Below are 144,179 nucleotides of genomic sequence, written 5' to 3' on the forward strand. Positions count from 1 at the left end.
CAGTTCTTTCTTTGCACTCGTCAATGGAAATTCTCATGGCTTTGAGAGACTCATTGATATCATGCTTAGGAGGGGTAGATCTAAGTTTAAGAGAATCAATATCAAGTGAAATTCTATCAACGTTCCTAGCCAAATCATCAACTTTGAGCAATTTTTCTTCAAGCAAGGCATTAAAATTCTTTTGAGAAATCATAAATTCTTTCACACTATTCTGAAAATCAGAGGGCATCTTATTAAAATTACCATAAGAATTATTGTAGGAATTTCCATAATTATTAGAGGAATTACTAGGGAACGGTCTAGGATTAAAGTTTCTTCTATAAGCATTGTTTCCAAAACTATTCCTACCAACAAAATTCACATCCATATATTAATTATTATTCTCAATCAAAGTAGACAAAGGCATATCATTGGGATCAATAGGAGCACTCTTAGTAGCAAACAATCTCATAAGTTCATCCATCTTTCCACTCAAAACATTAATTTCTTCTATAGCATGCACTTTTTTACTAGTAGATCTTTCGGTGTGCCATTGAGAATGATTAGTCATAATATTATCAAGAAGTTTTGTAGCATCTCCTAAAGTGATTTCCATAAACATGCCTCCCGCGTCCGAATCTAAAAGATTTCTAGAAGCAAATTTCAATCTGGCATAAAAGTTTTGTATGATCATCCATAAATTTAAACCATGAGTAGGGCAATTGCGAATCATCAATTTCATTCTTTCCCAAGATTGGGCAACATGCTCACGATCAAGTTGTTTAAAATTCATAATATCATTCCTAAGAGTGATGATCTTAGCGGGAGGAAAATACTTAGAGATAAAGGCATCTTTGCACTTGTTCCAAGAATCAATACTATTCTTAGGCAAAGACGAAAACCAAACTTTAGCAGGATCTCTAAGTGAAAATGGGAATAACTTCAATTTAACAATATCATTATCCGTATCTTTCTTCTTTTGCATATCACACAAATCAACAAAGTTGTTTAGATGGGTAGCGGCATCTTCACTAGGAAGGCCGGTGAATTGATCTTTCATAACAAGATTCAGCAAAGCAGTATTGATTTCACAAGACTCAACATCATTAAGAGGAGCAATCGAAGTACTAACAAAATCGTTATTATTGGTATTGGAGAAATCACACAATTTGGTATTATCTTGCGCCATGGCGACAAGTAATCCAACACACAAGCAAACAGAAAAAGGCAAGCGAGAAAGAGAGAGGAGATTGGGAAAGAGAGGGCGAATAAAACGGCAAGGGTGAAGTGGGGGAGAGGAAAACGACAGGCAAATGGCAAATAATGTAAATGCGAGGGAGATGAGTTTGTGATGGGTACTTGGTATGTCTTGACTTGAGCGAAGACCTCCCCGGCAACGGCGCCAGAAATCCTTCTTGCTTCGTTTTGAGCTTGCGTTGGTTTTCCTTGAAGAGGAATGGGTGATGCAGCAATAGTAGCGTAAGTATTTCCCTCAGTTTTTGAGAACCAAGGTATCAATCCAGTAGGAGGCTCCTCAAAAGTCCCACACACCTACACAAACAAACAAAGAACTCGCAACTAACGCAATAAAGGGGTTGTCAATCCCTTCACCGCCACTTGCGATAGTGAGATCTGATAGAGATAGTATGATAAGATAAATATATTTTTCATATTTTATAATATAGATTGGAAAAGTAAAGATCCAAATAAAAGTATATGAAAAGCTTATATGATAAAAGATAGACCCGGGGGCCATAGGTTTCACTAGTGGCTTCTCTGGAGAGCATAAGTATTACGGTGGGTGAACAAATTACTGTCGACCAATTGATAGAAAAGCGAATAATTATGAGATTATCTAGGCATGATCATGTATATAGGCATCTCGTCCGTGAAAAGTAGAGTGACTCCTACATGCATCTACTACTATTACTCCACACATCGACCGCTACCCAGCATGCATCTAGAGTATTAAGTTCATAAAGAACAGAGTAATGCATTAAGAAAGATGACATGATGTAGAGGGATAAACTCATGCAATATGATATAAACCCCATATTTTTATCCTCGATGGCAACAATACAATACGTGCCTTGCTGCCCCTATTGTCACTGGGAAAGGACACCGCAAGATTGAACCCAAAGCTAAGCACTTCTCCCATTGCAAGAAAGATTAATTTAGCAGGCCAAACCAAACTGATAATTCGAAGAGACTTGCAAAGATAACTCAATCATACATAAAAGAATTAAGAGGAGATTCAAATATTTCTCATAGATAAACTTGATCATAAACCCACAATTCATCGGATCTCGACAAACACACCGCAAAAAGAGTTACATCGAATAGATCTCCAAGAAGATCGAGGAGAACATGGTATTGAGATCCAAAAAGAGAGAAGAAGCCATCTAGATAATAACTATGGACCCGAAGGTCTATGGTAAACTACTCACAACTCATCGGAGGGGCTATGGTGTTGATGTAGAAGCCCTCCATGGTCGATTCCCCCTTCGGCAGAGCACCGACGAAGGCTCCAAGATGGGATCTTGCGGATACAGAAGGTTGCGGCGGTGGAGTTAGGTTTTCGTGGTCGGTTCTGATGTTCTTGGGGTATGTGGGTATATATAGGAGGACGAAGTAGGTCGGTGGCTGCCCAAGGGGCCCACGAGATAGGGGGTCGCACCCTGTAGGGGTGGGCGCACCCTCCACCCTCATGGCCGCCTCGGCTACTTCTTGACTTGCACTCCAGGTCCTCTGGATCACGTTCGTTCCAAAATCCATGCTCCCGAAGGTTTCATTCCGTTTGGACTCCGTTTGATATTCCTTTTCTTCGAAACACTGAAATAGGCAAAAAACAGCAATATGGGCTGCGCCTCCGATTAGTAGGTTAGTCCCAAAAATGATATAAATGTGTAAAGTAAAGCCCATAAACATCCAAAACGGGTAATATAATAGCATGGAACAACAAAAAATTGTAGATACGTTGGAGACGTATCAATGGCTGCACACACAATGTAATGCTTGAAAGAAATCTTAGTCTGTATAACTAACCTGGAAGGCGAGCTCGATTGGCCGTCGACGAGGCCTTATCTTAGGATCTGAGCTCGTTTGGCGCGCCAGGTTCTCTGGGAGAGTGTGAGGACAACGGATAAGTCCATCTCCAATGGCTATCGAGCCATGGGACCTCCCGCCAGTAGATATCATGGCCAACTCTAGATCAAACTGCCCACTCGGGTTAAAGTCCTCCACTTTCCTTGCCTTCCCCTCCGCTCTGTACTTCACGAGCTTGTTGTGGAAGGATATGTTGGTGAAGTTCTTGGGATAATCGAGGTCAGACGCAGAGAATGCCTTGGCCTTCTTGTATGGGGAAGTATGGGCCATGGCATAGAGGTCGAACACCTCTGGCATCGGTGCCATTTTGTATCCCACCTAAAAGAGAGGAACATAGTATTCATGAAGCAAACCCAGTTCCGCCGTATTGATATAAGTTGGCGCTGCCTTGATGGTTTGGCACACCTCTCATTTGGGCATGCTTTTCCTTGGCATTTTTGAGGACAGCTCGCTATGCGTCTGAGCACCACTCATCCACCAACGCCTCCTAACAATCCATCTTATCTGCACACCATCTCGGGGGCACCTAAGTTAGTAAAGAGATACTTGAGAGCTATGCCTATGAATCAAATCAACGAAACTAAGAACAAGGCCTTAAGAATATAGGCAATTACCGTTATGTACTGCTCCTTGTTCAGAAACTTTCCGCGGCACTTCTTCTTGGGCTTCCGAACACCACAATAGCCGAAGTAATCTCAAACAGCCTGCACCCGAACCTCGTGCGTAAGTTTTGTAGTAGGCGCCTACACTCGGCATTGATAATCCGTGCACAGGTCTCCTCGTATCCCTCATTACACCTGTAGACAACATTGATTAGTATAATAACTAAGCTTATTCGAAGTTTTTTAATTATGTAAAGGAGAAATTACCCAAAATGTTCTGATCATCATGTCGTCCCTCATGTGGCACAAGACACCGTCGATCATCTCCTCCGGCGGGTCTGAGGCAACCAAGTAGTGCTCCCAGCTCAATCCTAGCTCTGGAAGCTGACCCTCACCGAGCAACACAAAGCCCGAGAAGTTTTGCCGGCAAATCACATGTCACACCCTAGCTAGTCATGCATCAGAGTGTGTGCATCATGTTTAAATTTCCATTTAATTTGAAATGGGGATCTGTGAAACCCTCAGAATCATTTTGAAAATGATCCAAATAAAAATTTCTCCAAAAAGGTCCAAGAAAATGCTCATGTTGCTCTCTGAAAATATTGGACAGAGATAAAAATCAAACCAATATTTTTAAGAGCTCATAGGTATTTATTTTGGGCATTTGGAATTAATGCATAATTATTTGCATTGGAAATATATTATTTATATATATTAATATATGTCCAAATATTATGCCATTTATAAAGGAGCTCTGGAATAATATATCTAGCTCCTGCAAAAATTGGCATAAGTTAAATAAATGATTTAATATATTTTTAAATCAAAACAAATGTCAGAAATTAGAAAAACAGAAATAAATAACAGGAGGAGCTTACCTGGGCTCCTCCACTGTGCGGCCCAGCCAGCTGGCTGGCCCAGCCAGCAGCCGGCCCAGCCCACCTCCCTCCTCTGTCGTCTTCGTCCCGACAGAGGGAGGGGAGTGTGGCCGGCGCGCGCGCGCGCCACCGCGCCACGCCACCTCTCTCCCTGCCTGCCTGCCCTCCCCTTCTCGCCTCGATGCCCCTGGACGACGCCACGCCTCCCCCCTGCTCTCTCTCACTCTCCCCCGGCTCTTCCCTCCTCTCCCTCGCTCTCTCTCTCACACGGCCGAACACCACCCTCGCCGCCGTTCGCCACAGCAGCCGTCTCCGGCCACCCCTCGCTCCCCCGACTAGCTCAGAAGCTCCGCCACGACCCCCTCTTCCTCCCCACCGCTCCACGGGTCCCCGGAAGCCCTGCATCGCCGCCACGTCGCCGTTCCCCTCTTCGGGCTCCGACCATCGTCGCCGTCGAATTCGTCGTCTCCAGCGCGTCCCCGAGCCCGCTAACCATCCCTGCAGCTCCGCGGTGAGCCCCCGGATCGTTTCCCCCTTCTCCCCTGGTCTCTTCCGACCTCTAGGCCGTAGCCCCACCTTGGCCGAGAGCTCCACGCCGCCGGCGATGTCGCCGTCGTGGCCACGGTCACCGTAGCACCCAACCGAGCACACTATCGTGCTCCACACCTCACTAGGAGTACGCAGCACGCGCTAACGCCTCCCCAAACCCCCTGCAACACCGATCCCGACCGCACCCGAACTCCGGCGGCCGCAGCCGAGCTCGCCGCCGTCGACTCCGGCCACCCCAGGCCCAGCCACGGCCACCGTTCGACGCGCGGGAGCAAGAGCTTTCCAACGAGCCCAAGCACGGCCTCGCCCGTGCCCTGTAGCGCGATCCCGCGTCGCGCCGCCGTCTCGGACCTCGCCGGCGTCACGTCGCCGGTGGGTTTGACCCACTTTGACCACGGCAGGACACCCCCTGAGTCCCTGACAGGTGGGCCCAGCCCTGTAGCTAATTAGGATTAGTGCTAACCACTAATGGTTAACCCCCTGACACTGACAGTGGGCCCCCAGCGCCACTAACCCCTAATTAGGATTAAACTAACCCTGTTTAACCCCCCTGTCACTGACGTGTGGACCCCACACGTCAGGTTTGACTCCAGCCAGCCGCAGTTGACCACTGACGTCATGCTGACGTCATGCTGGCGCAGTAATTATAATTTCTGGATTTAAATTTAATCAGGAAATTCCAGAATATTATTTAAACTTCAAAAATTCATAACTTTTATTCTGTAACTCCAAATTGGACAAATTATATATGAAAAATGATCAGAAAAATCCAATCTATCCATCTGTACTATTTTCATGCATGATCAAACAAGTTAAATTGATGTTTTAAGCAGAACAAGGAAAAGCACTTTAAAAGGCCATGTTTGAGTTTGAAATTTGAATCTTTGATTCAAATTTGTTCAAACCCTTCTGGTTTTAGTTGCATTAGCCCAACACACTCATATTGCCATGTTTCATGCATGCATCATATTGTCGCATATTGTTTGGTGATGTTTGTGCATCGCTGTCCTTTACGACAGGTTCTGCCTCCGAGGAGTACCGTGATTACCCTAACGAAGAACCGTATCAGTGCATCGAACCATCAGGCAAGCAACCAACCATTTGATCATATCGATACAATCCCATGTTCTCGCTCCTGCTCTCTTTTACTGCATTAAGACAACGCGTTTCAAACTGCTGTGTGCTACGGTAGTTGAACCCATTTCCTCTGCATGACCTGTCATTGCCACAGTAACTAGATGAAACCCACTAGCATGTGTAGGAGTTGATTGAGCCATATGTATGTGTTGTTCCTACCTTGCTATGCCTGCTATGCTTAGAGTCGTGTCAGGTCTGGTTCATCTGGGTGATGGGCTAGAGTGAAATGTTTATGTCGGTAATGAGAGTGGTGTGGTGAACACGATTTGGTAAAGGTATCGATGAGAGGCCATGTAGGAGTACATGGTGGGTTGTTTCATTGAAGCCGACCTTAAGCACTGAGATCTGTATGTGTGATTTAAGATACAGCTACTACCATGCATTGGGCCCTGAAATATGACCCCGCTCGACTTCTTATTCACCCTAGCTCTCTGTCCAGGAGTTGCAAGTAGTTTCTGGTGTTTGTAGCCTACTGGAGGCCGTGGACAGCGCTGACCGTAGGGGTGGGCTGTGATGCGGTAGGTACGTGGCCGGGTGTACCGAATACCCGTTAGGTATCTCGGGAACCCTGTTCACATCGTTCGGGGCCGTATGGGAAACCTCGGCCGGACTCCCTGCGGATGGAACCTGAATAGGCGATAAACCTGGACTAGAGGCTTAAGTGTTTAGGTAGGTCGTGGTCTACACCCACGTCGGTTTTCGCTTGAAGTCTGCCGAGCACATGTCGTGTGCAGACGCTAAGTGGTGGAAACATGTATGAAGAAGTACACCCCTGCAGGGTTAACATGATCTATTCGAATAGCCGCGTCCGCGGTAAAGGACTACTTGGTTGCCTATACAGTTCATAGACAAGTAAATGGAAACTACTAAAAGCCTCAAGATAAGTGTGAGTGCCGAGGATGGCTCTTCCGTAGGAAGACGGAGGTGAATCCTCGGTAGTGTATTGAAGTGGTGAGTAGTGGACTCGTGTGCGCAAAACCATTTCAAGTTGGAGTATCGTAGGATAGCCTAGCCAAGAGTCAAAGCTGGCTTGCTGCAATAACTCCACCAACCCTTCTTGATAATATGCATGTATGTAGGATCTGATGTAAGTCTTGCTGAGTACCTTTGTACTCATGTTGCTATAATCTACATTTTTACAGAAGACGCTGCAACCCCTTCTGATGGGTTCTATGTAGACGTTGACATCAACGAGTAGGCTAAAGACCCAGGTGGTGACCCTGAGCTTGTGAAGGACCACGTAGTATAGTAGGCTTTCCAAGCCTCTTTTATTTTACTAGTTGTCTGTACTCAGACAAGTTACTTCCGCTGCTGGTTTGTATGACTGTATGACTTGTATGTTGGGTCGTGAGACCCGTACCTTTGTGTATGTTATGTATGGCTCCCTGAGCCTTAAATAAAGTACTTGTGTCGTAGAGTCATGTTGTGATGCTTCGTTGTATTTGCACATATCGAGCATATTGTGTGTATGATTGAAATGCTTGGTATGTGTGGGATCTGACTATCTAGTTGTTTATCTTTAGTAGCCTCTCTTACCGGGAAATGTCTCCTAGTGTTACCGCTGAGCCATGGTAGCTTGCTACTGCTCTGGAACACTTAGGCTGGCCGGCATGTGTCCTTCTTCGTTCCTGTGTCTGTCCCTTCGGGGAAATGTCACGCTTTGAGTACCGGAGTCCTGTTAGCCCGCTACAGCCCGGTTTACCGGAGTCCTGCTAGCCCAGTGCTACAGCCCGGACCCACTTGCTGATGACCGACACGTTCGAAGCTGGGTCATGGATGCCTGTCCCTGTAAGTCTGTGCCACTTTGGGTTTACGACTAGTCATGTCAGCCCGGGCTCCTTATCATATGGATGCTAGCGACACTATCATATACGTGAGACAAAAGGCGCAAACGGTCCCGGGAAAAGGTAAGACGACACCAGTGGGGATACCGTGCGTGAGGCCGCAAAGTGATATGAGGTGTTACCGGCTAGATCGATGTGACATCGAGTCGGGGTCCTGACAGCGTTGGTATCAGAGCCGGACTGCCTGTAGGTTCTCCAAGCCAAACTGGTCGATGTTGAGTCTAGAAATTCTTTAGTTATATGTAGGGGAATTGTTTGTGGGTTGGAACGTAAGGCTCTTTTTACTCCTTTATCTTATGACTTTCTGATCTGAGTCAGTCCATTCTTCCACCGGGGGTTAAGGAATTAGGATATGTTCTCTCTATCAGGATCACGAGTTACTAATCAGTAGTACCTTATAAGTTTGATGGTTACAAGCCTAGTTCAGTTCTACTACCACCTTATGTTGTTAGAATGGTTTCAGAACTTTGATATGATGATGTTGAGTGTGTACGAAATCCTTTGTCAAATGTCTCAAAATCCTTTTTGAGCATTTACAGCTGTTATGCTGCCAAAATTTTGCTAGAAGTTCTAATGCCTTTGCATTATGATTGTGCTTTCAGATGGCCACTCGCGACCTCAATCAAGTGGTTCGCCTGACTCGATGCCTAGATGTACCCAGCCATACTGCCAAGTTGGTCAGGGTAATGACTGAGGCTGGATACCGCTGGTATCCCGAGTACACGGTCGAAGAGAAATTCCGAGATTTTAATCAAAGCCAGTATCTCTGCACTGTCAGGATATTTCCATCTTATCCTGGATCCACCGAGGCCATCTTTCCAGGCGCCTCGCCCCGTTCAACAGTCTGCTCCAGCCAAGCCCTATGGGGGTCCAATCAATAATGCTCCTCCACGTACCAGTTCCATGACTTGTTTCAAGTGTGGGGAATCTGGTCACTATATGCGTGAGTGTCCTCAGACCAACCCCAACCAATCTGCTAAAGCTGTTGGCCGTGGCAAGCCGACAGGGAAAATATTCCACGCCAAACCGGTCACCGCTTCACGTGGCCATGTCAACTGTATCTCTGCCGAAGAAGCTCAAGAGGATCCCAACGTCGTTCTCGGTACGCTTCTTGTAAATTGCTACCCGGCATCTGTTCTCTTCGATACAGGAGCCTCTCATTCTTTTATATCCGAAAATTATGCTCGTTTGCATAACGTTGCATTCTGTGACATGCCATCCACTATGGAAATTTCTACTCCCGGGTCTAGATGGCAGACCTCTAGGGTAAGTTTTGGAAATGAAATCCAAGTCGACAGACTTGTTTTTCTTGCGTCTTTGATAGCCCTTAAATCTTCAGATATTAATATCATTTTGGGTATGGACTGGATGTCAGCTCATCAAGCCAAAATTGATTGCTTCTCTAGGACTGTTCAACTCACCCATCCTTCGGGGAAGATAGTCAATGTCTTGACCCGAATAGCCAAGCGACAATTATATTCTCTTAACGCCAGCCCTTTGCCAGACCTTGAGGACATTCTGGTAGTCCGTGACTTCCCGGATGTCTTTCCAGAGGAATTGCCAGGTGTTCCACCTGACAGGGATGTTGAGTTCGTAATAGACCTCATTCCAGGAACCGTTCCGATTGCTAGAAGACCTTATAAGATGGCACCACTAGAACTAGCCGAGCTTAAGAAACAACTCGATGAATCCTTGAAAAAGGGTTTCATCCGCCCTAGTTCATCTCCGTGGGCTTGCCCCGTCCTATTCGTCAAGAAGAAGGATGGTACGGACCGGATGGTTGTAGATTACCGACCTGTCAATTTGGTCACAATCAAGAACAAATATCCACTTCCCAGGATCAACGATCTGTATGATCAGCTCGCTGGATCCTTAGTCTTCTCCAAGATGGATTTGAGGTTGGGCTACCATCAAATCAAAATCAGAAACGGGGACATTCCTAAAACGGCCTTTGTTACTCGTTATGGCCAATACGAGTACACCGTCATGTCCTTCGGATTAACCAACGCTCCAGCCACCTTTTCTCGGTTAATGAACTCAATCTTCATGGAGTATTTGGATAAATTCGTCGTGGTTTACCTCGATGATATACTCATCTACTCCAAGAACGAGGAAGAACATGCCGAACATCTAAGGCTAGTGTTGAAGAAACTTCGAGAGCATCGCCTTTATGCCAAATTTTCTAAATGTGAATTCTGGTTGTCAGAAGTGACCTATCTGGGTCATGTAATATCTGGTAAAGGTATTGCTGTTAACCCTGAGCGAGTTCAAGCCGTCCTTAATTGGACTCCACCTGAATCGGTCAAGCAAGTTCGGAGTTTTCTAGGCTTAGCGAGCTATTGTCGTCGCTTTGTCGAGAACTTCTCCAAAGTTGCTAAACCTCTAACCGAACTCCTCAAGAAAGATAAAAAGTTCGAATGGACTCCACAATGTGAGCACAGCTTTCAGGAACTGAAAAGACGCCTGACCTCTGCTCCCGTACTGGTACCGCCAGACTTTTCCAAGGACTTTGTTATCTACTGCGACGCCTCGCGACAAGGACTAGGTTGCATTCTTATGCAAGATCGACACGTAATTGCTTACGCTTCACGGCAATTGCACCCACATGAGGAGAATTATCCTACTCATGATCTAGAGCTTGCAGCCGTAGTCTATGCACTTAAGACCTGGCGACATTACCTCCTCGGTAATCGTTGCGAAATATTCACTGATCACCAAAGTCTGAAGTACATTTTCACCCAACCGGATTTGAATCTCAGGCAGAGACGTTGGGTTGAATTGATCACAGACTTCGACTTAGGAATAACCTACACCCCAGGGAAAGCCAACGTCATGGCTGATGCGCTAAGTCGTAAATCTTATTGTAACAACCTGATGTTACAACAAAGTCAACCGCTCCTCCATGAGGAATTTCGGAAGCTTAACCTTCACATTGTACCTCAAGGTTTTCTTTCCACCTTGGTAGCAAAACCTACTCTTACGGATCAAATCATCGCTGCCCAAAGGCGAGATAAGGGAATATCTAAAATCAAAGAGAACATTGCTAGCGGAGGTGCTAGTTGTTTCTCCACAAATGATCATGGTGTTGTGTACTTTGAGAACCGTCTAGTGGTTCCCAAGAACCAGCATCTACGGCAATTGATCCTTAAAGAAGCTCATGAATCTCCTCTCACCATTCATCCCGGTAGTACTAAGATGTATCAGGACCTACGCCAGAGGTTCTGGTGGACTAGGATGAAGAGAGAAATTGCTCAGTTTATTGCTAATTGCGACGTCTGTCGTCGTGTAAAAGCAGAGCACCAACGGCCTGCTGGCACCCTTCAACCCTTAGCTATTCCTGAATGGAAATGGGATAAAATTGGTATGGATTTCATTACCGGTTTTCCCAGGACCAAGAGAGGGAATAATGCTATTTTCGTCGTGGTCGATCGTCTTTCCAAAGTAGCCCATTTCTTACCTGTTCGTGAGAGTATAACCGCTAGTCAGCTGGCAGATTTGTACATCTCCCGAATAGTGTCCCTCCATGGTGTTCCTTTGGAAATTAACTCGGATCGAGGAAGTCTTTTCACCTCTCGATTTTGGGAAAGTTTCCAAAATGCTATGGGGACTCGTCTCTCCTTTAGCACCGCTTTCCACCCTCAGTCGAGTGGTCAAGTGGAACGCGTCAACCAGATTCTAGAAGACATGCTTCGAGCCTCTGTTATCTCTTTCGGAATGGACTGGGAGAAGTGCCTTCCATTTGCCGAATTCGCTTACAACAACAGCTATCAATCTAGCTTGGGTAAAGCCCCTTTTGAAGTTCTCTATGGACGACGGTGTCGAACACCCCTTAACTGGTCAGAGACCGGGGAAAGACAATTCTTTGGCCCGGACATGATTCAGGAAGCAGAAGAACAAGTTCGCATCGTTCGTGAAAAGTTGAAAACAGCCCAATCTCGTCAAAAGAGTCAATATGACCGAAAACATAAGGCTATGACTTTCGAGGTTGACGAGAAGGCTTATCTTCGGGTCACCCCTCTGAAGGGAACCCATCGTTTCGGTATCAAAGGCAAATTGGCTCCTCGTTACATTGGACCTTTTCGCATTCTCGCCAAACGAGGAGAAGTTGCCTACCAGTTGGAACTACCTCCGCACCTCTCCAGAGTCCACGATGTCTTCCACGTTTCTCAACTCAGGCGTTGCTTCTCGGATCCTATCCGTGAAGTGGACCACGAAACGCTTGATCTCCAAGATAATCTTACATATCGAGAGTACCCCATTCGTATCCTCGATCAGGCCGAACGTACCACCCGACGCCAGAATATCAAGTTTCTCAAAGTTCAATGGTCGCACCATTCTGAAGATGAAGCAACTTGGGAAAGGGAGGATCGTCTTCGACTCGAGTATCCCGCCTTCTTCCCGGAGGAACCCAAATCTCGGGACGAGATTCTTTTGAGTGGGGGTGAGTTGTCACACCCTAGCTAGTCATGCATCAGAGTGTGTGCATCATGTTTAAATTTCCATTTAATTTGAAATGGGGATCTGTGAAACCCTCAGAATCATTTTGAAAATGATCCAAATAAAAATTTCTCCAAAAAGGTCCAAGAAAATGCTCATGTTGCTCTCTGAAAATATTGGACAGAGATAAAAATCAAACCAATATTTTTAAGAGCTCATAGGTATTTATTTTGGGCATTTGGAATTAATGCATAATTATTTGCATTGGAAATATATTATTTATATATATTAATATATGTCCAAATATTATGCCATTTATAAAGGAGCTCTGGAATAATATATCTAGCTCCTGCAAAAATTGGCATAAGTTAAATAAATGATTTAATATATTATTTAAATCAAAACAAATGTCAGAAATTAGAAAAACAGAAATAAATAACAGGAGGAGCTTACCTGGGCTCCTCCACTGTGCGGCCCAGCCAGCTGGCTGGCCCAGCCAGCAGCCGGCCCAGCCCACCTCCCTCCTCTGTCGTCTTCGTCCCGACAGAGGGAGGGGAGTGTGGCCGGCGCGCGCGCGCGCCACCGCGCCACGCCACCTCTCTCCCTGCCTGCCTGCCCTCCCCTCCTCGCCTCGATGCCCCTGGACGACGCCACGCCTCCCCCCTGCTCTCTCTCACTCTCCCCCGGCTCTTCCCTCCTCTCCCTCGCTCTCTCTCTCACACGGCCGAACACCACCCTCGCCGCCGTTCGCCACAGCAGCCGTCTCCGGCCACCCCTCGCTCCCCCGACTAGCTCAGAAGCTCCGCCACGACCCCCTCTTCCTCCCCACCGCTCCACGGGTCCCCGGAAGCCCTGCATCGCCGCCACGTCGCCGTTCCCCTCTTCGGGCTCCGACCATCGTCGCCGTCGAATTCGTCGTCTCCAGCGCGTCCCCGAGCCCGCTAACCATCCCTGCAGCTCCGCGGTGAGCCCCCGGATCGTTTCCCCCTTCTCCCCTGGTCTCTTCCGACCTCTAGGCCGTAGCCCCACCTTGGCCGAGAGCTCCACGCCGCCGGCGATGTCGCCGTCGTGGCCACGGTCACCGTAGCACCCAACCGAGCACACTATCGTGCTCCACACCTCACTAGGAGTACGCAGCACGCGCTAACGCCTCCCCAAACCCCCTGCAACACCGATCCCGACCGCACCCGAACTCCGGCGGCCGCAGCCGAGCTCGCCGCCGTCGACTCCGGCCACCCCAGGCCCAGCCACGGCCACCGTTCGACGCGCGGGAGCAAGAGCTTTCCAACGAGCCCAAGCACGGCCTCGCCCGTGCCCTGTAGCGCGATCCCGCGTCGCGCCGCCGTCTCGGACCTCGCCGGCGTCACGTCGCCGGTGGGTTTGACCCACTTTGACCACGGCAGGACACCCCCTGAGTCCCTGACAGGTGGGCCCAGCCCTGTAGCTAATTAGGATTAGTGCTAACCACTAATGGTTAACCCCCTGACACTGACAGTGGGCCCCCAGCGCCACTAACCCCTAATTAGGATTAAACTAACCCTGTTTAACCCCCCTGTCACTGACGTGTGGACCCCACACGTCAGGTTTGACTCCAGCCAGCCGCAGTTGACCACTGACGTCATGCTGACGTCATGCTGGCGCAGTAATTATAATTTCTGGATTTAAATTTAATCAGGAAATTCCAGAATATTATTTAAACTTCAAAAATTCATAACTTTTATTCTGTAACTCCAAATTGGACAAATTATATATGAAAAATGATCAGAAAAATCCAATCTATCCATCTGTACTATTTTCATGCATGATCAAACAAGTTAAATTGATGTTTTAAGCAGAACAAGGAAAAGCACTTTAAAAGGCCATGTTTGAGTTTGAAATTTGAATCTTTGATTCAAATTTGTTCAAACCCTTCTGGTTTTAGTTGCATTAGCCCAACACACTCATATTGCCATGTTTCATGCATGCATCATATTGTCGCATATTGTTTGGTGATGTTTGTGCATCGCTGTCCTTTACGACAGGTTCTGCCTCCGAGGAGTACCGTGATTACCCTAACGAAGAACCGTATCAGTGCATCGAACCATCAGGCAAGCAACCAACCATTTGATCATATCGATACAATCCCATGTTCTCGCTCCTGCTCTCTTTTACTGCATTAAGACAACGCGTTTCAAACTGCTGTGTGCTACGGTAGTTGAACCCATTTCCTCTGCATGACCTGTCATTGCCACAGTAACTAGATGAAACCCACTAGCATGTGTAGGAGTTGATTGAGCCATATGTATGTGTTGTTCCTACCTTGCTATGCCTGCTATGCTTAGAGTCGTGTCAGGTCTGGTTCATCTGGGTGATGGGCTAGAGTGAAATGTTTATGTCGGTAATGAGAGTGGTGTGGTGAACACGATTTGGTAAAGGTATCGATGAGAGGCCATGTAGGAGTACATGGTGGGTTGTTTCATTGAAGCCGACCTTAAGCACTGAGATCTGTATATGTGATTTAAGATACAGCTACTACCATGCATTGGGCCCTGAAATATGACCCCGCTCGACTTCTTATTCACCCTAGCTCTCTGTCCAGGAGTTGCAAGTAGTTTCTGGTGTTTGTAGCCTACTGGAGGCCGTGGACAGCGCTGACCGTAGGGGTGGGCTGTGATGCGGTAGGTACGTGGCCGGGTGTACCGAATACCCGTTAGGTATCTCGGGAACCCTGTTCACATCGTTCGGGGCCGTATGGGAAACCTCGGCCGGACTCCCTGCGGATGGAACCTGAATAGGCGATAAACCTGGACTAGAGGCTTAAGTGTTTAGGTAGGTCGTGGTCTACACCCACGTCGGCTTTCGCTTGAAGTCTGCCGAGCACATGTCGTGTGCAGACGCTAAGTGGTGGAAACATGTATGAAGAAGTACACCCCTGCAGGGTTAACATGATCTATTCGAATAGCCGCGTCCGCGGTAAAGGACTACTTGGTTGCCTATACAGTTCATAGACAAGTAAATGGAAACTACTAAAAGCCTCAAGATAAGTGTGAGTGCCGAGGATGGCTCTTCCGTAGGAAGACGGAGGTGGATCCTCGGTAGTGTATTGAAGTGGTGAGTAGTGGACTCGTGTGCGCAAAACCATTTCAAGTTGGAGTATCGTAGGATAGCCTAGCCAAGAGTCAAAGCTGGCTTGCTGCAATAACTCCACCAACCCTTCTTGATACTATGCATGTATGTAGGATCTGATGTAAGTCTTGCTGAGTACCTTTGTACTCATGTTGCTATAATCTACATTTTTACAGAAGACGCTGCAACCCCTTCTGATGGGTTCTATGTAGACGTTGACATCAACGAGTAGGCTAAAGACCCAGGTGGTGACCCTGAGCTTGTGATGGACCACGTAGTATAGCTAGGCTTTCCAAGCCTCTTTTATTTTACTAGTTGTCTGTACTCAGACAATGTACTTCCGCTGCTGGTTTGTATGACTGTATGACTTGTATGTTGGGTCGTGAGACCCGTACCTTTGTGTATGTTATGTATGGCTCCCTGAGCCTTAAATAAAGTACTTGTGTCGTAGAGTCATGTTGTGATGCTTCGTTGTATTTGCACATATCGAGCATATTGTGTGTATGATTGAAATGCTTGGTATGTGTGGGATCTGACTATCTAGTTGTTTATCTTTAGTAGCCTCTCTTACCGGGAAATGTCTCCTAGTGTTACCGCTGAGCCATGGTAGCTTGCTACTGCTCTGGAACACTTAGGCTGGCCGGCATGTGTCCTTCTTCGTTCCTGTGTCTGTCCCTTCGGGGAAATGTCACGCTTTGAGTACCGGAGTCCTGTTAGCCCGCTACAGCCCGGTTTACCGGAGTCCTGCTAGCCCAGTGCTACAGCCCGGACCCACTTGCTGATGACCGACACGTTCGAAGCTGGGTCATGGATGCCTGTCCCTGTAAGTCTGTGCCACTTTGGGTTTACGACTAGTCATGTCAGCCCGGGCTCCTTATCATATGGATGCTAGCGACACTATCATATACGTGAGCCAAAAGGCGCAAACGGTCCCGGGAAAAGGTAAGACGACACCCGTGGGGATACCGTGCGTGAGGCCGCAAAGTGATATGAGGTGTTACCGGCTAGATCGATGTGACATCGAGTCGGGGTCCTGACAGTACGTTCCATCCCACAATCAATTCCCTTATATAACTAAAGAATTTCTAGACTCAACTTCGACCAGTTTGGCTTGGTAATCCTACAGGCAGTCAAGCTCTGATACCAACGCTGTCAGGACCCCGACTCGATGTCACATCGATCTAGCCGGTAACACCTCATATCACTTTGCGGCCTCACGCACGGTATCCCCACGGGTGTCACCTTACCTTGCCCGGGACCGTTTGCGCCTTTTGGCTCACGTATATGATAGTGTCGCTAGCATCCATATGATAAGGAGCCCGGGCTGACATGGCTAGTCGTAAACCCAAAGTGGCACAGACCTACAGGGACAGGCATCCATGACCCAGCTTCGAACGTGTCGGTCATCAGCATGTGGGTCCGGGCTGTAGCACTGGGCTAGCAGGACTCCGGTAAACCGGGCTGTAGCGGGCTAACAGGACTCCGGTACTCAATGCGTGACATTTCCCCGAAGGGACAGACACGGGAACGAAGAAGGACACATGCCGGCCAGCCTAAGTGTTCCAGAGCAGTAGCAAGCTACCATGGCTCACCAAGGACTTGGTTGGGCCCTGCGGACATCCTGAGCGTGGTCCCAACCCCTACAGTATAACAAGGCCAATGCATTAGATATTTGGGGAAACATGATGGCAAAAGGTACAAAAAGAGTAACTGCACTTACCTCTCCCCATTAGGAGAAATCATCCACCTCTGCTCATGGGTCCCTAGCAGGGACGGGAGCCATGTACTACCACTTTGGTAGACAATCCCCCCCTCAACCACCTCGCCCTCGCTGCTATCAGAAAACTGATGCCTGCCACCATCAGCGTGGCCACTCGGCCCCTCAAGAGGGTCGTGCTAGGTACCCCATCCGGACGTATCTTGGGACATAGCCTGGTCCGGAGTCACATGGACCCAAGTGTCCTGCCCCAAAGTCTTGTGGGCTGAAGGCCAGTCGACCCGAGGCTCATGGACCGGAGTCTCATGGGCCGAAGGCCCGTCGACCCAAAGCTCGTTGACCAGAGTCCACGTAGCCTCCTCCTCATACATGTCCCCCTAGCAGCAGTGTGCTCGGGTGACTCAGCTGGGGCTGGCGACGAGGAAGGCATAGGAGCTTGCCTACCTCTCCTGCGGCCACGTCCTGATCTACCTTCTCTCTTATTCTCTACCCGACCTCCTCTCCTGGTGGGCACTGACGCTAAGAAAGAAGTTCCCGCCAGTGTCCCCAAACTGTCTAACACCGTTCTCTAGAGAGGTGCAGGTGGAATGGAGAACCCCTCCCACCATGCTCCAGACCCGCGCCCACCATCTTTCAACACCTGTAATGACAGAAGAGTAAACAGAATTAGTACAACCTAAAAGAATTGAATACTGGCATGAATAATAAAATGTATATTAATTCATCAGATAATAGGTAAAGATAGGTCCATTAGCATGTATATTCATCAGTTAATCTAGTTTGTCAATTTTGAAACTTCAAACAACCAAACTGACTCATGATAAAAGATCCTCGACCATCGACCCCTCAACCCTCGACCCCTCGCCCCTCGACCCCTCGGCGACCCTCGACCCCTAAATGTTGTGGATTCAAAGCCAAGTCTTGAAACTTCAAACAACCAAACTGAAAAACAATCAGGGCGTAGAAAGAGAAATCAAATATGAAATAGTACATAGCGATAGGTTGTGCAAGTAGGATGATTTTATGTACCAGCTTTTTTAGTGAATTGGAGACGATGATAGCAAAGAATTCGAAAGACACCAATGGTTTTTCAGTTCTTCACGATCATCCTTAAATAAGCTATTACAGAATATCATCCTAGTTGCACAACCTCTCACTACTTATTGTTTCGTATTTGGTTTCTCTTTCTACACTTTGATTTTTTGTCATGAGTCTATTTGGGTGTTTCAAGTTTCAACACTTCATGGTGCGGCTGTTGTTGTAGCTTAACATGCGGACGTACCCGAGCTGAATGTCATCAGCGCGGTCGTGAACGGATGGAAGCAGTTCACCAACGCTCATGACATTCATCTCGGGGGCGTCCTCATCTTAAGCTACGACACCAGTCGGTCAGCACTCGGACCAGAAGATCCTTGCCTGTCGACCCCTTGACCCTCGACCCCTCACCCCTTGACCACTCGACCCCACGGCAACCCTCGACCCCTCGGCGACCCTCGACCCCTGACCCCTCGGCGACCCTCGACCCCTCAACCCCTGACCCCTTAGCAATCCTCGACCCTCGACCCCTTGGCTGTCCTGTCGAACACCTTCACTATGAGCATGGTGCAACTATTGTTGTAGCTTAAGATGCGGACGTGCCCGAGCTGAATGTCATCAGCACGGTCGCGAACGGATGGAAGTAGTTCACCCATGCTCATGGCATTCAGCTCGGGGTGTCCTCATCTTAAGCTAGAACACCAGTCGATCGGCACTCGGACCAGAAGATCATCGCCCTTCGACCCCTTGGACCTCGACAACTCGACCCCTGGCGACCCTCGACCCCTGACCCCTCGGCGACCCTCGACCCCTCGGTGATCCTCGACCCTCGACCCTCGACCCCTCGGCGGTCCTGTCAAACACCTTCCCTGCGAGCATGGTGCGGCTGTTGTGGTAGCTTAAGATGCCGACGTGCCCGAGCTGAAGGTCATCAGCACAGGCGAACTGCTGATACGTCTCCAACGTATCTATAATTTTTGATTGTTCCATGCTATTATATTACCCCTTTTGGATGTTTATGGGCTTTATTTTACACATTTATATCATTTTTGGGACTAACCTACTAATCGGAGGCCCAACCCATATTGCTGGTTTTTTTTCTGCCTATTTCGGTATTTCAAAGAAAAGGAATATCAAACAGAGTCCAAACGGAATGAAACCTTCGGGAGCGTGATTTTTGGAACGAACCTGATCCGGAGAACTCGGAGTGCAAAGTCAAGAAGCTCCCGAGGGCACCACGAGATAGGGGGCAGCGCCCCCCTGCAGGGCGCGCCCCTCTGTCTCATGGGCCCCTCGGGCGGCCACCGACGTACTTCTTCCTCCTATATATACCTAGGTACCCCGAAAACATCCAGGAGCAACACGAAACACAATTTCCACCAACATAACCTTCTATATCCGCGAGATCCCATCTTGGAGCCTTCACCGGCACTCTGCCGAAGAGGGAATCAACCACGGAGGGCCTCTACACCAACATCCTTGCCCCTCCGATGAGTTGTGAGTAGTTTACCACAGACCTACGGGTCCATAGTTATTAGCTAGATGGCTTCTTCTCTCTTTTTGGATCTCAATACAATGTTCTCCCCCTCTCTTGTGGAGATCTATTCGATGTAAACTCTTTTTGCGCTGTGTTTGTCGAGATCCGATGAATTGCAGGTTTATGATCAAGTTTATCTATCAATAATATTCGAATCTTCTCTGAATTCTTTTATATATGATTGACTTATCTTTGCAAGTCTCTTCGAATCATCAGTTTGGTTTGGCCTACTAGATTGGTCTTTCTTGCCATGGGAGAAGTGCTTAGCTTTGGGTTCAATCTTGCGGTGTTCTTACCCAGTGACAGAAAGGGTTGCAAGACACGTATTGTATTGTTGCCATCGAGGATAACAAGATGGGGTTCATATCATATTGCATGTGTTTATCCCTCTACATCATGTCATCTTGCTTAATGTGTTACTCTGTTCTTATGAACTTAATACTCTAGATGCATGCTGGATAGCGGTCGATGTGTCGAGTAATAGTAGTAGATGCAGGCAGGAGTCGGTCTACTTGTTATGGACGTGATGCCTATATACATGATCATGCCTAGATAATCTCATAACTATGCGCTTTTCTATCAATTGCTAGACAGTAATTTGTTCACCCACCATAATACTTATGCTATCTTGAGAGAAGCCTCTAGTGAAACCTATGGCCCCCGGGTCTATCTCTTATCATATTTGCTTTATATCTACCTTTATTTGCATCTTTACTTTTTGCATCTATCTTATAAAATACCAAAAATATATTTATCTTATCATACTATCTTTATTAGATCTCACTTTCTCAAGTGGCCGTGAATGGATTGACAACCCCTTTATTGCATTGGTTGCGAGTTCTTAGTTTGTTTGTGTAGGTGCGTGGGACTTTTGAGGAGCCTCCTACTAGATTGATACCTTGGTTCTCAAAATTGAGGGAAATACTTACGCTACACTTTGCTGCATCACCCTCTCCTCTTCAAGGAAAACCAACGCAAGCTCAAGACGTAGCAAGCAGGATTTCTTGCGCCGTTGCCGGGGAGGTCTTCGCTCAAGTCAAGACATACCAAGTACCCATCACAAACCCATCTCCCTCGCATTTACATTATTTGCCATTTGCATATCGTTTTCCTCTCCCCCACTTCACCCTTGCCGTTTTATTTGCCCTCTCTTTCCCAATCTTCTCCTCTCTCATTTGCTTGCCCTTCGTTTGCTCGTTTGGTTGGAATAGATGCTTATTTATTGCTAAATAGAGAACCTAAGATCTATGGATCCTCATCCGCTTGCTAATCTTTTTAAGAGATCCAATTATGATGAACCAATCGCTAGTGAGTTTTGTGCACTAGATTATCCTTATGAGGCTTTGCTCAAAATTTGTGAATCTAAAAATTACAATGAAGAAATTTATGAAGAGATTCATGATAACTCCTTGAATAAAAAGCATGATTGCAATGATTTTCCTATAAATTCTCTTGATGTCAATTGTGCTAATAATATGCAAAACCCTAAGATTGGGGATGCTGGTTTTGCTATGTCTACTACTTGTTTCCATGATCATGATTTGGGTGATTCTTCTTACAACCTTGAAAATTTATTTAAGACCCATGATGAATATGAGATTGATAATAGTATTTGCAATAATATTGAAACTGGTTTTGGAAGAGTGTCAACTTTAGATCCAACATATTTGGAGTATGTTCAATCTTATGATATTTTTGATAAAAGTGGGTTCGGAAAGGTCATGACTTTAGTTAATGTTAATCCCACTATCTTGGAAGAGTGTCAACTTTGCATGCATGTGGATCATGTTGAGAATATATTTTGTGATAGCTATTTTGTTGAATTTACCTATGATCCTACATGTAATTATTATGAGAGAGGAAAATATGGTCGTAGAAATTTTCATCTTATTAAATTACCTCTCGTCATGTTGAGATTGCTATCGTCTCTTTCTTCTTCCTTGCGTATACTAGTTTTTGCTTGCCTTGCAAATTTGTTTGCTTATAATATGCCTATGCATAGTAAGTATGTTAGACTTAGATGTGTTTGTCACGTGTTTTATGATGCTCTCTTTGTGCTTCAATTCTTGTCTTTCATGTGAGCATCATTGAAATCTCAATGCCTAGCTAAAAAAGGCTTTAAAGAAAAGCGCTTGTTGGGAGATAACCCAATATTTTTCCTTGCTGTTATTTCATAAATCTTGCTTCTACCTTCTATTTAGATGTGTTTTTATCTTTTACTTAGTGTTTGTGCCAAGTAGAACCTATAGGATAACCTACGATGATATTTGATTTGATTCTGCTGAAAAACAGAAACTTTGCGCGCACGATTATAATGTTGTTAAATCACAAGAACGTGCTTTTGTGTTGATTCTTTTTTTTGCTGTTCAATAGACAAATTGTCTAGGACTTCCTATTTTGGTTGGATTTTTAGAGTTCCAGAAGTTTGCGTTAGTTACAGATTGCTTCAGACTGTTCTATTTTTGACAGATTCTATTTTTCGTGTGTTTGTTTTCTTATTTCAATGCATTTATGGCTAGTAAATTAGTCTATGAACCATAAAGAAGATGGAATACAGTAGGTTTAACACCAATATAAAGAAATAATGAGTTCATTTCAGTACCTTATGTGGTAGTTTTGTTTTCTTTCACTAACGGAGCTTATAAGATTTCCTGTTGAGTTTTGTGTTGTGAAGTTTTCAAGGTTTGGGTAAAGCTTTTATGGACCATGGAATAAGGAGTGGCAAGAGCCTAAGCTTGGGGATGCCCATGGAACCCCAAGATAGTCAAGGATAGCCAAAAGCCTAAGCTTGGGGATGCCTCGGGAAGGCATCCCCTCTTTCGTCTTTGTTCATTGGTAACTTTACTTGGAGCTATATTTTTATTCGCTACATGATATGTGTTTTGCTTGGAGCGTCGTGTATTATATTAGTCTTTGCTTTTTAGTTTACCACAATCATCCTTGTTGTACACACCTTTTGGGAGAAGCCTATTTGATTAGAATTTGCTAGAATACTCTATGTGCTTCACTTATATCTTTTCAGCTTGATAGTTTTTGGCTCTAGTGCTTCACTTATATCTTTTAGAGCATGGTGGTGTCTTAATTTTGAAGAAATGGCTAGTCTCTCATGCTTCACTTATATTATTTTGAGAGTCTTTTAGAACAGCATGGTATTTTCTATGATCATAAAGTTGGTCCTAGAATGATGAGCATCCAAGTTGGGTATAATAAAAACTATCATAGAAAGTGAATTGGATGCTATGGTCAATTTGATGCTTGATAATTGTTTTGAGATATCGGGGTAGTGATATTAAAGTCATGCTAGTTGGGTGATTATGAATTTAAAGAATGCTTGTGTTGAAGTTTGTGATTCCCGTAGCATGCACGTATGGTGAACCGCTTTGTGATGAAGTCGGAGCACAATTTTATTTATTGATTGTCTTCCTTATGAGTGGCGGTCGGGGACGAGCGATGGTCTTTTCCTACCAATCTATCCCCCTAGGAGCATGCACATAATACTTTGTTTTTGATGACTTGTAGATTTTTGCAATAAGTATATGAGTTCTTTTCACTAATGTTGAGTCCATGGATTATACGCGCTCTTTCACATTTCCACCATTGCTAGCCTCTCTTGTACCGCGCAAATTTCGCTGGTACCATACACCCACCATATACCTTCCTCAAAACAGCCACCATACCTACCTATTATGGCATTTCCATAGCCATTCCGAGATATATTGCCATGCAACTTTCCACCGTTCCATTCATATGACATGCATTACTTTTGTCATATTGCTTTTTGCATGATCATGTAGTTGACATTGTATTTGTGGCAAGGCCACCTTCATAATTTTCATACATGTCGCTCTTGATTCATTGCATATCCCGGTACACCGCCGGAGGCATTCATATAGAGTCATATCTTTTTCTAGCTTGAGTTGTAAATCCATAAAAGTGTGATGATCTTCATTATTAGAGTAGTGTCCTAGTGAGGAAAGGATGATGAAGACTATGATTCCCCCACAAGTCAGGATGAGACTTCGGACATTACAAAAAGAAAAAAAAGAAATAAAAAAGAGAAAGGCCGAAAAGAAAAAAAGGAAGGCCAAAGAAAAAAAAGAAAGAAAAAAAGGGAAAGAAAAAAATGAGAAAAAAAGAGAGAAGGGACAATGCTACTATCTCTTTTCCACACTTGTGCTTCAAAATAGCACCATGATCTTCATGATAGAGAGTCTCATATGTTGTCACTTTCATATACTAGTGGGAATTTTTCATTATAGAACTTGGCTTGTATATTCCAATAATGGGCTTCCTCAAAATTGCCCTAGGTCTTCGTGATCAAGCAAGTTGGATGCACCCCACTTAGTTTCTTTTGTTGAGCTTTCATATATTTATAGCTCTAGTGCATCCGTTGCATGGCAATCCCTACTCACTCACATTGATATCTATTAATGGGCATCTCCATAGCCCGTTGATATGCCTAGTTGATGTGAGACTATCTGCTCCTTTTTTGTCTTCTCCACAACCACCATTCTATTCCACATATAGTGTTATGTCCATGGCTCACGCTCATGTATTGCGTGAAAGTTGAAAAAGTTTGAGATTATTAAAGTATGAAACAATTGCTTGGCTTGTCATCGGGGTTGTGCGTGATTAAATACTTTGTGTGACGAAGATAGAGCATAGCCAGACTATATGGTTTAGTAGGGATAACTTTCTTTAGCCATGTTATTTTGAGAAGACATGATTACTTTGATTAGTATGCTTGAAGTCTTACTATTTCTTATGTCAATATGAACTTTTATTTTGTATTCATGTGGATCTGAACATTCATGCCACAATAAAGAAAATTACATTATGAATTATGCTAGGTAGCATTCCACATCAAAAATTCTCTTTTTATCATTTACCTACTCGAGGACGAGCAGGAATTAAGCTTGGGGATGCTTGATATTTCTCCAACGTATCTATAATTTTTGGTCCATGCTATTATATTACCCCTTTTGGATGTTTATGGGCTTTATTTTACACATTTATATCATTTTTGGGACTAACCTACTAACCGGAGGCCCAGTCCATATTGCTGTTTTTTGCCTATTTCAGTATTTCGAAGAAAAGGAATATCAAACGGAGTCCAAATGGAATGAAACCTTCGGGAGCGTGATTTTTGGAACAAACCTAATCCAGAGAGCTTGGAGTGCAAGTCAAGAAGCTCCCGAGGGCCCCATGAGATAGGGGGCCGCCCCCCCCTGTAGGGCGCGCCCCCTGTCTCGTGGGCCCCTCGGGCAGCCACCGACGTACTTTTTCCTCCTATATATACCTACATACCCCGAAAACATACAGGAGCACCACGAAACACAATTTCCACCGCCATAACCTTTTGTATCCGCGAGATCCCATCTTGGAGCCTTTAACGGCACTCTGCTGGAGGGGGAATCAACCATGGAGGGCCTCTACATCAACATCCTTGCCCCTCCGATGAGTTGTGAGTAATTTACCACAGACCTACGGGTCCATAGTTATTACCTAGATGGCTTCTTCTCTCTTTTTGGATCTCAATACAATGTTCTCCCCCTCTCTTGTGGAGATCTATTCGATGTAAACTCTTTTTGCGGTGTGTTTGTCGAGATCCGATGAATTGTGGTATGATCAAGTTTATCTATGAATAATATTTGAATCTTCTCTGAATTATTTTATGTATGATTGAGTTATCTTCTCAAGTCTCTTCGAATTATCAGTTTGGTTTGGCCTACTAGATTGGTCTTTTTTGCCATGGGAGAGGTGCTTAGCTTTGGGTTCAATCTTGTGGTGTTCTTACCCAGTGATAGAAAGGGTTGCAAGACACGTATTGTATTGTTGCCATCGAGGATAACAAGATCGGGTTTATATCATATTGCATGTGTTTATCCCTCTATAGCATGTCATCTTGCTTAATGTGTTACTATGTTCTTATGAACTTAATACTCTAGATGCATGCTGGATAACGGTCGATGTGTGGAGTAATAGTAGTAGATGCACGCAGGAGTCGGTCTACTTGTTTTGGACGTGATGCCTATATACATGATCATGGCTAGATAATCTCATAACTATGCGCTTTTCTATCAATTGCTCGACAGTAATTTGTTCACCCACTGTAATACTTATGCTATCTTGAGAGAAGCCTCTAGTGAAACCTATGGCCCCTGGGTCTATCTCTTATCATATTTGCTCTCAGTCTACCTTTATTTGCATCTTTAATTTTTGCATCTATCTTATAAAATACCAAAAATATATTTATCTTATCATACTATCTTTATTAGATCTCACTTTTGCAAGTGGCCGTGAAGGGATTGGCAACCCCTTTATTTCGTTGGTTGCGAGTTCTCAGTTTGTTTGTGTAGGTGCGTGGGACTTTTGAGGAGCCTCCTACTGGGTTGATACCTTGGTTCTCAAAACTGAGGGAAATACTTACGCTACACTTTGCTGCATCACCCTCTCCTCTTCGAGGAAAACCAACGCAAGCTCAAGACGTAGCAACTGCTTCCATTCGTTCTTCTTCTCCTTCTTCTTCTTCTTCTTCTTCTTCTTCTTCTTCTTCTTCTTCCTCTTCTTCTTCTTCTTCTTCTTCCTCCTCCTCTTCTTCTTCTTCTTCTTCTTCCTCCTCCTCCCCTTCTTATTCTTCTTCTACTTCTTATTCTTCTTCTTCTTCTTCTTCTTCTTCTTCTTCTTCTTCTTCTTCTTCTTCTTCTTCTTCTTCTTCTTCTTCTTCTTCTTCCTCTTCTTCTTATTTTCTTTTTTTTCATCTTTCTTCTTTCTTCTTAACTAAACCTGAACTAAACTAAATATAAACCTAAACCTAAAAAACAGAAAAAACCTAAACTACACTAACTACACTAGTAAACCTAAAAAATAGAAGAAAAAAACCTAAACTAAACCTAAACTCCTCCTCCTCCTCCTCTTCTTCTTCTTCTTCTTCTTCTTCTTCTTCTTCTTCTTCTTCTTCTTCTTCTTCTTCTTCTTCTTCTTCTTCTTCTTCTTCTTCTTCTTATTCTTTCCTTCTCCTCCTCCTCCTCCTGTTCTTCTTCTTCCTCTTCTTCTTCCTCTTCTTCTAATTATTCTTATTTTCTACTTTTTTGGGAAATAAACCTAAACCTAAAACTAAACTAAACCTAAACCTAAACCTAAAACTAATCAAAAGTAAACATAAACCTAAAACTAAAAAACAAACAAAAAAGAAAAAAAGAGGAGCTAGAGCTCACCTTCGGAAGTGGGGCGGCCGGTGGAAGAGGTGGCCGCTGGAGGAGGGGGCAGGCGGCCTGGGGCAGGGCCGGCAGGGCTCGGGGCGCCAGGCGGCAGTGGCGACGGGGTCGCAAGGCTTCGGGACGGTGGGGCCCGGGGTTAGCTGTTGGGGCGGCGGGTGGTGGGGAAACGCAACAGCGGCGTGTGGTGGTGGTGGCGGCATGCGTGCGGTGGTCGTCGGGGAGGAGAGGAACAAAAACAGAGAGCAAGAGGGCGCGGGGTGGGGTGGGGCGCGGTCGTTAGTTAAGTCAAATGTTTGTCGTCCGCCCTGCCTTTGTCGTCTGCCTTTTTGCTCTTTGCCAGCAGACGGCAAAGAGGGGGGCATTAGGTTTTTTTGTAAGTAGCTTGTTAGTGGGCCCCACCTCCCTCTTTGTCGTTAGCTAGCTGACACAAACCTCCTTTGCCGCCTGCTGGAAATCTAAAACAAGTGGCTGATGGCAAATATGATCTTTGCCATCAGACACTTCTTTGTCGTCTATTCTTTGGAAACAGACAACAAAGAGCTCCTTTGTCGTCCGCTAGCAGACGGCAAAGAAGCGGCTGATGGCAAATCCTCTGATTCCAGTAGTGTTGCTGGGATGCAACCCAATGAATAAAATTTATTTTAGTCTTTTTCTTTCTATTCTTGAGTGTTTGCACAATTATGCCTTTGTTATGATTGTCTTTTTTGGTTTTAGTTAGTGTGTGTGCCAAGAGAAGCCTTTGGGATCATGTTGGGTGATAGTTGTTTTGATCTTGTTGAAAAACAGAAACTTTTACACTCAGTAAAATAATTTTCATGAATCACAAATGTGTGCTTTTGCCCTGAATTTTTTACATAAGATTGATATACAAATTTCCCATGTTGTCCTATTTTTTCAGAATTTTTGGAGTTATAGGAGTATAAGAAGTTCCCTGATTACTACAGACTATTCCATTTTTTGACAGATTATGTTTTCTTTGTGTTGTGTGCTTATTTTGATGAATCTATGGTTTGTATTGGAGGGTATAAGCTATATTAAAGCTGGAATACAGTAGATATAATGCAAAAATAAAATATGAACTGGTTTGCAACAGTACTTAGAGTAGTGATTTGCTTTGTTATACTAATGGATCTCACGAAGGTTTTGTTGAGTTTTGTGTGATTCAAGTTTTCAAGTTTTGGGTGAGATCATGATGGATGAAGGAAGGAGTAAGAAGAGCCTAAGCATGGGGATGCCCCATGGAATACCAAGCTATTATCTAAAGGAGAACCAAGCAACTAAGCTTGGGGATGCCCAAGTGGCACCCCCTCTTTCTTCTAACGACCATCGGTATTTTACTTGGAGCCATATTTTTATTCGTCACATATCATGAGTTTTGATTGAAGCGTCTTGTATGGTTTTCTTCTGCATTTTATTTTGTGTCATCTATCCTTGCTGGACACACCTATTTGAGGGAGCCAAAATTATGCCACGACTTGTTAGAATTGCTCTCTATGCTTCACTTAAATCTTTGTGAGCTATGGAATTGCTCTAGTGCTTCACTTATATCACGGTGTGCTTTATTATTTTTGAAGAAATGCTCTCATGCTTCTCTTAGATTTATTTCAGACTTAGTAAAAAATTTAAGAAATTCTCTCTTGCTTCACTTAAACTATTTTGAGAGAAGGAATTTTTATGCTCATGTTCTTCACTTAGATTTGTTTGAGCTATCAATAGCAACATATGAAATTAGTCCCAAAGTGGTAGATATCCAAGGGGATATGATAAAAACTTCCATGAAGATCATTGGACAAAATAAACTTGATTCTTTGTAATAGTTTTGCGATATGTTGATAGTGATATGTGAGTCATGTTAATGAGTAATTATGTTTTAGTAAGAATATTGGTGTTAAGGTTTATGATTCCCTATGCAAGCACGAAAGTCAAAAGTCATGCAATGAAATTGCATCCTACTTGTCATGCATTATTCGGTGTTAGTTATGCTTAATGCTCGCTTATGAGATTTTTCATTTCTTGGTTGGATGCTTCTCAATCTTTTGCTAGCCTTCATTTGCACTAAGTATGATCACTACTTGTGCATCCAAAATCCTTAAACCTAGTTTTGCCATATGAGTCCACTATACCTACCTATATGTGGTATTTCCGTGCCGTTATAAGCAAATTTGTATGTGCCATCTCTAATCTCAAAATAAATTTCCTCTTTGTGTGCTCGTATCTATAATTTTTGATTGTTCCATTCTGTTATATTATCATTCTTGGATGTTTTACAATCATTTTATAGTCAGTTTATATCATTTTTGGTACTAACCTATTGACATAGTGCCCAGTGCCAGTTTGTTTTCTGCATGTTTTTGCATCGTAGGAAATCAATATCAAACGGCGTCCAAACGCAACGAAACTCCTGTAGGATTTTTTGGGCTATAAGAAAGCTAGTGAGACAAGGGAGCACCTGGGGGACTGCTCGAGGGGAGTAGCACCCACCAGGGCGCGCCAGGAGGCCCAGGCGCTCGGTGGTGGGTGCTGCCCACCTCGGGTGCCCCTTGAACCGCCTCTTTGCTCTATGAATACACAAATATTCCAGAAACCCTAGGGGAGTTGACAAAAATCAGTTCCAGCCGCCGTAGAGTCCAGAACCACCAGATCCAATCTAGACACCATCATGGAGGGGTTCACCACTTCCATTGGTACCTCTCCGATGATGCGTGAGTAGTTATTTGTAGAGCTACGGGTCCGTAGTTAATATTTAGGTGTCTTCCTCTCTCTCTTGATTATCAATACAATGGTCTCTTGGAGATCCATATGATGTGAGCCTTTTTGTGGTGTGTTTGTTGGGATCTGATGAACTTTGAGTTTATGATCAGATCTATGTTCTTATCCATGAAAGTTGTTTGAGTCTTCTTTGATCTCCTATATGCATGATTTCTTATAGCCTTGTATTTCTTCTCCAATATTTGGCTTTTGTTTGGCCAACTTGATCTATTTATCTTGCAATGGTATAGGTGCTTTGTAGTGGGTTCGATCTTACGGTGCTTGATCCCAATGGAAGAAGAGGAACCAACATGTATGTATCGTTGCTACTAAGTATAACAAGATGAGATCTATATCTCCGCAATAGATAAACAGATCTCGTCTACATCATGTCATCGTTCTTATTGCATGACTCCGTTTTCTAATGAACTTAATACACTAGATGCATGCTGGATTGTGGTCGATGTGTGGAGTAGTAGTAGTAGATGCAGGCAAGAGTCGGTCTACTAATCTTGGAAGTGGTGCCTATATAATGATCATTGCCTGGATAGCGACATGATTATTTGAAGTTCTATCAACTGCCCAACAGTAATTGTTTTCCCACCGTTTGCTATTTTTTCCGAGAGAAGCCACTAGTGAAACCTACGGCCCCTGGGTCTCTTTTCATATTATTTGCCTTTGCGATCTATTTTCCCTTGCATTTGTTTTCAGATCTATTAAACCAAACATACAAAAATACATTTCTGCAATTTATTTGTTCCGCGATCTATTTATCCTATATGCCACTTTTACCTCACGTTTTTTGCCTATCTTGAGGCGTCGTACCCTGAAGGGATTGACAACCCCTTTAACACGTCGGGTTGCGAGTATTTGTTATTTGTGTGCAGGTGCTGTTTACATGGTGTGAGGATGTTCTTCTACTGGTTTGATAACCTTGGTCTCATCACTAAAGAAAATACCTACCGTCGCTATACTGCATCATCCCTTCCTCTTTGGGGAAATACCGACGTAGTTCTAGCACACATGAAAAGGAATTTTTGGCGTCGTTGCCGGGGAGGATCTTCAACATCAACCAGGTTCATAATCACAAATATCATTTCCTAGCAATTTACATTACTTTTTATTTGCCTCTCGTTTTCCTATCCCCCAATTCACAAAAACTTGCCATTTTATTTGCCCTCTTTTTCGTTCACCGTTTTCTCATCAGATCTGTTTTTGAGTGCAATCTTGTTGTGTAGTCATCATGACTCAAGAGTACACCAAGTTGTGTGACTTCTCAAATACCAACAACAATTATTTTATTAGCACTCCAATTGCTCCTCCCGTCACTAGTGTGGAGTCTTGTGATATTAATACTACTTTGCTGAATCTTTTCCTGAAAGATCAATTTGTCGGTACTCCTAATGAGGATGTCGTGTCACATCTTAATACATTCGTAGAATTATGCGATATGCAAAAGAAAAAAAGATGTGGACAATGATATTGTGAAGTTGAAATTATTTCCGTTTTCTTTGCGAGATCGTGCAAAAAATTGGTTTTCTTCTTTGCCTCGCAATAGTATCGATTCTTGGAACAAGTGAAAAGATGCTTTTATCACTAAGTATTTTCCGCCCACAAAAATTATTTCCCTTAGAACCCAGATCATGAATTTCAAGCAACTTGAACATGAGCATGTTGCACAATATTGGAAAAGGATGAAATTGATTCTAAGGAATTGCCCAACTCATGGGTTAAATCTTTGGATGATCATACAAAACTTTTATGCGGGATTGAATTTTGTTTCTCGTAGTCTTTTATATTCATCCGCGGGGGGTACTTTTATGGAAATTACTTTGGGTGAAAGTACTAAATTTCTAGACAATATTATGGCAAATTACTCACAATGGCATACCGAAAGAGCTCCTACTAGTAAAAAAGTCAATTCGGTAGAAGAAATAAATTCTTTAAGTGAAAAAGTTGATGCTCTTATGAAGTTGGTTGCTAATAAAATCCTCCTATTGATTTTATTGATGTCCCTTTGTCTACTTTGATTAAGGAAAATAGTGATGCCATAGATGTGAATTAATCTCGCGAAATAATTTCAACAACAATGCTTATAGAGGTAATTTTAATCCTAGGCCTTTCCCTAGTAATTCCTCTAATAATTATGGTAATTCCTATGGTACTCCCACCTACAATGATAATAGAAACACCTGTGATCTTGAGAGCAATATTAAAGAATTTATCAATACGCAAAAGGCTTTCAACACTTCGATAGAAGAAAAGTTGATTAAAGTTGATGATTTGTCTAGAAGTGTTGATAGAATTACTCATGATGTTGCAACTCTCAAGATGAAATTTTTTGTGCCTAAAGTTGAAGAATCAATTAAAGCTCTTTATGTTTCTATGGATGAAAGTAAGAAAAGAACCGCTATGCCTAGATCTAAAAGAGAATTTTTAGAAAAAGTGTTTTCTAGTGATTACTATCATAAAAGTGATGAGGATCTTAAAGTGATTGTTGTCTTTTCTATTGATTCTTTGTTCAGTAAATTTAAGATTGATGAAAAAGGGGCCGGAGAAGAGTAAACTTTAGTTAGAAGGCGTCCCTATGATTCGGAGGGTGAAAATCTTGTTGAAAAAATTGATAAAAGTGGGTTTGAAGAGGTCAAGACTTTAACTAGTGATGTGCCCACTATTTTGGATAACAAAGACTTTAATTATGATAGTTGATGTTTGGTTGATTTTGTTTCTTTGTTTCAATCCATGATAAACTCACCCGATGATTATGAACAAAATAAAGCTTTTACTAAACATATTGTCGATGCTATGATGAAAGCTTTTGAAAAAAAGTTGGAATTAGAAGTTTCAATTCCTATAAAATTGCATGATGAATGGGAACCTACTATCAAATTCAAGATCAAAAATTATGAGTGTTTTTCTTTATGTGACTTGGGTACTAGTGTTTCTACAATTCCAAAATCTTTATGTGATGTGCTTGGTCTTATCGATATAGAAGAATGCTCTTTAAATTTGCACCTAGCGGATTCTACTATTAAAAATCCTATGGGAAGAATTGATGATGTTATTATTCTTGCACATAGGAATTATGTACCCATATATTTTTTATTGTTCTTGATATTGATTGCAATCCGTCTTGTCCAATTATTCTTGGTACACAGTTTTTGCGTACTATTGGTGTCGTGATTTATATGAAAGAAGGCAATATTAAATTTCAATTTCCACTAAGGAAGGGAATGGAACACTTACCTAGAACATTAATTAGGCCACCATATGAATCAATCATGAGGTCATCTTATGGATCTAGAACCAAAGATGACAAAACTTAGATCCTACGCGTTATGCCTAGCTAGGGGCATAAAATGATAGCGCTTGTTGGGAGGCAACCCAATGAATAAGATTTATTTTTGCCTTTTTCTTTCTGTTCTTTAGTGTCATCACAATTATAATACTTTTATGATTGTGTTTTTTGTATTTTAGTTAGTGTTTGTGCCAAGCAAGACCTTTGGGAAGACTTGGGTGAAAGTTTATTTGATCTTGCTGAAAAACAGAAACTTTTGCGCTCATGAGATTATTTGTCGTTTTTTACAGAAGAGTGCTTTTAACTTGATTCTTTTTGAAGAGGATTTATAGACAAATTCCTCACGTCCACCAGTTTATTTAATAATGTTTGGAGTTACAGAAGTATTCGAGATTTTCAGATTCCTATAGATTGTTCTGCTTTTCACAGATTCTGTTTTCTTTGCGTTGTGTTCTTATTTTGATGATTCTATGGTTTTATTTGATGAGTTTTTGCCATAGAAAATTTGGAATACAGTAGATATAATGAAAAAACAAAATAATAATAGGTTTCTAAAGTACTTATAGCAGTGGTTTGGTTTCTTATACTAACGAATCTCACGAAGGTTTTGTTTGAGTTTTGTGTGATTGAAGTTTTCAAGTTTTGGGTTATCTTACGATGGACGAAGGAATAAGGATAAGCAAAAGGCTAAGCTTGGGGATCCATAGGCACCCCAAGATAATATTCAAAGAAGTATAAAGCAACTAATCTTGGGGATGCCCCCGAGTGGCATCCCCGCTTTCTTCTAACAACCATCGGTATTTTACTTGAAACTATATTTTTATTCGTCACATGATATGAGTTTTTCTTGGAGCATCTTTTATGATATGAGTCTTTGCTTGTTTTTCTTTGTGTTTTAAGTGTTCAATCCTTGCTAGACACACACTTTTGAGAGAACCAAGAATTATGATATGCTTTCTCCTGTGCTTCACCTAAAGTTTTAGAGCCATGAATTTGCTCAAGTACTTCACTTATATCTTTTTGAGCACAGTGTGCTTTGTTAATTTTGAAGAAATGCTCGCATGCTTCACTTATATTTGTTTGGGAGTTAGTAAATATTTAAGAAATTTTCTCTTGCTTCACATATATTATTTTGAGAGAAAGAAAAAAATTATGCTCATGATCTTCACTTGTATTTGTTTGAGCTTATCAAGAGCAACATATGAAAATAGTCCCAAAGTGATAGATATCCAAGGAGGATATAATAAAAACTTTCATGAAGATCAGTTGACAAAATAAAATTGATTCTTAGTAATGGTTTTGAGATATAACGATATGATTTGTGAGTCATGTTGATGAGTAATTGTGCTTTAGTAAGAATATTGATGTTAAGGTTTGTGATTCCCTATGCAAGCACGTATGTCAATTGTTATGAAATGAAATTTATATACTACTTATGGTGCATTATTTGGTGTTACTTATTCTTAATGCTTGGGTACAAGATTTTTCGCTTTTTGATTGGTCGCTTCTCAACCTTTTTGCTAGCCTTCATTTTGCACCAAGTATGATCACTACTTGTGCATCCAAAACCCTTTAAACCAGTTTCACCTTATGAGTTCACTATACCTACTTATATGCGGTATTTCCATGCCGTTCTAAGCAAATTTTCATGTGCCATCTCTAATGTTCAAAATAAATTTCTCTTTTGTGTGCTCTACTACTCGTGAAGCGGTAAAGGGTAGCCAATATTTTCCATGCTAGATGTGTTATTCTCACGATCAGTGTTTATTCACTTGTCATTGCACGAGAATACGGTAAAGGTACTAGGTATGCTTAGTCCCGAAATGAATAATGAATTTACTTTATGTTGTCAAATAATAAGTTCCTTGAAAAGTGTTGGTATGGAGGGCACACGTGGATACGGTTAGCCATGGAAAGTGAAAGCTATGATGGAAAAAGGTATATACTTTATTCTCTATTTGGGAACCGCCTATGATGTATCTAGCATGGAAAGTGTTGGGATGCTCCAAGTCGTTTTCGCTGGTGGGAAAAGTATGACTCTCAAAAATAATTTTTATCTCTCAATTTAAGCTTTGAGCTCTGGCACCTCTACAAATCCCTACTTCCCTCCGCGAAGGGCCTTTCTTTTACTTGAACAATTTTTGTTTTGAGTTTGAGTCTCCATCTTCTCTTATAAAGCACCAACTAAGGGGCACTATGATTGTATTTGAGCATTGGGTGTAGCTAATATTCGAGTGTGTTTCATGAATGGATCAATGATTGAGCATGATGGGCTAGGGATAACTTGCTTTAGTGTTGATATTTTGAAAGACATGGTTGCTTGTTGGTATGATTGAGTATTAAGGTCTTCATATCAAAACTAGACTATTGCTTTAAATCATATAAAAGTACATATGTCCATGCTATAAAGAAAAGAAATGTGATGAACATGTTAGGCAGCATTCCACATCAAAAATTCTGTTTTTATCATTTACCTACTCGAGGACGAGCAGGAATTAAGCTTGGGGATGCTAATACATCTCCAACGTATCTATAATTTCTTATTGTTCCATGTTGTTATATTATCATTCTTGGATGTTTTACAATCATTTTATAGTCATTTTATAACATTTTTGGGTACTAACCTATTGACATAGTGCCTAGTGCCAGTTGTTGTTTTCTGCATGTTTTTTACATCGTAGGAAATCAATTTCAAACAGAGTCCAAACGCAATGAAACTCCTGGAGGATTTTTTGGGCCAGAAGAAAGCCAGTGGGCCAACGATGCACCTGGGGGGCTGGTCGAGGGGAGCAGCACCCACCAGGGTGCACTAGGAGTCCCAGGCGCGCTTTGGTGGGTGCTCCCCACCTTGGGTGCCCCTTGAACCGCCTCTTTTCTCTATAAATACCCAAATATTCTAGAAACCCTAGAGAAGTTGACGAAAATCAATTCTAGCCGCGGCGGAGTCCAGAACCACCAGATACAATCTAGACACCATCATGGAAGGGTTAACCACTTCCATTGGTGCCTCTCTGATGATGCGTGAGTAGTTCTTTGTAGACCTACGGGGCCGTAGTTAGTAGCTAGATGGCTTCCTCTCTCTCTCTCTCTATCTCTATCTATCTATCTCTCTCTCTCTCTCTCTTGATTATCAATACAATGGTCTCTTGGAGATCCATATGATGTAAGCCTTTTTGCGGTGTGTTTGTTGGGATCCGCTGAACGTTGAGTTTATTATCAGATCTATGTTTTTATCCATGAAAGTTATTTGTGTCTTCTTTGGTCTCTTATATGCATGATTGCTTATAGCCTCGTATTTCTTCTCCGATATTTGGGTTTTGTTTGGCCAACTTGATCTATTTATCTTGCAATGGGAATAGGTGCTTTGTAGTGGGTTCGATCTTGCGGTGCTTGATCCTAGTGACAGAAGGGGAACCGACACATATATATCGTTGCTACCAAGGATAACAAGATGAGATCTATATCTCCGCAATATATAAACGGATCTCGTCTACATCATGTCATCGTTCTTATTGCATTACTCTGTTTTCTCATGAACTTAATACACTAGATGCATGCTGGATAGCGGTCGATGTGTGGAGTAATAGTAGTAGATGCAGGCAGGAGTCGGTCTACTAATCTTGGACATGATGCCTATATAATGATCATTGCCTGGATATCGTCATGATTATTTGAAGTTCTATCAATTCCCCAACAATAATTGTTTTCCCACCATTTGGTATTTTTTGCAAGAGAAGCCACTAGTGAAACCTATGGCACCGGGGTCTTTTTCATCAAATTTGCCTTTGCGATCTATTTTCCCTTGAATTTATCTTCAGATCTATTAAACCAAAATACAAAAATACCTTTCTAGAATTTATTTTTTCCGTGATCTATTTATCCTATCTACCACTTTTACCTCACATTTTTTGCCTATCTTGAGGCTCCGTACCCGGAAAGGATTGACAACCCCTTTAACACATCAGGTTGTGAGTATTTGTTATTTGTGTGCAGGTTTTGTTTACGTGGTGTGAGGAGGTTCTCCTACTGGTTCGATAACCTTGGTCTCATCACTGAGGGAAATACCTACCGTCGCTGTACTGCATCATCCCTTCCTCTTTGGGGAAATACCGACATAGTTCTAGCAGACATCAGGTTGCTGATATTTTTCCATGCTAGATGTGTTATTCTCAAGATGAGTGTTTATTCACATGTCATTGAACGAGAGTACGACAAATGTCTTAGGGATGCCTGATATGTCTCCAACGTATCTATAATTTTTGATTGCTCCATGCTACTTTATCTACTGTTTTAGGCAATATTGGGCTTTATTATCCACTTTTATATTATTTTTGGGACTAACCTATTAACCGGAGGCCCAGCCCAGATTTGCTGTTTTATGGCTATTTCAGTGTTTCGAGGAAAAGGAATATCAGACGGAGTCAAAACAGAACGAAATCAACTTGGGAAGTTATTTTTGGAAGGAAAGCAACCCAGGGAACTTGGAGTGCATGTCAGGGGAGATACGGGCTGCCCACGAGGGTGGGGGGCACACCCACCCCCCCTGGGCGCGACCCTTGCCTCGTGGGGCCCCCGTAGCTCCTCCGACGTACCCCTTGCACCCATATATACCTACGTACCCTAAAACTTCCAGAACAGAAGATAGATCGGGAGTTCCACCGCCGCAAGCCTCTGTAGCAACCAAAAACCAATCGGGACCCTGTTCCGACACCCTGCCGGAGGGGGATCCCATCACTGGAGGCCATCTTCATCATCCCGGCGCTATCCATGACGAGGAGGGAGTAGTTCACTCCCGGGGCTGAGGGTATGTACCAGTAGCTATGTGTTTGATCTCTCTCTCTCTCGTGTTCTCTCTCGTGTTCCGTCTATGGCACGATCTTGATGTATCCCGAGCTTTGCTATTGTAGTTGGATCTTATGATGTTTCTCCCCCTCTACTCTCTTGTGATGAATTGAGTTTCCCCTTTGAAGTTATCTTATCGGATTGAGTCTTTTATGAACACTTCATGTATGTCTTGCGTGGGATAACCGTGGTGACAATGGGTTATTCTATTGATCCACTTGATGTATGTTTTGGTGATCAACTTGCGGGTTTCGTGACACTTGGGAACCTATGCATAGGGGTTGGCACACGTTCTTGACTCTCCGGTAGTAGCTTTCGGGCACTCTTTAAAGTACTTTTATGTTGGTTGGATGAATCTAAGATTGTGTGATGCATATCATATAATCATGCCCACGGATACTTGAGGTGACAATGGAGTATCTAGGTGACATTAGGGTTTTGGTTGATTTGTGTCTTAAGGTGTTATTCTAGTACGAACTCTTTTATAGATCGATCCGAAAGAATAGCTTTGTGGTGGTTTCGTACCCGACCATAATCTCTACGTTTGTTCTCCGCTATTAGTGTCTTTGGAGTGACTCTTTGTTGCATGTTGAGGGCTTGTCATATGTTCTATCTATGTTATTATTGTTGAGAGAACTTGCACTAGTGAAAGTATGAACCCTAGGCCTTGTTTCCTATCATTGCAATACCGTTTACACTCACTTTTACCACTCATTACCTTGCTGTTTTTATTATTTCAGATTACAAAAACCCATATCTACTATCTATTTTGCACTTGTATCTTCACCTCTTCGTCGAACTAGTGCACCTATACAATTTACTATTGTATTGGGTGTGTTGGGGACACAAGAGACTCTTTGTTATTTGGTTGCAGGGTTGTTTGAGAGAGACCATCTTCATCCTACGCCTCCTACAGATTGATAAACCTTAGGTCATCCACTTGAGGGAAATTTTTTACTGTCCTACAAACATGTGCACTTGCAGGCCCAACGACGTCTACAAGAAGTAGTTGTGTAGTAGACATCAAGCTCTTTTCTGGCGCCGTTGCCGGGGAGGTTAGCGCTTGAAGGTATATCTTTAGATCTTGCAATTGAATGTTTTTGTTTCTTGTTTTAGCACTAGTTTATTTTATAAAAGAAAACTACAAAAAATGGATTTGAGTTTGTCTCATACGCTTCATCTTTTTAATATCTTTCGTGAGTATGATGGAAAGGATAATTTTGCTCAAGTGCTAGAAGAAGAAATCTATAGAATGTTTGGTACTAAATCTTTGAATGATGAGCATGATTGCAATGTTGTTAGTATGAATCCCTTGAATTATCCATGATGCTAATGATATGCAAAGCCACAAGCTTGGGAAGCTATGTTTGATGGAAGATGATATTTTTTGTCCCCCAAGTTTTGATGAGCAAATTTACTATGATGAAAGCATGCCTCCTATCTATGATGATTATTGTGATGATACGTATGCCATAAAGAAAAAGTTTGCTTATGTGGAGAGTAGTTGAATTTCTATGCTAGTACATCATGAAAAGAATGCTTTAGGTGCTGGTTATATTGTTGAATTCATTCATGAAGCTACTGCAAATTATTAAGAGGGAGGAACATATGCTTGTAGGAATTGCAATAATGTCAAGTTTCCTCTCTATGTGCTTAAATTCTTGAAGCTATGCTTGTTGTGCCATCCTATGCTAGTTGATTATTGTTCACATAATTTGTTTGCTCACAAAATCCCTATGCATAGGAAGTGGGTTAGACTTAAATGTGCTAGTCATATGCTTCATGATGCTCCCGTGATGTTTCACTTCTTATCTTTTATGTGAGCATCATTATCATCATCATGCCTAGCTAAAAGGCATTAAAGAAAAGCGCTTGTTGGGAGACAACCCAATATTTATCCTTACTGTTTTTGTGTTTCCACATGATTATGCTACTGTATTAATCATGTTTTATAGCTTTTGTTTCAATAAAGTGCCAAGTAGAACCTTTGGGAAGACTTGGGTGAAGTTTATATGATCTTGCTGTGAAAAACAGAAACTTTAGCGCTCACGAGATTAGCTACCATTGTTTACTGGAGAGTGATTTTAGGTTTATTCTTTTTTTAGATGATTAATAGACAAATTTCTCAGGTTCAGCAATTTATTTCATAATTTTTGGGGTTCCATAAGTATACGTTTGATACAGATTACTACATACTGTTCTGTTTTTGACAGATTCGGTTTTCATTGTGTTGTTTGCTTATTTTGATGCATCTATGGCTAGTATTAAGTGGTATGAACCATAGATAAGTTAGAATACAGTAGATATTACACCAATATGAATTTAGAATGAGTTCATTACAGTACCTTAAAGTGGTGGTTTGTTTTCTTTTACTAACGGAGCTTACGAGTTTTGTTTTGAGTTTTGTGTGGTTGAAGTTTTCAAATTTTGGGTAAAGATTCGATGGACAATGGAATAAGGATTGGAAAGAGTCTAAGCTTGGGGATGCCCAAGGCACCCCAAGGTAATATTCAAGGACAACCAAGAGCCTAAGCTTGGGGATGCCCCGGAAGGCATCCCCTCTTTCGTCTTCGTCTATCGGTAACTTTACTTTGAGCTATATTTTTATTAGCCACATGATATGTGTTTTGCTTGGAGCGTCATTTTATTTTGTTAGTTTCTTTTTTGCCATTAGTTAGAGTAATGTTTTGCTTCTTTAGTTTCAATAAAAAGTCAAGGATAGCCTTTGCCATGCTTATTTTGCCAGTTTGCATGTTGCTGTTTGAAAACAGAAAGTTTACCGCTGTTGCAAAAGTTCCCTAGAAAAGTCAGAGCATGGTCTAACGTTGAATCTTTTTCCATACTGAGCTATGATAAATTTATTACAGTGGGAATTTTAGTTCATAATTTTTGGAGTCAGGGAAGTATTGATACTCTTGCATTCTTTAAAGACTGTACTGTTTTGGCAGATTGCTGTTATGGTTGCATTGTTTGCATATGTTTGCTTGTTTAATGATTCTATTCGATGATAGGAGTATTAAATATACAGAGGCATTTGGTATGCAATGTAGAATAATTATTTAAGTAATTTGTTACAGTATAATATGATAAGGTTTTGCATTGGTTTATACTAACCTATCTCATGAGTTCTTGTTGAGTTTGTTGTGAATGAAGCTTTTGAGAAACCATGATATGAGACGAACTAAGGAGACAAAAAAAAGCACAAGCTTGGGGATTCCCAAGGCACCCCAAGATAATATTTCAAGAAGTCTCAAGCATCTAAGCTTGGGGATGCCCCGGTAGGCATCCCACCTTTCTTCTTCAACAACTATCGGTTAGTATCAGTTGAGCCTAAGTTTTTGCTTCTTCACATGAGTTGTGCTATCCTTGCATTGTAGTTTTCTTTAGCTTTGCTTGCTGTTTGAATGAAGTATCAAGATATGAAATTCTTTAATGAGATAGAGCCTTACACAAATTGGAATTTGCTAGAATACTCTATGTGCTTCACTTATATCTTTTGAGCTTGATAATTTTTGCTCTAGTGCTTCACTTATATCTTTTAGAGCACGATGGTGGATTTGTTTTAAAGAAAGTATTGATCTTTCATGCTTCACTTAGATTATTTTGAGAGTCGTTAATAGCATGGTAATTTGCTTAATGTTAATATACTTGGTATTCAAGATATGTGAAACTTTCTTTTGAGTGGGTTGAATACTAAGATAAGTTTGATGCTTGATAACTGTTTTCAGATATGGAGGTGATAATATCAAAGTCGTGCTAGTTGGGTGATTATGAATTCAAAGAATGCTTGTGTTGAAGTTTGCAAGTCCCGTAGCATGCACGTATGGTTAAAGTTGTGTAACAAATTTGAAACATGAAGTGTACCTGGCTTGTGCATCCTTATGAGTGGCGGTCGGGGACGAGCGATGGTCTTTTCCTACCAATCTATCCCCCTAGGAGCATGCGCGTAGTACTTGATTTTTGATGACTTCTAAATTTTTGCAATAAGTATATGAGTTCTTTTGACTAATGTTGAGTCCATGGATTATACGCACTTTTTCCCATCCATCCACCATTGCTAGCCTCTCTAATACCGCGCACTTTTGCCGGCATCATACACCCACCATATACCTTCCTCAAAACAGCCACCATTCTGAGATATATTGCCATGCAACTTTCCACCGTTCCGTTTATTATGACACGCTCCATCATTGTCATATTGCTAGCATGATTATGTAGTTGACATCGTATTTGTGGCAAAAGCCACCTTTCATAATTCTTTCATACATGTCACTCATGCTTCATTGCATATCCCGGTAAACCGCCGAAGGCATTCATATAGAGTCAAAATTTTGTTCTAAGTATCGAGTTGTAATTGTTGAGTTGTAAGAAAAATAAAAGTGTGATGATCACCATTATTAGAGCATTGTCCCAAGTGAGGAAAGGATGATGGAGTCCCACAAGTTGGGATGAGACTCCAGACGAAAAAAAGAGGCCATAAAAAAAGGAGAAAAGGCCCAAATAAAAAAATGAGAGAAAAAGAGAGAAGGAACAATGCTACTATCCTTTTACCACACTTGTGCTTCAAAGTAGCACCATGATCTTCATGATAGAGAGTCTCTCATTTCGTCACTTTCATATACTAGTGGGAATTTTTCATTATAGAACTTGGCTTGTATATTCCAATGATGGGCTTCCTCAAAATGCCCTAGGTCTTCGTGACCAAGCGAGTTGGATGCACACCCACTTAGTTTCTTTTGTTGAGCTTTCATATACTTATAGATCTAGTGCATTCGTTGCATGGCAATCCCTACTCACTCACATTGATATCTATTGATGGGCATCTCCATAGCCCGTTGATACACCTAGTTGATGTGAGACTATCTTCCCTCTTTTTGTATTCTCCACAATCATCATATTCTATTCCATCCATAGTGCTATATCCATGGCTCACGCTCATGTATTGCGTGAAGGTTGAAAAAGTTCGAGATTATTTAAGTATGAAACAATTGATTGGCTTTTCATCGGGGGTATAGAAGTTGGGAACATCTTTGTGTGACGAAAATGAAGCATAGCCTAACTATATGATTTTGTAGGGATGAACTTTCTTTTGCCATGTTATTTTGAGAATACATGATTCATTTGATTAGTATGCTTGAAGTATTATTATTTTTGTGTCAATATGAACTTTTGTCTTGAATCTTTCGGATCTGAATATTCATATCACAATTAAGAAGATTTACATTGAAATTATGCCAAAGTATCACTCCGCATCGAAAATTCTTTTTTATCATTTACCTACTCGAGGACGAGCAGGAATTAAGCTTGGGGATGCTTGATACGTCTCCAACGTATCTATAATTTTTGATTGCTCCATTCTACTTTATCTACTGTTTTAGGCAATATTGGGCTTTATTATCTACTTTTATATTATTTTTGGGACTAACCTATTAACCGGAGGCCCAGCCCAGATTTGCTGTTTTATGCCTATTTCAGTGTTTCGAGGAAAAGGAATATCAGACGGAGTCAAAATGGAACGAAATCAACTGGAGAAGTTATTTTTGGAAGGAAAGCAACCTAGGGAACTTGGAGTGCATGTCAGGGGAGATACGGGCTGCCCACGAGGGTGGGGGGCGCGCCCACCCCCCTGGGCGCGCCCCTACCTCGTGGGGCCCCCGTAGCTCCTCTGACGTACCCCTTGCACCCATATATACCTACATACCCTAAAACTTCCAGAACAGAAGATAGATCGGGAGTTCCGCCGCCACAAGCCTCTGTAGCCACCAAAAACCAATCGGGACCCTGTTCTGGCACCCTGCCGGAGGGGGATCCCATCACTGGAGGCCATCTTCATCATCCCGGCGCTATCCATGACGAGGAGGGAGTAGTTCACCCTCGGGGCTGAGGGTGTGTACCAGTAGCTATGTGTTTGATCACTCTCTCTCATGTTCTCTCTCGTGTTCCATCTATGGCATGATCTTAATGTATCCCGAGCTTTGCTATTGTAGTTGGATCTTATGATGTTTCTCCCCCTCTACTCTCTTGTGATGAATTGAGTTTCCCCTTTGAAGTTATCTCATCGGATTGAGTCTTTTATGAACACTTGATGTATGTCTTGCGTGGGATAACCGTGGTGACAATGGGTTATTCTATTGATCCACTTGATGTATGTTTTGGTGATCAACTTGCGGGTTTCGTAACACTTGGGAACCTATGCATAGGGGTTGGCACACGTTCTTGACTCTCCGGTAGTAGCTTTGGGGCACTCTTTGAAGTATTTTTATGTTGGTTGGATGAATCTGAGATTGTGTGATGTATATCGTATAATCATGCCCATGGATACTTCAGGTGACAATGGAGTATCTAGGTGACATTAGGTTTTTGGTTGATTTGTGTCTTAAGGTGTTATTCTAGTACGAACACTTTTATAGATCGATCCGAAAGAATAGCTTTGTGGTGGTTTCGTACCCGACCATAATCTCTACGTTTGTTCTCTGCTATTAGTGTCTTTGGAGTGACTCTTTTTTGCATGTTGAGGGCTTGTCATATGTTCTATCTATGTTATTATTGTTGAGAGAACTTGCACTAGTGAAAGTATGAACCCTAGGCCTTGTTTCCTATCATTTCAATACCGTTTACGCTCACTTGTACCGCTCATTAACTTGCTGTTTTTATTATTTCAGATTACAAAAACCCATATCTACTATCTATTTCGCACTTGTATCTTCATCTCTTCGCCGAACTAGTGCACCTATACAATTTACCAGTGTATTGGGTGTGTTGGGGACCCAAGAGACTCTTTGTTATTTGGTTGCAGGGTTGTTTGAGAGAGACCATCTTCATCCTACGCCTCCTACGGATTGTTAAACCTTAGGTCATCCACTTGAGGGAAATTTGCTACTGTCCTACAAACCTGTGCACTTGCAGGCCCAACATCGTCTACAAGAAGAAGGTTGTGTAGTAGACATCAATGCCTAGTCCCGAAATAAAAAATGAATTTACTTTATGTTGTCAAAAAATAAATTCCTTGGAAAGTGTTGGTATAAACGGCACCCGTAGATTTGCTTAGCCGTGGAATGTGAAAGTATGGTGGAAAAAGGAATAAACTTTATTTTCTATGTGGGAACCGCCTATGATATATCTAGCATGGAAAGTATTGGGAACTACTTGATTGTTTTCTTTGACAGGAAAGGCATGCCACCCAAAATGTTTTATCTCTATCTTTTTTGCTTTGAGCTCTAGCACCTCTACAAATACCAACTTCCCTCTGCGAAGGGCCTTTCTATTTACTTTATGCAATTTTATTTTTATTTTGAGTCTGTGTCTTCTCTTCTAAAGCACCAACTAAGGGGCACTATGATCGTACTTGAGCATTGGGTGTAGCTAATATGCGAGTGCGTTTCATGAAGGGGTCTATGATTGAACATAATGGGCTAGGGATAACTTGCTTTAGCATTGATATTTTGAAAAGACATAGTTGCTTGTTGATATGCTTGAGTATTGAAATCTTCATGTCAAAACTAGATTGTTGCTTTGAATCATATAGAAGTCCAAATGTCCATGCTACAAAGGAAATATTATGTGATGAACATGTTAGGCAGCATTCCACATCAAAAATTATGTTTTTATCATTTACCCGAATTAGTCTTGGGGATGCTGATATGTCTCCAATGTATATATAATTTTTATTGTTCCATGTTGTTATATTATCATTCTTGGATGTTTTACAATCATTTTATAACAACTTTATGTCATTTTTTGGGACTAACCTATTGACATAGTGCCCAGTGCTAGTTTCTGTTTTTGGCTTGTTTTTTTCTTTGTAGGAAAGCAATACCAAACAGAGTCCAAATGCAACAAAACTTTTTGGTGATTTTTTCTGGACCAGAAGACACCTATTGGGCCAAAGAAGTAGTAGAGGGGGCTCCGAGAGGAGCACAGCCTAGCTGGGCGCGCCTGGGGGCCCAAGTGCGCCCTGGTGGGTTGTGCGTACCTCGGCTACCTCCCGCACCGCCTCTTTGCTCTATAAATACCCCAATATTCCTGAAACGCTGGGAGAGGTGACGAAAAACAATTCCAGCCACCACAAGTTCAACAATCATCATCCTCATTGGTGCCTCTTCGATGATGCGTGAGTAGTTCGTTGTAGACCTACGGGTCCATAGATAGTAGCTAGATGGCTTCCTCTCTCTCTCTCTCTTTTGATTTTCAATACAATGGTCTCTTTGAGATTTATTTAATGTAACTCTTTTTGCGGTGTATTTTTTGGAATCCGATGAACTTTGAGTTTATGATCAGATCTATGTTGTTATACATGAAAGTTATTTGAGTCTTTTGATCTCTTATATGCATGATTACTTATAGCCTTGTATTTTTTCTTCGAATCTTTGGTTTAGTTAGGCCGAGTAGATCGGTTTTTCTTGCCATGGGAAGAGGAGCTTTGTGATGGGTTCGATCTGACGGTGCTCGATCCCAGTGACAGAAGGGGAGCCGACATGTATGTACCGTTTCTATTAAGGATAACAAGATGGGGTCTATTCCTATATGAGTAGATCTTGTCTAAATTATCTCATCGTTCTTATTGCATTATTTCGTTTCTCCGTGAACTTAATACACTAGATGCATGCTGGATAGCAGTCGATGTGTCGAGTAATAGTAGTAGATGCAGACAAGAGTCGGTCTACTAATCTTGGACGTGATGCCTATATAATGATCATTGCCTAGATATCGTCATAATTATTTGAAGTTCTATCAATTGCCCAACAGTAATTTGTTTACCCACCGTATGCTATGTTTCTCGAGAGAAGCCACTAGTGAAATATGCGGCCCCCGGGTTTATTTTCTCAGCATATACTTTCAGATCTATTTTGCTATTTATTTTTTTATGTTTTGCAACTTTTATTTTCAGATCTATATTGTCAAAAACCCAAAAATACCTCGCCGAATTTTAGTTGCTTTTATTTGCATCTATCAATCCACTACAATTTTATCTTGTCAACTTGACAATTTCTGGCACCATTACCCGAAAGGGATTGACAACCCCTTTAACTTGTCGGATTGCAAGTATTTGTTCTTTGTGTGCAAGTACCATTTTCTGTAGTGTTGTGTTGATTCTCCTACTGGTTCGATAACCTTGGTCTCATCACTGAGGAAAATACCTACGGTTGTTGTGCTGCATTATCCCCTCCTCTTTGGGGAAATACCAACGTAGTTCAAGCCGACATCAATTCCCTATGAGGACATATGAACAGAGCATTAGGCTATGAATCTACCATGGAGCAGACAGCATGGAGACAAGATCTTCTAGGTAGAGAGAACACGCAGGGATGGAGGGGCGTCGTGGAGGGATCCATCCATTGTGACATTCCGTCGAGCAGCTGCCTTGCATGGCGTGTACTGATCATATGCCTAGTCTAGGGGTAAGAGGGAAGGGGATGCATCAACAGTCAGGTCGTACATGAGATTGGACAAGGAGGCAGCTCACTAGGGTTGGAGATGGTGGGTGTGGCACAAGGTCGGGAGGGAGCAGGGCGGCAGCGACGACGACAAGGTCATGAAGGGATGGATCAACGCAAACCGATCCTATCGAGTGCCGGAGCCTCACGCGCGTTGCCTCTGGTCGAGTCTGGATACCTCACCTTGGGTTGATCCCATCCCGCACCAGATCACCTTCTATGGGCTCACCTAGGCTAGATGGAGGAAGACTGCCGCATCGGTGCATCCTATGTATCGAGCCACTCGGATCCCCTCAAGCTAATGGTTTTATTTTGAGCACAGCGACATATTGGTCAGCCCATCGAAGCCCAATCAACCACGGCCTTCAAAAAAGTCCCCAGAGTAGCGGCCCATTACGACAGGAATCCTAGATCATGGTAAACTGGCACTCAGCGGAAGATCTCACGGCTAGAAACTACTAAAATGCGAAATCCAACGGCCAAAAATGATGAGGGCATGAGAGAGCTCGGTTTAGGTTCAGTTTTACTATCCTAAATTTATAGCCCAGCAAGGCTGAACCAAGCAAGTAGGCCACGGTTCGGTATTCTATAAAAAAATAACTGGGCTATCCATTTTTAGAATGAAAAAAAGAACTGGGCTCGTCATGTGGTAAACATAAAATAAAAGTCTGGGTTAGATGGGCCACAACCCCGTTGATACACATCTCCATCTCTCAACTAAAAAAACAACTGCACGACACACTGGGTCCCTAGTGTCAGATGCTCATTGTGTAATTCTCTCGTTTATTGACTATGTTGACAATGGTGTGGGATCCAAATGTCAAACCATTAGGAGGAAGCATTTTTTGGCTTGGAATAATGAGGCACTTGCTTGCGTACTACCATGACCCTGGTGTGTCCCTACTATCATCCTCTCCACATACAGTCATCTCCTTATTTCTCTCAATTGTTGACCATGTTGACAATGCTAGATGTCGGCGCACCTCACATGGTGAACGAACCAAGGCGGAGGATGATGGCGAGGCCTCGGACGGGAACTAATATGATCCTTGGAAGATGCGGCAGTGTAGTCGCAGGCGGAGAGGAGTACGAGAGTTGACTGGTTTGGGTGAGGGTGCAAGATGGAGCTGATGTCGCCAGAGAATAACATGACGTGTGGGGGTAGAGGGATGGACTGGCCAACGTTTGAGGGTATGGTAGGTCGGCGAAGGTGCAGCCAGCCGTGGGAGGAGGGAGTGATGTCACTTGAAACTATGTCGGTATTTCCCCAAAGAGGAAGGGATTATGTAGTACACCTACGGTAGGTATTTCCGTTAGTTGTGAAACCAAGGTATTAATCCAGTAGGAGAACCAAGCAACACTGTGTAAACAGTACCTCCACACAAAGAACAAATACTTGCAACCCGACACGTAAGAGGGGTTGTCAATCCCTCCACGGTAAAAAGATAGATAAATTTGTGGTAGATTGGATAAATAGATCTCGATAAAATGCAAAATAAAATAAGTAACAAAAAAGTGCAGCAAGGTATTCTGGAGTTTTTGAAATAATAGATCTGAAAATAAAAGTGAGAAATAAAGATCGAAAAGCAAATATGATAAAGAATAGACCCGGGGGCCGTAGATTTCACTAGTGGCTTCTCTGAAGAAATAGCACACGGTGGGTAAACAAATTACTGTTGGGAAATTAATAGAAGATCGAATAATTATGATGATATCCAAGGCAATGATCAAAACAATTCTACATCTACTACTGTTACTCCACACATCGACTGCTATCCAGCATGCATCTAGTGTATTAAGTTTATGGAGAAATGGAGTAATGCAATAAGAACGATGACATGATGTAGACGAGATCTATTCATGTAGGAATAGCCCCCTTCTTGTTATCCTTAATAGCAATGATACATGCATGCCTTGTTTCCCCTTCTATCTCCGCAAGATCGAACACATCACAAAGCACCTCTTCCCATGGCAACAAAAATGTATCTAGTCGGCCTAACTAAACCAAAGATTCGAAGAAGAAATACGATGGTATAAATAATCATGCATATAAGAGATCAAAGAAGACTCAAATAATATTCATGGATAAAAATCTGATCATAAACTCAAACTTCATCGGATCCCAACAAACACACTGCAAAAAGTCATTACATCAAATAGATCTCCAAGAGACCATTGTATTGAGAATCAAAAGAGAGAGAGAGAGAGGAATCCATCTAGCTACTGTCTACGGACATGTAGGTCTATGGTGGACTACTCACTCATGATCGGAGAGGCACCAATGAAGATGGTGAACCCCTCCATGATGGTGTTAGATTGAATCTCGTGGTTCTAGAACTTGCGGCAGCTGGAATTGTGTTTCATCGAATCCCCTAGGGTTTCTGGAATATTTGGGAATTCATAGGGCGAAGAGGCGATGGAGAAGACCCCCATGGGCCCCACAACCCCCGGGCGTGCCTGGGCTCCTGGGCGCGCCCTTGTGGGTTGTGGTCCCCATAGGCGCCCTTGTGGGTTGTGGTCCCCATAGGCCTCCCCTTAGGTGCTTTCTTGGTCCCCAAGGTGTCTTCTGGTCCAAAAACAACCTCCAAAAAGTTTCGCTGCATTTGGACTCTGTTTGGTACTAATATTCTGCAAAGTAAAAAACAAGCAAAAACAGCAACTCACACTGCGCACTATGTCAATAGGTTAGTCCCAAAAATGATATAAAGTTGCTATAAAATGGTTGTAAAACATCAAAAAATGATAATATAATAGCATGGAACAATAAAAAATTGCTGATACGTTGGAGATGTATTAGCATCCCCAAGCTTAATTCCTTCTTGTCCTCGAGTAGGTTAATGATAAAAACATAATTTTTGATGTGGAATGCTACCTAACATGTTCATCACATATTCTTTTATTTTGTAGCATGGACATTTGGACTTTTATATGGTTCAAAGCAATAATATGTTTTGACATGAAGATTTTAATACTCAAGCATATCAACAAGCAACCATGTCTTTCCAAATATCAACACTAAAGAAAGTAATCCCTAGCCCATCTTGCTCAATCATTGATCCATTCATGTAACACACTCGCATATTAGATACATCCAATGCTCAAGTAGGATCATAGTTCTCCCTAGTTGGTGCATTATAAGAGAAGATGGACACTCAAATAAAAATAAAAATTTCATAAAGTAAATAGATAGGACATTCGGAGAGGGAAGTAGGGATTTGTAGAGGTGCCATAGCTCAAAGCCTAAATTGAGAGATAATTTTTTTAGAGGCATGTTTTTCCTGTCAACGAAAGCGACCAAGTAATTACCAACACTTTCCATGCTAGATACATCCACTACAAAAAAGACACATCCGTGGCATTTTGGGCCGAACTAAAAAAAATTCTATCATGCTTATGACACTTCTATGACGATAATTGTGACAAAAGAAGGTATCATCAAAGATGTGGTGGGATCCTACTTGTATGAAAAAAATCATGACAAAAAATGGGCTATTTGTCTTGGGCGGGCTGGGGACACACCTGCATGACATTCTTTGGGCCGTCCATGACGGAAAAATCATGGTAGAAGTGAGGGTGAGGAAAATTTCAGGGAGTTACCGGTTACGGTGGGTGGTCGGGGCTGAGCGATGCATGGAGGGATTGCACATTTTTCTCTCGTACAAATCCGGGCGTGTGTGTGAGGCTTTGGGCTCTAGCTGAACCCGAGTGAGGCGTTCGCTTACTCAACCCGAGCGACTGCACTAGCTATGTTACTGAACCCGAGCGATTGATCCCTGGTTGTTAACTGAACTCGAGCGATTCCTTCGCTTCTGCTGCTAACTGAAGCCAATCGAACCTGCTACTGCCTCTTGATGAACATTGACCGTTTTTGGGGTTGGATGAATAGTGCCTGGTGGGTGTTGGATGAACAGGATCCCGTGGTAGTAGAGGTCATTCCCGCTAGATGAACATGACAACGATCGAGAGGAGGCCACCACACCAGAGCTGGTTGGGGTGGATGAACAGGACCCCGTGGAGGGCTGGTTGAACAGGACCCCGTGTGGAGGGCTGGTTGAACAGTAGCCGGTGGAGGCTGGATGAATAGGACCCTATGGTGAACAGTAGCTGGTGGAGGCTGGAGGAAGTCGACAGTGGATGAACAGTAGTAGGTTGAGGCTGCAGGAAGTGGACGGTGGATGAACAGTAGTGCATAGAGGCCGGAGCGAGGCAGTAGATGATGGATGAACAGTAGCCCATGATATCCTGTTTTGCAGTATGCCACACCCCTCCTGATGAACAGGACCCCATTTCGATCGTAGGCGCTCCAACAAAAGTCTGTTTCCTCAGTTTTGTGGTATGCCACACCCCTCCCGATCAATAGCACCCCGTTTCGACCATAGGCACTCGAACACAAGTCCGTTTCCTCCATTGTGTGATACGCGAGACCCTTCCTGATGAACAGGACCCCGTTTCGACGCGGTCGAATAGAAGGCCGTTTTCTGCATTTTACGGTACGCTAGACCCTGTTTCGGCTATTCCGCCCAAGCCAGTTGGCTCCCATTGAACAGGACGTGTTCCAACCCAGTGGCTTCGCTCCCGATGAACAAGACGCATTCCGACCTAGTCACCTGGCTCCTGGTGAACACGACGATGTTTCCTCTGTTCCGACCCAGCCGGCTGGCTGGCGATGAACAGGACGACATCACTGCCGTCTGTTGCCTCTCCATGTACACGAGCCATGGCCATCCGTATGTGCGAGTCCATGTTTCGAGATCCCGCTCGTATGTATGTACGTGGTCGTATTTTTTGGCGTGTGGCTATATGTACATGTACACGATTTAGATGGGACAACCTGAACTGCTATGCGGGGGGCTCTACTATGACATGTGCCGCTACTTACTCGGCGACGGTTCATCATTGCAGAGCGACCAATCAACCAGTATGTACGTACACATTCACAACAAGACAGACAATGCTACGTATGCTTCGACCGGGTGGGTCCCAGCAGTCAGGGAGGATAAGGACGCACTTCCTTGCGTGCGAAGATATAGTTGCTGGGTCCTAGCTGTCAGGGGGAGGAATCATTTTTTCTGTAATAAGGGCGCACTTCCTTGCATGCGAAGATGTAGCTGGTGGGTCCCAGCTGTCAAGGGGAGAAAACATTATTTTTTTTAGGGTAAAAAGGATGCAGTTGCATGCACGCGTCCATTGGCGTGGTGCGTCCCCACTGTCAGCCTCTCACGTACAGTCATCTTCCGATGAGTCCCATCTATTGACCACTTTGACCACATCATGCCGAGCGCACCAAGGCCGATGGACAACAACGAGGCCCCAGACTGGAACGACCCGGAGATGGGGAAGACGTGGCAGTGGAGTCGCAGATGGAGAGGAGTGGAGAACTTGACTGGTTCGGGTGCACGACAGCACTGCCTCCCATGGGAGACAGGAGCAAGAACAGAGGCTGAAGAAGCATCATGGTTGTTGCATTAACATCCAACGGTCCAGCTGCTAGAATCATTTGTTGATTAAGTTGACAAAGCCCTACATACGCGTCAGCTTAGTAGGCCCACAAGTCAGCCACCAAATCTGCCGGGTCCCAGCTATCATCAGGAGGAATAGGTTTTTCGCGTAACAAGGAGGCACTTCCTTCCGTGCGAAGATATAGCCGGTGGGTCCCAGCTGTCAAGGGGAGGAAACATTTTTTCAGCTTAATAAGGAGGAACTTTCCTTGCTTGCGACCATGGACCTTGTGGGTCTGAGCTGTCAGGATCTCCATGTACAGCCCTCTTCTGATGACTCTCGTTTGTTCACCATGCCACACCGAGAACAACAAGGCGGTGGACAACGGTGAGGCACCGGACAGGAACAACCCGGAGATGGGAAGACGTGGTAGTGGAGTAGCAGATTGAGAGCTGTACAAGGATTATAACTGGTTATGATGCTGCATGGGGCTACAGTCGGTGCATAATAACAGGAGGTATGGAGGGGTGGAGGGATAGCCTAGCTGACGGTGGGGTAGCGCTTCACAGTGATGCGTGCTAAGAAGAGCTGCTCGCCGCCAGAGGCCGGAGCAGGCGGTCTCGGCGACGCTGGAGGAAGAAGACGAGAGACTGGAGGTGCATGTCGGTCGTTGGATATAAATCCAATGGATGTGGATGTCAGAATCATTTGTTGACTAAGTTGTCAACGCCTTGCGTAGGCTTCGACCTATTGGCCCACATGTTAGCCTGCAAAAATGTGGCATATATATAACCATGTTTTCTAGAATTTACAATCCATTTTCTGGGCTGGGTGAACAAATAATTTCACGTCAATGTGGCCCATTTAATATTTTCTAAGAAATCCCAGCCCATTTGCATTTTATTGAAATACACGAATTAGTTGGGCTTGTTCTATATTTAATGTTAGGTTAGAAGGAGCAATTAATATCAAAAAATAAATGGTAGCTACACATTTTATTATATATAAAATTAACAAATTGCTCAAAAGAAAAATGAGCATGTTATTATTACATTGGTGCTTAAAATCTTCGCAAGCTTTTGTATGCAATCACCAGGATTTTCCTTGCATGTGAGTCAAAAACAACCAGGATTTTCCTTGCCAACTTCTGTTAAACATTTACTTTTATAAGTTAATAAGCGTGGGATGTTTTTATAATGTATATATAAGTCTCTATCAAGTATACGATAATAGTAATAATATAAAAATATATATAATGTGGTTAGAAGCGAAAACATAAATTGGACACTGCATTATTATTCTTATATATACATAAATAGAATGGAGATCTGCATTTTACTAAAAAAATACATTGGGCTGCCGATGTTTAAGAAAAAGTAAAACCTACGTTGGGAGGCCCATAGGCCGGTACGTACATGATGGGCCTCAAACAATAAGTTGAAACCACTGTCTCGATATGTCGTGGGCTATGCTTGTCAAAAAACAAATCCTAGGCCTAGCTGATACTTGTTCGCCCTCTCGAAAAAATGATTCCGGCTAGATCCCCGATACCCCTTTCCCGCAACAACAACAAAAAAATCCCAATACCCTATTCGCACACGAACACGTCACGTGTACCCTCGACGCCGGGGGTGATGCACTGCAGCTCACGTCAAAGGAATCTCATCGGAAGCGCGATTCGCAAGACGACCGGAGAGAACTTTTGAGGACCTGAAACCCCACACTCTCGGGAGGGACCCCGTCGGAAAGTACGGCGGCTATGGGCTGCCCTAGGTCGGTCAAGCCGCCCCTAGAGCCTCGGGATTCGTAGCTCTCCAACACGAAGAACAACGAAGAACGAGGGAGCAAGAACAGGCGGAGGACAAAACGTAGATGAAAAAAGTGGTAGATCCATTGCGATTGTGTGTTGTTATTCAATCGGCCGTCATCCCTTACATATATATGAGGCGGCTAGACTTTCTGTACAAGAAAAGGACTCAAACCCCGTCCAAAACATTAAAAGATAACCTAACTCGGACTACGAGGGCCGGAACTTCCGATTAGCCCGGAACTTCTGGGCTAAAATTACATCAAGTAGCCCTCTTGTATATCCCCTGCAAGTCGCACATGGCCTCGGATCGCGATGGTCCAAAAAGCAAAGTTGTAGATCTTGTAATGGAGAAAAACTCTTCAGTTCATCACTTTTTCATCCGAGGTCATCTTGATACTGAACTCGGGCCCGTAAATCTGAAAATAATGTTAAAATTCCAGCTTTCGGGGTGAACCATGTGCGAACTTTTTGTTTAGCCCGGAACCTCCCCGGAAGTTTTGCCCGGAACTTCCGGGCTAAAATTTTGCAGCACACTGTTTTGGCTCTAACTTTTTCATACGAACTCCGATGGAGACGTTCTTTATATCAAAATTGATCATTTCGATGAGACGAAGACAATCCGTGTAGAAACATTTCCCATAGGAGGCCGTCTTGAAGGCATAGTTGGCCGAACAATACTCTGAATACAAAATCATAATATTTTGAGCATAGTTTTGGCCCTTGAGATGAGGTCGGATGACGATAACCCAAACTTCAAAGATGTTCATATTGACAATATGAAACTTTTTCATGTAGATCACTTCTCTATTTGAGGCCATCTTAATCAAGTTCTTAACTGCACCAAAATCTGGTGTCAACACATGCCCCCCTGTTTTTCGGCAAAACTTGCGTGCCGAAAAATAATTTGCAATGTATTGGTTCTAAGGATGATGTCAACACTCCATCGGCCATTTATTTTTTTCAGGATGATAATTATGTATCGGCCATGTTTATGCTAAGGGCGATAGTTATATATTGGTCGTTTGCCTATCTAGGCTTCTTGCCACACACTTGGGTGATACTTCTTTAAATATTTGCCATTAAGAGCTCAAGGTAATAATGTGCATTATACGGATTCCACCAAATATGAGTTTCCGGGAACAACTCTTGTAATCTCAAAAGGACCTTCCCAACTTGGAGACCACTTCCCGAATTTTCTATCTTTTGAACCAGTTGGTAGAATCACCTTCCAAACGAGATCGCCAACTTAAAAATTCTTCAACTTGACCTTCTTATTATAAGCTCTTGCCACCCTCAACTTATCTTTCTCTATGGCATTCAAAGCAGCTAAACGTTTATCAGCGACTTCATCAATATTGTCCATCATCAAGTTATAGAAGTCCACCGCCGATAAATCATTTTGTTTGGCTATTCTCAAAGCATTCAAATTCACTTCCACTGGTAAAACGGCCTCTTGACCATATACGAGCTCATATGGAGTTACCTTTATAGCACCATGCCTTGAGATTTTGTGTGCCCACAAAGCTTCGGACAATAGCTCATGCCATCTCCTTGGATTATCCTCAATCTTCTTCTTGATGGCGTTGATTAATATTTTATTGCTAGACTCAGCTTGTCCATTGGCTTGGGCATAATAAGGAGAGGAATTGAGCAACTTTACCTTATATGATTTGGCAAATTCTCTAACTTGATGTGACATAAAAGATGAACCTTGGTCTGTAGTTAATGTTTGAGGAATGCCGAATCTATGAATAATATGCCCAGTTATGAATCGAATAACCTTTGTATGTGTCATATTTTTGAGTGGTATTGCTTCAGACCATTTAGTGAAATAATCGGTCGCCACCAACACGAACCGATGCCCCTTTGAAGAACAAGGATGAATCTCTCCAATAAAGTCTAATACCCAACCTCTAAAAGGCCACGGCTTGATAATAGGATGTAACATAGCAGCGGAAGCCAACTGAATATCACCAAACTTTTGACAAGCTTCACATCCTATATAATACCGGAAGCAATCATTAACCATCATCGGCCAATAAAACCCAGCACGTCGTAATAGCCATTTCATCTTGGGAGCCGACTGATGAGTGCCACAAATACCTTCATGGATCTCTCCCATAGAAACTCTTGCTTGGTCCTCGTCCAAGCACTTTAAAAGAACATCATCAATCGTTCGGCGATAGAGAGCATCATCTCTCATTGTGTATATGAAAGCCATACGCCGAACAATCCTGTCCACCCTTTTACTAGGATCACACAAATAATCAATAATGGGTTTCCTCCAGTCTTGATTTTCTCTTGCATTAAATATTTCATTAGTGGCCGAAACGGTGGGCTCCGGTTCGGCCTCCCCTATGTTGGCAAGACTAGACATCAGCCTTTGGGAAATATGAAACATGCCACAATCAACATGATAGCCAGATGCTTGTTGTGCCAACTAATTTGCTCTCCAATTGTCATGTCTAGATATATGAGCAATGCTAAAATAATCCAAATTAGAAATTATATCTAAACATTTTTCAAGATAATCATTAAGTGATTCGTCAAAACATTGAAAGACTTTGGATATTTGTTGCACTGCTAATAATGAATCACCAAAAGCCTCAATATGTGTAGCACCTATGGCAAGCAACATCTCTAAGCCGAATAACAATGCTTCATATTTGGCTTGATTATTTGTGCAAAAGTATTCTAAGGGGCATGAGGCTTCAAAAACAGCACCATGAGGAGATATATAAACAATACCAACACCTTGGCCATTGTTACAAACTAAACCATCAAAATATAATCTCCATGGTACTAATGAGACAAGGTTTATATCAATATCATGCTTGTCATCAATCCGATGCTCAACAATAAAATTAGCAACAATTTGGACTTTCATGGATTTCAGAGATTCATAAGCCAAATCATATTCAATTAAAGCATAAGCCTACTTGCCAATTCTACCACTAAGAATTGGCCTATGCAACATGTATTTGATGACATCGGTTTGACAAGCTATAATGCAAGTACTAGGCACTAGATAATGTCTCAATTTTGTGCAAGCATAATATAAGCATAAGCATAATTTCTCAATAAATGTATACCTTGTCTCGGCGTCCAATAACCGTCGGCTCAAATAAGTAATAGCATGCTCCTTTCCTTCGGTCTCTTGAGTCAAAACAGCACCAATAACACCTTCCTCCGCTGCAACGTAAAGTCTAAATGGCTCCCTGTGCCTGGGCGCTTTCATAACCGGAGGAGTGCACAAATATTTCTTAATCATATCAAATGCCTCTTGCTGTTTTGCCCCCCAAGTAAAATCAACATCATTCTTTAACCGAAGGATAGGAGTAAATGCATCAACCTTCCCTGATAGATTGGCTATGAACCTCCTCAAATAATTGACCTTGCCAAGGAATTTTTGCATATCTCTCTTGCATGTTGGAGCCTCTACTTTCTGTATAGCTTCTATCTTTTTGGGATCAATTTCCACGCCATCTTCATGAATAATGAAACCCAGAAACTTCCCAGCCGATACACCAAAGGCACACTTCAAAGGATTCATTTTCAGCCCATATTTCTTCATTCTTTCAAAAGCCAAACGCAAATCGGCTAAGTGAGATTCAAAAGCATCTGATTTGACAACAATATCATCAATATAAACCTCAAGTATAACACCAAGTAAATCATGAAAAATTAAATTCATAGCCCTTTGATACGTGGCACCGGCATTTTTTAATCCAAAGGTCATCACTGTCCACTCAAATAAACCAAGGAAACCAGGACATCGAAAAGCCGTTTTGGACATGTCCTCTTCGGCCATAAAAATCTGGTTATACCCCGCATTACCATCAAGAAAGCTAATGACCTTATGTCCAGAAGCATCATTAATAAGCATATCGACTATTGGCATAGGATACTCATCTTTAGGTGTAGCTCTATTTAAATATCTAAAATTAATGCACACCCTCAACTTGCCGAAGCCTTTCTTCTCTACTGGTACAATGTTAGAAATCCACTCGGCATACCTGCAAGGTCTAATAAAATTAGCTTTAAGCAAACGACCGATCTCTTCCTTGATCCGGTCATACGTTTTTGGATTAAACTTTCTGGTCGATTGCTTGTATGGTCTAAAACCGGCCTTTATAGGTAACCGATGCTCCACTAGCTCTCGGCTTAAACCCGGCATCTCATGATATTCCCATGCAAATCAACAAACATATTCTTTCAATAGCTCGATCAACTTAGCCTTATGATCGGCTCTTAAATTTTCATTTACAAATTTTGGCCTAGGAATTGAACCATCTCCTATATCTATCTCTTCTAATGGATCAGCCGATGTAAAACCTTGTCCTAATTTATCCATATCATCTAACTCTTCTATGGACTCATACATATCGTTCTCATTGGACCGATATTATACAAGACGCTTTTGTAACCCCTCTGAGTTAGGATCCATTTAAACACATCATACCTTGGAGCCGATTATCGCCAACCGGCTTTAAAGAAACGGGCACAAAACCACTTTTTGTGGCGCTGGGATAATCATATTCTGATAAATCACGCCCCGTCAAGCAAGTAGCATTGGGATGTTGCCAATCCACCGATGCATCGGCCAAAGCAACACAAGCCGAATTATCCGCATGAATGACTTCTACTTCATCATCAACCCATTGCATCAAAAACTGGTGCATAGTAGATGGCACGCATTGGTTCGCATGAACCCAATCGGGGCCTAATATCACATTGTAGTTACCTTGCACCTCGGCGACAAAGAATGCGGTAGCCAAAGTTTTGCTTCCCACCGTAAGCTCCACATACATCACACCTTTGGCTTCAGTTTTCTCTTTGCCTTCAAATCCATTAAGCACCATGTTGGTCTTTATTAACTCTTCATCACGTAGCCCCAATTTTTTGAAGATCGAATATGGCATAAGATTCACCACAATACCACCATCGACAAGCATTCTAGCAACCGGTGATCCATTAATATGACCTTTAAGGAACAATGGCTTCAAGTGCGTCACCGATTCTTTTAGCTTCTCGAATATAGCATTTTTAGGACCAACATCTAGCTGAGCTACCTCCCCTTCTTCATCTATAGCACGAAATTCAGCGGGTAAGTAGTACACCATATTAATATCCATACCTTCATGAACCGGTGTAGACTCATAATCAAGCATTTCATCTCCTTCCGCAAGCATGTCCACTGACTCCGAAATATCTTCAAGGGAAGAGGAAGTAGTAGGCAAAGTGGACGTTGTAATAGTAGCTGCATCGTCCTCCGTTGGTGGTGTAGGTGTTGCTATGATCAATGCATAAGCTGCAATGTTTTCCTTTTGCTTTGGCCTCCACACTTGTTTTGGGGGTATCATGGGACGGCTTTCATTGAATAATTTATCCCTTAGCTTTTCTGCTTCTTGTTCCTCCTTCTCATGACTCCTCCCGCGCTGCAATCTCCCTTTTTGCGCCTTGGTAAGACCAGAAGGACACCACTTAGGCTGATTATATTTTGGATCCCTCGACTTGGCCTTGCTTGTGCTAGCTTCATGATCATTAGCCGTGGGGCCTTGCTGGACCGCAGCCACATCTTTATTAGAATCAGCCGGATTATCAACAATAATCGGCTCTTTGATTATTAATTCTTTAGTGCCTATCATAATAGTTTCACAACTAGCATTCTTCTCCTTTTGCTTGCTAGGTTGTGAAATTTCAGCACTTGGTGATTTGGCACGCCACACTTGCCGGTTCACCCTTTTTTATTATCGTGCATTGGTTGATTGACACCATTGTTCAAACGGCCTCGTGTGGGATAAGAAAGCCTCTCATGAATGGGCCTCCTTGGTTCTGCCCAACCTGGATGAAAAGCATAAGGGGCCTTTGGGGGCTACCCCCATCCTCCATTGAAGCCTCCCATGTAGTATGGCGCATAGGGGGGCGGCGCCATCCATGGTCCTGGTGCCCATTACCCATATGGCCTTGCGTGACGCTGAAATTCTTCCCTCAGAAGTGATCTTGAGCGCTTCAAATTTGATGACCGGTTAGAGCTAGAACCGGCCGCTTGATTGGCATACTTGGACAACAGCGTATCAAAAGTTGGCTTGATTCTCTTGTGCTGCACTTTGGCTTCATTCGTCTTCCACTTGCCAACCTCTGGACTCTTGGGCTTAACAAATTTCACATGAGTGTTCTCTTGCACTTGTGGTTGCCCCCCGAGTGTAGGATTCTTGATGGTGATCTTGATTACCTCCTTGCTACCGGGTTGCTTGTCAAGCACAACTTGTCTCCCCAAGACCTTGTTGCTCTCCTCATTTTTCCTGGGCTCACCAATGACAATATTACTTATATTAGCTGATTCGGCTATGTTGGGCCGAATTAACATCTTCTTCCCCTCCGAATCCATGGTGTTCATTGGGGAAGTCTGCTTATCAACTTGCATCTCAGAAAAATTCAATCGTCTGTCATTAATGGTCGATTGTATCTGTTGTCGAAAAACATTACAATCATTAGTAGCATGAGAAAAAGAATTATCATACTTGCAATAAGCATGCTGTTTCAGCTCTTAGAACGGCGGTAAAGTATGAGATATTCTAATAATATTGGCTTGCAACAAAGCATCAAATATTTTATCACACTTAGCAATGTTGAAAGTAAATTTCATCTCTTCATCACGATTCTTATGAATCGGCTTTAAATCATTGCAAGTAAATGGTTTGGCCTTAGATGGCCAAACAAATTCAGCAGCATAAATATCACCCTCATCGTCCAAGTGGTCACTATCATACTCAACCATATTCATCTTAGGACGATGAGTTTTATATCTATGCACCTCTTTAAGATCTTTGCTTCGGCTTTATTGAGCCAAAGCCCTTTGCAAGACTTGGTTGATATTTAAAAACTCATGTCCTTCTAGCCTTTCTCTAATGTGAGTTCTCAAACCACTAAGCACAAGATCAACCAAATCTCTCTCGGTTATCACGAAACTATAGCACTGGTTTTTTGTATCTCTAAATCTCTTGACGTAATCGGAGACCGATTCATCATGCTTTTGTCTACCCGATGTAAGGTGTGAAAACTTAAGCTCATTATCACCACTATAAAAATGATCATGAAAGTTTTGTTCCAAGTGAAACCATGTAGTAATAGAACCAGGTGGTAACGCAAAAAACCACGAGAAAGCAGTACCGTTAAAGATAAAGGAAAATAACGTACTCTACACTCATCTCGTGAACTTGCCTCACCTAATTGTGCCAAGTACTAACTAACATGCTCCCAGGTGGTTTTTGTGCCCTCTCCATTAAACTTAACAAAATTTGGAATTTTATATCCCGGAGGGCATTGAATTGCATCAAAGTATTCTAGATATGGCTTTTGGTAAATACGGTTCCTTGGTAACTCAACTCCAAAATTCTCTCGGAGCATCTTAGCCATCTCCCCTCTAAGATTAGCTTGACCATCATCCACGATGGACGATGAAGCTTGTGGCGGTAGTATAGGAGGAGTAGGGTTAGTAGTTGCAGTTGTGAATTGTGGCACGCATGCCGAATTGTAATTCAACAGTGATCTAACAGTGTTTACTCTTGTAGGTAGGGTTTGGTTCGGCGTCACCATCGAACTTGGCATACTAATGATAGGATTAATGGGTGCAGCAACAATTTGATTTGTGGGGCTAGGATAAAAATTCATCAGCACGGGGGGCGCTGATGAAATAGGTAAAGTTGGACTAGGGATTTCTGCGGTAGGCACAAGAACATTACCACTGTCACATCCCTAGCTGCTGGTAGTGCTCTAGCCTAGCTAGTCATGTGTTGCATCATGTTTAAATTTTTGCCTAAAATTGAAATGGGGATGTTCAAACCCTAGCATTAAATCAATTCAACTAGGGTAAGTTAAAATCTTTTCAATAATCCCAAAAGGCCCCTAAGAAAAGCTCATGATTTCTGGTTAAGGTGGAAACCTCTGCCAAAAATGATGAATATATCCTTAGGTCATTTTTGGATTTTTGAATTAAATCATATTGTATTTGACTTTGGGGCATTTAAATACTATTAATATTTTTAAATGCTCCAACAATTCTAAAAATTGATAAGGGTCACTGGAATAATTCAGAAAGTACCCATATTTATTTCCAGGATTTTATAAAATGATTTGATATTTAAAACAAATCAAAAACAAATTGCAGAAATAGAAAAAAAATAAAACAGAACAGAATTATAAAAGAGAGAGAGGAACGTTACCTGCAGCCACCTGGGCCACTTACCTGGCCCATCTCTCCCCCCCCCCCCAGCTGGCCCAGCCCAACTCCCCACCGTCTTCAACCTCTGCCAGTAGGCAGAGGCGTGTCGACGCGCCCGCGGCCGAGCGCCACCTCCTGCTTCCACCTCTTGCTGCCCCCCCTCATCGCCCTGGACTTCCTCCGCGACGCCACGCGACCCCGATGCTCTCTCACTCTCTGGTTCTCTCTCCCCCCCCCCTCGCTCCTCTGCTCTCTCTCTCTCTCACGGCCGCCCAAATCAGCCGGTGCCCACCGCTGCAAGGCACCGCGCCCACCGCCGTCCCCTTGCCCCGTGGCTGTGACCCCTAGCTCCGCCTCGACGTCGTGAAGCTCCAAGCCGAAGAACACGCCTGCGGATGCCCAGCAGCGCCGTCGCCGACGCCATCTTCGTTCCCCGCACCGACGGCCGCCGTCGACCAATTCGTCGTCACCAGGCCGTCCCCGAGGCCGCCGAGATCACCTACGACCCCGCCGTGAGCTCCTGATCATCCTCCCCCTCTCCGTTTTCTCTCTAGCATGCCGTAGCCGCCGCGCCTCTCTTCCCCGACAGCACGCCGCCGCACGAGCTCATCGTCGACGAGGCTCCGGTGGCCATTTGGTCCCGTGCGTGCCTCCGTTGGGTTCGTGGGCTCTCGTAGAACGCGTAGGTGCTAACCGTGGACCCTCCCGTGCACGGTGTCGTCGTTTCCATCGACGCCCGAGCTCCGGCCGCCGCATAGCTCGCCGCCGACACCGATTCCGGCCGTCCCGACCCCAACCGACTCCACAGGAAGATGCGGCGCCCTCCCAGCTACCCGTAGAGCCTCTCCGCCGCCCGAATGGTCGCCGGAGGAGCGATCCCGAAGCCCTCCGCCGTGCCTGTTGCCGCCGGCGTTGAGCCGCCGGCCTGTTTGGGCCATTTGACCAGGGGTTTGACCCCCCTGGGTCGATGACAGGTGGGGCCAGCCCCCCTGTTAATTAGCTTAGTCTATTTTAATTAATTACCCCCTCTCCTGACACTAACCAGTGGGCCCGACCCCCCCTAACCTTTTAATTAAATTAAATTAACCCCGGTTAACCCCCCTGTCACTGACGTGTGGACCCCACACGTCAGGTTTGACCCGGGGCAGCCCTGTTGACTTGCTGATGCAAGCATGACGCACTGCTGATGTCATAAAGTATTTTCTGGATTTAATTATATTCAGGAAATTCCAGAAAATAGCTAAAACTTCAATAAATCATAGAAAATTAACCGTAACTCCAAATTAAATAATTTATATATGAAAAATTATCAGAAAAATTCAAGGAATCCATCTGTACCATTTTCATGCATGTTAGAACAACTTATCACTACTGTTTAGAGCAAATGAAGTGAATGACATTTAATTAATCACATATGGAGTTTGAATTTGAATCTTGTATTCAAACCAACTTCATTTAATCTGTTGCTAGTCGCATTAGCCCAAAACACATTCATATTGCCATGTCATAGCATGCATCATATTGTGCATTGCATTGATTGTATTTCTTCTTTGTTGCCGGTATTTGTCCCCTCTCGATAGACGTGATACCGATGATGTGATCGTTGACACTAATGAAGACTCAATGTTATCTTCAGAAGTGCCAGGCAAGCAAAACCCCCTTGTTCATTCCGATACAATCCTACTCTCTCGCCCCTGCTCTCTTTTAATGCATTAGGACAACACCGATTTATCTGTTACTTGCTGCGGTAGCTGAACCCCCTTTATCCTTTGCATGACCTGTCATTGCCACAGTAAATAGATGAAACCCACTAGCATGAGTAGGAGTTGTTTGAGCCCTGTTGTGCCTACTCATTCATGCTTGTTTGTCATGCCTGCTACTGCTTAGAGTTGAGTCAGGTCTGATTCATCGGGGATGAATCAGAGGCGTGTGAACATGTCCTACTGTGTGTGAGCTAAGTGTGTGAACACGATTTGGTAAAGGTAGCGGTGAGAGGCCATGTAGGAGTACATGGTGGGTTGTCTCATTGTAGCCGTCCTCAGGAACTGAGTTCTGTGTTTGTGATCCATGATTCAGTTACTACCATACATTGGGCCCTGAAATATGACCCCGCTCGACTTCTCATTCACCCTCGTCCTCTGTCCAGGAGTTGCAAGTAGTTTCTGGTGTTTGTAGTATGCTGGAGGCCGTGGACAGCGCTGACCGTAGGGGTGGGCTGTGATGCGGTAGGCACGTGGCCGGGTAAACCGGGCGCCCGTTTGGTGTCACGGAACCCTGTTCACATCGTTTGGGGCTGTGAGCGAAACTCCGGCCGGATCTCCTCATGGATGGAACCCGAATAGGCGATAAACCTGGACTAGAGACTTGAGTGTTTAGGTAGGTCGTGGTCTACACCCACGTCGGCTTTCGCTTGAAGTCTGCCGAGCACATGTCGTGTGCAGACGCTAAGTGGTGGAAACATGTATGAAGAAGTACACCCCTGCAGGGTTAACATCATCTATTCGAATAGCCGTGTCCGCGGAAAAGGACTTCTGGATTACTTATATCAGTTCATAGACAAGTGAAAGTGGATACTTTAAAATGCGCAAGATAAGCGTGAGTGCTATGGATGGCGTTCTCGTAGGGAGACGGGAGCGGATCCATAGTGGTGTATTGATATGGTGAATATGTGGACTCGTGTGCGCCACCTCAAAAGAGTCGCTTGCAGTCGTAGTTTAGGATAGCCACCGAGTCAAAGCTGGCTTGCTGCAGTCAAACCCTACCATCCCCTTTGTTGATAATGATGCATATGTAGATAGTTCTGATGTAAGTCTTGCTGTGTACATTTGTACTCACGTTTGCCTATTTTATGTTTTTGCAGAGAGACTTCGGTCTCGCTAGTAGTTTCACGTGGACTTCGACGTTTAGCTTGATACCTCAGCTACGATCTTGTGCCCTCGGTAGGATCTGGTAGATAGTCAGGCTTCTCAGCCTTTTCATTTATAGTTGTCTGTACTCAGACATGATAGCTTCCGCTTGTGCTTTGACTTGTATGCTCTGAGTGTTGGGTCACGAGACCCATGTTTGTAATATCTCGCTCCTCGGAGCCTATTGAATAAACTACTTGAGTAGTAGAGTCATTTTGTGATGCCATGTTGTATTGCACATATCGAGCATATTGTGTGTATGTTATTGAAATGCTTGGTATGTGTGGGATCTGACCATCTAGTTGTTTATCTTTAGTAGCCTCTCTTACCGGGAAATGTCTCCTAGTGTTTCCACTGAGCCATGGTAGCTTGCTACTGCTCCGGAACACTTAGGCTGGCCGGCATGTGTCCTTCTTCGTTCCTGTGTCTGTCCCTTCGGGGAAATGTCACGCTTTGAGTACCGGAGTCCTGTTAGCCCGCTACAGCCCGGTTTACCGGAGTCCTGCTAGCCCAGTGCTACAGCCTGGACCCACTTGCTGATGACCGACACGTTCGGAGCTGGGTCATGGATGCCTGTCCCTGTAAGTCTGTGCCACTTTGGGTTTACGACTAGTCATGTCAGCCCGGGCTCCTTATCATATGGATGCTAGCGACACTATCATATACGTGAGCCAAAAGGCGCAAACGGTCCCGGGAAAAGGTAAGGCGACACCCGTGGGGATACCGTGCGTGAGGTCGCAAAGTGATATGAGGTGTTACCGGCTAGATCGATGTGACATCGAGTCGGGGTCCTGACAGCGTTGGTATCAGAGCTTGACTGCCTGTAGGATTACCAAGCCAAACTGGTCGAAGTTGAGTTTAGAAATTCTTTAGTTATATAAGGGAATTGATTGTGGGATGGAACGTAAGGCTCTTTTTACTCCTTATACCTTATGCCCTTCTGATCTGAGTCATCATCTTATCTTCTACGGGGATTAAGAACTAGGATATCTCTTCTTTCTATCAGGATCACGTGTTACTAATCCGTAGACTTATAAGATTGTTGGATTAAGCCTCAGTTCAGTTCCTACTATTTCTGTATGTTAACTGTTGATCTCGAACCCTTGATATTGTGCTTCTGAGTGGTTATGCCACCATTTTTGTGAATGTCTCAAATCTTTTCTGAGCATTTACAGCCGTTATGCTGTCCGAGTCATCCCAGGTTTCTAAATAGTCCGATGCATTTGCAAATCCCTTCCTTCTGTTTCCGATGTTCCCATGGGCCAGATTAACCACACTAATCAGTGAGTTGAGGTACTTCGTTACCTTGACATATATGTTGGAGATATTATTGTGGCCCTAGGTGTTTAGGGAGTCATCTAGTAATTTAGCCATGATTTGTGTTCCCAGTGTGATGATTCTGGCCATCATTCTCGAAAGCATCCCGTGATGCTACTTAGTAGTAGGTATTCTACTCCTTGGGCTTTGAACCCGAGATTCACTCTACTTACTTCATGTTGATAGTGTTTGCTAGTTCCTTTAGGATATTAGTAACCTTTGCGATAGTCCTTAAAGTCCGTGGTATCTTCTTCTTCCAAATACCATGAACTACTTATGGCAGAAGTTCCTCGTTGAACTGAAATATCACAACAGGATTATTCTTGATGAGTTCTCCATTATATATATTGTGACTCTGCCAGTTCTACTTTTCTGCATGGGTTATCCGGAAGAAACATGTGGAATTCGTCCGACATGCTAAACCATGCATCCACAACTCAGAAAATCATATGTTCCTTGAGTTGTCTCTCTTTAGTTGCATTCTGACCCTCGTCTATCAATTGATAGCCAGGAGTATGCGTGCGTTCGTTTATCGATGCCTATTACTCTTGTGGTCCGTCAAGCCATTCTATCGCAGAATGACTAGGAGAAACAAACTCCAGTACCTCTTCCATATCCAGGATTGGGTCAGAGAAGTTGTGCTCCGCAGATCAAATTGCTAATCCAGCTTTCGTTCTGTTCTACCTTGGAGTATTACCATCTTTAAATCGGGATTGTTATAGGAATTGCACCCCATCCTATGAACTCCTGGTACAGTGATACTTCTTGCCATCATTAGTCATTCCTCGGTCTTCGTGTTGATGCAACCGGAATACCGACAAATGAATTGTGATGTGTGAAATCAATACGCCTAGCAACCTCGTTGCTGGGTAGTTAAAGGACAATAATTTTATTCTTAGTGTGTTGGTTATTGAATCATCATTCTAAGATTGATCGTGCTACCTAGTCCTTATTTCCTGGTGCACTCTTTGATTGATGAGTTAGGATTTTGTCAAGTCCTCGCTCATTTGATCATATCATCTTGCCCTGAAAAGCAAGATTGTTCTCGAGCTTAGTAACATACCGGTGGTTCGTGATTTTCCGAATATCTTCTCGGAAGTATTACCAGGTTGTCACCTGACTGCTATGTTGAGCTCGTGATCAAGTCGGGTTCTTGTGAACCACCCTTTCTCCAAGAATCTGTGATGGATATCCCGGAGCTAGTTGGTTAAGCTAGACAACAACTTGGAGAGTTGGAAGATAAAAGCTTGTCTGACTTAGTTCATGTTAAGGGATATCTTTCTGTGTATGTGTGTGTGTTGAAGAAAGATGATATTTTCATTAATTGGTCCTTGTGATCAGTTGTTGGACCTATTGTCTTACCCCATCTATAATTTGAGTATGGGCTATCATCCAATCAGACCAGAACCAACGATATTCGTAATGTTGTCTTACTCGTGGTTGATCCCTCGAGAATACACCATTATATCTTTTGGGTCTGACCAATGCTAACACTTGTTCTCTTAACTATGGAATTCCTTTTAAAGGGAAGCCCGGAAGAATTGTTGTTGAGCCCATTGACAACATCCTTATCTCCTCCATGATTTTGTTGAACATTAAGCTAGTGTTGGAAACTTTTGAAAGCATTTCTTCATGCTAACTCATGAAGTATTTGTTTGATGAAAGGAGTGACTTCCTCTTATACACGTGCATTTGGTGAAAGTTGCCGCCGTGGATTTGAGAAAGTTAGTTTTGCTTCCTCTGGAATCATCCCAAGTCAGTCATGCATACGTGCGAAGTATTCTGTGGTCTGGAGACTTGCAACCTTCATTCCATATGTGTTCCGAGCACACCAAGCCACTGATTGAGTTGTTCAAAGATAAAGGAGTCTGTCCAAGGTGAACTCTTTGGACTTCCACGCGTGGAGACTTCGATGTCCTTAATGATGGTTTCCCCTCCTGAACTCGGTAGTGTTTTATTATAAGACTACCACGTGGTCATGTTTGTCTGGGACAGCGTGTTCACATGTTGTAGCAGAACCAGCTCATGTTTTGGAGCTTACTATCGTAGCTCACTCCCCGAGAATCCCGCAACATTATCTCGTCGATTTGCGTTGCAAACTTTCATTTTTCTTTCTAGACTTGATGAGTCTGGGATATCCTGACACCAACCAGATCTGAATCTCAGGCAGATATGATGGTTTGGAACATTTCCCAAGAACTATAATATTGGTCCCTCGATAACCGGTAAAGTGGATGTCGAGGCCAGCACCACCCAGCCGAGAGACCTATTATTGTAGTATCTTGATTAAAGAAGTTGGCCACCTCCCTATAAGGATTTCGTAGGGTTTACCTCCCTAGTTGTTCCTTATGGATTCTTGTGTTCCCGAAGTCCGACCTTTTACTTGATGTTCTAGATATCAAACCATATCTATGAATGGGTTACACTAGCACATCAAGGAGAACATTAGAAGCGGAGTGCTAAATGTCTCTCGGTCGATCATCCAGATTTTATTTCCTTGGCCCCGCCAAGGGTGAAATCTAAGAAGGTGTTATCTTCCTTTGCATCTGCATCCTCCATCACCATTCATCATGGTAGTAAGTTGTGTTATCGGACCCTTGACACGGATGTTGGTAAAACCTTGATGATTATGGAATTGCTCAAGTTCTTGAGAGCACGCACAAGCGTTAGGTGTTATCGCCGGCACTAACCGGGATTGCTCCTAGTCTCGTCGGTTATGCTATAACCACTTCCACAGTGAATTCACTCTCTATTGTTGGGTTCTTCCCCAGTTACCAGAATCATTCCCAGCATTTGCATTTTGTTCCCAGCTTGCACCGCCAATGTGTCATTCTACCATGGGTTCCTTCCATTTCCGGTGATAAGCAAAATTCATTCATTACGTTGTTTTCAACAAGGTAATCCACATCATCCAAGTCCGAGTATGCCATTCTACCGACCCCCTCCAAATAATCGCTTGTGATTGCCTTAGGCTGGTTTAAAGAGTTTCAATGATCTTTGAATCAAAAGTAATTCTTTTTGCCACTTAAGGGGATATCTCTACGAGTCACCTTCCCTAAGGTGTATCGTTATGGTTTCATGGCAACTCAACTCCTCGCTACGTTGACAATCGTTTGCCACCCTCTTAAGCGTGAAATTGTTGTCTACCTAGTGAACCTTCGTCATCCGTTTCTTTCCACCCCTCTTGATGTGTATCTCGTGTCTCAACCCGAGAGATGGTCCTATGTCTCGTTCCGTGAGTTGTTCGATCTTCGAGAAGATCGACCCTGCTAGAGTCCCCTTCTTTCCTCCATGTCATGTTGACAGGATTTCTCAAGGCAAGACTTCAAGACAATGATGGTGAATAAATCAACGTTCAACTGAAGTGCACCCTGGATCATGAAGATTATACTAGTTGCGTTTACCCTTCACCTTACCCTACGCTTGAATCTCGAGACGAGATTCTTGTTTAGTGGGGGTGAGTTGTCACATCCCTAGCTGCTGGTAGTGCTCTAGCCTAGCTAGTCATGTGTTGCATCATGTTTAAATTTTTGCCTAAAATTGAAATGGGGATGTTCAAACCCTAGCATTAAATCAATTCAACTAGGGTAAGTTAAAATCTTTTCAATAATCCCAAAAGGCCCCTAAGAAAAGCTCATGATTTCTGGTTAAGGTGGAAACCTCTGCCAAAAATGATGAATATATCCTTAGGTCATTTTTGGATTTTTGAATTAAATCATATTGTATTTGACTTTGGGGCATTTAAATACTATTAATATTTTTAAATGCTCCAACAATTCTAAAAATTGATAAGGGTCACTGGAATAATTCAGAAAGTACCCATATTTATTTCCAGGATTTTATAAAATGATTTGATATTTAAAACAAATCAAAAACAAATTGCAGAAATAGAAAAAAAGATAAAACAGAACAGAATTATAAAAGAGAGAGAGGAACGTTACCTGCAGCCACCTGGGCCACTTACCTGGCCCATCTCTCCCCCCCCCCCGGCCGGCCCAGCCCAACTCCCCACCGTCTTCAACCTCTGCCAGTAGGCAGAGGCGTGTCGACGCGCCCGCGGCCGAGCGCCACCTCCTGCTTCCACCTCCTGCTGCCCCCCCTCATCGCCCTGGACTTCCTCCGCGACGCCACGCGACCCCGATGCTCTCTCACTCTCTGGTTCTCTCTCCCCCCCTCGCTCCTCTGCTCTCTCTCTCTCTCACGGCCGCCCAAATCAGCCGGTGCCCGCCGCTGCAAGGCACCGCGCCCACCGCCGTCCCCTTGCCCCGTGGCTGTGACCCCTAGCTCCGCCTCGACGTCGTGAAGCTCCAAGCCGGAGAACACGCCTGCGGATGCCCAGCAGCGCCGCCGCCGACGCCATCTTCGTTCCCCGCACCGACGGCCGCCGTCGACCAATTCGTCGTCACCAGGCCGTCCCCGAGGCCGCCGAGATCACCTACGACCCCGCCGTGAGCTCCTGATCATCCTCCCCCTCTCCGTTTTCTCTCTAGCATGCCGTAGCCGCCGCGCCTCTCTTCCCCGACAGCACGCCGCCGCACGAGCTCATCGTCGACGAGGCTCCGGTGGCCATTTGGTCCCGTGCGTGCCTCCGTTGGGTTCGTGGGCTCTCGTAGAACGCGTAGGTGCTAACCGTGGACCCTCCCGTGCACGGTGTCGTCGTTTCCATCGACGCCCGAGCTCCGGCCGCCGCATCGCTCGCCGCCGACACCGATTCCGGCCGTCCCGACCCCAACCGACTCCACAGGAAGATGCGGCGCCCTCCCAGCTACCCGTAGAGCCTCTCCGCTGCCCGAATGGTCGCCGGAGGAGCGATCCCGAAGCCCTCCGCCGTGCCTGTTGCCGCCGGCGTTGAGCCGCCGGCCTGTTTGGGCCATTTGACCAGGGGTTTGACCCCCCTGGGTCGATGACAGGTGGGGCCAGCCCCCCTGTTAATTAGCTTAGTCTATTTTAATTAATTACCCCCTCTCCTGACACTGACCAGTGGGCCCGACCCCCCTAACCTTTTAATTAAATTAAATTAACCCCGGTTAACCCCCCTGTCACTGACGTGTGGACCCCACACGTCAGGTTTGACCCGGGGCAGCCCTGTTGACTTGCTGATGCAAGCATGACGCACTGCTGATGTCATAAAGTATTTTCTGGATTTAATTATATTCAGGAAATTCCAGAAAATAGCTAAAACTTCAATAAATCATAGAAAATTAACCGTAACTCCAAATTAAATAATTTATATATGAAAAATTATCAGAAAAATTCAAGGAATCCATCTGTACCATTTTCATGCATGTTAGAACAACTTATCACTACTGTTTAGAGCAAATGAAGTGAATGACATTTAATTAATCACATATGGAGTTTGAATTTGAATCTTGTATTCAAACCAACTTCATTTAATCTGTTGCTAGTCGCATTAGCCCAAAACACATTCATATTGCCATGTCATAGCATGCATCATATTGTGCATTGCATTGATTGTATTTCTTCTTTGTTGCCGGTATTTGTCCCCTCTCGATAGACGTGATACCGATGATGTGATCGTTGACACTAATGAAGACTCAATGTTATCTTCAGAAGTGCCAGGCAAGCAAAACCCCCTTGTTCATTCCGATACAATCCTACTCTCTCGCCCCTGCTCTCTTTTAATGCATTAGGACAACACCGATTTATCTGTTACTTGCTGCGGTAGCTGAACCCCCTTTATCCTTTGCATGACCTGTCATTGCCACAGTAAATAGATGAAACCCACTAGCATGAGTAGGAGTTGTTTGAGCCCTGTTGTGCCTACTCATTCATGCTTGTTTGTCATGCCTGCTACTGCTTAGAGTTGAGTCAGGTCTGATTCATCGGGGATGAATCAGAGGCGTGTGAACATGTCCTACTGTGTGTGAGCTAAGTGTGTGAACACGATTTGGTAAAGGTAGCGGTGAGAGGCCATGTAGGAGTACATGGTGGGTTGTCTCATTGTAGCCGTCCTCAGGAACTGAGTTCTGTGTTTGTGATCCATGATTCAGTTACTACCATACATTGGGCCCTGAAATATGACCCCGCTCGACTTCTCATTCACCCTCGTCCTCTGTCCAGGAGTTGCAAGTAGTTTCTGGTGTTTGTAGTATGCTGGAGGCCGTGGACAGCGCTGACCGTAGGGGTGGGCTGTGATGCGGTAGGCACGTGGCCGGGTAAACCGGGCGCCCGTTTGGTGTCACGGAACCCTGTTCACATCGTTTGGGGCTGTGAGCGAAACTCCGGCCGGATCTCCTCATGGATGGAACCCGAATAGGCGATAAACCTGGACTAGAGACTTGAGTGTTTAGGTAGGTCGTGGTCTACACCCACGTCGGCTTTCGCTTGAAGTCTGCCGAGCACATGTCGTGTGCAGACGCTAAGTGGTGGAATCATGTATGAGGAAGTACACCCCTGTAGGGTTAACATCATCTATTCGAATAGCCGTGTCCGCGGAAAAGGACTTCTGGATTACTTATATCAGTTCATAGACAAGTGAAAGTGGATACTTTAAAATGCGCAAGATAAGCGTGAGTGCTATGGATGGCGTTCTCGTAGGGAGACGGGAGCGGATCCATAGTGGTGTATTGATATGGTGAATATGTGGACTCGTGTGCGCCACCTCAAAAGAGTCGCTTGCAGTCGTAGTTTAGGATAGCCACCGAGTCAAAGCTGGCTTGCTGCAGTCAAACCCTACCATCCCCTTTGTTGATAATGATGCATATGTAGATAGTTCTGATGTAAGTCTTGCTGGGTACATTTGTACTCACGTTTGCCTATTTTATGTTTTTGCAGAGAGACTTCGGTATCGCTAGTAGTTTCATGTGGACTTCGACGTTTAGCTTGATACCTCAGCTACGATCTTGTGCCCTCGGCAGGATCTGGTAGATAGTCAGGCTTCTCAGCCTTTTCATTTATAGTTGTCTGTACTCAGACATGATAGCTTCCGCTTGTGCTTTGACTTGTATGCTCTGAGTGTTGGGTCACGAGACCCATGTTTGTAATATCTCGCTCCTCGGAGCCTATTGAATAAACTACTTGAGTAGTAGAGTCATTTTGTGATGCCATGTTGTATTGCACATATCGAGCATATTGTGTGTATGTTATTGAAATGCTTGGTATGTGTGGGATCTGACCATCTAGTTGTTTATCTTTAGTAGCCTCTCTTACCGGGAAATGTCTCCTAGTGTTTCCACTGAGCCATGGTAGCTTGCTACTGCTCTGGAACACTTAGGCTGGCCGGCATGTGTCCTTCTTCGTTCCTGTGTCTGTCCCTTCGGGGAAATGTCACGCTTTGAGTACCGGAGTCCTGTTAGCCCGCTACAGCCCGGTTTACCGGAATCCTGCTAGCCCAGTGCTACAGCTCGGACCCACTTGCTGATGACCGACACGTTCGAAGCTGGGTCATGGATGCCTGTCCCTGTAAGTCTGTGCCACTTTGGGTTTACGACTAGTCATGTCAGCCCGGGCTCCTTATCATATGGATGCTAGCGACACTATCATATACGTGAGCCAAAAGGCGCAAACGGTCCCGGGCAAAGGTAAGGCGACACCCGTGGGGATACCGTGCGTGAGGTCACAAAGTGATATGAGGTGTTACCGGCTAGATCGATGTGACATCGAGTCGGGGTCCTGACAACCACTAGATGATTGAGGCACACTATTTTTAGTATTACTATTTTCCAAGAAAATTTGGTATAAAAGATTATTGCTATCAGTAATGCGACTATCAATTTCAGCGCATACCTCACGAGAGAAGGTATTACTTACACAGGGTTTAACCTGTTCATCATGAAGAGGAGGAAACTTGATTTCTCCAACCGGAGTGATATTGCCTTGACGATCCTTTTTGAACTTAGCAGGGAACTCCTGCATCTCCTTCTCTTCACGCGTCTTCTTGTACTCCTCATAAGCTTGGCGATGTTCCTCCGATAACTCCTCAAAATTGGGCTTGATTATGTTATCAGTGTCGATTTCCGAGGGCTTGGGAATCTTGTCGTTGCTAGACATGATGGATGATGATGATGATTGATCTTGTCCCCAGTGGAGTCGCCAAAAAGTGCGTTCGCACACGAACACGTCACATGTACCCTCGACGCTGGGGGTAATGCACCGCAGATCACGTCGAAGGAGTCTCACCAAAAGCGTGATTCACAAGACGACCGGAGAGAACTTTTGAGGACCCGAAACCCCACACTCCCGGGAGGGACCCCGTCGAGAAGTACGGCGGCTATGGGCTGCCCTAGGTCGGTCAAGCCGCCCCTAGAGCCTCGGTATTTGCAGCTCTCCAACACGAAGAACGACGAAGAACGAGGGAGCAAGAACGGGGGGAGGACAAAATGTAGATGAAAAAAGTGGTAGACGCATTGCAATTGTGTGTTGTTATTCAATCGGCCGTCACCCCTTACATATATATGAGGCGGCTGGACTTTTCGTACAAGAAAAGGACTCAAATCCCGTCCAAAACATCAAAAGATAACCTAATTCAGACTACGAGGGCCGGAACTTCCGGTCAGCCCGGAACTTCCGGGCTAAAATTACATCAAGTAGCCCTCTTGTATAGCACCTGCAGGTCGCTCATGGCCTCGGATCGCGATGGTCCAACGCAAAGTTGTAGATCTTGCAATGGAGAAAAACTCTTCATTTCATCACTTTTTCATCCGAGGTCATCTTGATACTGAATTCTGGCCCGTAAATCTGCAAATAATGTTAAATTTCCTGCTTTCGGGGTGAACCGTGTGCGAACTTTCTGTTTAGCCCGGAACCTCCCCGAAAGTTTTGCCCAGAACTTCCAGGCTAAAATTTTGCAGCACACTGTTTGGCTCTAACTTTTCCATACGAACTCCGATGAAGACATTCTTTATATCAAAATCGATCGTTTCGACGAGTCGAAGACAATCCTTGTAGAAACTTTTCCCATAGGAGGTAGTCTTGAAGGCCTAATTGGCCGAACAATACTCTGAATACAAAATCATAATATTTTGAGCGTAGTTTCGGCCCTTGAGATGAGGTCGGATGGCGATAACCCAAACTTCAAAGATGTTCATATCGACAATATGAAACTTTTTCATGTAGATCACTTCTCTATTTGATGTTATCTTAATCAAGTTCTTAACCGCGCCAAAATCTGGTGTCAACAACCCCTGGAAAAAAGCTCCCCGATGACAGTCGTTGTTGGAAATTTATTTCGTTTATTGACTAGGTTGACGAACTCGTGGGCCCCAACATCAGTATACAATTAGGAGGAAGCTTTTTTTCCAATGAGGCACTTGCTTGTGTGTGGCGTGGACCAAGTGGATCCCCACTATCAGCCTCTCGATTTACAGTCCTCTCTGGATCGCTCTCGTTTGTTGAGCATGTTGATATGGCATACAGCGGCGCCACGGCAAGCGCACAAGGACGGGAAAGAACCGGAGCCAGGGAAGACGCCTTCATTCTTTTGAACATATCGCACTAGCCCAATGGCTGCAGCCCTCTCACCCAAAAGTTGTACTGTCCGGGTTCGATTCCAACTAGTGAAGTTGAAAAATATCTAACACTTGCCAAAATTTCGTCCCTAGTTTACCAGTTTTTCGCACACTCAACATTGTATTGCCATTTTATCCTTTTGACTTTGTATCATATGAAGATGTGCTATACATGAATGTTGATCAGCATGATGTTAACTTGTTGTTAGTTCCATTTTTTACCATGAATAAAATTTACAACATTCTGTTATCCATGTTTGAAAAGTGTGTGTTGATTTAAATGCTCTGCCTCTCAAACATGCGGTTCGTATTAGAAAATCACTTGGATAAGCAGCCATCACCGGTGTTGGATTCAATGCCGTGCATCTTCAATCCCTCAGCAGCGCGAGGGGAAATAAACTTCCTTCTCATGCCACCGGTTGGGGAATGGAGCGAACTGGATTAAAGAGGGGCCAGTGGCGCGACTGAAGAAGCACATCAGACGCGTTCGGTGGATGGCTCTCGATGGCGTCTTATTTACTTGCCCCTACACCATACAACTTGAATTTTTAGCCTCTCAGTCCGTGGTGGACCAGCAACCCATTTGCTGGGCGGGCCAACCTACAGAAAGTAGCACTTGATTTTTCATCAAGGCCCAAACACAATGCAGTACTATGTTTGTTTTGAGGCTGAAAACATTACAGCGGGTGTTGATCGGGGGACGACGAAGACAGAACACAAAGATAAAAAGAGCTTATGCATCGTTGCTACCCTAACAAGTAGGTGCAATTCTTCTCGGGAAGAAGGTGTGTCGTTGACACTCATACGTCACAATCCCATAGTAGACATTCTAACAAGTTCACACACAAGTACAACAGAAAAGGTAAATATTCGTATCAAACTCGGGTTCACTGGACATGTTCATATTCATAAACAACATTCACAATCAACATTCATGGCACAAGTTGGTACCAAAGACTGGACTACATTTTTCTGGGCTATGCGCCAAGCAATATTGTTGGTGTTCACTCTGGCACTTCTTCTTGTCAACATCGATACTTGTTTGAGTGAACTTTGTAGTACATAGCGGCAACATAAGTATCTGTCCATCTGATCTTTTTGTGCAGTTCTACTGAAATCACCCAATGTAATGATTTTCCTGTGAGTTCAGGCTCCAAGTTACTCCTTTACGAAATCGACAAACAGTAGCACAATACCAAATTACCAATACATATGAAAAGCACAATAATTAGGATAAAGGCCGGTACCAACCTGTGTGATGAAGCATATCAATTACTATTTCCTTTGACTGAAAGCCGAGATAAGCGACTGACAGGAAACAAAGGATGCAGTCGAGGCAATGAAGCAACCAAAGTTTTTGTGCAGTTCCACCAAAATCGAGCATCCCTGTTGGCACATATATTGAGAGAGTGAGATTGCTGTAATAGTGGGACTAGTTGATGAAACATACACTAACAAATAGAAACACCCTCATTATCTTAATGGGTAAAGTTCGCAACATAGTAGTCTTGCTTAAAGAGAGGTATTAGTTTATTTAATCAGTGCCAATTAGCTCAACACTCAAAGCATTGCCATGTATCACAGGTTGCAAAACTTTAACATGCAAAGATAAAGGAGTTTCTCATGATAGTAGCAACACAGTACCACGATACAAATAGAGATGACAACAAACTAATATGGATGAAGGCCGTTGGCCGGTACCAACCTGAGCAAGAAGATTATTCAAGTAGTCCGAGAAGAGATGATAAAGCACTCACTAGAATCATTCAATACTATATATTTTTGTGCACTTCAAATGTATGGTTGACATCACTCTTGTTTACCAGTGGTAAAATTATATCGAAAGATTATCAAGAACTTCCAGCAGAGTTAAAGCATTAGCTAGGATACAGTTCATTGTATTCTCTTATGCAGTTCCACTAAAATGTATGATTGGCACAACATGATCCCTGTTTGCACAAGTAGGATCAAGGTGAAACCTTAATTAGCTTAGTGAGAAAGGATAGAAAGACATTAGCATATTACTTTAATAGTCGCATCAAATTCATGATGGACAATACACAAAGCATTGCCTCATTGAACTAGTGGCAATAAATTGACATGCAAAACAATAACATTATTATGTCATGACACTACCAAGATTCCCTAACTGCTCCACCACATGGTTCACCTCCATAGACACACATACACACGTACATGATTCAACATAGGGTGCTACTAAAGATTTGTTTAACTCCAGCAGGAAAATTAGGCAGCAATTAGTTAGTGTTACTTAAGTACTCCTAATTAATAAAGTGACCTTACTGGAGAGACAACAGAAGTAGAAGGGTTCCTGGAGGATCGTCTCACATGTAAGGGAGACGTTGCCGGAGCCCTTGAATGACCTCGAATGAGGCCTCGGCTTTAGCAAGATCACCTTGGCACCGTTGATCGTGTAGAGCTGGGTCACACATGCATCCAGAATCCAATTAATTAGTATGATCTGTCGTCAAGCCAAGTACTACTCAGCTGCATTTCTCTATCTAGTCTTATAAAAACAGAGTTGGTGATGATGGTGTGCCTGCCATCCTGCAATATAGGTCGTCAGATTTATATCTAATGGGTAGGAAGGAAAGTATGGCAATTTTGCAAAAAGATACCCACACCCCTCTCCACATTTGTAAATAAGGCCTTCTCTGATTCATCCTTTTCTCCCACAAGATAAACTACTCATACGAATGCATCTTGATGTTACGTGCAACGCACGTGCATCTTGCTAGTCTTCCAAGTAAATTAAGACTAGTAGCTACACAGCAATACAATACCACGAGCAAGATGTCACGATAACACAGGATGGTACCATCGTGTGATCTTCTTCATTTCCTCCTTTTTCTTCTTCTTCTTCGTCTTCCTCCTCATGCTTTGTTTCTCTTTCTCCTCACCAATTGGTGAAACCAAGTACATGATTGGCCTTCTATTTTAGACTTGGTTTTGACAGTGAGGGGGTACAAGTGTACTGGTAAACAATAGCATTATTTTCCCATGGCAGTCATGAAATAGAGGTGAACACATGCATTACATATCATTCTTACCTAAAGGAAGGTTGTGGTGCCAATATGGAGGATGAAGATGGGAACACAGATCTCCCTTTGTGCAGTTCCACCAAAATGAACCAATGGTTCCATTCTGACATTCCAGTTAAACAACACAAAAGTCACTTCTTTTAAGAAATGTTTTTTGCAGTGCACCAAAAGGTCGCAATAGCAACGAGGTGAAATGGATATCCTTGTTTGCACAAAAAGCTATAGAGGAAACAGTTAGAGTCTCAAAAAATTACTGGAAAAAACAATTGGTTAAACTTGTCATGTCTTATAATAGTGGCATGGCTTCATTTTACCAGGGGCATTAGATTAAGAACAACCAAATATTTGCTATAAGGGCATGTGCAGTGGGTGCACCAGCAGTACAGCACCATGTACCTAAACCGGGGCATAAAGTGGTGATTCAGAGTTTGTTGCCCCGAGAAACAAACATCCAAGAAACATATCTGGGTTGGTCCCATTTTTGTTCACTCTAGACACCTATTCCTATGTGTGGATAGCAAATCTAGTCCTGCTCATACCACTGTGTACAGTGTTTCCCCTATATTTCCCTTCTCGACCAAGAGACCGGTTGGATGACCAGTCTGTACTACATTCACCCCCTTTCTTTCATGTTTGTACCAAGTCTAATGTACATACTAAATTTCTCCCCTTTATTTCTTGTTTGAACCAAATACATGGTTCGACTCCATGAAGTAGCTTTACCTCTAACAATAGAAAAAATTAAGTGACGTTGGACCATTTGATCGGGCCTAGCTACGAGGGGGCTGAGAGGTAAAAAATGATGCACATGCAGCGACGTAGCGAGCTGGGGAAGTAGAGCTAGGCCGGTTTCCAAGGAAGATATACCTGAAGGTCATCGGGGTGTGGATAGGTGGGCGGTGGGAGGCCGGATCAAGCCACACTAGGGCAGTGATAAAGGGATCGGAGGACCTCCAGCGTCGGTGCTCGGCCAGAGATAACGATGCGGCCGGCAGTGGGTCTCCTCCCTCGTTGTCGACGACGGCCTAAACGCTGCCCCTCCTCCCCTTCACCGGCGGAGGGGGATACGTCTGGATCTTTAACCAATGATGCACATAGAAAGATAGTGTTACCACCGCTATCTTATTTAAATCTGGAGAGGATGAGAGTGTGTGAATAGAGCAACCCTAGCAAGCAAGTGTGGAGGCTCCTGCCTCTATATATACATATAGTCGGGTAGTTTTCTTTTTGGATAACGCTAACGCCCACACATGTGGTTGGAGCCAAACCCGCCCACAAGCCCTATAACATAGAGACTATGCCATGTCACCGCATGCATGCATGCATGTAGAAATATTTTTGAATTTTCAGTTTTTAAAATGTTTTATCTCATAAATGAAAAATCCGATTGAAGATCCGTTTTCACCATTAAATCCCTCGCGACGAGATCTTCAAAACTAGATCTCATATCAATATATTTCGATGAAATTATTTTTTGGTTAAAAGTTGCCATGTCTATTGCACATGAATTGCCATGATGTTTACACTAAAGTTGCCATGTTATGTTTCAACTATTTTCTTCTATATTAGAAAGTAAATTTTGACATATTATAAAATGGAGAATTAAGAAACTAAATTTGCCATGCACCATAAACTAAAATTGCCATGATACATGCACTTAAAATTGACATGGTTCATGCAAAAAAATATTTTCATGGTCAAAGTACTGGAATTGCCATCATCAAAAACTTAAATTGCCATGATCTACAAACTAAAATTGCCACATGGCAACTTTAGTTTAAGCACCATGGCAACTACAGTGTAAACATCATGGCAACTTTTGGGCAAAAAAAAATTTTGTCGAAACATATCAACATGGGGTCTAGTTTTGAAGATCTCGTCGAGACGGATTTAATGGTAAAAATGGATTTTTAATTCGCTTTTTTAATTAGGAGATAAAACATTTTTAAGCCAAAAACCAAAAAGTTTTCTGCTGATGTCATCTGTTCATACGTGGCAAAATGAGTGGTGATGAAGGCGTGTGGGCGATGTGCAAATGCCCACACGTGTGGGCGTTAGATTTTCCATTCTTTTTTCACTCCATCAAAACAATCATTTAAAATTGTGTACGTACCAAGTCGTCTTTTTTTTGAGTTGTTGATTATTTTTTGAGATAGCTACCCGCTTATTCCAAGTGGTGTTATAGTGTGCCAGGTCGCTCTTTGTATCATTCAAGTCTGGTCCTAGACCCTCCATTAAGTGAACAACCACTGCCTCGTAAAAATTGTGAACAAGCCCACGGCTAAAATTATCGAAAATGTGGGTTGCACCAACATGCATTATTATTATTTTCTATGTGGGAGTATCCTCAAAACAAAATGTGAAAGTAAAATCTTTAATGGGTCCCTTTGTAATTGGTGCTAAATTTTGACCAAAGATTTAACTAACAAAATGTTAGTGCATGTTAACAAAAAATTATATCCTTGGATTCGTATTTCAACATTGTTTTCAATGATGTAATTTTTTGTGACATGCATGAACATTTGGTTAGTTAAATTTATAGTCAAAATTTGGCACAGATTATCATAGGGACCAGTAAACCAAGGACGGAGCTCCTCGTTTGTCGTCCAAACTACTATATGACTAGTCGCTCTATTACATGCGGGACATCAAGCATCTGGGCCCGCGTGCCATCCACCAAATCACAGCGACGTGCTACAGTCAAGACTCACCAGTCACCCCAATGTGGCCGTCATGACCGGTCATATCACAAAACCCACACCTTTCCCAGTAGTGGTAAAGGAACTGGCCTCAAAGTTGGACTGGCGAAGCAACCATCATTTCATTGGAACGCTCGTTGAAGCCCTTTCTCCCCTATCTTGAAGCAAACATCACTCCAGGCTACTCACTTCTGCCATTTTACTTCTGTACTGACGAAGGAAAGGTGGGCGAATCAGTGATGCTACTATATTTTCATTCCAAGAATCTTCTTTTTGCGAATCACCAACTGATTATCATTGCCTATTCTTTTCCCATTTTCATTGGGATTGTGGTTTCCTTTCGATTGTTTTTTGTTTATCTGTTTATTGATGGATCCTAGAGCACTAGACAAAGAGTTGCCAGCGGACAACCCACTCGAGACAGAGATCTCCAGGAAGCGAGCACCAACCAACGAGTTGGCCATGTTGGCAGGCCAAACCATGGAGACGAAGAACTCCAAGAAACAAGCACTGGCCAAAGAGTTGACGACGTTGGCGGATGAACTCCTCAAAGAAAGCTAGAAGAACAACAAGGGCCCCATCGTGCCTACCCCAAAAACTCTAATGGCCACCTATGAGAGGCTCAAGTCCGAGTTTGAGGAGATAGTCGCCATTGAGAAGCAGTATTTCCCTGGCAAGGCGATGGCCCCCATCGAGGAGAAGGCCCCCGGAGGAATGGGATCCCCCGGTGGGCTGCACAAGGTAAAAACATGGCTTACCATAGTTGTGTTTTTTATTATTTGCAATGTGCTTGCTAATATGTTAGGGTTGTGCACGTGCTGGTGGATGTCCTTGATGATTCCGATGTCACGGTCCGTCTTGTGGACATCGCCCCAGAGATCATTTTTATGTCAAGGTTCGTCCTGTGGACATCACCCCGTAGATCGATTCCCATGCCGTTGTCTGTCCTCTAGACATCGCCCCAGAGATCGATTCCGATGTCGCAGTCCATCCTGTGGACATCGCCCCAGAGATCGATTCCCATACCGTTGTGCGTGCTGTGGTCATTGCCCGAGAGATAGATGAAAAGAAATAGTTGGTCGCACTAATCCTTCAAGGTAGTTTGCATTGTGTTTAATTACCAAAATGATGCGTGTTATCAATCCATCTTAGGGCTAGTGCACTGTCTTGTGTGGGTGTACTTGCTACTTTTGTTTGATAGTGAATCATGCGAACCCTCTCTGAGTTATGGAAACAGATGTATCCTCACCAGCTTTTGATGTAATATATGGCATTCTTAGATGTAAGTTTGAAATTTTTATCATATCAGCAGGGCTTGTTTGATGATTCTTGGTGTTAGTAGGCTAGCTACTGTGTGAGCTATTGTACTTGCAAACACTCACTGAAGAGAAACGTTGGGGCTGATGAGCTCGTGGTACGCTTACAGGTCTGATCCGTCGTTGATCGGCCAATAGCCCAAGCTCCTAAAATTGTAGGCTTAGCGATCGATCAGACAATAGTCCACAATTATACATTAATTCACATCAAACTCAAAGAGTTGGTTCACAGATACATTCACATTAATAGCCAGCAAAATTGGCACGTACTTGTAACATGCGTGAATGTGTAATTATTTTGTTGGAAGCGTGAATGTCTAGTGACGTCGTACTTTCGGAGTGGCTATAGAGAGTGTGTGTGTGTGCTAAAGGGGTTGTGGGATGGAGAGAGATCTAGAGAGAGAGAAAGACCCTTCGGCCTCCTTTGGTTTGTAGGAGTGTTTTAGAAACTCTATAGGATAAGATTTGCAAAGGAAAAATTCCTTTGAAGCCCTTTGGTTTATAGGAATGGATTCCTATTCCAATGTAGGATAGGAATCAATCCTTCACATTTTAGAGGAAAAAACATTAGGCTAGACTCAATGGAAAAGTTCCTATCCTAAGCACCAAATAACATCTCTTTCTCTATAGGAATTGAGATGCATGTCATCTCACTTCCTATGATTTTCCTATTCCTATAAAATTCCTATCCTATGAATCAAAGGAGGCCTCCATTTCTTTCTAATCCTAGTAGTTAAATTGATAAAGGATATTTTTTGAGAGCACAAAATCATAGCAGTACAGAGATGTCCAAATCCTAGGCGCGCTAGGTTGGCCTAGTGGTTTTCAGTGATATGACGTGCTACAGTGTTATCCGGTCTTCGCGAGTGGTAGCAGTATTGCGGGTACAGTAAGTTTTCTTGAAGAAGCAGATTCAATGAAGTCATGATGGTTCCTTCGTCCGACCAACTTACAGTGGGAAAGGTTGGGCCTGCGCTATGACCGGGGTAAATCTCCCATACAGTACTGTCTGGTACACTATAGTATAATTTTGTGCATGGCAAGTGGACCAGGATGGTCGACATCCCACGTGTCGGCGAATGAAACTATTCTCTCCATCGAGGACGAGCAAGAAGTATCCATTGTTATTTTTTATGAAAGATATTTGACGGTGTCCTGGACTAGGGGGTAGTCACCATGTCGTCTCCCCCTAGGTGTATCGGGCCAAGGACCCCCATGGCGGTTCACTATTGGGCCAGTTCGGACAGCCCATGCCGCATACAAGGAAGACTTCACGAGACTTGTCGCCCAAGCCAAGGACTCTCCTAAAACCCTAGGCCTCCGGTGTGTTATATAAACCGAGGCCAGGCTAGTCAATAGATCAGCTGATATTTATTATAACAAACTCATGGTAGACACATGTACTCTGTACTATCCCCCATATGAATACAATCAAAAGCAGGACGTAAGATTTTACCTCCATCAAGAGGGCCCGAACCTGGGTAAAACCTGTGTCCATGTTACCATCGCTCCAAGACGCCTAGCTTAGGACCCCTACTACAAGATATGTCGGATTTCACAACGACACTATTGTCTCCACTCTTACGACGGATGAGTGTGAAACACGGCAGCCCAGTGAACTTGGCATGTGAATACCTCCCTCCTTCCTCATGTACCATAGTGTTGACTATAAGCTTGGCTATAAGGTTACAACTTTTTATCACTTCCTCTCTATATATTTCCTCTCAAATGTTTTTACCTGCTTTTTTTAGATACAATTGTTTTTATACCTAGCAGCACGTGTAGAGATGGGCTCTTGCAGAGCCCACTCCTTCACTTTTTCAATGCCTCTCTCCTCCAGAAAAGCAGGCTTATAGCCCAGTATTGTACTTGCTATGAATGCGGGCAGCTGGCGCCTGGGGGGTTTCTCATGGGCCAGGGCGGTCAGAAGCGGGCTTGGAAGCGGTCCACACTCTGGCATGGCCCACCTCACATTATCACCATATTTCTTGGAGTCCGTGCATAGCGGGCGGGCAATCTCTTCTCCCTCCCCTGTCTCTCTCTTCTTAACCGACGCCCGCCGAGCGGTTAGATTTCGGCTATTGACGGTTTATTCAATTGCAGCTCCACATGTCAGTGAAAATGCAAGACAACGCGTGTCCCCTTTGGTGAGCGGCGTGCGAGACGGACTGTCGGGGGTGCGATGCGAATGCGACAGGCGTGCTTTAAGTGTGCCACCTTTTCCTTTTGAACTTGCAAAGTGTAACATTTTCATGCAATCAATCGATAGAAATCCAGAACAAAATGACGAGGGCGGGTCTTTCCCGTGCGTTAGGTGGGCTAGTTTGGCCTAGTGGGTTTGAGTGATATGACGTGCTACAGTGACGTCCACTTGCTCCATTTTTATGTAAGCAAGCATCTCCACTCTTACGTGGGACGAGTGCGAAAGACGGCGGATTTGATTTTGATCGAGGGATAGCTTTTCCCTACGAAATAATGGAGCACTGTTAGCGATTGTAGCATGATAGTTAGGGCATCTCCAGCGCTGACCCACAAATTTACACCGGGATCTGTCCGAGGACACTGATGCCAGAGGATGCCATTCAATGCTGCCCCACATACCTTTCGACAACTATATGAACTAACCAGACAAAATGCATGCAAACAAAGCAAATTTCAAATTAACCGCATGAAATTCATTACATTTCAAAAACTTTTCCTATAAACCGGATGAGATTGATTACATATTTCGCACAAACCGTACTAAAACCTACATTAAACCTAATCTAAACGATTGCCGACGCCCGACCACCATGTCCAACCATGAGCCCCGAGAACTGATGCTCCGGCTATTGCCTTTGCCGCCTCCTCATCCGCCTCGGCTTTGTCCAGCTCTGCCTCAATAACCTCCTCCTCCAGAGCACAAGGTTCTAAAGATTTTTGCCTCCACGTCACCGTCAAGCAACTAATCGGCTGCTGATGTTTACCACACCAAGCTTGGCGTCGACTGAGTGGATGAGCGGTGGCCTTCCTGGGACCAGGGCGGCGGTGATCTACCATGTACTACTCTTCCTCGATGCTGGCTACGCTCGCACATGTGCGCCGGCTTTGTCGTCATGGTGGCGGAGGGCGGTCGGGAGGGAACCAGTGATGTCCTTCATCTGCTCCTGTGATAGTACGTCCAAGAGAACTTTGGGGCACGCCCTGAGTGGAGCCAGCGATGTCCTTCGTCTGCTCCTGTGACAGTATGTCCAAGAGAGCTTTGGAGCGTGAGGAGGCCATGGTTGGAGTGGTGCCGGCAGAAGGAAGGGGACGGATAAGAATGAGTGTGGGTCTTTGGCTATGGCTGGGGGCTGGGGCTGAAGTTAATATAGCGGGTGAATGGCAATGAGCAGCGGTAGACGGATGGACGGCTGGTACTAGAGTAGGTTTGTCGGCAGCCGCGTATCATTAATGTGGGTGGCGGACGGATGAATGGCCATGGTGTCGTTAACATGGAGCAGTCTCTTGCACCGGGTTGCCGCACAGGTGCCGCTCTCTCAGCCGTCGTGCTGCTATAATGCCGGTGCCAGTGAGAGGTCGCATCGGTCATGAATGCGGCATTGACGTTCTGGAGCTATGGTGACCATTTCAGACGAGAAGCATGTGCTAGCGATGGAAGGGGTTTCAGTGGGCCAGGGCGGTCAAACGCTAGCGTGGTGGTATATTGATTTTGTAGTTTGCAGAGTACTCAACTAATGTGGCAGTTCACTTTTTTCTATGATCAACATACACCCTACAAAGCACCGTGTTCAAATTTGGCACTTCCCCGGGTTCATTTACCATATTTAGGCCATTATGTGCATTTTGTAAAAAATTACTACCACTTTAAGAATTAAACAAACATCTACATCATGCATATATGACTCAAAGCTTACATGCTATAGTGTGGTATTTATTCATAGTTTGGTTTCCAAATCTCATGCGTGCAATGCACGGTACCTTACTAATAAGCATAGTTTCTAGTGATATTATTTGTAGTTGCATGCATCAACTAGGACGAAGGTGCAGAAACATCAAATCCTAGCTACAGCTACACGGATGTGATAATAGGGCCGTGGAATGCCATTCGATCATGGTGCACGCGCGCGATCCGCCTGACCCGGGTGGCGGCCAATCAGAAAGCAACCCACAATAGGGTCAGCGCACACAATTTCCACACGCAACGGAAAGTAACTGTGTGCGGTAATAAAGAGTAAAATGCACTAGCGGTCATCGAACTTGTCTCGATAACTCACTTTGGTCACTGTACTTAAGAATACGATCAATACAGTCACTATATACGACTTAAGATGATTATATGTTCATTGGCTTAGCGTATAGCTCCGTATTTTGTCTGGTTGACCAGTCAAATAGTCCACATGCGCCTCCCCCAGGTTCTACGGCCCCACCCGTCAATGGGTCAAAATAAAATGAATTAGAAATGCATGGCGGGGAATTAACCCTGAACCTCTCCCCACAAGCTAACCAAATGAGGTATTTTTGCAAGGAACAAACGCGACGCACATGCATGCATGCGGACGACCCACACACACAGTATGCACACGCACGCGCGCAATACATACTAGCACGCATGTGGACGCACTTACGTAGTTACGCTTATGATTGTACTAAAATAAATTATGTGAACTCATGGATGATGAGCCTTTGAAGCGTATGCGGCACGTATAGTCAACAAGGCGTTCATGCAACCGCTCTTGTCGCCAGGTAGCCTTCGAGGACCACCATTAGACACACACAACCATACATAACTTACGAATAATGGATGAAACGATCAAACACACACTCATGTGCAGTGGCACTATGATCGGTCTTTCATGATACATATATAGGTACCATGGTACCCTTTCTAGCTAGGCTGTTTATAGATTGTCATTGTGATGGATGCTACACATGAGCAAGGCGCCGAGTCACGTCATCGCGTCATGTGCAGTGCCATGGCTAATGTCGAGCAGCTGGGCGTCCAAGCACGAGTATGATGTTGGTGTTGAGCTAGGTGAATACATGCTCGGTGTTTGCGGAGGCCGCCATCAAACATCTAAATAGTAATGTCAGGCACCGCCAGGGTGTGCAGGTGACAGGCTCACTGTTTGCATTGCGCCATGAGCAGGACTTTGATTGAGAGGGCGATGTGCATGCATTACCATGGTTTGATAGCGTGAGCGTGAGTGTCTGCACGTGTACATGCTACTTGCATCTATGGACGATGTGCGCTTATGTATGCATCACGTATAATATAAAAAAATCGGTTTGTGCATTTAACATAAAGTATTTCATTTTCATTTGGCTGACGACTGTGCGTTGCAGCAACGAGTCCGTTGTTAAATTCCTCACATACGCATAATTTTGGTTCTTATTTCTTTCTCCACTCACAAGTAGGCCCGCATAGATAGATAGATATAGAACACGAGCTGATGAGGTGCATGTGGACTGTTTAACTGGTCAACTAGACAAACACGGAGCTATACGCTGAGCCGGTGACCATATAATCACCATATCTCGTACATAATGACCGTATTGACCGTATCCTAAAGTAGAATGGTCAAAGTGAGCTATCAAAACAAGTTCTATTACTGCCAATGCATTTTAGTCGATAATAAATGACTAGGATTGAAGGGGAATCCAAATTTCTTCATCGTATGTACTTGAGCTCTTGACAAACCAATGCACTATATGGTTGTCCGGTCACTCCGCCCCAGAGTTCTCACCAAGCGTCGTTCATGCCACTGCGTCGCACACTAACCAGTAAGAAAGCGATGGCATCCTGCCGCGCCAAGTTCCTCGCCGCCCAATCGCACACAAAATGATAGGGAAGCGATGGCATCCAGCACGTGGCAAATTCATTGCCGCTCACGACCTCACACCTATGTGGGCAGACTTTGAAGCTGCCAAGGCCAAATGAGCGGTAGAGCAAGAGGCAGCCAAAGCCGAGAGAGAGAGAGTGGAAAAGGTAGAAAGCAATCAAGAAAAGAGAGTCCCGCCGCCGCAAGTAAGAAGAAGACGCACTCACTCTTGTGGAGACCTCGGTGGAGATCCAAGCACAGTGGGTTGTCACCGACAAAGCTAGAAAGGAGAACGACGGTGTTTGGCCAGCAGGTGAGAAGTAGTAGTCACTATAAAAAATACACTTTCGTGACGATACGCGTTTGTCATAGTAGGTTACTTTTTTCTGTCATGCATGTACATCCATGACGATTTTGTGACAGAATCAAGATAGTCATACTTGTGCTATCATAGAAGTGTTCCATGACATTACCAAAATTATCATCACGGAAGTGTCCACTTCCATGATGATAAATCATGCATCATAGAAGTGCTTTCGTCAAGGGTGACCGACACATGGCATCCACCATAACGGGTCGCCGTTAAGCTATCGGGTTCCGGTTTGGATCAGATAACCCGTTAACTGCCCGGACCAATGTGGATTTTCCACATGTAAAATTATCAATGGCCAGAGGAACCCTTGGCACATATGGCATCCCTTCATTGGATCGAAGGCGCATATGAAAAGTCGACACGTGGCACGACCCAACAAAGGCCCATTCCAATGAAAAGGCCAGCTCGTTTGACTTGGTTAAAATGTAGCAGGCCGACCCACGGAAAGCCTATTAACGGCATTTTCGCATATAGCCCATTTATAGCCCGCTAACTCACGACCTGTTACGGCCTACCAGAATTTGGCCCAATAGCGTCATCTCGGCCATCCATGTCACGACCCGGATTTGATAAAATCCAAGCTCTGTGCTTACTGTGCTATCCCTGGATCATAGCTAGCACACACAGTAACAAGAATGAATATCAGTAAAACATACATCATTTTACTACAACGGTACATCCAGAATTAAACAAATACATATCATTGGCACAGCTCAATGCTGGCACATAATACAATGGAATAACACGTAGTCGCTAAGTTAGGGCTCCATCAACGCCACTAGGCTTGTTGAGTGTAGACGATAATCCTATCGTCTCTTAATCTGTCAAGATCTGCACATGACAGGTGCAGATGAATACGTGGAATGTACTCGCAAGTTGCAAAGGAAGGTATAACAAATTATACATGCAGGGTAAGTATTGGTGAAGGTTTCCTTTGCATAAAGCCAATTTTCTCCTATACTAAATTTTGTAAACTTCTTTTGAAATAAAAATAGTTTTTAGTATAAAGTAGGAGTGAGACACTTGGATGCACCAGTGCTCATTCTCCAAAATTAGTTAAAACATCCCTGTTGAAGTGAAACACAATCACTGTGCTGAATCCTCAACTTAAACCCTTAAAATAGAATTTTAGAAAAGAGAGGGCAGATTCTTCTTCAGACCAAGTCTTCAGTTGCTCAAAATTGCCCGTAACCGGGGCACGGCTAATCGATTAGGTTTAACCCTCTGCAGAGGTCGTACACGCTCCCCACATGACACAATCAACCCTTTGTGTCGTGACACCGCTTGGGTGTGAGTCCGGGAGGAGATTGTGACGAAGCCTTTCCAAACGGCCCCCTTTATTTAGTTCTAGCACGACCTGCTCCCTTGGCTATTAAGACCCTTCTTCGATGACCGTACTTGAATAAATGGTTTCCCGATAAGGAAAAGCTAAGCCAGAGCCATAATAGCATGTGGCTATACTGGAAGCTACATCAAACTGTACTTGGAAGATCTCATTCCCCTGGACGGTGGTCCCCACCAAAAACCTGTGTGCAAGACCCCAGGCGGGTGCATTCACTGCAAGACCCCGATGGGCGCAATCACTTGTAGACGCTCCCATCATACCATTCCGCCCAAGGAGTAGAAGTAAAATAGTATATAGTTTTTGTTTTTCAAAGTTTTCACAAAATGTTGCCCCAAACGAGGCAAGTTTAAAACAATTTTGGTTTTCATCCCACCCATTTTGTGTAAGCGTGGCCAAGCATGGTGGTGAGTCTTGAACCTATGGCTCTAGCTGAAAATAACACTTTGCAAAACTTTTATAAAACATGCATAGTATTAAAATTTAAAGATATATGCATAGTATGAAAATATAGGTCAAAACATGATCAATTTGCAACTTGCCTTTGGTTCTCGAAGAGGAAATATTCTACTCCAAGTTGTCTCTCCTTCTCGTTACGATATATCTGACGATAAAACAAAAATACTTTAACACACCACAAAATCAACTGAAGACCGAAATAAAAGACACAAATTCACAATACAAATTATTTAGTTTTTACTATTACTAAGCTAGTTATTATGGCGCGGTAGGGTTGAGATAGGATCAAGCTGGCTTGATTGAAAATATGACATAAATCATATTCTGGGGTTGGGGATCTTGGTTTGATATAGAAGATGGGTTGTGAGATAAGTTCTTACAACAAATTCTATCATGAGATTATTCGGAATATTTGACTTGGATTAAATAAAACTGACATGGCATAAGTTACAAGATAAAAGGATTAAATCCTTAATCTTGTAACTTCAAAGTTCTGTGGTGATATCAAATGTCCAGAGAGGTTCCATAGGGATCAATCTAAGAGATTTACCCTATAGTCAAATTTTATTTTAACGAAGTTATTAAACAATGATCAAAGAAGGTCAAATGAAGGTGTTGATGTTAAAACAGTGTCTAACTATATCGGGAAATTAATCTATGAGCTCCAACAGAAAGGTTAGGTCCTAAGGTCCAACTTTCATATATAAAACATTTTTATATGATTTATGGAATAAAAGATATAGCAAAAATTACTCAAATTCGTATTTAACTCAAGACTAAATATTAGTTTGCTCAAAAGTTAATTTTATATTTTTATTATAAACTAGAGGTTCCAACGAATCCGAGGATATAAAGTTTGTCGAATTCGGACATACGGTCTAGGAGATACGATTTTCCGAAGTTTGGATATTTTTCTGAAAACCAATACGGGGATTACAGGGAGCTCACCGGACTTGGGCGGCGCGTGGCTCGGACATTGCCGGCGTCGTCGTCCCGATGGACTACTGCGACGGGCGGATGATGTACGGGGTATAGAAGGACTCATAGAATTTTCATGGCTCCCTTACATTCCTGGGTGCATCCTCTGCCATCAAGAAAAATGCGGCTGGAGTTCGTCGGAGTTGCGGTGGAGCTTGTACTTCGTCGTGGCCCTGCTCCGGCTAAGGTTTTGAACAAAACTATGTATCAGGAGAGTGCGCAAGATCATTACAAGTTGATTGAAAGGACCTAGAGGTCCATGATTACACTGACTCCAGCCCCGACGCCCACCCTCTCGGCCTGCAGAGGCGCTCTGCCGCCCTCCCCCATGGCCTCCCCTCCCTCCTCGGGCGCTGGGCACTCGCGCCAGCTCCGCTGGCTCCAGTCCAGCCCCTCGTCGGCCTCCCCCTCCCCGTCCCGATCTCGTCCGATCGATTCGCCGCCTTCGTACCGTCAGGCCCTCTGTGCCGGCGAGCTCGTGTCTTCCGAGCTCACCCCAGAGGCCACTGACGCCCTGACTCCCTCCCCTCCTCCGGCCACTCGCCCCTGGCCGCGCTCCGAGATCCACCCGGTGTCCGTCGTGGCGTTTGCGGGCCACGACTCCGAGGGCGAGGTCGCTGGCTGGATCGTGGCATCCGGGCGCCGCAGGCCGCGGCCCCGTCGCCAGCGTCGCCCACGCCGCCCCCCGGGGACTGCCCCGGGCGCGCGCTCCAGGCCGCCGCCCCCTGCTTCCGGAGAATGTCCGTGCTGCTTCAGCACCGAGCACGACCGCGTGGAGTGCCGGTGGGACATCCGCTGCAAGCGCTGCCGCTTCTATGTGCATATCACGCGTGACTGCGTGGCCCCTCGCCCCTCTCCCCCGCGCCTTGCACCGGCCCCCAAGCGTGTCCGCGCGTCGTCTCCACGGCCCGCCTCCTCGGCCTCCAGCGTGGGTGGCCCCAGCCTGCCCGCGTCCTCCGGGTCGGCCGCCTCACCCTCGCCCTCGGGCTCCCCCCCCCTTCGGAGTCCGGCGCCGCCGCCGTCTCTCCGCTGCCGTCCCTCTCCTCCGGCTCCGCGGATGCCATGTCGGGCCACCCCTCGCTGCGCCCCCTGGGCGCGCTCTCCTTCATGGACCGCTCGCTGGAGATCGTCGCCGCTGAGGAGGCTCTTGAACGCGCCCTGGTGGTGATCGTGGCGGACAACCGCACGGGCGTCGGTCGCGATGATATCACCGCCGCGCTCCGCGAGCGGTTCAGCCTCCCTGCAGACGCCTTCTCGGTCCACCTCCGCCCCAAGGGCGAGTTCCTGGTGCGTTTCCGAGACGCGGCGGTGCGGGCTGGTGTTGCCGAGCAGCCGGTCTGCACCAGGCGCTTCCGGCTGCTGTTCCACCCCTGGAGCCGTTCCGCCAGTGCCGAGCCGCTCACCCTCCGTCTGTGCGTCAACATCGAGCTCCGTGGTATTCCAGAGCATGGTTGGTGTCGGGCGTCGGCGGAGCAGCTGCTCTCCCCATTCTGCATCATTGAAGACCTCACGCCGAAGACCCGCGACGGTAGTGACATGTCGGTTTTCCGCCTCTCGGCCTGGACGCTGAACCCGGATGCCATCCCCCGTACCTCCGAGTTTTTCCTTCCCGAGCCCGATGCCGTCTGGCCGGAGGCCGACCCAAACCGTGGTGAGCGCTCCGTGCTCCATTTGCTCCGCTGGCCGGTCGACATTCACGTCCATCGCTCGGTCGATTTCCGTCTCCCCCGCCACCGCCTCCTCCACCGCCGGCGGCCCCTGGTTCTGACGAGGAGCCTCTGCGCTCCCCTCCGTGCCCACCCGTTTGGCCGGCCCGCCACAGCTTCCCTTCTCCTCCTCACGCCTCAGGCTGGCGCGGCTCGTCCGGTGCTGGCGCGGCCACCGGCGCTCGTTGGCGTCGGCATCCTGCCCCCCCCCCCCTCCGGGGCTGGCAGGGCATCCTGGGTCCCTACCCCTGCCCCACCGCTCCCTCACACCGCCCGGAGGGCCCCATCTCCAGTCGCTTACGTCCTGCCGTGGCTCTGGAAAAGCATGGGAATCTCGCTGCGAGGCTGGATAAAGTGGTCTCTGATCCTGTGTTGTCCCCCTGGGATCTGGTCGCGTTCAAACTCCCGACACCTGGCGCTTTGCAGGAGCCTTCCCCGCCCTTGCCTCCCGTTGGGCCCTCCCGCCTCATGTGCTCCGAGCCGGGCCCGCCCGGGCTGTCTTCGCCGTGCATTTTGGACGGTTGTGGCGCGTCCCCCGCCACCCCGCCCTCTCCTTCCCGCCCCCGCACGGGGCCACGCGCTGATTCTAGAGCCTTCTGTCCTGGCGCCCCTCCCCAGGATGATTGCCTGTCCCCTCCCGTGGGTGTGGTTGCTGACCCGGTCACAACGTTCGTCCCCTCCTCGCCCAACACCTACGGTCTCGCCGCTGGTTGGCGCGATCGTTCTCTCGCCTACTGGCACGCGGGCCCCCAGGCCGATCTCTCGCTCCCCTGCCTTGGATCCACGGCCCGCTCCCTATGCGGGCCCCGCTGTGCATGTTGCGGGCTCCGAGGCCATGCAGCGGCCATCTCTTTGTTCCCTGCTAGATAGCATTTCACAGGAGACCATGTCGGTTCTTCCTCAACCCACGCCTGCCCCGCGACATCACCGGAACGCGGTCCCGCCCAACTTCACTGCTCGGCAGAGTAGCCAGATTACGAAAGCCGATTGCGGCCTCGATTCGGAGATGAAAGCCAAGAAGGTGCTGCTCCGCTGTCTTGGGCTCCTTGAAGACGATGGGAAGGTTGATGACTCCATTCTTGCCAAGTATGCTTAGCTCTTCGCGTGGCCCTTGGCTGAAGACATGGTGCAAGCTTTTGCGGACTATTATGGATGGCAGATTCCTCGGGGATTCACGCAGCTCCTCGACAGTGCGCCGGTGTCGCCGGTCTTGATCCCATCCTAGGGCCCCCCCTCCTCCGTCCTTCCCTCGGCGCCCCCCCCCCCCTTGTTTCTATGGATTGTAACCTTAAGATTGTCTTCTGGAACGTGCGCGGTTTGAATTCGCGAGCTCGGCGCACGGTGGTTCGCTCTTTGATAGCTTTCGTTTCCCCTTTGATCGTCTGTTTGAGTGAGACCAAACTCGCGGTCGTCAACGCTTCCATCGTCTCCAACACTCTCGGGCCTCTCTTCGACTGTTTTTTCTTACTCCCCACGTCCGGGACACGTGGCGGCATCCTCATGGCCTGGCGAAGTTGCGACATCTCTCTCTCCCATCCGGATATTGGGGCCTACCACGTCTCCGCCCTTGCCACCCCTCTCATCGACGGCCAACAGCACTGGTGGGTCACTGCCATCTATGGGCCGCAGGAGGAGGATGCGAAGGTGGCCTTCCTCGCGGAGTTGCACGATTTTTGCCTTACCTGTGCGGGCCCCTGGATTGTTGGCGGTGACTTCAACATGATCCTCTCCTCCACCGAGAAGAACAATGGGCGTCTTCATCACCGGACCATGAGCCGCTTCCGCCGCTTTGTTGCCGATCTCGAGCTGTGGGATATCTACTTGCACGGTCGTAGATTCACTTGGTCCAATGAGCAGCACGATCCTACGCTCGTTTGCAACGATCAAGTGCTATGTACGCCCAGCTGGGAGGATTGCCAGCCGAACTGTCTCCTGCGCTGCCTCGCTTCGGCCACCTCTGACCATGCGCCGCTGCTTCTTGACTGCTCCCCGCGCTTCCCCAGCCCTAAAAGATTCCACTTCGAGCGCTTCTGGATCAAGCTGCCGGGCTTCCATGACATGGTTGCTGCCGCATGGTGCTGTGAACCGCCGGACCCCGACCCTTTCCGTCGACTTTTCCGGCGTCTCAAGTTCACTGCTCACCGGCTCCAAAGGTGGAGCGCTCGTTGCATCGGGCACGTCTCCATCCAGTTGATGGTCGCCCGCGAGCTCATTGCTCGGCTTGACGAGGCACAGGATTGGCGCCATCTCTCCCATCTTGAAGCCTGGTTGTGCAAGAACTTGAAGCTGAAGTACCTGGGGCTTGCCTCCCTCGAGCGCTCCATTGCCCGGCAGCATGTGCGCCTTGCCTGGCTCCGCAATGGTGACACCAACTCCACCTTCCTCAAGCTGCACGCTTCACAGCTCCGCCAGAAGAACCGCATCCTCCAGTTGCGCATCGGCGACACCCTTGTCACGGACGAGGAGGGGATGGAAGAAGCTGCCTTTTCACCCACTTTGCTAGCATCCTGGGCGCAGCCGACGTGCGGCAGTCCACCCTGGTCCTTGAGGCCATTGAGGAACGCTCGTTTGATCTTTCCGAGCTCGAGCTTCCTTTCTCCGAGGCCGAAATTTGGGAGGCGATCAAGAAATTACCATCCGGGAAGGCTCCTAGCCCAGATGGCTTCACTTCAGAGTTCCTGGTGGCCTGCTGGGATATTGTGAAGCAGGACGTTTGCGACGCCTTCGACAAGCTCTACACTATAATGGCATGGGGTTCCAGAAACACAACGAGGCGCTCGTCACCCTCCTCCCGAAGAAGCCGGATGCCTCCACGCTGGCGGACTACTGGCCGATCAGCCTTATTCACCTTCTAGCCAAGCTCTTCACGAAGGTGCTGTCCTTGAGGCTTGCCCCACGTCTCGGGGCTATGGTGTCCTCTAACCAGAGTGCATTCATTGCGGGACGAAGCATCCATGATAACTTCATCCTCGTTCAGCAAACTGCTCGCCAGCTGCACAACATGCGAGCCTCGCGGGTGTTGCTCAAGCTTGACATCGCGCGCACCTTCGACACGGTTTTGTGGCCTTTCCTACTCCAGCTCCTGCAGCACCTTGGCTTTGGCCCCAGATGGAGTGAATGGATCTCCATCCTCCTGTCCACGGCAAAAACCCATGTGCTCATTAATGGCAACGCCGGCCCCCCTATCTTCCATGAAAAAGGCCTTCGGTAGGGCGACCCCGTCTCCCCCATGCTATTCACGCTGGTGATCGACGCGCTCAACTCTCTGCTCCAGCATGCTATCAGATCTGGGGTGCTGGGCCGCCTCACAGACCGTCGCCTAGCCTCTAGCATCTCTCTCTATGCCGATGACGTGGTCATCTTTTGCCACCAGGACCCTCTCGAGCTCCAGGCAATCCGCGAGCTGCTTCGGGCCTTTAGGGCCGCATCGGGGTTGCACACCAATTTCACCAAGTGCTCCGCCACGCCCATCCAATGCATGGATGCGCAGTCCGCGGTCATTGCGCATGCCTTCTCTTGCCCCATCACGCACTTCCCCATCACTTACCTTGGCATCCCCCTCTCAGTTCGGAAGATCTTGGCTGCCAAGCTCGTGCCGCTGGTCGAGCACATGGTGCGAAAGCTTCCTACCTGGAGGGCCTCCTTGCTTTCTCGCGGTGAGCGTCTCTATTTCGTCCGGCACGTGCTCGCGGCCATGCCCACCCACATCCTCATGGCCATGGCCCTGCGCCATGCAATTCTCAAGAAGATTAACAGGATCATGAGAGACTTTCTCTGGCACGGCAAGCGCGAAGCTACCGGAGGTGGCTGCCTGGTCGGCTGGCGCAAAGTATGCCGGCCGCTTGAGTTTGGCGGACTCGGGATCCGCGATTTGCAGCGCACGGGCATGGCCCTCCGCGTCCGCTGGCTTTGGCTCAGGGCCACGGATGCCTCCTGTCCTTGGCGACACCTTCACCTCCCGGCGGATGCCGAGGCCCAGGCCATCTTCAATGCATCGACTAGTTGGATCCATGGGAATGGCACCTCCTGCCTATTCTGGACAGATCGTTGGGTTGGGGGTCGGTCGATCGGTGAGATTGCCCCGGCTGTGTTTGCGCTGGTGCCAAAGCACCGACGGAGGGCTCGCTCCGTGGCCCAGGCCTTGCCCGACCGGGCCTGGATCTAGGACATCCAGGGTGCGATGGGGCCCGTGACGCTCGTGTAGTATGTAGAGCTCTGGCGCGCCCTCCAGCACATTGTCCTCTCTTCGGACCCCGACATGCATCAATGGCGCTGGACCGATTCCGGTGTCTACTCTGCGAGCTCTTGCTATAAGGCCATGTTCTTTGGTTCCACCATTGCGCCTCACTAGAGGCTGACCTGGCGCACTCGGGCGCGCCTCCGTATCAGATTCTTTGCTTGGCTCGCGGGCCTCGATCGTTGCTGGTCTGCCGCTCGCCTAGCATGCCACGGTCTGCCCCATGATTGTCATGACCGGTTTTCCGGGTATTAAATTCCAGAAATTGGCCGTTGTGCTCACCAGCCCCAGGATAACCGTTAGCTGATGAGGCACCAACTTAATACAGAAATCCAAAGCAAAATACAACATATGTAGTACAAGAACATTCTGGCCTGTGAGTACAACAAATGGTTTCTACTGGTTGATGGCGGAAGCGGTTTGTGGATCGTCAGCGTATATGGGATTCCATTTCCCACAGGAACAGCTGACCAGGTCAACTCCTATCTTCGCGAGGCTGCTATCATCATTACGAGGGTTCCGGGGCTGTCATCAAGGTCGTTCCTCTCCGCGCAAGAAATCTGGCCAAGACAATAGCCAGGGACAAGCCAGTGAGTACTTTGAATGTACTCGCAAACATTACGACACAGGTATAATATAACAATGATGTGCTGAAAATGTTTTAAGCTCATGACGTCGGTCACAAAATGTAATAAAATTTTCTGATGCATGCAAGCATGTTATTTATGAATATGCAATAACATAGTAGTATTTAAATAAATAACAAGCATGCCACAGTCGGGCGTCTTAGCGACACCACATAAAGGGCTTATAGAAGAAATGCCACAGTCGGGCGTCTTAGCGACACCACATAAAGGGCTTTTAAAAGAAATACCACATTCGGGCGTCTTAGCGACACCACATAAAGGGCTTATAAAAGAAATGCCACAGTCGGGCGTCTTAGCGACACCACATAAAGGGCTTTTAAAAGAAATACCACAGTCGGGCATCTTAGCGACACCACATAAAGGGCTTATAAAAGAAATGCCACAGTCGGGCGTCTTAGCGACACCACATAAAGGGCTTATAAAAGAAATGCCACAGTCGGGCGTCTTAGCGACACCACATAAAGGGATTTTAAAAGAAATGCCACAGTCGGACGTCTGAGCGACATCGCAGAAAGGGCTTATCTCAATAATAAATAACAAGTGTGCCATAGTCGGACGTTTGAGCGACATCACAGAAAGGGCTTATATCAAATGTAAATAACAAGTTAGTCCGCAACAAAAATAATTAATCATAATTATCACAAGTCACAAGTCGTGATTCCAGTTCTGGTTTAACAGTTTCACCTCCGAAGACCGACACTAAGACCGACACTTGACCCATCCCAGACTGTAGTCCTTAACCATGGACACGGCTATTCGAATAGGTTTAATCTCTGCAGAGGGTGTACTCTTTACCCACGAGTAATGGATTCCTTTACTCTATCGGGACTAATTCCGTCTACGGTCTCTTAAATGAAAACACACCTGACTTGCACACACCAGCTTAACTCACCGGTGTTTGGAATCACCCATGACACTCGTTAAGCAAAACTCTAAGTGGGGAGGCTACAACCTCTATTAGCATGGGATCACAAAATATATACCGCGCGCAAAACTAGGGAAGCTACCCCCTCGGCTACAACCGAAACACCCATGCCCCCTGACCGGATGACTGGCTTTAATCCATGGCCGTGGTACCCTCATCCCGCCCCCTCTGTACGGTGTGTGCTGGAAAGGGGTTGACAAATTACTGAACTGTACTCTACTTGTTGTAGAGACGAGTGGTAGTACGAAACAAGCATGGGGGTTACTGGAACAAGACTCGATCTATTCGACTCAGGAGGTTCATAATCTTCCCTGCATGACATGTATAACAAAAATATTCCAACCAATTCAATCAACACTCATTATATCTTACTATGCCATACCGGACATACCCGTCCCGACGAAGACCGGCGACAAGCTCACGCCTACCTAAGGCAAAGGCTTTCCCGGATTCCTTTCTGGCATGCATGCAAGATACATGAGGATGATTACCATCACAAGTAAACTCACTTCCAAAATCATGGAAATCACTAATATGCATCCATGCAAATAATCATATCACATGAAATAACAAGTCCTTCTAAATGAGGTGGTGTTATAAACATGTCAACGAACACACCAAAAATATTATGTCGGGGTTCAGAATGCTTGCCTTTAATGTGTGGAAAAGCAAGGTGCACTCCAAAACTTTTGGCAGTCTTTCTCCTCTCTCCAAAATCCTATTTAAAAATATTTTTGAATTAACACACAAATTCAAAAATAGCACAAAAGTTGTTTGAAATATTTTTCAAATAAATCTTAAAATAAACTAGGTCAAATTTGAGAGAGGTAGGAAAAGAATCAATTCATTTGGAGTTATATTTAAAAAGTTATAGCCAGTCAAAGTTTAGTCAAATCTGTTTTTAAAATAAAACAGAAAAAGGAAAACGTTTCAGGCAGAATACGTCTTCGAAGAAGGGGAGACGTACTCACGGGTTCGCGCTTCCATTTAAACACGTGGAGGCGGGGCTGGGTCGCTGACAGTGGGTCCCGGGGGCCCACTGGTCAGGTTTGACCAGTCCTTCTCTCCCTCCTCTTCCTCTGCCCGAACGGCGGCAAGGCAACGGCGATCAACGCCGGCGAATGGCGGCTCACCGCGGGCTCCAGAGGGTCAGGATGGATCCGCAAGACCGGGGCGGTCCTCCCGGTGGTCGTTGGGTCGGTGGGGACGGAGTGAGTTGCCGGCGGCGAGCTTCGCGGCGGAGGAGGCATTCGGGAGCATAGTGGTTTTGGGGCTGTTGTAGTTCCCGATCGAAATTGAGCAGGGGGAAGGGTTCAGGGGAGGAAGATATGTCTTCTGGTGGAGAGAGTGGAGAGGGGGAGGCTCTGGTGGTGCCGGAGTGGTCGAGATGCCGGCGGCGGCTGTGTTTGCCGGAGAAGAGGAAGACGACCCCTCTGGTCTTTCTACTACCAAGGGAGGGTCAGTGAGGGCATGAGTGAAGTTCCTTGAGGGCTTGACGAGCTCGGGGCTTCCTTATATAGGCGATGGAGCTCGGTTCCGAGGCGGCCGGCGATAAGGACGACGGCGAACTGCCATTCTGTAGCTTGGGCGACGTGGCGGCGATGAGCGCTAGGGGACACGCTTGCGGATGAGCTCGCACTGCTCCAGGAGGCAGGTGTCAAGCGCTGGCGGCTTGGGCGGCACCAACCTAGCCGAGACGCGCTGCGGACGCTGGCGTGCCGCCAAGGGCTCTGACAGCGGTGATGCAGGCTGCCAGGGCGGCTTGGCGCGTTGCGGTGAGAAGGGGAGCACGTGGCGTGGCGCTACACAGCGGGAAAAAACCAGGGGCGCGACGTGGCGGCTCGGGCGCAGCACGTGCAAAACGCGCGCTCTGCTCGCGCCCAGAGCACGCACGGGACGTGTTCGACGAAATGCCAGGGCATGTTAGATGTCTCGAGTGAGGCTGGGGATTAGCAGACCTAGGTTAGGAGTAGCTAGGAGTCTATTGGACATGGTGGTTAGGCCAGGGAAGCAAGATCATTGTGCAAACTAAAACTCATGTCAAAACTGATCATGCCTACAGGGTGCTCGACAGAATGCCACATGCACCTTGGCATTTCTTGGAGTGGTCAAATCTTCTAGAGTGGGGTCTCTTTAGATGAAAGAGAGTGTGGTGAGGTTAGTTTGCCAAAAGGAAAAACTTGCTAGTGCAAGTTTTGCATAAGTTCAGTTCTGGACAGAAAGAACAGGGCATGATTGCATGTACTAAAATTGCTCCAATGAGTCCAACCTCTTGGACTTAAGGTTCTAGAAGGGAGGGCTACAAGTGGGAAAAGGAAACACAGCAAAACGAGCAAGTTAAAAGATAGCTGTACTACAATCCATCCAGTTGGACCAGAATGAAGATGAGGATGGTACACTCAATTTTTTCAAAGAACATCACTAGGTTATTGCAAAAAGTTGATTAATATACTCCTGTTGACTTCCCAAAATTTTGGTAGGAGTATTAAAGAATTATTTAAATGAGTTGTAGTGCAAAATTGCCCACTGGACCAGAGAAGAAAATTGGGTGTAGAGCTCAAAATATTCAATGAAAGAAATATCTTTTTGCACAAAAGTGATTTTAAAACATCACCTGACACCTGCAAATTTTGGTTGGAATTTTAAGTGACTTTACCAAATGGTTGTAGTTCAAATATGGCCATATAATCTTGGAAAACCATTTTTCAAAAAAATAAAGATCAAGCGATTTAATTATGTAATTAGTTCTACTAATAAAAGAATTTTTTTTCTTGAGAGGTTAAACAAGTCCAATAACATATTTGAAAAGTTTTCTTTTTGGGGAAAACTCCATAACAACAAGAGAGAAAAATGGTCCAAAAATCAAAAAGGAGCCCAGAAATAAAATATTTAATTTCCTGGCAAAAATTTAATTAACAAAACAAGGTAAAATTTTTGGGGTGTCACAACACTACCCCCCTTAAGAAAAATCTCGTCCCCGAGATTTGCTACGAGCCGTTGTGAAAAACAAATACTCCACGGTTACGGGTTTTTGCAAGCAGTGTATGTGTTTGAGCGGTTGTGAGACTGCTGCTGTGGTGCTGTGTGAATAAAACAATCCATATAGTGAGAGGATAAATGATGCAGCAACTCAGGGAAAAGAAATCTCATTCCAGGATTTTCGCGGTTACAAAGGTTTATCACAATGAAAACTACTCATATTAGTAGGAACTAAATACTCGACTCGTCGCACAAATTCGAGGTACCATGCATAAGTTACAACGTAATAATAAATGTTGAAATAACACACATAGCCGTGACGTCTAAAATGAGAATGGTAACTGGACAGGGTCTCGAGAAAAAGTCTCTGGCAATGGAATACACTCATCTTCTATTGGAGGGAGTGGATTGACCAGTCGATGTATGTGTCTCTCCGGGTCGGGCCTCAGTGGTCTATCGATGGCAATTTGAGGATTCAAATCAGCGAGACTCTGGAGATAATCCATTACTCGCTGGTTCAAGTGCTCTTGAGCGATGATATACTGGATAAGGTTGGCTAGCACTGGGTCTCTCTCAATCCGCCCACCAGGAAAAGATGCTACTCCTCCGGGTGCTGTACGGCTCGGAAAATAATAATATCCTCGTTCGTGGGCATATGGTACTGCGGATCGAAGACGAGCAATCGCTTCCTTCGCAGCAGCTTCTATGGCCAGGCGTGGGATCGGCATAGATTTCCCCATGAAGGAAACCTCTGTTGGATCTTGGTTGGGGTCTACGGGAGGGATGTGTACCGCTGCCCAATATTCCGAGGTGGAAGGGGTGATTCTCGACTTGAACAGCTCGTACTGGGGTGGCTGGGTAGAACCCATGGTACTGCGGGTAAAGTCCCACAATATTTTGACAAAGGTACCCGGGGTTGCCTCTGGGGTCCTCAGATATATACCAGGGCTCGGCATGGCAAGAAAAGGTTGTGAGGGTGGTGCACAAGGAGTGGGGTGCTTGGTAAGGTCATGAGGTGGCCTTTTTATAGCACTGAAGCTGGGATCATTTTACCGTGGTGAAAGGTAGTAAATTTGCCAGCTTAGCTCCAAGGGTCGAGGTCAAAGCCACAGATACATACTTTACTAAAGTGACGTATTACTGTGGGGTTGTCGGGGTGGTCTTGGTAGTTGTGCCCGGAAAATGTGCAACTATGCGCTGACAAAAATACGCAAGGCTACCATTAAAACAGAGGCACAACGACAGACTGCGTTTATATACAAGGTCACACGATAGCAAGCGAGGATACCCTGAGACTCGGTACTACTCGTACGGCTTAGTCTACCTCGTTTATGTCTAAACGGGCGTGCCTGGTGGATGTCGAGGCTTCTCCATGGGTTTCACTGTTGGAATAAGCCGGAGATGGTGGAGGAACTGCAGGGTCGGGGTAGCGATGATGACCATCGCGGGGATTATTAGCCACAATCCCGTTGGAGTGTGCTCCCAAAAGGCGACGAAGCACTTCTGGGGTCATCAAAGCATCTCGGTTGACGGCTGAAGCTGACCTCAGGGTCTTGATCGGGTGTCCGAACAGCACGACTGGGTTGTCGGCGTCGGGCTCGTCTTCTCCTCTTGCTGGGGCTCGACGAGCCAGCTCTCCATGAGCTGCGATCCGATCAATGGTGATCTGGTCGAACAGTGCCTCTAGTGCACTTACATAGCGCACTAGGTGCAATAATGCAGGATCCGTCTCGTGATCTCCGTGGGCAACTTGGGGTGGTCTACCATACCCTTCGTGTCTGGGGTAGTAGTAGAACGAGCGATAGTTAACTCTGGGCGACAACTGTCGGAGTTGAATTATAGCCTCTCGAGCAGCTAGCTGGATGGCTTGTGGCTCAAAGGAAGTTGTCCTTCCGGTGAACCTGTAGGGGCGTTCTGGAGATAGACCCCTACCGTAGATGTGCACAGTGGCCCAGAATTGACGGCTCTCACCGCTCATGGACCCTTGGTACACAACATATTCTGGGGGCTCTTCTAACGCGTAGGCACGACGGGTGAGGTTTGCGAGTATGGTCACAAAACCTCCAAGGTTGGTTGCTGTGGTTCCATTGTGCACGACGGGGCCTGGCATTATGGCTCAGTTTGGGGTTAGAGAATGTGCTGTGCTGGGTCGGGGCTAGCGTGCCCTTTTTATAGAAAAAGGGGACGGAGTCTTCCTTCGCACGCTTGTGAAGGAGACATCTTGGGTTCTGGTCACTAGCGCGGGATCGACAGGCTAGGTTGATAGGTTGGGCACCGACTGCCAAAAGTGTCGGGGTCACTGTGTGGCTATCTTGCACGAGAAGCTTGGTTGTGTCTTGGTTAAGGTCTGGTGGGTCGGTTTGCCTAAGTTTTTCGACCTGGCTAAGATAGGATTAGCCAATGGTCAGCCTAGCTCTGATACCAAGTTTTTCACGACCGGTTTTCCAGGTATTAAATTCCAGAAACTAGCCGTTGTGCTCACCAGCCCCAGGATAACCGTTAGCTGATAAGGCACCAACTTGATACAGAAATCCAAAGCAAAATACAACATATGTAGTACAAGACCATTCTGGCATGTGAGTACAACAAATGGTTTCTAGTGGTTGATGGCGGAAGCGGTTTGTGGATCGTCAGCGTATATGGGATTCCATTTCCCACAGGAACAGCTGACCAGGTCAACTCCTATCTTCGCGAGGCTGCTAACATCATTACGAGGGTTCCGGGGCTGTCATGAAGGTCATTCCTCTCCGCGCAAGAAATCTGGCCAAGATAATAGCCAGGGACAAGCCAGTGAGTACTTTGAATGTACTCGCAAACATTACGAACACAGGTATAATATAACAATGATGTGCTGAAAATGTCGGTCACAAAAGGTAATAAAATTTTCTGATGCATGCAAGCATGTTATTTATGAATATGCAATAACATAGTAGTATTTAAATAAATAACAAGCATGCCACAGTCGGGCGTCTTAGCGACACCACATAAAGGGCTTATAGAAGAAATGCCACAGTCGGGCGTCTTAGCGACACCACATAAAGGGCTTTTAAAAGAAATACCACAGTCGGACGTCTTAGCGACACCACATAAAGGGCTTATAAAAGAAATGCCACAGTCGAGCATCTTAGCGACACCACATAAAGGGCTTTTAAAAGAAATACCATAGTCGGGCGTCTTAGCGACACCACATAAAGGGCTTATAAAAGAAATGCCACAGTCGGGCGTCTTAGCGACACCACATAAAGGGCTTATAAAAGAAATGCCACAGTCGGGCGTCTTAGCGACACCACATAAAGGGCTTTTAAAAGAAATGCCACAGTTGGATGTCTGAGCGACATCGCAGAAAGGGCTTATCTCAATAATAAATAACAAGTGTGCCACAGTCGGACGTCTGAGCGACATCACAGAAAGGGCTTATATCAAATGTAAATAATAAGATAGTCCACAACAAAAATAATTAATCATAATTATCACAAGTCACAAGTCATGATTCCAGTTCTGGTTTAACAGTTTCACCTCCGAAGACCAACACTAAGACCGACACTTGACCCAACCCAGACTGTAGTCCTTAACCATGGACACGGCTATTCGAATAGGTTTAATCTCTGCAGAGGGTGTACTCTTTACCCACGAGTAACGGATTCCTTTAGTCTATCAGGACTAATTCCGTCTACGGTCTTTTAAATGAAAACACACCTGACTTGCACACACCAGCTTAACTCACCGGTGTCTGGAATCACCCATGACACTCGTTAAGCAAAACTCTAAGTGGGGAGGCTACAACCTTGATTAGCATGGGATCACAAAATTTATACCGCGCGCAAAACTGGGGAAGCTACCCCCTCGGCTACAACGAAACACCCATGCCCCCTGACCGGATGACTGGCTTTAATCCATGGCCGTGGTACCCTCATCCCGGCCCCTCTGTACGGTGTGTGCTGGAAAGGGGTTGACAAATTACTGAACCGTACTCTACTTGTTGTAGAGACGAGTGGTAGTACGAAACAAGTATGGGGGTTACTGGAACAAGACTCGATCTACGGTCGACTCGGGAGGTTTATAATCTTCCCTGCATGACATGTATAACAAAAATATTCCAACCAATTCAATCGACACTCATTATATCTTACTATGCCATACCAGACATACCCGTCCCAACGAAGACCGGCGACAAGCTCACGCCTACCTAAGGCAGAGGCTTTCCCGGATTCCTTTCCGGCATGCATGCAAGATACATGAGGATGATTACCATCACAAGTAAACTCACTTCCAAAAGCATGGAAATCACTAATATGTATCCATGCAAATAATCATATCACATGAAATAACAAGTCCTTCTAAATGAGGTGGTGTTATAAACGTGTCAACGAACACACCAAAAATATTATGTCGGGGTTCAGAATGTTTGCCTTTAATGTGTGGAAAAGCAGGGTGCACTCCAAAACTTTTGGCAGTCTTTCTCCTATCTCCAAAATCCTATTTAAAAATATTTTTGAATTAACACACAAATTCAAAAACAGCACAAAAGTTGTTTGAAATATTTTTCAAATAAATCTTAAAATAAACTAGGTCAAATTTGAGAGAGGTAGGAAAAAGAATCAATTCATTTGGAGTTATATTTAAAAAGTTATAGCCAGTCAAAGTTTAGTCAAATCTGTTTTTAAAATAAAACAGAAAAAGGAAAACGTTTCAGGCAGAATACGTCTTCGAAGAAGGGGAGACGTACCCACGGGTTCGCGCTTCCACTTAAACACGTGGAGGCGGGGCTGGGTCGCTGACAGTGGGTCCCAGGGGCCCACTAGTCAGATTTGACCAGTCCTTCTCTCCCTCCTCTTCCTCTGCCCGAACGGCGGCGAGGCAACGGCGATCAATGCCGGCGAATGGCGGCTCCCCGCGGGCTCCAGAGGGTCGGGATGGATCCGCAAGACCAGGGCGGTCCTCCCGGTGGTCATTGGGTCGATGGGGACGGAGTGAGCTGCCGGCGGCGAGCTTCGCGGCGGAGGAGGCATTCGGGAGCATAGTGGTTTTGGGGCTGCGGTAGTTCCCGATCGAAATTGAGTAGGGGGAAGGGTTCAGGGGAGGAAGATAGGGCTTCTGGTGGATAGAGTGGAGAGGGGGAGGCTCTGGTGGTGCCGGAGTGGTCGAGATGGCGGCGGTGGCTGTGTTTGCCGGAGAAGAGGAAGACGACCCCTCTGGTCTTTCTACTACCAAGGGAGGGTTAGTGAGGGCGTGAGGGAAGTTCCTTGAGGGCTTGACGAGCTCGGGGCTTCCTTATATAGGCGATGGAGCTCGGTTCCGAGGCGGCCGGCGTTAAGGATGACGGCGAACTGCCATTCTGTAGCTTGGGCGACGAGGCGGCGACGAGCGCTAGGGGACACGCTTGCGGATGAGCTCGCACTGCTCCAGGAGGCAGGTGGCAAGCGCTGGCGGCTTCGGCGGCACCGACCTAGCCGAGACGCGCTGCGGACGCCGGCGTGCCGCCAAGGGCTCTGACAGCGGTGATGCAGGCTGCCAGGGCGGCTTGGTGCATTGCGGTGAGAAGGGGAGCGCGTGGCATGGCGCTACACAGCGGGCAAAAACCAGGGGCGCGACGTGGCGGCTCGGGCGCGGCACGTGCAAAACGCGCGCTCTGCTCGCGCCCAGAGCACGCACGGGACGTGTTCGACGAAATGCCCGGGCGTGTTAGATGTCTCGGGTGAGGCTGGGGATTAGTAGACCTAGGTTAGGAGTAGCTAGGAGTCTATTGGACATGGTGGTTAGGCCAGGGAAGCAAGATCATTGTGCAAACTAAAACTCATGTCAAAACTGATCATGCCTACAGGGTGCTCGACAGAATGCCACATGCACCTAGGCATTTCTTGGAGTGGTCAAATCTTCCAGAGTGGGGTCTCTTTAGATGAAAGAGAGTGTGGTGAGGTTAGTTTGCCAAAAGGAAAAACTTGCTAGTGCAAGTTTTGCAAAAGTTCAGTTCTGGACAGAAAGAACAGGGCATGATTGCATGTACTAAAATTGCTCCAATGAGTCCAACCTCTTGGACTTAAGGTTCTAGCAGGGAGGGCTACAAGTGGGAAAAGGAATCACAGCAAAAGGAGCAAGTTAAAAGATAGCTGTAGTACAATCCATCCAGTTGGACCAGAATGAAGATGAGGATGGTACACTCAATTTTTCCAAAGAACATCACTAGGTTATTGCAAAAAGTTGATTAATATACTCCTGTTGACTTCCCAAAATTTTGATAGGAGTATTAAAGAATTATTTAAATGAGTTGTAGTGCAAAATTGCCCACTGGACCAGAGAAGAAAATTGGGTGTAGAGCTCAAAATATTCAATGAAAGAAATATCTTTTTGCACAAAAGTGATTTTAAAACATCACCTGACACCTCCAAATTTTGGTTGGAATTTTACGTGAATTTACCAAATGGTTGTAGTTGAAATATGGCCATATAATCTTGGAAAACCATTTTTCAAAAAAATAAAGATCAAGCAATTTAATTATGTAATTAGTTCTACTAATAAAAGAAAAGTTTTTCTTGAGACGTTAAACAATTCCAATAACATATTTGAAAAGTTTTCTTTTTGGGGAAAACTCCATAACAACAAGAGAGAAAAATGGTCCAAAAATCAAAAGGGAGCCCAGAAATAAAAAATTTAATTTCCTGGCAAAAATTTAATTAACAAAACAAGGTAAAAATTTTGGGGTGTCACAATGATGCCCATTGCATCCTCTGCGACCAAGTGCTTGAAACCCTGGATTGGCTTATCCTCCACTGCCCGTTCTCCCGAGAGATTTGGCACGAGATCTTCGCCTGGTGCCGAGCTCCGGTGCCTCTCCCTACGATGCCGACTGCTTCCTGGATTGGTGGGCGTTCATCACTTCCCAGGCTCCCGCAGGTTCTCGCAAGGGCCTTGCCTCCCTCACTCTTCTCACCGCCTGGTCCATCTGGCGCCACCGCAATGCTTGCATCTTCGACAACATGCGGCCTTCTATCACTAACCTGCTGCAGATGATCAAGGACGACGCTAGGTCCTGGGCTCTCGCTGGGGTGAAAGATATTGCGAATTTTCTCCCCCCCCCCTTGATGTAATTTAGGTTTGGGCTGAGCACCCCCTCCTTGTTCTGCTCATGTAGCTCTTCTCTACGCCCGCTGAGTGTACGTTGAGATGCTGCTACCCTTGTACCCAACTCTTGCTTTCTACCTATCAATGGAATGATACGCACCTTGCGTATTCGTGAAAAAAAATGATTACACTGAGGATGACGTGAGCTTCAATGGACGCGGCGGCTGTGCGTCAACTCCGGCGACAAATTGAGGTTGATAGAGGGGTAGGAGCTCCATAGGGAGAGGGCTTTGGATGGAAGATGAGAGGGGAATGCGCAGGGGGTTTTATAGGGGTCAGGGAAGGACGGAAGAGGGAGATCAGGCGTCGCATGCTGACGTTCAGTTCATCGGTTTCTAATGGAAGATTATGGCAGTTATGTGTGAGATAAATTGTCTGAATAGACTCATGGAGGGATGGGCAGTAACTTTCGTGTTTATTGCAAGATGAAACGGTGACTAGACTTGATGGAGTAGGAAGCAGAAGGTTGAGCGGCCATGGCGTTTCTAAGTTCTGTACGTGTACGTGCTGGAGGGGGAGATGACCGAGTTGGGTCGTGGAGAGGCTGGGCCGTCATGGGCCTTGGTTGCACATCATTTATTTTTGTTAATACCTTTGTTGCACAGAAAAACTTTAAATATAAGAATTATTTGTGTGCAGAAACTACTATTAACATTTTATGGCATAATTGAATTACTCAAAAATCAATTTAGATTTTGCAAATTCCCAAAATGATAATTGTGCAGGTTTATACATTTCCAAATATATCGTTGGAGAAGTCATATTATCTCCTCTCATTATTTTTGTTTGGGTTATTTGGAAATATTTAAATGACACTAAAAGGTCCCAAATAAATTCCACATTAAAAATCCAAATAACAAATAAATCTTCTATGAAATATTTATCCATCATATTTTAGAAGGTCATCTTATTCTCACTCCATAGTATCGAGCGTGGTTTCAAAATATTCCAAAACAAGGAAAATTGTTGTTTTGAATTTTGGAATAAAATTTTCAACCAAGATTATTTATCAGATAAAAGATTATCCAACTTTTATAACATGGTTTGAAAAAGTTTTAAACAAGGACTCAAAAAGTTTTAATTTCTCAAGAAAATCAATGCAATCCAATCAATATTATATTATTTATTAGCATGCCAAAATTTTAAAAAAATTGGGATGTTACAATCCAATATGATTCCAACCCATTGTAACTTCCGGCCCATGTATGGCCCATGATGTCTTTCGGCCCATACGAGGCCCTTTGTAAGCCTGGGCCCTTTAAAGGCCCGAGATGAAACTGGCCCATAATGAACAGTGTATCGCTTTATACCCATTAATGGCCCATTATTTCGTCGCCGTTTCCAGCCCATGTTAACTTTCGGCCTTATAAGGGCCCATTTATTCTTCGGCTCATTTCCAGAATTCGATTACTTATGGCCCGTTACTGGCTTGTTCCGCTTGTGGGCCAAATTCAGCCCATGGTTATAGTCGGCCTGTTTGTGGCCCGTTAACCCGTTGGGCTGTTTTCATAGCGTCATCAAATACGGCCTATTAATGGCCCGTTATGGTCGGGACATAAAATGGACGATTTTCACTCTAGCCCGTTTAAGGCCCATTTTGCGGACCGTTATTGGTCCACGAATAGTACGGCCCATATTTGGCGAAACGATTATACGACCCGTAGAAGGCCCATAGATGACATGGCCCGTAGAAGGCCCATGGATCCTACGGCCCGTAGAAGGCCCATGGATCCTACGACCCGTAGAAGGCCCATGGATCCTAGGACCCGTAGAAGGCCCATGGAATGTACAGCCCGTGGAGGGCCATGGTCACTACAAAAGGTAGCAGGACAATGGTTACAATAGTCCGTGTGTTGCCATGGTTATTCTGGCCTAGTTATAAAAATAGGTTATCGTGGCCACTAGAAAAACACGAAAAAAGAACTGCAGTGACTACAAGCAAACAACTAAACAAGACAATAAGGAAATAAATAAGCAAGCAACTAACGCTAGGCTATTACGACTATTACACATATTACATCCACTGGGCATCAAAGTTCGCCACCAGTGCAAATATAGGGAACAAAGCAGCATATTACATACACTAGCCATCTAAATTGGCCAGCAGTGCAAATAAATGCGGCAGTAAAACAAGACCATAACTGAAACAACTTCAGAAGAGCTCAAGAAAGGTTATCCCGGGTATCCACCATGTTGGCAATAAGCTTAGCAAGCTTATTAGCTTTGTCCTGTTTGACGCTAAAATCCTCCAACACTTGTTGTTGCACCAGAAAGTATGCATCTGAGTGCTCCAGGGACTTCCGCAGTCCTTCGGCTTCTTGTCGCAGCATAGCTGATCGATGTCTTTCAGCTTATAGTTGAGACTCAAGAAACCAAACTGATTCAGAGAGTGAGTCTGAATAGCTTATGCCAGCGGTAGTGGCCAGTAACTCGAACACTAAACCAAGACAGGACTTTTGGGTTGTCTCACTGTCTTCAACATAGGTTTCCCTAGTTGTTTTATCAGCTTTGTTGGAGACCAACAAGGATGTCTCACTATCCTGAACATTACCTGCATTACTTCCTTTACCATTGCTTAATAAGGCAGTCTTCCCCAATATTCTGTCAACAATCTAAAAGAAGAAACAAGCAGACACATAACAGGCTTAGCATGTACTAGTATATGGAACTCATTTCGGTGAACCAGTTCATTAGTAAGGTGGAGAGGATTAAACTACTAAGTCTTCTATTGCCAAGTAGTACATAATAAAATCATCAAACAAACATATATCTATGTCCTATGGTCACTGCATTGTCTTGCCAAATCAAAATAGAGACATGGTTCAAATCATATCAGTTCAAGACAAAGCAGCACTGAAAGAATACAAAGCGTGGGAAACTACACGGCATAACAAGATTTCAGATGGTACCACGGGTCTACAAGTACAACAACACTATTGGCTCTGTTGTGATGCTAGTAATGTGCATGATATGAGAAGTCAACTGTATACACAATTGAAATTGAAATCAATAGAGCTATTTATAAGAGCAAACATGTTAAAGAAACATGCGTAAACATACCTGTTGTGCAATTGGAGTTTCGATTGGATCCTTCAATTTAAGTTTGTATGGGTAAATACAGTGATACAAGAGCAAAGCAGTATGCACGATAGCAATGGAATCTTAAATGAGAACAATTGTTCATCAGTTTTAAGCACTTGTTCTACATGAACAGAGTACAGTAAGACACAAGTATATAGTACTTAAAAAATAAAAAATGAGCTCATAGACCTTACCACATTCTTGGTTCGGGAGCAGTACAGAACAAGACGTTCCCAGTCATCGTCCAGTAAATGTGTCTCTGGAGAATGTAAGGGAATTTGAGGAGTTTCTTTGCCAGTGAAGTAGGTTTTCTTCAGGTAATTCCGATGCTGCCACCAAGCATTCTTGAAGATAGCAGAGGTATTAGCACAGGTTACCTCATCCTGAGTTTCCAAATCGGTCCTTCTCTATATAGAAAAATGGGAAAAAATGTTGTATTATAACCATCATGGAGGTAGAATGTATGGGACAAAGCAAAGTAATTGCCATGAATAACATTTGCAACTCCTGGACAAAGCAAAGTAATTGACATAACTCCTGGACAAACACCTGCAACTGGCATTTTCCTTCATCTTTAATATAATATTTCCATGATGGGAAGATACGCACATAGGATTTAACAACATCAAATGCGATAGATGCTAAACTATGAATGGTTGGTTGTGCTTCCTCCACAGGAATAGGTGTACTAACTGGTGGAGTTGGGGTTCACCGTGGTAGTACGGGCGCTTTGGGCACTGGAGTTGCCTTACTAACTGCTCTTGTTTGGGAGCTCTATGGTGGAGATGGTGTTGTGTCAATAGGAACTAGGTTACTATCTGCTGGGATTGGGGTTAGAGTGGGTGAAGCTGGTTCTCTGTCCATCGCAGTAGGGGTACAATCCGCGAGAGTCTAGGTTATGTGTGGTAGGTCTAGTTCTCGTGCATGTACAACCAGAGTGCTATCTCCACCAAGAGGTAGCACTGTTTTATTTGAAGACCATGTTTTTACTCCGCTAGATACTGCCATCACCCGCTCCAATTCAAATGGCTGATAAACAGGAAACATAGTTGAATGTACAGACATTGTATGAGAGACAGATGCAATAGATAGTGTGGAAAAATAGGGCATGACAGAGTTGACATGTATATTGTTTAACTAAAAAGGATAGCATTACATAATTTCAGATATATGATGTCTATCTAAATTGGATAGCATAGCATGACATAATTCAAACATATGATGACCAACTAAACAAGATGGCATCAGATAATTATATGATGTCTTTAGTAAACAGGTTCGCATGACATAATTCACATACATGTTATCTAAGTAATTAGAATCGCATGGTTTAATTCACATATGTGATTTATATGCTAAGCAAAGGGCATTTGCATATATGATGTCTAAACTCTGAACTAAGAACATGGTGTTGAATACTGTGTATATGATGTCTAAACTATGCAATGCAAGACACCATATGCATGATATGAGCAGTATAACCATGCCAAGTTAGAGCATACAGCTCGGTGAAGGAATAGGACTGGTCATCTATCTCTGGAACCATCTCTGAGGAGCTATCGGGACCCAGCAAGAGATCTGCTTTGACAGGTAGCACTGTCTGCTCTGAAGACCTTGTTTTCACTCTAGATTTTTTCATCACCCACTCAAATGGCTGATTCACAGGAAGAGTAGTTTAATGTACAAACATTGTCGAAAAATGGAAATGTAATGAAGAAAAGGATGGGCAAGATATCATTCAAATATGTGATGCCTAGTTAAACAGGATGGCATTACATATTTCACATATATTATGTCTAGCTAAAACAGATGAGACTGCATAATTCCCATATATGATATAGAAACTAAACAGGTGGCATTACAGAACATGTCTAAACTGACATATATGATGTCGAAAGTAGGCACTACAAGGCAACATATGCATGATATGGCTATCATCATCATGCCAAGTTAGAGCAAACACCTTGGGGATAAATAGGAGTGGTCAGCTGCGTCTGAATCCGCCTCAGAATAGATATATTCCTCTGGATTACAATCTGGGGAGGGGGGAAGGTTTGCCATTGAACCCACCATAGAGCAATGTTTGAATGTCATTGCATTGCCACACAAAACTCTTCTCTTTTTCTCTACATGTTCAGCATGACAGTGTAAAATATCTGACATGCATACGAAAAAAATATAGTGAGATTATGTAAGGAGAGCATGCAGAAATCTAGAGTTATGGTAACAACCAGTGGATGGATCCAAAAATAATGATGGCAGGCTGATGATAGCTTTAATTTAATAAAAAGACAGATGATGATTGCTTTACTATTTGTTTCCCACCCAAGATGAACAACATAGGCATAGATACTATTCATTGCTACCTTGATATGTGCCAGATAATAGACAGAGATACTATTCATTGCTGCCTCGATATGTGCCCCACAATTAATTTTAAAACTCAAGTTTGAACGTTAATTTGGACCTGACTTGGAGTCTAATAGGTGAACATGACGATAAAAAACTAGGTAATATTAAGCAATGCATAACATAAGCAGAAACAAAAGAGCGTCACCTCTCTTGTGGTCCTGTGTACTCCTTGGGTTCATCTGCTGAGTCGATGATGGTGATGTCGTTGTGGTGGGTGTCGGCAGGAGGGAAGGAGATCTGAGGCGGCGAAAGATGGTCAGGAGTCATGATGTCTGGTTTGGTGGATGCTTCTGTCGATGGAGCAACTCAGGTGAGGTGGACGATGTTGCGGCAGGAGTAGTACAAACCACACAAAGTTTTCTTCGACACCTACATGTAACTGATGTAATTTTGTAAGGGCTCCTTTGGCTTGCAGGATTCTAAAAATGCAGTGATAGGAAAAACACCGGAATAGGATAGGAATGCACGTGGGAAACAGAGCATTTGTAAACACAGGATTTCTATCAACTAGGTGTTTGGTTCACAGTTATTGGAAGAGCAGAGGAATGCAAGTAAACATGGCCAAATTAAAGTGAAACCATATGAAAGCGTGTACAGTTAGAATGTTATTCTGCCACTAATGCACTTGGTCTTGTTTCCATGCATAGGATTTTGAAAAGTAGGTCTAGGTGGATGTTCTGCTCCATTCCTTTCAACAAAATGCATGAATAATTGAATAGTAGAGTGCCATAGGAAAATTTCCTATTGCTATGTTTTTCCTTCAGTTTTTCCTTTGACCCAAAATAGCCCTAATGGATGGACATGAATGTAGAGTAATAAGTGATGCGATAAGCGCACGACCACTTTGCCATAGCCGTGTCGACCTCAGCATCATTGAGTTGGTCGCTGAAGAAGTTGAGGCAGAGGTGGCAGTCGGAGGTGTGGAAGAAGATCTGAGGAATCTGTAGACGGCGTCCAGGCCACTGCTATGTTGTGATGGATGGTTCCGTTGTTGGAGCAGCTGCAGTGTGCCATAAGACGTCGAGGCTGAAGCAGTACAAGACAAACATCATTAATCTCAAGTGGGATTCTAATAGCATCTCCAATAGATGATGTAAAATACATTACCAAAAAGTGATAGATGTAAAATTTACATCACTAAAAAACACCTGACTACAACAGATGAGGTAAAAACTGTTGACTCTGGACTTAACTGTCGAAACTGAAATTTACTGTGGAATCTGAATGTAACTATCGAAACTGAATGCACTGGTAGCAGAGAGGCACTTCGCATGTAGTTTAAGCCGCTCGAGCACTAGTAGTAGAGAAATAGTGATCTAAATCAGCAGGCGATCAGCGGGGAACACAGTAGCAGATAGTAGCCAGAGCAGCGGCGCCTGGAGGAGCAGCGCGAACTAGAGCCAGAGCAGCAACTCGTGTAGCTGCATCAGCCCATGTACCAACATCAGCAGCACGAGCGAAAGCAATAGCAGAGTAGCAGCATGAGCTAGGGGGAGAGTAGAGCAGCAGCGCGAGCAAGGACCGGAGCAGCAGCAGCGTGAGCGAACGAGAGCCGGAGCAGCAGCAGCAGCGCGAGCAAATGAGTGAGAGCCGGAGCAGCAGTAGTAGCGCGAGCGAGAGCCGGAGCAGTAGCAGTAGCGCGAGCGAGCGAGCGAGAACTGCAGTAGCAGTAGCAGATCCGGCTGGTATGAACGCCATCGCCGAAGGAACCTCGCACTGGGGGAGAGCCGCCATGGAGATGTCACCCGTGGTGAAGGCTTTGAGGTAGTCGCGCCATGGGGGTGCGGTATGGAGCACCCACAGCGGCGGGAGGTCGAGTTAAGTAGAAGTTGTGATGCAATGACTGTACAACCTCTTTGGTGGCGCCGAGTAGGCCTCGACTTCGTCCGAGGAGTCGGTGAGGATGTTGCAGTTCCGGTGGAGCAGGTTAAGGCGGTGCTGTGGGGATGGAGCAGCCGCGATAGATCAAGCGATCATCGGAGTAGCTCCTTGGAGGTGGAGGATAGGGCGGCTGAACCGGCAGGATGACGGATCCTCATCCAGGGAGGTGGATGAGGGACGTCAAGCTGTTGTGGTGGACGACGTCGCGGGGGAAGAGGCTCCGGCTAGGCAGCGATGAGGTGGTGGACGGAGGAGGGTGGGGTTTTGCGGCTGGAGCAGAGAGGTTATGGCGGCCTGGGATTTTGAATGGCGAAAAGGGGGCGATGGAAGGGGCGAACCATGACTTAGGGACGCGCTTGTCCAAAATGATTACTATAGAGATAGATATGAACTCGAATTCAAATTTTTGAGTACACTTGATGTTGATTCCAAATAATAGTACATGTCATGTACTAACTAGATATTCATAATCTAAACCATGCTCCATACATACACCATGTTTATCACACAAAGTATAGTGCCCCGCCCCCTACATTATGACAAGTATTTAGCCCTAAGCTACAAAAGCCACACATTAACCCAAATTATAATCAATGTTCTATATATTATATGTAGTATAACATGTTAATAACCACACCATGTGTATCACCATTATATATATATATTCATTCATGCATGTGTCACTTTAAAACACTCTGATATCTTCTTCAAATATTTGAATCCACTTTTTTTATAATAAATTATGATCTCTATTCGTCTTTTACACCTTCATGATCCTATTGTCTTTGTAGCTATGTGGCACCCCGGCTCAAAGAAACCGGAATGCCCTGTATTCCAGCCCGGAGATTGAGATGAAGTCTTCTGGAATACGACACTGCTTGACATAGAAAAAATCAGCTCTTATTGCAAAGGATGAATACAAATGTCTGGTGTTACAAAGGATCACATCAACACGGGACACTACGCATGTGATACTACACTAGCTCTATGCTAGCAGTAGAACAACTCGTAGCAGCGGAAAATCTTCTAGCAGCGGAACAATGACGAAGGTGGTGAACTCCACTCTGCAGGGACTCTGGCTGGGACACAATCTAGCTCACACAAACAGAAACCACAACAAGCAATCAATCAAGCATGGCATCACCTGCAGTCTAGCATAACACGCCAGGTCAGTACATTGAATGTACTTGCAAGCTCACAACAACCAAAAACATCAAGGCAAGACAACAACATAGCATTAAACAGATTAATTAAATTAACAGCTACCATGATACGAAAGCAACTACTAATCATGATATAAAACTACTAGCATACGGATAAACCAACATCTCAATCCCAACAACAATCTAACTCTTGGCTAACCAGCCAAGCAATATACCATCTCGATCACCTCATGATCCACCTGATCACCTCGTGATCAAAACATCCACATGATCACCTTGTGACCACATCACAAACTGAATGATCATCCTCAAGATCATCTCAACATCATCATCAACATCCTGCCAAATTGTTACTGCTCACACATATCAACATATAAACCATCTATAAGTCATTCCGTCACACGAGTGTTGATCGAACGATGTGACCTAGTACGAACTTGTGCCCATGACCGAGGACGCGTCTATCGATAGATTAAACACACACTCTACAAAGGTAGCGCACTGTACCCACACCACGGAACCCATGGCCTCGCACTCCCATTCGGGTGGACCAATGGTGTTCCGACAAAACCGACCTAATGCCATGACACTCTCCCGGCCACTCCGACCAACACCCCCTTTGGGTTTAGTCCTGGGTGGCCCCATGCCTACAAAAGGCATCAACGGCCACCGTCGTGGCAAAACAAAAACGGTCCCAAATAGGGACAAAAAGGCGCCTAACAACAACTATGGGCACACTAGGTTAAGTCTACTTACCGGGCCAGGGTACCGCATGCCCATAACCTTCCCTCGTTGGAGGCACCGGCGAGAGGCACGGCAATAGCATCGCATTAGGGCCTTCCCATAAAAGGAAAATGTGGTTGCACTTGAAAAAGCATGGTTCGGTGGCACTAGACCAACTTAATGACGGAATTTAACCCCAAAAATATAACTGTGATAACTGATACTCCGATATCAACTATCAACCTGTAATCCAAGTCATAGAAATATCCAACAACTAATCCAACACATAATATCAACATACCAACTTACTCCGAGGAAAACCAAACACTACGAGCATGCTGAAACCAAGAACGATACTACTACTACTCAATATCAAGAACAGCTATCCAGCTAAGATATATATGAAAACATCATCTCTGAACACGTTCTCCAAAACATGATGTCAACTAGCATCATGATGAAAATAATTCTAGCCACTAATAATCCAAAGGCAGCATGACATTCAAAGTGATACTCCAAAATATAATACCAGATACCAACATGAAAATAATCACAACATAAGACACTAATAATCCAGAGGCAACACGTCATCCACAGAAGTTGCAAAATATTAGTCCTAGAACTCCAAGAAACATCATGGCTATAGCAAGTTAAAAATAATACTCCGAGAAATGCCATGACAACTCACAAGTAGCTAACGCAATATTTTAAATAAGTTCAAATAAAGAAACCCATGTCACTGCATTGCAATCATGCAAATGGAGGGTGTGGATTGCCTGGGGTGGATGAAATCACCAGGACGAAGTGCGAGAAGCTCGCGGAAAGAATTGCTGGAAAACATTCTCTCTCGGAGGGGGATGAATAAGCGCAAGGGGAAAATGGTCATTTTTAGAATGTCAACACATGATCAAAATGTGACCAACTGAACTGGCTCGATGAATTGAAGAAGAGGGATTTGGAATCACCTCAGTCGGAGTTACGAGTGAAAAGTTGTGGTCGTTCACTTTTTAGGCAGAAAAGGGGCTAAAAAGTGAACGTTCACAATATAATCACTTTGGTTGGCTGGGCTGAAAAAAGAGAAAGCGTCTTTCAGAAGTGCGCCTTCATATCAGAGAAAACGCACTTTGGTCTAAACAAGCACGAAAATACGCTTTTGGAAAACCGAAGACGTAATCCAGTTGATTACGCCTCCACTTATCCACGTCAGCGTACCGGCGGGTCAATGCTATGTGGACGACAGGCGGGGCCCAGGGGCAGGGTCGTCGTCGTCTTCATGTCGCTCGCGCTCGCCCGCGGTCCAGGGGGAGGGGCGTGGAGCCGGCGGCCCTCCCGGCGCCACCGGCCACCTCCAGCGACGCTGCGGCCACTGGAGTGACTAGGGAGACGAGATGCAACCACTTGAGGGGTCTGCCCACGCCGGGGAGCAGCGGAGCAGGCGGAACAATGGCCACAGCAGAGGATCACTTCAGGCATTGATGGACTTGGTGTTGCAGGGCTCGGGCAGAGGAGAGGGACGGCGAGAGAGCTCCGCCAGGGTCTGGTAGGTACCCTGGTGGAGGAGAAAGTGGGAGAGGGGCTCGGCCTTGAGCAAATCGAGGAGAGTGGTTGTGGCAGCCATGGTGGCAGAGGGAGGCGAGGAGAGGCTCCGGGGCTCGGGAAAGATGTTGGATGGGGTGCTAGGAGAGTGGTGAGGAGCGTGGGATGCTCAAAGCTAGGTATTTCCAAGTTGAAGTTGCTTATTGTTAAATGCAACAACATAATTATCTTCCTTGACAAACTAGAGGAATTAAGGCCCTTGTCCAGGCAGGAGTTTAACTTTAGGAAGATTGTTAAGTTGCATGTGGAGCACCTGTCACATCTGCAGTTCTTATATTGGAATAAAGATGCACCATCGGGCACATTAAAGTTGGTGAGGAGAACACCAAGTTCTTTCATGCAATGGCAACTGAGAGATTTAGAAGAAATTCTATTGCCAGCCTGAAACTTCTTGATGGAACTGTAACTTCTGATCACTCCCAAATGGAAGGAGTTATTTTGGCTGCTTTTAAAGGAAGAATGGGCACCTCTAGGGGTATTACTATGGGTTTTGATCTAAAATCTTTGTTGCAGCCTATGCCAGGTCTGGAGACTCTAACTAAACCTTTCACTGTGGAGGAAATGGATAATGTGGTCAACCATATGCCTGTGGATAATGCTCCTGGAGCTGATGGCTTTAATGGTTTATTTTTCAGGAAGTGCTGGCACATTATCTGTAAGGAGTTCTATGCTCTGGCTCAGGATTTTTATGATGGTAGGGCCAAGCTTGGAAATATCAATGGTTCATACATCACTTTGGTTCCTAAAAAATCATCTCTAAGGCTGTTGGGGACTTTAGGCCCATTTCTCTCACAGGTATGGGAGTTAAGTTCTTGTCCAAAATGGCTGCTAACAGATTCCAGGGGTTAATCATGCTTTGCATACACAAGAACCAGTATGGCTTCATCAAATCCAGGAATCTTCAGGACTGCATTGGTTGGACACTGGAATATCTTCATCAGTGTCACCAGTCTAAGAGGCCAATCTTAATTTTGAAGCTTGATTTTGAAAAAGCTTTTGACTCAATTGAGCATGAGGCCATTGTAGAGATTATGAAGCACAAAGGTTTCAATGCCAAATGGATTGACTGGGTCATGCAGCTACTTTAACTGGTACTTCTTCTGTTCTTTTGAATGGGGTGTGTGGCAAGCAATTTAAGTGCAAAAAAGGAGTCACGCAAGGGGATCATGTGTCCCCCCTTCTTTTTGTCCTTGCTGCAGATCTTCTTCAGTACGTAGTGAATGCCATGCTGCATAGATGTAAAATACAGTTGCCCATTCCTTTCCATGACAAGGATTTTTCTATTGTCCAATATGCAGATGATACACTGCTCATTGTTCCTGCTGATGAGGCATAGTTGTTGGCCCTAAAGAAAATGCTCCTGGTCTTCTCCCAATCCACTGGACTTGATGTGAATTATCACAAATCCTATATGATTCCCATTAATGTTAGTCAGGAAGAAACTGTTGGGCTGGCTGCTATGTTTGGCTATTAGGTGGGCACCCTACCCTTCACCTATTTGGGCCTCCCTATTGGAATAGCCAAAGCTAAGATGTCTGATCTTATGCCACTTGTTGATTGTATCGAAAGAAGAATGTCTGCTAGCTCTTCCTTCCTTGCTCAAGGTGGCAGATTGCAATATTTGAACTCTGCCCTGTCCTCTTTGCCCATTTTCTTCCTCTGTAGTTTGCTAATCAACCCAGGCATTCTGAAGCAATTGCAAAGAATTCAGAGGCAATGTCTTGGGAGGAAAAACAGGGAGGAACCTGCTTCCTCCCTTGCTGCTTAGGACCTTATCTGTAGGCCAAAGAACAAAGGAGGGTTGGGCATCTTAAACCTAGGTATTCAAAATGTTGCCCTTCTGATGAAGCACCTGCACAAGTTTCTCAATAGAGCTGATATCCCCTGGGTTAATCTTATTTGGAGCTCTTACTGTCATGGTCTAGTGCCCCAACAAACTGCCCCTTGTGGCTTCTTTTGGTGGAAGGAAATTCTCAAGTTGCTTGATCAATTCAGAGAGTTTTCCTGGGTCCAGGTTAACCAAGGAGATACTGCTCTGTTCTGGTTTGATAAATGGAAAATTGGTGATTCAGTGCTGCCTCTACAGAACAGATTCCCAAGGCTTTTCTCTTATGTCAAGGACCCTAAGGTTTCTACTAAAGATGGCCTTCTTTGTTCTGAGCTCATTGACTAGTTTAACCTCCCTTTGTCTGAGCAGGCTTTCCAGGAGTTCAACTCTTTGTAGTCCCTCATTGTTTCACATGAGGGAAATCCCAACTCTAAGGATGTTTGGTTTTGCAATGGCTCTAACAAACCTTATACTCCAAAGCTCTTTTACAGTGCCATGCACTCTAACCTCTCCTTCAACCAATTACTGTTGTGGGTGTGGAAGAGTTGATGCACGATGAAGATTAAAGTGTTTGCTTGGATACATATCATGGACAGATTAAACACAAAGGATATGGCGGAGAGAAGGCACTGGCATATTGATGATGGGATACAATGCGTGCTCTTCCCAACTCAGACTCGGGAGGATAGGGACCATCTTTTCTTCACATGTAATTTCAGTCAATGTATATGGACTTACTTGCAGATTGATTGGGGTTTGGGTACTACTATGTCTGAAATTGTCGTTCATGCTAGGAGGGATTTTGCCAAACCTTTCTTTGCTGAGGTGGTCTTCACTGCATGCTAGAATATCTGGTTGATAAGGAATGGAAAGGTGTTCAGGAAGGAGAGGCCAAGTTTTAACAGTTGGAGGAGTGCTTTTATCAATGATATGTACCTGCTTCCTCATAGAATCAAGCCTAGACTCAGGGATGATCTAGTTAGGTGGGTGACTTACCTGCCCCCTTGATGTATTTTTCTTTCACCTCTTTCTGTAATTAGGTGAGTAGTCCTTCCCACTCCCCCTCCCCCCACCTTTTCTTTGCTGGTTACTTTTGGTAACCACTTGTAAATATTGTATTATTGTGGAATAAAACTGCAAGGCTGTGGGGAGTTTCCCTACAATTCACAGTCAAAAAAATTCAATATTAACTAAATTCATTTACTATAGCGTTTAAATAGAAAACAATGGAGAAAGAAAAAAAATAGAAAAAGTCTAGCTAAAGAAAAAGAGAAAGCAAGAGGACCTAAATCTACTCTGCACTTTGGCCCATCTAGCAACTTATCCAGGCCTAGCCCATCTATCTCACCTTTACCTCACGTACAGGAGCATGTGGTGGTGCACATCCAGGGCACTATGGCCAAGGTGCCCTCCACGTCGCCCCCTAGCCCTATATGGGTGCCCCCCTGAAACCCTAGCTCGCACTCATCCATTCCCCCCTCTTTCCCCCACCGGACCCCTCCTCTCCTTCGCGAATTTGATCTTGAAGTCACACACGGTCACCGCTGCATATCCGTCGTTGACGCGCCCACCGGCCCGTCCGGCGTGCGGGAGTATGTCCTGGAGGTCCACCACCCTCATCTTCATCCATTCTGGGCGCCTCATCAGCCCGGGGAGCCGCGTAGCCGACGCGTCTTCGTCTTCTTCCTCCGGTCGCCGCATCTCGCCGTCACCACCGCCTCTCCGACCCATCAACGGCCTCCCCGATAACGCCTTTCGCCTCGTGGTGAGCTCCTCTCCCCGCCCCCTTCTTCCCGCCTAGATTCGTGGCCGTAGCCACCGACCGCGAGCTCGTCCGAGCTGCCGCGTACGTACATATGTGGTACTGCCGCTGCTACTCCTGCTAGCTTCTTTGCTAGCTGCTGGTGATTTGCGCTGCTGCTGCCCTGCTGTTGTTGCCTCCGCCGATGCTCTATTGCATCTACAGCTGCTGCTTGGCTGCTGCTGCTATGCTGCCTTGCTGCTACTCCGCCGCATGTCGCCTGCTGCCGCCGCTGCCTACTGCATCGCTGCTCCTCCACCTGTTGCACGCACTCGCTGGCTGGGCTGCCCCCACACATGCCGCACTGTGCCCGCCCCCCTGCGAGCCCCGCACTCAGCCACTACATGCCCGTGCGCCTGTGTGCACGCGAGCACATCCGGGCCTTGCCGCCGTGCCTCTGGCCTGCTGGCAAGTTTAGGCCTAATGGCCATTGCTAATTGGGCCCTGTCCCTGGTTAATTAGGGTAGGCCTAATTAACTTAGCCCAAAACATCCCCGCTGTTAAAAAACACACACACTCTTTGGTATTACATGTGTCTATTACATGCAGGCCCATTTGACCCAGTTGACTGGTCAACATTGACCCAATCAACGCTGACCGGACTTGCTGACTGGGCCCCTGGCGCCCACTGTCATACACCTAGGCTAGTGTAGCAATAGGTAGCAAAAGTGTATTCTGCTTTTATTTTCGAATTAAAGTAAATCCAGAAATTACAATATATTAATAAACCTTTGAAATTTAATAGGAAATAAACCGTAAGTCAGATGAAAATACTTTTCACATGAAAGTTGCTCAGAATGACGAGACGAATCTGAACACCTGGTCCGCTCGTCCGCCACATGTACCTAGCATAGCAAATGTCGAACCTTTCCCCTCCAGTTCATATGCCTGACAGACGTTCAGAACCGGGAAAACTTTCCCGGATGTTTTCCCCCTTCGCCAGTATCGCCTAGCACTACGTTAGAACACCTATAACCTCGCTTATTGTCTTGTTATGCATATGTTTGTGTGTATTTACTGTTTCTCCCCCTCTTCTCTCTGGTAGACCCCGAGACCACTGCTGATACCCCTGTGATCGACTATGTCGACGATGACACTTCTTCTCTTTCAGCGGAGCTTCCAGGCAAGCCCCCCCCCCCCCTTGATCACCATATATCGCCTATTACTTCCCTCTACTGCTTGCATTAGACTAGTGTAGCATGTTACTATTTTGGTTAATCCTATTCTGTTGCATAGCCTGTCATTGTTGCTACACTTGTTGATACCTTACCTGCAATCCTAAATGCTTACTTTAGGATGCTAGTTTATCATCTGTGGCCATACATTCTTGTCCATCTGCCATGCTATACTATCAGGCCGTGATCACGGGTTTATACTATACTTACATACACAATATTCAAATGGTGACTAAAACCGGTTCGGCTCGTAGAGTACCTGCAAGTGCTTCAGAGATGGGGGATGAAGGGGCAGGTGGTTCCATCCAGGTAGTGATGGGCCTGGGTTCCCGACAACCCCCTGATGGTTACTTTGTGGCGGAGCAACAGGGCAGGTTGAGACCACCTAGGCGAGAGGTGGGCCTAGCCTTGGTCGACGTTCGCGGTTACTTCATAATAACACGCTTAACGAGATCTTAGTATTTGAGCTGAGTTTGGCCACTGGCCTATACGCACTAACCAACTACATGGGAACAGTTATGGGCACTCGATGTCGTGGTATCAACCGAAGCCTTCTTGACGTCAGTGACTGAGCGGTGCGTGTCGGGTTGGACTAGAATGCCTGCTCTTTTATAAGGGAGGCTAGGTCTGCTCACCGGCCACGTTCGCAACATGCAGGTGTGCAATGGGTGATGGGCCCAAACCCCTGCGTGCATGTTGACCTCTCTATTGTGCCTAGGTAGGGCGGCGACGTGTTGGTCTTCCTAGGCTGGGCATGACCCAAGAAAGTGTGTCCGGCCAGAGGGATCGAGCGTGTTGGGAATTTTGGTGCACCCCTGCAGGGAAGTTTATCTATTCGAATAGTCGTGTCCCTCGGTAAAAGGACGATCCGGAGTTGTACCTTGACCTTATGACAACTAAAACCGGATACTTAATAAAATACACCACGACAAGTTCCACAGACAACCCGGTGATCGCTTTCCCACAGGGCGACGAGGGGAGGATCACCGGGTAGGATTATGCTATATGATACTTGGTGAACTTCAAACTACTCTCTTCTACATGCTGCAAGATGGAGGTTGCCAGAAGCATAGTCTTTGATAGGACTAGCTATCCCCCTCTTATTCTGGCATTCTGCAGTTCAGTCCACCGATATTGCCTCTTTACACATATACCCATGCATATGTAGTGTAGATCCTTGCTTGCGAGTACTTTGGATGAGTACTCACGTTCGCTTTGCTCCCTCTTTTCCCCCTTTTTCCTCTTCTTCTCGAACGACACAACCAGATGTTGGAGCCCAGGAGCCAGACGGCACCATCGATGATGACCCCTACTGCATCGAGGGTGCCTACTACTACGTTCAGGCCGCCGACGACGAGGAGTAGTTTAGGAGGATCCCAGGCAGGAGGCATGCGCCTCTTTCAATCTGTATCCCAGTTTGTGCTAGCCATCTTATGGCAACTTGTTTAACTTATGTCTGTGCTCAGATATTGTTGCTTCCACTGACTCGTTTATGTTTGAGTACTTGTATACAAGCCCTTGAGGGCCCTGGCTTGTAATTTGATGCTTGTATGACTTATTTTACATTTAGAGTTGTGTTGTGATATCTTCCTGTGAGTCCCTAATCCTGACCGTACACATTTGCGTGGATGATTAGTGAACGATTGAATTGGGGGCGTCACAAGTTGGTATCAGAGTCGACTACCAGTAGGAATCCCCCTTCCAAACTCATTGGCCAAAGTCGAGTCTAGTCATTGCAAAACTTCTACTAACATGGGTGTGTGGCTTACAGGCCCACATCGCCATTGGGTGGTATTAGGATCTTTTACTCCTCGTCTATACTCTGGGACTCTGATCTCTCTTCTATTTGGGTTAAAGATTTACTAACTCTAACTCTAGGTTCTCATAACTACTTCCCCCGGAGAGCCCCTTCATTCCAGATGACTGCCTACTTCATCTGAAGATTCCGAAGATACACTTCGAGGTTTTCCCGAGACCTTTGTGCCCACTGACTCTGCAATTCCCTACCACCGTTATATCCTTATGGATAATTAAATACACTCGCGATTCATACATTCATTCCCGTTGCTCTTGTTGTTACACGATTCCGTAAAACACTCTAATATCCCGAGAATCCATTGTACCTGCTGCCTTGCAGCTCCATTTCTGTTTGAATACATCTACGGCTAATTCCCCATGATTATCGAGGATTTGTTCATCCCTAGTTGTTCATGTGGATCACAAAAGTCTTCGAAATACCATCCGGTCTTCCGATAATCCACTAGCGACTACTGCTTTGCAAATACTTGTCTGCTTGCATCATGGATACTTTTCATATGTCTGGTGATATTCATTGGTATCTTTTGTCATCGTCATTTTGAACATTTGATTCGATATGGTTGTGAATGCACGCAATCATCGGTTGTTCCCTAGATATTATCTTTCCGCCTCGGATGTCACTCTAAACTTGAGCTGGTTCTCGGCAAATCAAACATTGATTAATTGTCAATCTACATATATTCAACTTACTTCAGAGCCTCTGCTTCTCATCCCCCGATTTGGAAATCTTAATTCCTTTGTATTTAAGCTTTGAAATTAGCCAGATACTTCTATATTCTGGTGCCTTTGCATTACTTCTTCTAGTTGAACACTGATACTCATGTCCGATTCTTTATGGTCCGCTAGATCCTTTGGTGGATTATTATCCAACAGCTCCACATATTTAAAATCCTTATGAGTTCTTCCCCTGATACATAAAGCCTTTAGTAAAATGTATCCCCTATTTTGTCAACCATGCTCTGCTTTCGAGCTTGTTTTTCTTACTCTTAAAGTTCATGGTATATGTTCCCAAGATGCCCCACTGTGTTAATACTATGCCTTTCCTAATCTGTGTGAACTCGAAAGTTATGTGGGTTATACTCTACTGTCTTTTCCTTAGATAAAATTTCAACGCTACAACTTCTTCGAAATCGGAAAGTGAATGAAAGTTGTACATTGGAGAAGTGGGAGTCGACCTTGAACCTTGCGTTCATGCCTGTGGAAATGATGTAGATCTTATCATGGAAGCTTCTCGTAACAACAATTATTTCCTCTATATAATATCATCTGGTATCTGTGAATTGATCCTTTTCAATCGTGGTTGCGACCATATTTTCTCCTTGATTCCATTTCTTGGACTAGTTAAAGCACTTGTCTTCTATCAATCAATACGCCTGCCCAACCTCTATTATGATCTACCTTCGAGTATTACCCCTGTTATCTAGAGGATATCATGCCATTGCACTACATCTTATGAACTTCTGATGAAGTACTACCTTACCCTGCCATTGTCACTTCATGGGTTCTGGGTTGTTTGTCAACTGAGAACAGCGATAAGTGAATCTATTCCGCACTCCGATTCAATAACTCTAAGAAATTTTTCGTTGCTTATGAGTTTAATAATCTTTCAAGTCATTCCTAGCCTGGTCGGCTATATCATTATCGTGCAACTTTTTAATTGTGCTACCTAGTCCTTCTTCCTGGAGCACAAATTTCTACGATGAGCTAAGCTTACGTCGACTTTCCTCGTCATATCATTTCACCTTGAACAACAATCTTGATTCTGAGTTTGTGAAGTTCCAGTTGTTCCAATAACCTTTCGCTTCATCATTCATTTGACTTGATGTCATGGTCGATCGATTACACCTTCATGAAATCTCTCGACCATTGTGTCGTGATCATCATCAACATTATGAGCTCTTCCTAGATATAAATCGAATTCATGATGGGAAATACCATCCTTGCACCTCGATGATTTGAGTTATCATCGACAACATCCTTACCTTCCTTTCATCACAAACTTGTTCATGTTATGGATGTAACTTGCTATCCAGTTTGTATTATGTTCTACCTTGAAGTATTACTATCCTTTATGTCATGGATGTTGTGAGGATTGCTCCACCTCTTAAGAATTCTTGATATAGTAGTACTTCTCTCCATCTCCATTCTTATCTTGGTCCCTCTTTTGTTTCTAACCGCGATACCGACCATTGAACTAAGATGTGTCAATTCAAAACCTCTAGCAACCCTATTGATTCGAAGTGAATGGTCGATAGTTTCATTCCAAGTCTTTTGGTTTTTGAATCACCATTCTAACATTGATCGTGCTACTTGATCCATATTTCCAGGTGCACTTTCATTCAATGTTTATGGATGTTCTCCTCAAACATAATTCATTATATACTTTGGGGTGCCCAATATAATCACCTTGTTCACTTAATTGTGGAAATCCATGTTTCCAGAAGTCTTGTTGAATTGTTGTTGAGCCTGTCGACCAGATCCCCACCTTTTCCATGAGGGGGCGTATGACCTATGCTAGCAGTTATTCTTGATGAATCCTTTGTGAATCCGAAGTCCGAACCTTACCTAATGACCATATTGATGCTACCCCGGAGCATGAATGTGATACTCTAGCTGTCAATAAGGACATTGGAAGCGTAATGCTAAATTTTATTTATCAATTATCCTAACACCGTTGTATGGGTAATGTCTTAAAATTCCTCTCCCATTACCTAAATGATTTTCTTCTTTATCCTGTCATCGATATCATGCTCTGCTTGTCCTTGGGAAGGATATACCCCGGAATATGTGCTTAAACACTTTTTTCCTTTCCATTGTTCTGATTAAATCTAATAAACACTTTTTCCTTTCCATTGGTCTGTTTAACCCTTATCGTGATCTGTATGATATAAGCAGTAATAATTCCCTGCTTTTGTAAACACCTCGGTGTACAACTCTATCAGTAAGACCCTGTTGCTATTGTTGATGGCATTCTGGTAACCACTGTTGGACGAGAACTTTGCCTATTGGCCCGCCTCGTTCAACGAGCAGGAAAATGGTTCTCTTTGTTCCTTGCCCTTGGTACCAATGTTGTTGCCAACATAACTGACAGGATATCCTCTAACATGCCTTGCTTACATGATCATGCAAGAAGTCACCGCCCTTCCTCCTTTTAACCCACATGGTGGGCCCATAACCTACAGTTCCACAGGATCGAAACCTGATTCTCCTGTACACCCTTGTTCTCAAAGTTATTCCTCGCGTGTGGCCTCATATGTAATTCACGAGCCACTGTCCGAGAGATCATCAATAATAGTATTAGACACAATACTTATTCCTGTTGCTTTGAACCCCTTTCATGCCCTGTATCAGGCATCGGATGATTTCCTGCCCGCTCGAAACTTCCCATGATACCTCCTTACTTTGCTCTCGATATCTTATTAAGTTTCAATTCGAGAGTTACTTCCGCCACCTTTCCTGATGTTAGCTACCAGATAAGCAACATTTTAGCGGTTCTTTCTTCTGAAGTTACCCCTTGTCCTTTGTACGTAAGTTGCAGTTCCCGAGGAAAGGATGCCGACTTCATCATGATGACATGACGCAAAGAAATGGAGACATCAACACAATTGATTGACCTCTTCGAGGAGAGCAACAAAGACCGGGAAGATTTGTTAAAATATCATAACATGGTCTTTCCCCCTTACTCCACCTCTTAAAATATCGGGACGAGATTTCTTGTAGTGGAGGAGATTTGTAGCAAACCGGTAGTTAAGCTACAGTAACCACACGCTAATGGTGTCAGGTCATCATAATTGAAATTTTACTAAACCTCACTTATTTCAAACTTAGTTCAAATACAAATTAAATAACAAGTCAAATTATAGTTTCATAAAATAGTGAGATAAAAATGTTCGTTGGGTTGCAAATATTCACTAACTAATTATCATGTAGAAACCAACATCATTTGACTCACAATTTAATTCCTAGGATAATATAAAGTGGTCTAAAAGCATATTACTTGAACTATTCAATTTCCAAAAAATGCTTGGACAATTCCATTGGCTCTGAAATTTTTTATGCAACACCACAATGCTAAGCTTGAATTGTGTGCCAAATTTCAATATTAACTAAATTCATAACTATAGTGTTTAAATAGAAAAGAGTGGAGAAAGAAAAAAACAGAAAAAGTCTAGCTAAAGAAAAAGAGAAAACAAGAGGACATAAATCTACTGTGCACTTTGGCCCATCTAGCAACTTATCCATGCCTAGCCCATCTATCTCTCCTTCAACCTCACGTACAGGAGCATGTGTGTGGCCCACATCTAGGGCACCATCGCCATGGGTGCCCTCCACGTCGTCCCCTGGCCCTATATGGGTGCCCCCCCAAAACCCTAGCTCACACTCATCCATTCCCCCCTCTTTCCCCCACCGGGCCCTCCTCTTCTTCGCGAATTTGATCTCGAAATCACTTACGGTCACCGCTACATCTCCGTCATTGACGCGTCCACCGGCTCGTCCGGCGTGCGGGAGTACGTCCTGGAGGTCCACCACCCTCATCTTCCTCCATTCTGGGCGCCTCATCAGTACGGGGAGCCGTGTAGCCTATGTGGTCTTCGTCTTCTTCCTCCCGCCACCACATCTCGCCGTCACCACCGCCTCTCCGGCCCGTCAATGGCCTCCCGAGAACGCCTTTCGCCTCGTGGTGAGCTCCTCTCCCCGCCCCCTTCTTCCCGCCTTGATTCGTTGCCGTAGCCACCGTCCCCGAGCTCGTCCGAGCTGCCGCATACGTACATATGTGGTACTGACGCTGCTACTCCTGCTAGCTTCTTCGCTAGCTGCTAGTGATTTGTGCTACTGTTGCCTGTTGTTGCTGCCTCCGCCGATGCTCTATTTCATCTATAACTGCTGCTTTGCCGCTGCTGCTCCGCCGCATGCCGCCTTGATACGTCTCCAACGTATCTATAATTTTTCATTGTTCCATGCTATTATATTACCCCTTTTGGATGTTTATGGGCTTTATTTTACACATCTATATCATTTTTGGGACTAACCTACTAACCGGAGGCCCAGCCCGTATTCCTGTTTTTTTGCCTATTTTAGTATTTCGAAGAAAAGGAATATCAAATGGAGTCCAAAGGGAATGAAACCTTCGGGAGCGTGATTTTTGGAACGAACGTGATCTAGAGGACTTGGAGTGCAAGTCAAGAAGCAGCTGAGGCGGCCACGAGAGGGGAGGGCGCGCCCACCCCTACAGGGCGTGCCCCCCTGTCTTGTTGGCCCCTCGGGCGGCCACCGATGTACTTCTTCCTCCTATATAAGCCTAAGTACCCTGAAAACATCTAGGGAGCCAACGAAACACAATTTCCACCGTCGTAACCTTCTGTATCCGCGAGATCCCATCTTGGAGCCTTCATCGGCGCTCCACCAGAGGGGGAATCGACCACGGAGGGCTTCTACATTAACACCATAGCCCCTCCGATGAGTTGTGAGTAGTTTACCACAGACCTTCGGGTCCATAGTTATTAGCTAGATGGCTTCTTCTCTCTTTTTGGATCTCAATACAATGTTCTCCCCTTCTCTTGTGCAGATCTATTCGATGTAAACTCTTTTTGCAGTGTGTTTGTCGAGATCCGATGAATTGTGGGTTTATGATCAAGTTTATCTATGAGAAATATTTGAATCTCCTCTGAATTCTTTTATGTATGATTGAGTTATCTTTGCAAGTCTCTTCGAATTATCAGTTTGGTTTGGCCTACTAGATTGATCTTTCTTGCCATGGGAGAAGTGCCTAGCTTTGGGTTCAATCTTGGCGGTGTCCTTACCCAGTGACAGAAAGGGTTGCAAGGCACGTATTGTATTGTTGCCATCGAGGATAAAAAGATGGGGTTTATATCATATTGCATGAGTTTATCCCTCTACATCATGTCATCTTGCTTAATGCGTTACTCTGTTCTTTATGAACTTAATACTCTAGATGCAGGCAGGAGTCGGTCGATGTGTGGAGTAATAGTAGTAGATGCAGGCAGGAGTCGGTCTACTTGTCACGGATGTGATGCCTCTATACATGATCATGCCTAGATAATCTCATAATTATTCGCTTTTCTATCAATTGCTCGACAGTAATTTGTTCACCCACCGTAATACTTATTCTGTCTTGAGAGAAGCCTCTAGTGAAACCTATGGCCCCCGGGTCTATCTTTTATCATATTTGCTTTCAATCTACTTTTATTTGCATCTTTACTTTTTGCATCTATACTATAAAATACCAAAAATATATTTATCTTATCATACTATCTCTATCAGATCTCACTTTCGCAAGTGGCCGTGAAGGGATTGACAACCCCTTTATTGCGTTGGTTGCGAGTTCTCAGTCTGTTTGTGTAGGTGCGTGGGACTTTTGAGGAGCCTCCTACTGGATTGATACCTTGGTTCTCAAAAACTAAGGGAAATACTTATGCTACTATTGCTGCATCACCCTTTCCTCTTCATGGAAAACCAACGCAAGCTCAAGACGTAGCAAGAAGGATTTCTGGCGCCGTTGCTTGGGAGGTCTTCTCTCAAGTCAAGACATACCAAATACCCATCACAAACTCATCTCCCTCGCATTTACATTATTTGCCATTTGCCTCTCGTTTTCCTCTCCCCCACTTCACCCTTGCCGTTTTATTCGCCCTCTCTTTCCCAATCTCCTCCTCTCTTTTCGCTTGCCTTTTTCCGTTTGCTCGTGTGTTGGTTCGTTTACCTTGTCATTATGGCTAGTCCTCCTATCCTTATTATTACTGCCGAACATGAAATTCTCAATTTTAAGCAAAGGGAGGGAGAAAATTTAAAAGTTGCTTGGCATAGAATTTGCAATGCTCAAAATAGATCCACTAGGAAGCTCTCTACTTCCGTTCTTCTCCGCAATTTTTATGTAGGCATCACTCCTTGGAATAGATGTGTTCTTGATACTATTGCCGGAGGTGATTTCTTGAGTAGCCATACGTTTGATGCTTACAATGCTATGTTAGATTTGTTTGGCCCACCACCTCTTTTGGTTAATGGAACTGTTTTAACTCTATAACATGTTATGCAACGGCTTGATATTATTGAAAATAAAATTGCCACTGTTGAGTTGATTGAAAATTTGGATAAAAAGATTCATAATCATACTACCCAATATGGATCTAGGGTTGGAGTTACTTTGAAAAATCTTAAAGAGAAAGAACCTATAGTTAATGAAAAAATAGATCTAGATTCTGCTAGAATCGGTAAACTTGAGGATATCATTACCAACTTAGGTTCCGCATTTTCTTCCATGAAAAACACTCCAAAACCGCCGACCAAAACCGCCAAGTTTATTTATGTTCCTAAAAATAAGGGTGAATCTTCTAGTAAGGGAGACGCGGATCTCAAATCCATAAGTGTTCATCCCAATTGTCTCTCTATCGTTAAGGAACCTTTTGCTAAAAACGAATTTCTTGAATTTTTGCCCAAAGGTTTAATCATTGCTAAAAAGGGAGAAAGCCCTAAAGATTATAAGTGCTCAATTGAGGAATTTAGTGCCAAAGATGGCACTACTTAGATCTATCTTCGCTTTTATGCCTAGCTAGGGGCGTTAAACGATAGCGCTAGTTGGGAGGCAACCCAATTTTCTTTGTGTTTTCTGTTTTTGTTCCTGTTTAGTAATAATCTTGCATCTACCTTCTATTTATATGTGTTTTTATCTTTTAATTAGTGTTTGTGCCAAGTAGAACCTATGATAGTTGATTTGATTCTGCTGAAAAACAGAAACTTTGTGCGGACGAATTTAGTATTGTTAAATCACAGGAATGTGCTTTTGCGTTGATTATTTTTGCTACTGATCAAAAGACAAATTTTCCAGGACTTCCTATTTTGGTAGTATTTTTAGAGTTACAAAAGTTTGCGTTAGTTACATATTGCTACAGACTGTTCTGTTTTTGACAGATTCTATTTTTCGTGTGTTGTTTGCTTATTTTGATGCATCTATGGCTAGTAAAATAGTTTATACATCATAGAGAAGTTGGAATACAGTAGGTTTAACACCAAAATAAATAAAGAATGAGTTCATTACAGTACCTTATGTGGTGGTTTTGTTTTCTTTCACCAACGGAGCTTATAAGATTTCCTGTTGAGTTTTGTGTTGTGAAGTTTTCAAGTTTTGGGTAAAGCTTTGATGGACTATGGAATAAGGAGTGGCAAAATCCTAAGCTTGGGGATGCCCATGGCACCCCAAGATATTCAATAATAGTTAACAGCCTAAGCTTGGGGATGCCCTGGGAAGGCATCCCCTCTTTCGTCTTCGTTCATTGGTAACTTTACTTGGAGCTATATTTTTATTCGCGACATGATATGTGTTTTGCTTGGAGCGTCGTGTATTATATTAGTCTTTGCTTTTTAGTTTGCCACAATCATCCTTGTTGTACACACCTTTTGGGAGAAGCCTACTTGATTAGAATTTGCTAGAATACTCTATGTGCTTCACTTATATCTTTTGAGCTTGATAGTTTTTGCTCTAGTGCTTCACTTATATCTTTTAGAGCATGGCGGTGGCTTATTTTTGTAGAAATTGCTAGTCTCTCATGCTTCACTTATATTATTTTGAGAGTCTTTTAGAACAGCATGGTATTTGCTATGGTTATAAAATTGGTCCTAGAATGGTAGGCATCCAAGTTGGGTATAATAAAAACTATCATAGGAAGTGAATTGGATGCTATGATCAATTTGATACTTGATAATTGTTTTGAGATAGGGAGGTAGTGATATTAAAGTCATGCTAGTTGGGTGATTATGAATTTAAAAAATGCTTGTGTTGAATTTAGCAAGTCCTGTAGCATGCACGTATGGTTAAACTTGTGTAATAAATTTGAAACATGAAGTGTACCTGGCTTGTGCATCCTTATGAGTGGCGGTCGGGGACGAGCGATGGTTTTTTCCTACCAATCTATCACCCTAGGAGCATGCGTGTAGTGCTTGATTTTTGATGACTTCTAAATTTTTGCAGTAAGTATATGAGTTATTTTGACTAATGTTGAGTCCATGGATTATACGCACTTTTACCTTTCCATCATTGCTAGCCTCTTCGGTACCGTGCATCGCCCTTTCTCACCTTGAGAGTTGGTGCAAACTTCGCCGGTGCATCCAAACCCCGTGATACGATACGCTCTGTCACACATAAACCACCTTATATCTTCCTCAAAACAGCCACCATACCTACCTATTATGGCATTTCCATAGCCATTCCTAGATATATTGCCATGCAACTTTCCACCGTTCCGTTCATCATCATCATGACATACTTTACTTTTGTCATATTGCGATTGCATGATCATGTAGTTGACATCGTATTTGTGGCAAAGCCACCATGCATAATTTTTCATACATGTCACTCTTGATTCATTGCACCATCCCGGTACACTGTCGGAGGCAATCATATAGAGTCATATCTTGTTCTAGTTTCGAGTTGTAATTCATATGTTGTAATCAATAAAAGTGTGACGATCATCATTATTAGAGCATTGCCCAAAAAGAAAAAAAGAAAAAAAAGGAAGAAAGGCCAAAAGAAAAAAAGTCCCAAAAAAATAAAATAAAATAAAAGAAAAAGAATAAAAGAAAATAAATAAAAGGGGCAATGTTACTATCTCTTTTTCCACACTTGTGCTTCAAAGCAGCACCTTGTTCTTCATGTAGTGAGTCTCATATATTGTGCTTCAAAGTAGCACCATGTTTTTCATATAGTGAGTCTCATAGGTTATCTTTTTCATACTAGTGGGAATTTTTCATTATAGAACTTGGCTTGTATATTCCTACGATGGGCTTCCTCAAATGCCCTAGGTCTTCGTGAGCAGGCGAGTTGGATGCACACCCACTTTTGTTGAGCATTCATTTATAGCTCTAGTGCATCCGCTGCATGGAAATCCCTACTCCTCATGTTGACATCAATTGATGGGCATCTCTATAGCCCGTTGATTATCCTCGTCAATGTGAGACTTTCTCATTTTTTGTCTTCTCCACACAATCCCCATCATCATATTCTATTCCACCCATAGTGCTATATCCATGGCTCATGCTCATGTATTGCGTGAAGGTTGAAAAAGTTTGAGATTACTTAAGTATGAAACAATTTCTTGGCTTGTCATCGGGGGTATAGAAGTTGGGAACATCTTTGTGTGACGAAATTGAAGCATAGCCTAACTATATGATTTTGTAGGGATGAACTTTGTTTTTCCATGTTATTTTGAGAAGACATGATTACTTTGATTAGTCTGCTTGAAGTGTTACTATTTCTTTTATCAATATGAACTTTTATTTTGAATCATTTGGATCTGAACATTCATGCCACAATAAAGAAAATTACATTGAGAATTATGCTAGGTAGCATTCGACATCAAAAATTCTGTTTTTTCATTTACCTACTCGAGGATGAGCAGGAATTAAGCTTGGGGATGCTTGATACGTCTCCAACGTATCTATATTTTTTTATTGTTCCATGCTATTATATTACCACTTTTGTATGTTTATGGGCTTTATTTTACACATTTATATCATTATTGGGACTAACCTACTAACCGGAGGCCCAGCCCGTATTGTTGTTTTTTGCCTATTTCAGTATTTTGAAGAAAAGGAATATCAAACGGAGTCCAAACGGAATGAAACCTTTGGGAGCGTGATTTTTGGAATGAACGTGATCCAGAGGACTTGGAGTGCAAGTCAAGAAGCAGCCGGGGTGGCCACGAGAGGGGAGGGCGCACCCACCCCTACAGGGCACGCCCCCTGTCTCGTGGACCCCTCGGGCGGCCACCCACGTACTTCTTACTCCTATATAAGCCTACGTACCCCGAAAACATCCAGGGAGCCAACGAAACACAATTTCCACCGCTGTAACCTTCTGTATCCGTGAGATCCCATCTTGGAGCCTTTGCCGGCGCTCCGCCGGAGGGGGAATCAACCACGGAGAGCTTCTACATCAACACCATAGCCCCTCCGATGAGTTGTGAGTAGTTTACCACAGACCTTCGGGTCCATAGTTACTAGCTAGATGGCTTCTTCTCTCTTTTTAGATCTCAATACAATGTTCTCCCCCTCTCTTGTGGAGATCTATTCGATGTAAACTCTTTTTGCGGTGTGTTTGTCGAGATCCGATGAATTGTGGGTTTATGATCAAGTTTATCTTTGAGAAATATTTGAATCTCCTCTGAATTCTTTTATGTATGATTGAGTTATCTTTGCAAGTCTCTTTGAATTATCAGTTTGGTTTGGCCTACTAGATTGATCTTTCTTGCCATGGGAGAAGTGCTTAGCTTTGGGTTCAATCTTGCGGTGTCCTTACCCAGTGACAGAAAGGATTGCAAGGCACGTATTGTATTGTTTCCATCGAGGATAAAAAGATGGGGTTTATATCATATTGCATGAGTTTATCCCTCTACATCATGTCAGATTGCTTAATGCGTTACTCTGTTCTTTATGAACTTAATACTCTAGATGCAGGCAGGAGTCGGTCGATGTGTGGAGTAATAGTAGTAGATGCAGGCAGGAGTCGGTCTACTTGTCACGGACGTGATGCCTATATACATGATCATGCCTAGATAATCTCATAATTATTCGCTTTTCTATCAATTGCTCGACAGTAATTTGGTCTCCCACTGTAATACTTATGCTATCTTGAGAGAAGCTTCTAGTGAAACCTATGGCCCCCGGGCCTATCTTTTATCATATTTGCTTTCAATCTACTTTTATTTGCATCTTTACTTTTTGCATCTATATTATAAAATACCAAAAATATATTTATCTTATCATACTATCTCTATCAGATCTCACTTTCGCAAGTGGCCGTGAAGGGATTGACAACCCCTTTATTGCGTTGGTTGGGAGTTCTTTGTTTGTTTGTGTAGGTGCGTGGGACTTTTGAGGAGCCTCCTACTGGATTGATACCTTGGTTCTCAAAAACTGAGGGAAATACTTACGCTACTATTGCTGCATCACCCTTTCCTCTTCAAGGAAAACCAATGCAAGCTCAAGACGTAGCACGCCTGCTGCCGCCGCTACCTACTGCATCGCTGCTCCTCCACCTGTTGCGTGCACTCGCTGGCTGGGCCGCCCCCACACGCATCGCGCTGCGCCCGCCTGCCCCTGGCGAGCCCTGCACTCTGCCGTTGCGTGCCCATGCGCCTGCGTGCGCGCGAGCACATCCAGGCCTTGTCGTCGTGCCTCTGGCCGGCCGGCAAGTTTAGGCCCAATGGCCACTGCTAATTGGGCTCTGCCCCTGGTTAATTAGGGTAGGCCTAATTAACTTAGCCCAAAACCCCCCGCTGTTAAAAAAACACACACACTCGTTGGTATTACATGTGTCTATTACATGCGGCCCCCTTTGACCCAGTTGACTGGTCAACATTGACCCAGTCAACGCTGATCGGACTTGCTGACTGGGCCCCTGGACCCCACTGTCATACACCTAGGCTAGTGTAGCACTAGGTAGAAAAGTGTATTCTTATTTTAGTTTTGAATTGAAGTAAATCCAGAAATTATAGTATATTAATAAAACTTTGAAATTTAATAGGAAAATAAATCGTAAGTCGGATGAAAATACTTTGCACATGAAAGTTGCTTAGAACGACGAGATGAATCTGAACTCGCGGTCTATTCGTCTGCCACATGTCCCTAGCATAGCAAATGTCGAACATTTCCCCTCCTATTCATCTATCTGACAGACGTTCGGAACCAGGAAAACTTTGCCGGATGTTTTCACCCTTCGCCTGTATCGCCTAGCACTGTGTTAGAACACCTATAACCCCGCTTATTGTCTTGTTATGCATATGTTTGTGTGTATTTACTATTTCTCCCCCCTCTTCTCTCCGGTAGACCTTGAGACCGCTGCTGATGCCCCTGTGATTGACTACGTCGACGATGACACTTCTTCTCTTTCAGCGGAGCTTCCAGGAGAGCCCCCCCATTGATAACCAGATATCGCCTATTCCTTCCCTCTACTACTTGCATTAGATTAGTGTAGCATGTTACTGTTTTGGTTAATCCTATTCTGTTGCATAGCCTGTCATTTTTGCTATAGTTGTTGATACCTTACCTGCAATCCTAAATGCTTACTTTAGGATGCTAGTTTATCATTGATGTCTACTACACAACCTTCTTCTTGTAGACATTGTTGGGCCTCCAAGTGCAGAGGTTTGTAGGACAGTAGCAAATTTCCCTCAAGTGGATGACCTAAGGTTTATCAATCCGTGGGAGGCGTAGGATGAAGATGGTCTCTCTCAAACAACCCTACAACCAAATAACAAAGAGTCTCTTGTGTACCCAACACACCCAGTACAATGGTAAATTGTATAGGTGCATAGTTCGGCGAAGAGATGGTGATACAAGTGCAATATGGATGATAGATATAGGTTTTTGTAATCTGAACATATAAAAACAGCAAGGTAACTAATGATAAAAGTGAGCACAAATGGTATTTCAATGGTAGGAAACAAGGCATAGGGTTCATACTTTCACTAGTGCAAGTTCTCTCAACAATAATAACATAGATAGATCATATAACAATCCCTCAATATGCAACAAAGAGTCACTCCAAAGCCACTAATAGCGGAGAACAAACGAAGAGATTATGGTAGGGTACGAAACCACCTCAAAGTTATCCTTTTTGCTCGATCTATTCAAGAGTTCATAGTAAAATAACATGAAGCTATTCTTTCCCTTCAACCTATCATAGAGTTCATACTAGAATAACACCTTAAGACACAAATCAACCAAAACCCTAATGTCACCTAGATACTCCAATGTCACCTCAAGTATCCGTGGGCATGATTATACAATATGCATCACATAATCTCAGATTCATCTATTCAACCAACAGAAAGTACTTCAAAGAGTGCCCCAAAGTTTCTACTGGAGAGTCAAGACGAAAACGTGTGCCAACCCCTATGCATAGGTTCATGGGCGGAACCCGCAAGTTGATCACGAAAACATACATCAAGTGGATCATGTGAATATCCCATTGTCACCACACATAAGCACGGCAAGACATACATAAAGTGTTCTCAAATCCTGAAAGACTCAATCCGATAAGATAACTTCAAAGGGAAAACTCAATTCATCACAAGAGAGTAGAGGGGGAGAAACATCATAAGATCCAACTATAATAGCAGAGCTCGTGATACATCAAGATCGTGCCATAGAGAGAACACGAGAGAGAGAGAGATCAAACACATAGCTACTGGTACATACCCTCAGCCCCCGAGGGTGAACTACTCCCTCCTCGTCAGGGAGAGCGCCGGGATGATGAAGATGGCCACCGGTGAGGGATTCCCCCTCCGCAGGGTGCCGGAACGGGCTCCCGAGAGGTTTTTGGTGGATACAGAGGCTTGCGGCGACGGAACTCCTGATCTATCTCCGTATTCGATGGTTTTAGGGTATATGGGAATATATAGGCGAAAGAAGTCGGTTGGGGGAGCCTCGAGGTGCCCACGAGATAGGGGGCGCGCCCAGGGGGTGGGCGCGCCCTCCTATCTCCTGGGCTCCTTGAAGGTTCCCTGGCTTGTACTCCAAGTCTCCCAGATCATGTTCATTCCAAATATAACGCTCCCGAAGGTTTCATTCCGTTTGGACTTCGTTTGATATTCCTTTTCTTCGAAATACTGAAACAGGCAATAAAACAACAATATGGTCTGGGCCTCCGGTTAGTAGGTTAGTCCCAAAAGTAATAAAAAGGTGTATAATAAAGCCCGTAATCATTCAAAACAGATAATAAAATAGCATGAATGCTTCATAAATTATAGATACGTTGGAGATGTATCAGCATCCCCAAGCTTAATTCCTGCTCGTCCTCGAGTAGGTAACTGATAAAATAAAGAATTTATGAAGTGTGAATGCTAGAAGGTGCACAAGTTTGATCAATGATAATTTCAATCACCTTTTCTAGCATGATTATATGTCATAACAGTAGTTCATCTCATAGTTCTTTCTCATGATCAAGTAACAAGATATTCACATGTTAAAGCATACACCATAAACTTTCTTGAAAACTAGCAAACTTCATTCTTAGTCATCAAACAATTACAATTCATCTTATTTTCAGGAAGGGTCTATGTTAGAGCTTTGATTTAGCAAACTCCACATACTCAACTATCATATAGTCTTCCATGATTGCTAACACTCACACAATACTAATGGTTATGGAGTTTTCATCAGACACTGAGAAAGATAGGGGCTTATAGTGTTGCCTCCCAACATATTCACCTTTGGGTGATGTCAACAATAATAGTTCATGCTAACTTACATCCAATTGGATATATATCAGGATCTTTCCAACACGAGGTGCTTGCAAAGGATAAAATGAAAAAGGGAAAGGTGAAGATCACCTTGACTCTTGCATAAAGTAAAAGACATAAAGTAAAAGGTAGGCCCTTCGCAAAGGGAAGCAGGGATTTGCAGAGGTGCCAGAGCTCAATTTTAAAATACAGATAAATAATTTTGAGAGGTATGATCTCATTGTCAACATAACAACCAAGAGTTCCCAATATCTTCCATACTATATACATTATAGGCGGTTCCCAAACAGAATGGTAAAAGTTTTTACTCCCCCTCCACTAACAATCCTCAATTCATGGCTTGCCCGAAACAACGGGTGCCTCCAACTAACATCAAACCTGGGGGAGTTTTGTTTGCAATTATTTTTTGTTTGATTTTGATCTTTTGATCATGGGACTGGGCATCCCGGTTACCAGCCATTTTTCTTGTGAATGATGAGCAGAGTCCACTCATCTTGAGAATAACCCACCTAGCATGAAAGATACTGACAACCCCTAGTCGCTACATGAGCGATTCGGGCATACAAAACAGATTATTGTTTGAAGGTTTAGAGTTTGGCACATGCAAATTTACTTGGAACGGCAGGTAAATACCGCATATAGGTAGGTATGGTGGACACTCATGGAAAAAACTGGGTTTAAGGATATTTGGAAGCACAAGTAGTATCTCTACTTGGTGCAAGGAATTGGGTTAGCATGAGGGGGAAAGGCAAGCTCAACATGTTTGAATGATCCATGACAATATACTTTAATTGAGATGTGAGAAAACATAACACATTACGTTGTCTTCCTTGTCCAATATCAACTCTTTAGCATGTCATACTTAATGAGTGCTCACAATTATAAAAGATGTCTAAGATAGTATATTTATATGTGAAATCTCTCTCCCTTCAATATTCTTTCATGAATTGTTCAAATGACCAATACAATGCTTGCTAACCTTCAATAAATTTACAACCTCTACTTCTTAGATGTGAAGTCATTACTCCCCATGGGATAAGCAAATGAGACATATATAATTTCAGATTTATGACATTCAACTCACTCTACTTACTCATAGGATATAAGTGAAGCACATGAGTAAATGACAAACTACTCCAACAAGATATAAGTGGAGATCAATGAGTAGCTAAAT

This window comes from Triticum aestivum, chromosome 4B (assembly GCF_018294505.1).
Source record: "Triticum aestivum cultivar Chinese Spring chromosome 4B, IWGSC CS RefSeq v2.1, whole genome shotgun sequence".
NCBI classification, from domain to species: Eukaryota; Viridiplantae; Streptophyta; class Magnoliopsida; order Poales; family Poaceae; genus Triticum; species Triticum aestivum.